This window comes from Canis lupus, chromosome 2 (assembly GCF_011100685.1).
Source record: "Canis lupus familiaris isolate Mischka breed German Shepherd chromosome 2, alternate assembly UU_Cfam_GSD_1.0, whole genome shotgun sequence".
Lineage (NCBI taxonomy): Eukaryota > Metazoa > Chordata > Mammalia > Carnivora > Canidae > Canis > Canis lupus.
The window spans coordinates 71,129,813-71,257,628 of NC_049223.1; the positions used below are offsets into that span (position 1 = coordinate 71,129,813).

General features: G+C 41.9%; 2 protein-coding genes, 1 long non-coding RNA gene, 2 other non-coding genes and 1 pseudogene across 12 annotated transcripts; 2 read left to right on the forward strand and 4 right to left on the reverse strand.

The window, feature by feature from the left end:
- The first annotated feature begins 1,472 nt into the window (after positions 1–1,472).
- Positions 1,473–5,912, forward strand: LOC102151357. The gene is made up of 4 exons (XR_005355085.1): positions 1,473–1,590; positions 1,789–1,857; positions 5,626–5,676; positions 5,861–5,912. It is a non-coding gene; the product is annotated as an uncharacterized LOC102151357 (long non-coding RNA).
- A 17,831-nt stretch (positions 5,913–23,743) lies between these two features.
- On the reverse strand, positions 23,744–56,329 carry YTHDF2 (YTH N6-methyladenosine RNA binding protein 2). 2 transcript variants are annotated; one of them, XM_038531354.1, is made up of 5 exons: positions 56,062–56,329; positions 55,539–55,563; positions 54,885–54,955; positions 50,153–51,739; positions 23,744–24,598 (listed from the first exon to the last, which is right to left on the reverse strand). In XM_038531354.1, exons 1-5 carry the CDS (start codon positions 56,086–56,088, stop codon positions 24,575–24,577), a joined length of 1,734 nt encoding a protein of 577 aa, XP_038387282.1. In that variant the 5' UTR covers positions 56,089–56,329; the 3' UTR covers positions 23,744–24,574. The 2 variants fall into 2 exon arrangements, with proteins under 2 accessions (XP_038387282.1, XP_038387281.1); XM_038531353.1 differs by having other exon boundaries at positions 54,876–54,955; positions 56,062–56,324.
- Positions 56,330–58,598: 2,269 nt separating this feature from the next.
- Positions 58,599–59,060, reverse strand: LOC100687141 (annotated as a pseudogene).
- Positions 59,061–69,403: 10,343 nt separating this feature from the next.
- On the reverse strand, positions 69,404–106,290 carry GMEB1 (glucocorticoid modulatory element binding protein 1). Of its 7 annotated transcripts, none has more exons than XM_038531356.1 (10): positions 106,165–106,290; positions 97,844–98,000; positions 91,353–91,465; positions 90,328–90,452; positions 89,242–89,345; positions 85,050–85,207; positions 82,159–82,290; positions 80,109–80,246; positions 75,528–75,650; positions 69,404–72,738 (listed from the first exon to the last, which is right to left on the reverse strand). In XM_038531356.1, the coding sequence occupies exons 2-10, from the start codon at positions 97,969–97,971 to the stop codon at positions 72,038–72,040; spliced, it is 1,722 nt and encodes a 573-aa protein (XP_038387284.1). In that variant the 5' UTR covers positions 97,972–98,000; positions 106,165–106,290; the 3' UTR covers positions 69,404–72,037. The 7 variants fall into 7 exon arrangements, with proteins under 7 accessions (XP_038387284.1, XP_038387285.1, XP_038387288.1 ...); XM_038531357.1 differs by having other exon boundaries at positions 97,844–97,997; positions 106,165–106,266; XM_038531360.1 differs by lacking the exon at positions 106,165–106,290 and adding an exon at positions 105,427–105,594 and having other exon boundaries at positions 97,844–97,997.
- Positions 100,532–100,604, forward strand: TRNAG-CCC. The gene has a single exon. It is a non-coding gene; the product is annotated as a tRNA-Gly (tRNA).
- An 18,631-nt stretch (positions 106,291–124,921) lies between the features above and the next one.
- Positions 124,922–125,055, reverse strand: LOC119870568. Its single transcript, XR_005356235.1, has one exon. It is a non-coding gene; the product is annotated as a U11 spliceosomal RNA (small nuclear RNA).
- Between the last annotated feature and the right edge of the window lie 2,761 nt (positions 125,056–127,816).

Consider the following 127,816-nt stretch of genomic DNA (forward strand, 5'->3'; position numbering starts at 1 on the left):
ATGTAAAGTTTTATTTATTTAAGTAATCTCTACACCCAACGTGGAGCTCAAACTCACAAACCCAAGAGTCACAGGCTCCATTGACTGAGCCAGCCAGGCATCCCAAGTCAATCTCAATTTTATCTGTTTCTTTTTTTAAGAATTTGTTTATTTGGGCAGCCCAGGTCGCTTGGCAGTTTAGCGCCACCTTCAGCCCAGGGCCTGATCCTGGGGTCCCAGGATCGAGTCCCGTGTCAGGCTCCCTACGTGGAGCCTGCTTCTCCCTCTGCCTGTGTCTCTGTCTCTCTCTGTTTCTCATGAATAAATAAATAAAATCTTTTTAAAAAATTTTTATCTTTTGAAAGAGAGAGTGAGAGAAAGTAGAGGGAGAGGAGGGAGAGGGAGAAGTAGACTCACCACTGAACACAGAGCCCGACTCAGGGCTTGATGGGCTCATGACTTGAGCCAAAGGCAGACACTTAGCCAACTGAGCCACTTAACCAACTCTTCTCTGATGAAGAGAAGCCCTTCAACCTCAATTTTAAAAAGTTTTTATTCCTGTGACATAACTTCACTCTTTGTCCTTTTGACCTTAAGAATGTTTAAATTCACACATGGCTTCTTGTGAATGGGATTTTTCTGGAAATGGAAGAAAAGAGCTAAGATTCTGGTCTTAGCTACTCCCAGGCCATATTGCCCCAGGACTTAGGCACCAGACAGCCAAAAGGATGCAGAAACTAAGAATTCAGTGGTTGGCAAATAGGAGCCAAAGGGGACTGTACCTACTTACGCCCTCGGAGAAGCTCATTTTTGAGGAGAGAGTGGAATTTCCACTGGGTACAGAATAAAGAGTTCAAACCCATCTTAACTTAATCTTAAGAGCCCAGCTGACTTCTGGGTCATGGATTCATAAGGATACATAAGAAAACAAAACATAGGGCACCTGGGTGACTCAGTGGTTGAATGTCTGCCTTCGGCTCAAGGAGTGATCCTGGGGTCCCGGGAGTGAGTCCCACATCAGGCTTCCCAGCGGAGAGCTTGCTTCTCCCTCTGCCTATGTCTCTGCCTCTTTCTGTGTTTCTCATGAATAAATGAATAAAATCTTTAAAAAAGAAAAAAAGAAAGAAAACAAAGCATGGGAAGCTTGACGCCAGATGCCAACAGGGTCTACCTCTGGATGATGGAATGACATGACTTTGTTATATATGTGCAACTGTCTAAACCTTTTATAATAAGTAGAAAATATCCAAAGCTATCTTCACTTATTTTTTTTTTTTACAAATTAATAAATCTCCTCCTGCTGCCAATCCTGCCCAAGTGGACAAGACAGGGGGTCTCTCCTCACCAGGAGGGGACCTGGAGGGAGGCTGGGTCTCCTTCCTCCACTGCATTTGGAAACATGGCTCATCCCACTCTTGAGGGTTCTATGAAAGTGAAAAGAGCTTCGAGGGAGACTTGCAAATTTCTTCTCTCTCTCTCTCTCTTCTCTTTCCTCAGTGAGGATGAAAGGAACCCAACTGGCCTGCTCTTATCTCCAGACAGCTAACCCCTGGTATTTGGCTGCCAGGCCAAGCCTCCCCCTTAGCCCTCAAGGCCAGGCAAGGTAACAAGGTAGGAGTTCATTTCTACTCTTTTTTCTCCCAGCTCCATAGCCAGACCTGGGTTCCAGGGAAAACCTCCAGCACCTTCCTGAAACCTCCCAGAACTTTGCTGCTGATAGCTTCTGATGTCAGAGGGGGCCAGAGGCCTCAGAAGCAGCCAGGCCTAGGACCTTCTGCCTCCCTCACGGGGACTCCTTTTCTTCCACAGCCCAGGTTACATAAGATTTCTCCTCACCTGCTTCCACAGGACCAGCCTCCTTCTCAAATTATGGTCCAGGTAAAATTTGGTTACAAAGGGCATTTGGGGGAACCCCTGGCTGGCTCAGTCGATAGAGCATGCATCTCTCTCTCTCTCTCTCTCTCAAGATTTTACTTATTTATTTGAGAGAGGCATGAGCAGGGGGAAGGGCAGAGAGAGAGGGAGAGGAGCAGACTCCCCACTGAGCAGGGAGCCTGACTTGGGGCTCAACCCCAGGACACCGAGCCAAAGTCTGACACTTAACCAACTGAGCCATCCAGGCGCCTGAGCATGCAACTCTTCATGTTGGGTTCATGAGTTCAAGCCCTAGGTTGGGCATACAGCTTACTCAAAGAAAAAAAAAAAGACATCTTAAGTCCCCTCCTCTTACCCCAACTCCTTGCCACGTTAGCGGGGCCCATCCCAGCTCAGATTAAAGTCGTCTGTCCCTGCCCTTTCATCTTGGTTCCAAACCCATTTCCTGGGTCCTTGGAGGATGGAAACAAAAACAGCATTTATGACCAAACAGAAGCAAAACCTAACCACCCCACCCAAGGGTGCACAGAGCTCAGCTTCTCCCACCACATTCATTCCAAACCCTGCTTTGCATAACTGAAAGGCCAAGTAGGTATGTTGTCCCAAAACAGGCAATCTTCCACCAAGATGCCTGGCTTACTCTAGAAAATGCTGCCAAGCAGTTTTGTGTATGTGTGGGGGGGTTTTTTTTGTAGTTAAATATACATAACATAAAGTTTACCATTCCAGGCAGCTTTTTAAAATAGCATTTTTCAGGGAGCTTGAGTGGCTCAGTGGGTTGGACAGCCGACTCTTGATTTCTGCTCAGGTCTTGGTCTCACTGTGGTGGGTTCAGTTCCCCAATTGGGCTCCATGCTGGGCATGGAGCCTACTTCAAAATTAATTAATTAATTAATTTTAAAAATAGCATTTTTCTTCTTCCCTACAATGTTATGAATAAAATGGGCAAATGAAATCTGAGAACATGAACGACTAGGTGGGGAAGGGTTATCCTTTGGCCAGGCAAGTGGCCCCAAGTGCCCAGTAGGTGACATACACTTCCCCCTGGGCTCCCCTGAGTCACTGCCTGCCTGCCCAGTGGCCTCACTACTCAGAGTGACCAGTAAGGAGACTGCAAAGTTGGGTTGAAGCCCTGCTGTCAAGGCCTGAAATGCTACATTTTTAATCATAGGGAGCCACTGAAAGTTCTTGAGCATGATCAGAGCCACACTTTACTAAGATTCATCCAGTGTAAGGGTGAAGAATAGCAGAGGGTGTGAGGGACCAGAGGGGAGCCTGGCTGGCTCAGTCAGTAGAGCATGTGACTCTTGATCTCAGGGTCCTGAGCTCAAGCCCTACATTGGGCATAGAGCTTACTCTTAAAAAGAAAAGAAGAGGGATCCCTGGGTGGCGCAGCGGTTTGGCGCCTGCCTTTGGCCCAGGGCGCGATCCTGGAGACCCGGGATCGAATCCCACATCGGGCTCCTGGTGCGTGGAGCCTGCTTTTCCCTCTGCCTATGTCTCTGCCTCTCTCTCTCTCTCTGTGACTATCATAAATAAGTAAAAATTAAAAAAAAAAAAAAAGAAGAGAAAAGAATAGCAGGGGAAGATTCTCAGGGAGGGGAGATGGCAAAGGGGTGGTCAGTCCAGGTTCTAGCAGATAGGGTAAGGAGATAGAACTGAAACCTTCATATAAACCGGGACCCTCAAAGGACTATACCCTCAGTAAAAGAGCCGATGAGTAAACTCTCTCCTCCCACACAGGGAAACAAGGAAACTTGCATGTCTCAGCCTGAGTTGGAGTGGGAGGGTGGATATGTCCCGGGGAATTTATAATCCAAGATCAGATTTGGAGTTGGATTTTACACTACTCACATGGAATGAATCCAACTAAAGAGTTAACATAACATGTGACCTGGACCACAAGCCTGGTCCAGAGAAACTCGGAGTTCAAGCCAGGCCTGTGTAGCCTGGGGGCAGTGCTTGAAATCTCCTCAGAGGTGAAGGGATCCCGAGGGGGACTTGCTAGGAGTAAAAACTGGCTCATTGCCTTCTGTCTGTGTCCTCCTTATTTTCGTGCTTTCCTGCCTGCACTGCCTTGGGGGATGGACTGCACTTGGCACTCTCTGCAGGTCAAGAGGCAGAGCCAGGTGGAGAGCCCTGGGCTCCTGACCTACATGGTGCAGCCTCATGCCGAGCTCTGGACTAGGTTCTGGAAGACACACCAAGGACAAGGCAATAGGTCTCATTGGAAGACAGCACCAAATGAGGAATTTTAAATGCCCCGTGGAATATGCCCTACAAACTGGATGCATGCAAACCACAGAATAAACCAGTGAAAGGGCTCAGTCAGGGACAGCTTCTCAGAAGAGACAGGGTGGGAGAAGAGCCCTGGACCGAGATGAGATGGACTTTGGCTACTGGCTCTGCCTCCCCCTGGCTGTGTCCTTGGCAAGCCCCTGCCCCTCCCCAAGCCTCCACTTTTCCATCTTAGGTCTCCTCAGATACTAAGATTCTATGTCCTGCTGAGGGAACAGAAGGGAGGAGAGCGTTCCAGAGAGAAAGCTCAGCTCTGAGGCAGGTGTAGCTGAGGAAGGGGATGGGGAACCTGGAAGCAGCTGAGGGCAATGACAGGCCAGGGCAGGAGGTGGAGAGCTTGGACTGGAGTCCCTTGTTCTCATCTACCTGAAACTCCATGTCCTCGGCGCCTACTGAGCCCCTAGCTCTCTGAAAACCCGCCCGGCCTCAGCATGCTCTGGAAACTGCTTTCTTCATGGCTGTCAAGTGACGCAGGCCCAAAGCCCTTTCTTGGCCCTCCTTCTCAGTCTGTCAGGAGCAGTTGACACTGGTGCTCACTATGTCAGCTGGCTGTGGTCCAGGTTTCCTGCTCCACACAGTCCTCTCTCGGGTACCAGCTTATTATTCCTAAAGGACAAATAGAAAAATCTCATCCCTTTGCTCAAAAACAAAAGGCAAAAGGACCCACTGGTCTAAGTACAAACTCATCACCCAGGCATGCAAAGCTCTCCACCAGCCCTCAACCTACTCTCCCAGCTTTACCTCTTCCCATTGCCTCACCCAAATTGCAAAACCCCAAGCCCACCCTCACCATCCTTTCCTACCTCCCTGTCTTTGACATGCCGTGATTCCCTCCTGGAATCTCCTTTCTCTACAGGTCAAATCACTTTCTGTCATCCCTGTCCATGCTACTGCTTTCTGGAAAATCTGTCTTGATCATTCCCAAATTTAACTGAAACAGCTAAGCTGCTGAAACAAAAGCTCCCTAAAATAACAGGGGCTTGAGTAAGCTCTCCCTGATTCCTGTCTGTTTTCTCACCCTCGTTCTCCAGTTGTTGTTGTTGTTTTTAATTCTCTGAGCCATTTGATAACCTCCTAATACATTCCTTCTCTGCTTAAGCTATTCAGTATTGGTTTCTGTTGCTTGCAATCAATAATCATGACTGATAACCCTGTCTCCCTCCTGGATTGCTATCGAGTGAGATGCTGTGTACACAGGTGCTTTGTGAAAAGCAAAGCCCAACAGAAAGAAATGTGATTTATCATTCCACTCTGTATTCCCCATCCATAGCCTCCCATCATCCAGCTGCCTCCGACAGAAGAGAACCAGAAAAACAACTCGCAATCACATTACCGAAAGGGAATGAAGGGCCAGAAGAGCTAGCAATGAAGCCCGAAAATAGAACACTCATGTTACACTTGATAATTACCTCCCTGAATATGACTTTTGCAATTATATAATCCTAAACTTTTTTTTTTTTGCATTGTAAACAGATAGCAAATAATCTCCAAAACCACTTAATGATGATTCCTGACTCCATTAAGGTAAGTTTAAGTGCTTTGTTTAGATCCTGTGTTACTGAGCCACCAAGAGAGACAAAGGGACCATTTCCCCCCTGCAGTTCCTTCTCCGGGCCACGAGGCCTTCACTGTCCACTTAAGCTGGAAGACATCACTCCCGGGGTGCCTGGGCGGCTCAGGCAGTTGAGCAGCCGACTCTTGATTTCAGCTCAGGTCATGATCTCCGGGTCCTGGGATCAAGCCCCACATTGGACTCCCTGTTCAAGAGTTTGCTCCAGGATTCTTCCTCTCCCTCTGCCTCTCCCCCTGATTGCTCGTGCTCTCTCTAAAATAAATAAATACATCTAAAAAAAAAAGAAAGAAAGAAAGAAAGAGAGAGAGAGAGAAGAGAGAGAAAGAAAGAAAGAAAGAAAGAAAGAAGAAGAAGAAAGGAAAAAAGAAAGAAGAAAGAACGAATAAGAAAGAAAGAACAAAAACAGAAAAAGAAAGAAGAAAAAAAAAATACCTCCCTCCCTCCTCCCCCCCCGAAAGAAAGAAAGAAAGAAAGAAAGAAAGAAAGAAAGAAAAATCACTCCCTTTTCTAAACTCCTCTGGCACAATTTTTTTCAAATATCATTTACATACAGTAAAGTGCACAAATCTTAAGTGTACCTGTGGTTGAATTTTTACATATTTTGTGTATGCCCAGGGTTCCACTACCCAGTTGAAGACACAGAACATTTCCAGAAAGTTCCTTCATGCTTCCTCCCAGCCAGTACCCTAGTAGGAACCCTTCTTCTGACCTTTACCACCATAGATTGTTTTGCCAGTTCCAAAACTTCATAAAAATGGAATCATGTTATATATACTCTCTTACTTCTAGCTCCTTTCATTCAATAAGTTTTTGAGTCTTCTGGCTTTTTTTTTTTTATTAAAATTTATCACTTTGCACATGAAATCTTCCTTGCTTATAGACGTGTTTTCTCTCCTCTACCAGACTTGGGAGTGTCTAGTGTCAGATGACACCTCTCTCAGCAGCCTCCACAAATTAGATGATAAATAGTTCCCAAATGAATTTACCAATGAAGACCAGAACCATGGGCCTCATTTCTCTGTGTCCCCTACCATCTCTGCCATGATAACATGCACATATATTGGGTATTTACCATGTGCCAGGCTCTGGGCTGAGTCCTTTATACACACTAACTTCATATTAGTGCCCACCACAACCCTATCTGCAGGTATGACTATCCCCATGTTCTACATTAGGAAACTGAGGCTCGGATGTAACATTATTTCCCCCATGGCCAGCTTACTAAGAAGTGACAGAGCCAAAACCCAGACCCTGGTGAATCTGACCAGTACCCAGACTGCTAACCACAAACTTGCACTCATGGGTAGGAGAAAAGCTAACAAGAATGGTCCACATGCAATTCGTGACACCTCACAAACCCCTCCCATCAGCCTTGCAATGCACGGATCATGATGCCGGTCTTCACAAGGAGGAAGGCTGAGGAACAGAAACGCTGAATGAGGGGATCCCTTGGTGGCTCAGCGGATTGGCGCCTGCCTTTGGCTGGGGCATGATCTTGGGGTCCTGGGATCGGGTTCCTGCTGGGCTCCCTGCAGGGAGCCTGCTTCTCCCTCTGCCTGTGTCTCTGCCTCTCTCTGTGTGTCTCTCATGAATAAATAAATAAAATCTTAAAAAACAAAAAACAAAAAACAAGAAACATTGAATGACCTGTTCCTATAACTAGCAAGTGGCCAAGGCTGGATACAAGAATCCCTCTCAAGGGGAGGCCTGTGTCCTTTGACCTCCATGAGCCGCCTTTCTGCGGGACAAGCTGACAGAGTGAAAGGGCTTTAGCAGTAAATCTCTGTGTGGTCTGGGAGTTCGCTTTCGTGACCCAGGGGGACGCTGGGATCAGTCATCTACTTCAAAGCACAGCATTTGGAACATGGCACACTTGACTATACAAGGCTGTGTAGGGGGGCTGTGTCTGTGGCAATATTTAAGATGTCATCCTCAGGATCCCTGGGTGGTTCAGTGGTTTGGCGCCTGCCTTTGGCCTAGGGCATGATCCTGGAGTCCCAGGATCGAGTCCCAGGATCGAGTCCCGCGTCGGGCTCCCAGCATGGAGCCTGCTTCTCCCTCCTCCTGTGTCTCTGCCTCTCTCTCTCTCTCTCTCTCTCTCATAAATAAATAAATAAATCTTTAAAAAAATAAGATGTCATCCTCAAAAATTTGGAAAAAGCAGATCCAAATGAAAAGGACATGTGCTTTTTTTTTTTTTTTTAAAGCTTTTATGTATTTATTCATGAGAGGCACAGAGAGAGAGACAGAGACACAGGCAGAGGGAGAAGCAGGCTCCATGCTGGGATCCCAATGTGGGACTCAATCCCAGGACCCTAGGATCACAACCTGAGCCAAAGGCAGATTCTCAACCACTGGGCCACCCAGGCATGGGCACCCAGACATGTGCTTTCATTCAAGGAGTATGTACCAAGTTTATGGTATGAGCCCAGCATACTGCCAGGCACCGGTGAATGTGGCCTGGCTTTCTGTCTCCTGGAGCCTCTGGTCCTGCAGGTAAAACAGACATGAGTAATGAAGAACAAGTTCAGGACCATGGGAATCTACAACAGGGATTCCTAACTGAGCCAGAGAGGTCAGGGTAAGCTTCAGAGAAGAAACGACATTCAATTTTGGCCTGAATGATGAACTGGAGCTAGAAGTTGTTAAGGGGAGTAAAGTGTGTATGTTAGAGAAGGAAGTTTGGGCAGAGGGAGCCACATGGGAGAAGAGCCTAAAACAGGAAAAGAAAACACAGATGCTTCATGAGGACAAAGGTATTCACCTTGTCCACATCCAAGAACCATACCTGGCACAAATGAGGCACTCTATAAAACCTGGTTGCCTGAATGAATGAATGAATGAATGAATGAATGCTTAAATGAAATTCAAACTGGTTGAAGTAGGGATCCCTGGGTGGCGCAGCGGTTTGGCGCCTGCCTTTGGCCCAGGGCGCGATCCTGGAGACCCGGGATCGAATCCCACGTCAGGCTCCCGGTGCATGGAGCCTGCTTCTCCCTCTGCCTGTGTCTCTGCCTCTCTCTCTCTCTCTGTGACTATCATAAATAAATAAAAATTCAAAAAAAAAAAAACATTCAAACTGGTTGAAGTAGAGTGGAGAAAACAGCAACATGAGATGGAGCCTGAGAGGTGGGTGTCACCCAGATTATGCAGGATCTGGAAGGTCATGGTTAAAGGTCTTGGATTTAATATAAAGGAAATTGGAGGGTATTTGAAGAACTTTGATATATAACATGATCTTATTTGCATTTCTAAAAAGTCGCCTTGGCTACTGAGGAGAGAATGGCCCCCAGAAGGGGCAGCTCCAGATAATGGCAGTGGTAGGGATGGAACAGGGTGGAAGGATGGGAGATATTGCGGGGGTAGGATGATCAGGATTTGAGTCAAGGGTGACTCACACAGGCTCCTGGCTGCAGGGATGGGCTGCATGATGCGGCCGTGCACCATGAGAGGGACCCCAGAGAGGGAGCAGGTGGGAAGATGAGGGGTTTTTATACAGTTGAGATTAAGATGTCTAAGAAACACCCAAGTGAAAAAGTCAAGTCGACTGTTGGATGTGTGGGCTGTTGTTCAGAGAGAGGGCTCGGGAAGGAGCTCTGAGGACTGTTGACATCTAGATGGTAATTGAAACCTTGGGAAGAATGAGCTCATCCAGGGAGAGGATAAAGCAGAGAAGGCTAGGGCCCAGAACTCAACCTTTAATGCTAGAGAGAGGAGCCAGAGAAGCTGGCAGATGAAACCAAGACGAGGAGGGAGGCAAGTGGCAGACTGAAGAGCACAGGGTCACACAGGTAGGAAGGAGAATGTCTGGAGAAAGAAGCAGTCCTCTGAATTAAGTAAAAATGAGGGTGGAAATGTTTCTAGTTGACTTAGCAACATGGAAGTGATGGATATATCAGCTATAAAAATATAACTGGTGATTACTGTCATCTAGTCTGAAGGAAGGAGACTATGATCTAGGGACAGGTCTTGGGAATCTTTTATAAGGCTATGGATGCCAGAGAGCTCACAGGCATTGAGAGCTCATTGCAGCCCTTTTACTGATTCCCTTGGGGTCAGGATTTCTTATCTTTGGAAGAAAGAAAAGCTGCCGTGAAGAGCATTGGACACAGAGGGAGACAATCTTGGAAAACAAGCTGATCCTTTAAAGGATCAGTAAGAAGATGTGATTTAGCAAAGAAACCACCCAAAGTTCCATGATTCATTCACTCAACATGTTTATTGAGCCTCTACTATTTACCAGACACATAAACCTCAATCCATTGACTATTTATTGAGCCTTTACTGTATGTGTTGTTTTAGTTAATCTCATGTCATTTTTTAAAAGATTTTATTTATTCATGAGAGACACAGAGAGAGAGAAAGAGAGAGGCAGAGACACAGGCAGAGGGAGAAGCAGGCTCCATGCAGGGAGCCCAATGTGGGACTCGATCCGGGGTCTCCAGGATCAGGCCCTGGGCTGAAGGCAGTACTAAACTGCTGAGCCACTGGGGCTGCCCCAGAATTTTTTTCTTTACCCTTTTATGTCCCAGCAAACTGGGAAAACCCAGCCATCCTTGTCAATCTGCCATTCTCCCAATTCCCCATGAGTCTATTCCCCATGAGTCTATACCTAGAATGTCCTCCAACTGCATAAATCCTTTCTTTTAAAAAAAATATATATTTTATATATTTATTTGAGAGAGCATGTGAGTGTGGTGAGGGGTGAGGGGCAGAGGCAGAGAATCTCAAGCAGACTCTGTGCAGAGCCCATCGCAGGGCTCAGTTTCACAACCCTGAGATCATGACCTGAGCTGAAACCAAGAGTTGGACATGTAACCTACTGAACCCCCCAGGTGCCCCAATACTCCTCACTTTCAAGACTCAGTTTAGATGTCACTTCCTCTGTGAACCTTCCCCAAATGACTCAAAAAAATTTTAAATGTCCTTCTCAGGGCTCATAAGGGTCAGAATAGCACTTGTCTTTTTACAATCCCTGGTTCCTACTGGAGCACTTCGGAAATTTGTCAAAAATCAGCTACCCCCTCCCTTGGTCAAAACAAGGTTGCGTGTTCCACACTGAAAGGCTCAGGCTGGGGCACCTGGGTGGCTCAGTTAAGTGTCCAACTCTTGGTTTCAGCTAGGGTGGTGACTTCTGGGTTGTACATAGAGCCCCGCATCGGGCTCTGTGCTAAGGGTGGAGCCTCCTTGGGATTCTCGCTCTCCTTCCTCTGTCCCTCCCCGCTCCCTCGCTAGGTGCTCCCTCTTTCGTCTCCCCCCCCACCCCAATTTAAAAATGAAAGAAAGAGAAGAAAAAGAAAGGAAAGAGGAAAGGAAAGGAAAGGAAAAGAAAGAAAAAGAGAGAAGAAAAAAAAGACAAGAAAGAAAGAAAGAAAGACAAGAAAGACACGAACGAAGCATAAGCAGACGCACCCAAGACAAGCGACGCTCCTCCAGACTCCCAACATACACTGAACGAAAGACGAAGAAGAAAGACCGCACTCCCCCATCCGCAAACCTCAACGACCCAAAGCACCCTCCCGCCCTCCCACCCCCCGCCTAGCCTCGAAAAAAACTCCCGCAAAGAAGAAAGAAAGAAAGAAAGAAAGAAAGAAAGAAAGAAAGGCAGCCCCAGCGGCGCAGCAGTTTAGCGCCGCCTGCAGCCCAGGGCGTGATCCTGGAGACCCTGGATCGAGTCCCATGTCAGGCTCTCTGCGTGGAGCCTGCTTCTCCCTCTGCCTGTATCTCTGCCTCTTGTCTCTATGAATAAATAAATAAAATCTTAAAAAAAAAAAAAAAAAAAAAAGGAAAGAAAGAAAGAAAAAGAAGAGGGCAGCCTGGGTGGCTCAGCGGTTTAGCACCGCCTTCAGCCCCAGGGCCTGATCCTGGAGACCCAGAATTGAATTCCACGTTGGGCTCTCTGCATGGAGCCTGCTTCTCCCTCTGCCTGTGTCTCTGCCTCTCTCTCTGTCTCTCTGTGTCTCTGTCTCTCTGTCTCTCTCTCTGTTTCTCATGAATAAATAAATAAAATCTTTTTTAAAAAAGGAAGAAAAGAAAGAAAGAGGCTCAGGCTGTTTAAAAAAAAAACACTCCTTTAGTGCCACCTGCTGGCTACATGAGGTATGATAGCTCCTGATTCCAGGCTTTCTCTCCTAGTTCTTGGGAATCCTCTCAACTTCTATTCTGTCATTCATTCATCTTTTGTCCATTCTGTGCCAGGCTCTGAGTATAGTATACTGGCAAGCAAGACAAAGTCAGTTCCTGAGCTCATGGAGTTTAGAATCCAGTGCAGAAGACAGTCTCACAACCGCAGCTGTCAATCCCAGAGGCCATGACTGGGGCATGATCTGAGCAGGATATTGCCCTCTCGTGGCTACCTGGGCTCTCACCTGGAAAGCACATCTGTGCCAGGCAGGTCCTCCACATCCCACCCTCCATATTCTCCCGGTTACTTTATTATTATTATTATTATTATTATTATTATTATTATTATTATTAACCTTATTGATCAAAATGAAGAAAAACAGTACACCGCACCACAAACCAGTGTCTCTCTCAGTGCCTCTGAATGGCTGGGTCCTGGAATCCATGTCTTATATTCTTGAAGCCCTAAGATTGGAACCACAATGTTAGAGCTGGAAGAGATCTTCATTCATTCATTCATTCGTTCGTTCATTCTGTAAATACTGAGTACAAGTAAGTGCCAGGTATCGTTTTAGTGCTGTGGACATAATAGTGAACGTGAAAGATCATGGTATACACTCTCATGACGTTTATATTCTCCTTAGGGAGATAGGAAACAGAGCAAGTACACAACTTTTAAATATTCACTTATTTTTTTTTCAAGATTTATTTATTTATTTATTCATGAGAGACACAGAGAGAGAGAGAGAGAGAGAGGCAGAGACACAGGCAGAGGGAGAAGCAGGGTCCCTGCAGGGAGCCCAACGTGGAGCTCAATCCGGGGACCCCAGGATCACACCCTGGGCCAAAGGAGGTGCTAAACCGCTGAGCCACCGGGCTGCCCTAAATATTCACTTATTTTTAATAGGTAGTAATGTATGTGATTCAAAATACAAAAAGATGCACAGTGAAAAGCCTCCCACTCCTCCCCTAGCCTCCTAGTTCCCTCCACTGAGGTAAGCAACGTTAAATTTTTTCTGCACCCATCCAGAGATAACATATGTGTGGACAAGCAAATATATTCTCCCCTCACCCTTATTATACAAATGATGGTATTCTATAGACTCTCTGTACTGCACCTTGGGCTTTTTTTTCATTTAGCAATTTATCTTAAGACATCATTCAATATCAATACATAGATTTCCATCTTTTTTACAGTGGTATGGTATCCCACCGTGTGAGTATTGCATGAGTGAAAATAATGTTACATTGTGATAAACGTTAAGATGCAAACAGAAAATAAGCAGTGAGCTGAATTTTAAAGTAACAAGGGAGATCTGGCATTAGATAAGATAGTCAGGAAAGGAAATTCTCACTGAGGAAAAGACATGGAAGCAGAGTCCTAAAACATAAGAGGGGATCCACCAGGGAAATACAAGGGAGGAGCAAGAACAGGCACACAAAACAGAGGACTGTCAAGGCAGGAGTGAGCTGGGCTTATTGACGTGGCTGCAAACCACTGTGGCTGCAACTGGCTAGAGGAAGCACAGAACCAGAGGTGGGGAGAGCCTTGTAAGCCAGAGCAAGGAGCAGGGGCGGGTGGGATTCCAAGTGCAACAGGAAGCCAATGGAGGGCTCAAGAGAGAAATGGGAATTTATATTTGGAAGAACATTTCACTTAGGCAGCTACGTGAAAGGTGGATTAGAGGGCAAGAGTGAACAGGGAAGATCAGTAAGGAGGCTGAGGCACCATCCGGGGAAGAGCAAAGCAACAGCATGGAGACAGGGAGGTGGCTGCAGAGGATGGGAAATGCTGACAGTGCTGGCAGGAGAGTTCTTGGGATTGGAGATGGGTGGGGGGAGCCTTCTAAGTCACTGGGGCCAGTGTCTTCCCTTCCCAAACAGACTTAGCCTACTGCCTGCCTTGCCACAGGTCACAGAGCTCCTGTCTCAGAGTGACAAGTCCAGGCCTAGATTTCAAGATTTCTGGCTCCCTGGTCAGCGCTCTAGGAAAACAGGAGCTGGAATTTAAGCATAGAAATTACATTTTTAAAATTCTGTTAACCAGCAACTACTGATACATTCAATTTTTAAAACTGCTTTGACAACTTTTTATTAGCTTGCTTGCTTGCTTGCTTGCTTGATTTCTTTCTTTCTTTCTTTCTTTCTTTCTTTCTTTCTTTCTTTCTTTCTTTCTTTCTTTCTGAGACAGGCAGTGTAGGAGATGGGGATACCGAATATAAACAGGGTAGTCAGGAGAGACCTCACTGATAAGATAACCCTGCTGAAAAACCCAAAGGAGGTGAAGGAATGGGTCTAGCAAATATATGAAGAAAGGTATTCCAGGTGGAAGACACAGTTGGGTGAAGCTCCTCTGACAGGAGCCTGGCATGTTTGAAGGGTCTCAGGGAAGCCAAGGTAAGTAGAACAAATGAGAACAGAGCAGATGTAAGCCCAGAGAACTGTGAGATGAATGTGGGAATGGAGGTCAGATGGCATAGGCTTCGTGAGCCTCAGAAGGCTTTGGCCTTTACTCTGAATGACATGGGAGCCAGGAGAGGGTGTAAGCTGAGAAATGGCATGATCTGATGTGCATGTTCACAGGAGCTCTGTGCTGCCATGTGGAGGACAGACTATAGGAAGCAGAAGTGGAAGCGAGACCTGCGACAAGATTGTGGCAATTAAGGTGAGAGGATAGTGACTTGGCCCATAGATGTGGCAAGAAGTGGTCAACCAATAAGATGTGCTGACAAATATGATACAGAATGTGAGAAAGGGAGTCAAACATTACTCCCAGGATTTGGCCTGAGAAACAAAAGAGATGAATTTGTTATTAAATGTGATGGGGCAGATGAGGAAGGAAGGGGTTTGGGTTTGAAAGTGTTGAGTTTGAACTGCTGGTGAGGCATCCCGTGGAGAGGCTGAGCTGGCAGTCTAATACACCAGAGTTCAAGGAGATACATTTGAACTGGTTCTAGTTGGGAGTTGTTGGCACATGGATGGTGTTCAGAGACAGGACTGCATGAAATCTAGTGAGTATAGAGGCTCAAGGACGGAGTCCTGGGTTACTTTGGTGTGGAGAGGACAAAAAAGCAGAGGAGGAACCAGCCAAGAAGACTATGTAGGAACACCCATTGAAACAGGAGGAAAATCAGAGGAGGTATGCTGTGCTAAACTGCAAGTGAAGGAAGTGTATCAAGGAGGAAACAACATCACATGCTATTTATAGGTCATGACCTTGACAAGACTAGTCTACTGGGATGAAGAGGATGAAAGCCTGATTGGAGTGGATTAGAGAGAATGGAAGGAGAAGTGAAGCCAGGGAGTAACAGCTTCCCCTTGGGGGTTTTGCTGTAAAGAATAGAGAAATGGATGGTAACCGACAGAAGAAACAGGAGAAACAACAGCATGTTTGTATGCTGACAGGAATGATTCAATAGAATTCAAATTGGGATGTGAAAAGGGAGTGATTTGATGGACCCATGTTCTTGAGTTGGTGAGAGACAAAGGTCTGGTGCATAGCTGGAGGGATTTTCTGGGTAGAAACATGCATAGTCCAAGAGCATTGGTTCTCAGACTAGAAGGTTCATCAGAATCACCTGGAGCACATATTAAAGCACAGCTTACTGGGCCCCATCTCCCGAATTTGTAATTCAGTAGGTCTGAGGTGGGACCCAATAATTTGCCTTTCTGACAAGCTTCCATAGGTCCTGATGCTGCTGGCCTGAGATCAGGCTTCAAGAAACACTGATGTATGATGATGTATGAGTACATGAAGTGGAGGGAGGCTGTGATGTTTCATTCTGATTGCTTCGGCTTCCTCAGTTAAGTAGGAAATCTTAACTGATGTAAATGTGGCATCTAAAAAAAAAAAGTGGCATCTGAGGTGCTGGAGATTTGAAGAAAGGGCGAAGGCATGAAATGGTTCATCTTCTGAGTAGGCAAATGAATAGAAGGGGAAATGTTGGTGATTCCCCTCCTAAGACTGAAGATCATGAATTTAAAATAGGACTCTAGTTACACATTTCTCTCCAACCACTCTGAATGGCACAGGTGCAACGTTGTATGTAACCCAGATTATGGTTTGTCAGTTAAAGTCAATGAAGTGAAAGAAAGGGGCAAGGAAGTTGATGGTGAATACAAGGTGGGAGGGGGATTATGGTCAACCATGGAATGTAAACTGGGAAAGGAAAGATGTGAGGCATGGTGAGGTAAAATGCAAAGTGGATATACTTTTGTCAAAAGTGGGTACTTTCTTCTCAAAGTCTTACCCAACTTGTTTTTCCCTCTCACTTCATTGGACTTCTGCTGACATGTCTCTTCCAGCATCAGATGTTTGTGTTATTTTCTCTGAAGCATTCATCACCTGACAAATTTCTCTCTCCAGCAGAATTTAAAGTCCCGTTGAAGGCAGGAGCTTTTCGTTTTCTGCTGTTGCCCCAAGTGCCTAGCACTCTGCCTGACATAGAATAGTCCTCCCCATACTACCCTCCCTATCCAACCCTGGCCAGTTTACTCTTCACCCACCTGACCAGAGTATGTCCTATTCTTCCTTTGATTTGGAATGTCATTCATTTAAAAATGGAATGCCTAACTCTTCAAGTTGAAAGGCTTTGGGGAAGAAGAAATCTGGAAAAGTTTGAATTCCAATGCTTCAGAGGAGCAAGTTTAGGAGGACAGGCTTCTGCCAAGTTGCTTTTGGTGACAGAGACGTAGGCCCTTGGAGTGCTAGTCACCCCAGGATGCTAGAAGGCCATCTTTATTAGATTGTCATAGAAGACCTGTGTCCTTTAGCAGACCAAAATAAAAAATTCATGGAATTGTGACTGGGGGAGGGAGAGCAAAGGAGAATCCTGCAGATGGTTTGGTATTATTCTATTTTTATAAAACAACTTAAAATTATGGGGAATATATATATATTTAGGAATACATACATGCCATATATGTGTGTGTGTATATATATATATATGTATACATATATATATTTAGGAATATATATATTTAGGAATACATACATGCCATATATATGCCACACACAGACACACATTTTTATGTCATAAAGCAAAATTTTTTTAAAGTTTAGAAGGGTAAATAGCAAACTGCTATATCAAGATCTACATCTTTTTATTTTATATATGTAACTGAACTGGTTATTTCACTTCTTTCATCAGAAAAGCTCTACTAGTTAAAATGAATTTAAATCCCTGCAAAAATCATACATCTATTAGCTTCAGAAGACATTTCCTCTTTTCAACGAGAAAATGTGCGCTGAGCAATTCACTGATTTGCTTGACATCACACAGCTCACTGATACTGGAGCAGAGTGCCCACTGAGTGAGAGCTGCTGCTGTGAAACAAGATGAAAAGGCAGGGGCTCATGTGGTTTCCACTAAGAAAAAGGAAGGAAAATCCAGTACAGAAAGGGCAGTCTTGGGGATCCCTGGGTGGCTCAGCGGTTTGGCGCCTGCCTTTGGCCCAGCGCGCGATCCTGGAGTCCCGCATCGGGCTCCCAGCATGGAGCCTGTTTCTCCCTCCTCCTGTGTCTCTGCCTCTCTCTCTCTCTCTATCATAAATAAATAAATCTTTAAAAAGAAAAGAAAGGGCAGTCTCCCCTCTTCTCTTCTCCAAGCAACCTATATCTCTCACAACTCCAAACAGTATTATAATGTAATCTTAAACTGAATTCTGAGAGGACAAGAATCTTGTTCTTTCCCTTTCCCCCTTGCCCAACAATAGCACCCCAGAGGCGCTCAGAAAATATAGGCTGAAGACATGGAAAAAAACAGAGGAGTACACTCACATGAAAAACTGGACAAAGCAGCTAAACTGAGTGTCTTCAAGGAGCTTCCCCTTAAAGGGCAATTCTTTTTTGGGGGGTGGAGGGCAATTAAATAACTTTTTTCTTTTTCAAACAGGGGAACAGAGCCTATGGCCAGGAGGTGGGTCTGAAGTAATAGTTTCCAACCGTCAGTTGGCAGCCACACATTTGAGCATTATTTTATTTTTTTTAAAGATATTTATTTATTTACTTACTTACTTACTTACTTATTCATAGAGACAGAGAGAGAGGCAGAGACACAGGCAGAGGGAGAAGCAGGCATCATACAGAGAGCCTGATGTGGGACTCCAGGGTCTCCAGGATCACGCCCTGGGCTGCAGGCGGCGCTAAACAGCTGCGCCACCGGGGCTGCTTCTGAGCATTATTTTAAAAGGTAAAAGAAAACAATAAAACCATGCATGACACTAAAGTCATCTGCACCGTTTGCACTGTTGAGTGAAATCCCTTTTCCCTCAACCCCCAGGCTACCTTGCTCACCTTTGAAGGTAAGGGGTTTAGCTCAGGGAAACAGAACCCATTTCAAACCCAGTTCCTGAAGCTCTTCGGTCAGGAAGAAGCGTCTACAAAAACGAGGGTATGCAGAGCGGCCCCTCATGTTGTTGCAGTGAGCTAGAGCCAGCAAGGTCACAGGAATATGGATTCAGGTTATAACAGAAGTTGTCCCTCCCGCAGGCCATGAAGCTGGGGGCCAGCGCTGAGCACGCACCATTCAGTGTCCTAACCCAGCGGCCGGATGGGGCAGAGTGGGAGGACCTGCCCTAAGCTCCCCAGGCAGGCCAGATTGCATAGCCATTCTCAGAATCCTTGATGCAGAGCCATGAAGGCTTTGTGAGAACTTCTCCAACCCACTTAATCTTGCTGTGGATGTTTTACCCCACAATCATGTCAGGTTTCCACATGCAAGCCTACCTATAATAAATATTACCATTCTAAAGAAAGACTTCTCGAAAGTAAGGAGCCTCACCAGCTGCCCAGAAGCCACTAGCGAGAAGTGACACACAGTCATCTGTGGCATGACTTCCAGGGAGGCGGGGGCAAAAGGGAATCAATTGCAAACTATCAGATCTGAATCCTACATACATGATTACTCTTTATCAGAAGGGTCCTTCATTCATGACACAAGCCGCATTTCAAATGCACATATCCTTCAACTTAAGATGGGTTTGGGGGATCCCTGGGTGGCACAGCGGTTTGGCGCCTGCCTTTGGCCCAGGGCACGATCCTGGAGACCCGGGATCGAATCCCACGTCGAGCTCCCAGTGCATGGAGCCTGCCTCTCTATCATATAAAAAAAAAAAAAAAAAAAAAAAAAATTGTCAGGGGTGCCTGGGTGCCTCAGTTGGTTGAGTGTCTGCCTTTGGCTCAGGTCACGATCACCAGGTTCTGGAATTGAGCCCCACATCGGACTCCCTGCTTGTCAGGAAGCCTGCTTCTCCCTCTCCCACTGCCCCTGCTTGTGCACATGCTCTCTGTGTCAAATAAATTAATAAAATCTTAAAAAAAAAAAGATGGGTTTGGGTCCTAGGACGCCTGGGTGGCTCAGAAGTTGATCATCTGCTTTTGACTCAGGTAGTGATCCTGGGATCAAGTCCCACATCAGGGTCTCCATGCAGAGCCTGCTTCTCTCTCTGCCTACGTCTCTGCCCGTCTCTCGTGAATAAGTAAAATTTTAAAAACCTGATGGGGTTGGGTCCTGATAAACCCATGAAGTTAAAAATATCCTTAAGTTGAAAATGCATTCAATACACATAACGGGGGGACATCTGGCTGGCTCAGGCTGTAGAATATGCAACTCTTGATTTCAGGGTTGTGAGTTCAAACCCTACATTGGGTTAAGACAGATTACAAAAAAAAAAAATCTTTAAAGATGTATCACACATAATCTACCAAACATCATAGTTTTGACTTGCCTACCTTAAAAGTGCTCAGAACATTTACATTAAACTACAGTTGGGCAATATTATCTAACATCAAGCCTATTTTATAATAAAATACTCACTGAAAAATAAGAAAAACAAAATTTTCACTGAAAGTGAAAAACGAAATGGTTGTGTAGCACTAAATGATTGCAGTTGCAGTAGTCTTGCTATGTCATGAGAAAATATCTTTGGGCATACAGCTAGCCTGGGAAAATGATCAAAATTCAAAGTTCAGTTTCTACTGAATGCATATCACTTGCACACCAGCATGAAGTTGAAAAATCTTAGATCAAAACATCATAAATCAGGGACTGTCTGTGAAATCATTTTTCAAATAAAAGTCAAAAATAATCGGCAATACCCAAATATCACATTAATTCTAATGAAAAACTGAAAACTTTAGCATATGACCATTTGTTTTCTTGCAGGTTGAAAAACCTCTCAATCCCTAAAAGTTCAGATGGGGTGAAAGCCAGGTCTTCCAACATTTTGGGTCTTATTTATAAAACTAAAAGTAGAAATTCTGGAAGGGCACAAACCAACCCACATTCACTGGGCCTCACTCTAGGTGAAGCATTATGCCAAGTGGAAGTCCTCTCCACAACTCCACAAGATTCATATGACAGGGCTAGAAGTGAAGAGTAAAAGAAATGAAGTGGTTAGGTGTTGGATGGGCTAATTCTCGACCTACATCAGTAATAAAAACTCTAATAATCTTGTGCAATTTAAAGAATTGCTTTAAAAAAAAATCAAGGGATGGTTTCTAAATACTCTCCAATAAAAGGAATCTTTATTCCTTGGGGAAATGGGGTTGGGGCAGAGAAAATACAAGATTAACTGGGATCTAAGTATATTGTACCAGAAAGTAAGGAAGGGCTCCAAAAACCATTGAGGACATGCCAAAAAGACACAAAAGCCAACTTAAAGAAGCAGCTCCCAATTGCCAAGTCTGGGACAATCTGAGCAAGAAAATAAATGATGCACTGACCCATGGAATTATATATCCCTGAGTCCACACTGGTACAATTTTTTTAAAAACGGGAGAAGGCACAGTTCCTCCTTACAGGATTCTAATTTGTGTAAATATAGAATAGACCTACAAATAAACATTTGGCAAACACCACAGTAATACTTGTTGTAGGCAATAACAATCCAGATGTCAAAATTAGTGAACCAAAGATTGAAGTTTTTAAGTATACCCCTCCACGAGTTACTACTATAAAGGGAAAATCAGTAACTATACAGTGGAGAAATCTGGCAGACACTACCTAAACACCAAGTGACCAAAGTCAACATCACCACCAGTTAAGACATATGGACACCATGTATCATGATGTAATGCAGTGAGAAGTGTACAGGACTCTTGTGGTAGTCTTGCCAAAAAATAACCTCAATCTAACAGTGAAAAATTTGAGACAAATCCAATTCAAGGAACATTCTATAAAATATTTGGCCAATACTTCTCCAAAAGTGTCAATCATAAAAAGTGAAGACTGAAGAACTCATAGGCTAGAAGCCTAAAAAAACCAAAATGCAATATGGGATCCTAGATTGGATGCAGAGACAGAGAAACAAAAGGATATTCCTTGAACAATTGGCACAATTCATAGATTAGTTAGTAGTACTGAATTAGTATTTAGTGTTTTTGATAACTGTACTATGGTTACATAAATGTTGACATTTGGGGAAAGGGAAGTGAACAGTGTATGAGAGAACTCTATACTATTTTCACAAAATTAAATTATTCTAAAGTAAATTTTTAAAAAACAGAACATGTAAAAATAAAAACGTTAGGGGAAAATAGCCCATCAAATGCGACTAAGATTAAATTGAGTGACTTACACATTTTGTTCAAATCTTAAAGGTTTAGAATGCTTTGAATTGACAATGATGATATGTGGTAATATTGTTGTTCAGTTTCCCCTCAACAGAAGAGAAAAGTAAACAAACATGGCTATCCAAAGTCTTACATTCACAAAGTAAAGAACAAAACAAAAGTACAGAGGACAAATAATCAAGTCAGCAGTTTCCACTGGCAAAGCAGTCACTGGCAAATAAGAGAACTAGTTTTTTTATTCATTCATTCATGAGAGCCAGAGAGAGAGAGGGAGAGGGAGAGAGAGAGAGAGAGAGAGAGAAGCAGAGACATGGGCAGAGAGAGAAGCAGGCTCCATGCAGGAAGCCCATGCGGGACCCAATCCCAAGACTCCAGGATGACGTCATGGGCCAAAGGCAGGCGCTCAACCACTGAGCCACCCAGGCATCCCCAAGAGAACTAGTTTTAGCTGCTCTGGGAGATCACCAAACCAACTTTCGAACCAAAAACTTAGGGAGAACATAGCCTAATTTTTAATACTACAAAAATACCTCTCTGTGCGTGTATTTTTAACACAGAAATTCAACATCCTGACACCCTCAATCTCCCCCTCAAGGGAGAGCTAAGTGAACAGCCTTGTTAGGGGTTCTAAATTCTGTTTGCTCCCAAAGCTATACCAGTATTTTCTGTGACGTGAAAAGAAAAACTGGCAAGCACTGGCTTTAAACTAACATTCCAAATTGCAAAACAAGCATCTTGAATAATCTTCTATCCAACTTGAATACAAGGTAGAAAAATCTAGGAAAAATTGCTTTTGAATTTGCTTTGCTCAGGATATTTTCCCTTTTGAAGGTGAAATACTGGACAAATTAAGTTCACGGGAGTTCTCTACAAGTCAGAGAAGTTTGACTAAAACTGAAAACAGTGAATGTAGATGAGCATCTTCAAACTGATTAAAGTGCAAAGGAATCCCAATTGGGGGGGGGGGGATGTAATTCAAAATGAGCTTGGGAAATAGGAATATCTAGGTATATTGTACCGTGCCTCAGGCAGAGAAAAGTTCTCCACTCAACTACAAATCAGAATTATTTGATTCAGTAGCCTGGGCTATATCAAATAGCCAAATAAAGTCAATTGAGGACAAAATATCATTAAAATCCATTTTCAGAACCCTTTCTTTAAAAAGTTTTCACAGATTTAACTCTATAAAATTGTGACATCTTCAGAACTAAATATCTCCTGGGGCACCTGGGTGGCTCAGATCATGATCCCAGGGTCGTGGGATCGAGCCCCACCTTTGGGCTTCCTGCTCAGTGGGGAGTCTGTTCCTCTCTCTTTCTCCTCGCCCTGCTCATTCTCTCTCAAATAAAATAATAGAATCTTAAGGAAAAAAGAATAACAATCTTTTTAAACTTATTCACCTTATTTTTAAAAAAGATTTTATTTATTTATTCATGAGAGACACAGAGAAAGGCAGACAGGAGAAGCAGGCTCCATGCAGGAGTCTGATATGGGACTCGACCCTGGAGTTCCAGAGCCTAAGGCAGACACTCAACCACTGAGCCACCCAGGTGTCCCATCACCTTATTTTTTTAAAAGTAATCCCTATACCCAACATGGGGCTCAAACACCACCTTGAGATCAAGAGTCCCATACTTGGGATACCTGGGTAGCTCAGGTCATGATCTCAGGGTTTTGACTGAGTCTCACCTTGGGCTCCTTACTGGGTGTGGAGCCTGCTTAAGAGTCCCTCTCCCTCTCCCCTCCCCCAACCCCACATAAAAAAAAAAAAAAAAAAAAGAGTCCATGCTCTACCAACTAAGCCAGCCAGGCACCCCAAAGACAAAAAATCATTAAGGCAGAGAAGCCCCAAACCCTGAAAAGCAAAGGTAAATCAAATACCATTATGGTTATATGGTTAACAAAAACCCAAGCCCCACTGGAATTTATTGTTTGACCTGCACCCATAGGGAATACTCTCTAGATAAGTGGTATTTCAAATTAAACACTTAACATCGTTGATATTGGGCTCTTCCTACTTTGCAAATAAAATTATGCACTATCTCGCCAGTTTCTAAAGGGTCAGCACAGTGCCTGGCACCTAGTAAGCAGTCATAATAAAATATTTGCTGAAATGATTTAGCAATGGCTTGACTTTATGAATTCTGACCCACCTTTTTCTTTATGGAGGTCATGGTTATCTGGCCCTGGATACAAAAGCAAACCTGAACTATTTCATTTCAGCAAGCTTTCTAAAAACAGTTGCCATCTCACCTCATACAACTCCTTACACTCCAAATCTTTAATAAAACACAGAAGACACAAATCATACTAATAAATGGTACTAGAAGTGATGCTCAACAGGATCTCACGTTTATTGAGAAGTGATTAATGGTAAAAAGAAAGGCAATGCCCTCTCCTCATTGGCTGAACAATAAACTGAAGAAACATTCACTACACGTTTTACAATATTTTTCTCTTCCAAAATGCATTTCTGTAAACAAGTTTTTACCACTGTTCTTAGCTTTGAAATCAAATTAATCCTGACTTAATCAGTATAATGTACAAGAACAGAAAATTTCTTAGGACTCCTAGTACTTTACTTTGAGTAACAAAGGGTCAGAGAAAATGAACCACCCTTAAAGACACAACCTTGGGTAACACTGTTAAATTCTCCAAGACAAAAATTCTTCATAAAAATGTTCTTCCAGTTCGGAAGGGAAAAACCAAATTCCCACTTTCTGGGGTGGAGGCCCAAAATCTTCGAAACTCAAGTGTTCTCCAAGTGCAAATGTCAAAATGGGGAGAGGAAAGGGTTTAAAAATTAGAGAAAACTGTATGCACTTACGGACTTTAAAATCCGAAAAACATAGTAAAAAGACAAAAAAACAAAGCATTATGCTCTGAAATCACAACCAAAGCCAAAATAAAAGGGACATTTTTCACCTAAACTACCTAGAGGGATTTTTTGTTTAGTTTTTTCTTTTTCTTTTTTTTTTCATTTTCCAGTTAAGTCCTATGTCTTTTGTGAAATTCCAATACTTAAACTGCAAGTCTGCAATCGTCTCTGAAGTCAATGAAATTAAGAAAAAAGTCCTAATTCTCTTGAAGGTCATTTTTTTCCTTAGGATATGCAGATGCAACCGTTGCTGCAGTCTGTGCAGAACTGCCTTTTATTTGCCACGACCTTGACGTTCCTATAGAAGTTAAAAAAAAAAAAATTTGAAATGGTTAGTTAAAACTTATCTGAACATGCATAAGAATTAAAATTTTACAACTCAACAGAAACTTCGTTATTTGTGCTAAGTAGAATATTCCTCACAAATATTTACTTCCTATATTTAAACCAAAGTAGTAATAAACACTCAATCATCCCAATTAATACAAAATTATTTTCCTTTGACTTTAAAATTTCTTACATGAAAAAAAAATAAAAAAATAAAAAATAATAAAATTTCTTACATGACTTAAACAGATCTGTTTTCCAATTACAGTTGGTTTAGGCTAATACTTATCAGTCCCCCCAAATAATGGAAGTAACTCAAACATACATCAAAAGCCTAAAGAAGGGAAGCAGCATCAAGTATACTAAACCAAAACAAAAACCTAACACTACTAGAGTCATCCCATACTAGTCCTAAGGCCTTAGGCATATTCACAGGCCTCATTTCCTTTTTTTTTTTTTTTTTAAAGTGAGGATATATATCTCACAGGGTTGTGTGAGAATTAATGGGCTGACATACAGAAAGCTCTTTATCCATAGCCAAAAAGAAAATTACCCTTTTCCCTAGGGACAGTTTAAAATCCACTTAGAGATGGATTTTGAAAACTGACCTCAATACTTAAGTTTTCCCTGAAATAAATCTAAATGCTCATTTCTTAGTAAAAATCATTCTTCGTGTGCCTTTTAGAAGCTTATCCTAAACAGCCTTCCATTTCACACACTACCTCATGTACTGGAATCTTTTAAACTATGACTCAATCCATGTTCCCTTTCTTTCTTTCTTTCTTTCTTTCTTTCTTTCCTTTCTTTCTTTCTTTCTTTCTTTCTTTCTTTCTTTCTTTCTTTCTTTCTTCTTTCTTTCTTTCTTTCTTTCTTTCTTTCTTTCTTTCTTTCTTTCTTTCTTTCTTTCTTTCTCTTTCTCTCTCTCTCTCTCTTTTTTTTTTTTTTTTTAAGAGAAGGAGGGGCAGAGGGAGAAGGAGAGCGTCTTTAGCAGGCTCCAAGCCCAGCACAGACCCCATGCGGGGCTCTGTCTCATGACCCTGAGATCATGACCCGGACTAAAATCAAGAGTCAGCTGTTTAACCAACTGAGCTACCCAGGCACCCCTCAAATCCACGTTTTTTTTTATTTATTATTTATTTATTTATTTATTTATTTTTTATTTATTTATTTATTTATTTGAGAGAGAGAGAGAGAGAGAGAGAGAGAGAGAGAGAGAGAGGCAGAGACACAGGAGGAGGGAGAAGCAGACTCCATGCCGGGAGCCTGACGTGGGACTCGATCCCGGGACTCCAGGATCACACCCTGGGCCAAAGGCAGGCGCTAAACCGCTGAGCCACCCAGGGATCCCCCCACGTTCCTTTTAAAAGCAAAAACATTAAGTAGTTAGGAGCACACAGGCCTGAACTTATACTTGATTCATCAATCTGCTTGAGTAGAGTCATCTGCTACCATTTACCCCATGGTAACTATGATTCTGAAGTAAAATAGGACTCCTACTAAAAGGAATAGCAACTACTACTTACGGGTTTCCGTGTTCCAGACACCATATATAATAATGATCTTCATAACTATGCTACAGGGACTGTATTACTTCTGAGATAGGAAAACTAAAGCTCAAAAAAGCTACTTGACTAGTATTACCTAATAACCAAGATTCAAACGTAAGGTCACATACTATATACGCTCTTTCTGAACACCAGTTATTACAAATACTTATGTGAAAGTCAACAAACTGAAGCTTTGTGATGAACTACCCTTACTACTAAATTAATCCATAGGTATAAAAACAGTATTCAGAAAGAAGTTGGGATCCTTGGGTGGCGCAGCGGTTTGGTGCCTGTCTTTGGCCCAGGGCGCGATCCTGGAGACCCAGGATCGAATCCCACGTCGGGCTCCCGGTGCATGGAGCCTGCTTCTCCCTCTGCCTATGTCTCTGCCTCTCTCGCTCTATCATAAAAAAATAAAATAAAATAAATGCTTTCCCTTAAAAAAAAAAAAAAAAGAAAGAAAGAAGTCATCTTTTTTCTTTTTAAAAGATTTTATTCATTTGAGAGTGTGAAGGCCCTCAACGAGTGGGGGAAGGGGCGGGGGGAAGAGACAGAGAGGGACCAGCATACTCTGATAAGCACAGAGCCTCACACAGGGCTCAATCCCACAGCTCAATCCCATGACCCTGCGATCACAACCTGAGCCAAAATGAAGAGTTGTGACACTCAACCAACAGAGCCATCCAGGCACCCTGAGCAGTTATCTTTTTCTAAAATTTTATTTATTTATTCAAGAAAGACACAGAGAGTGGGAGAGAGGCAGAGACACAGGCAGAGGGAGAAGGAGGCTCCATGCAGGGAGCCCGACGTGGGACTCGATCCCGGGATCCCAGGACCACGCCCTGGGCTGAAAGCAAACACTCAACCACTGTGCCACCCAGGCGTCCCAATAACAGCATTTTTAATTCAAAAGAAACTAACCCACTGAGGGGGGCACTTGATGGGATGAGCACTGGGTGTTATTCTGTATGTTGGTAAATTGAACACCAATAAAAAATAAATTTATTATTAAAAAATAAATAAAAAAAAAGAAACTAACCAGCATTTTGCAATTGTACTGCATCATCTGACTTTTAAAACACCAAATTCCTCTTTATAATGTGCTAAGTTCCACAAATACCTGTTCAAATTTTGCCCCAAACATAAAGCTATTCTTGAATCTTCACTACACAATGATACCAAGAAGGCAAGTATACAACCTGTGTCCTAACTTAAACCTATATGCCAGAAGGTTTAAGATTTTTATTTAAGATTTTATTTTTTCAAAACAACAACAACAAAAAAGATTTTATTTTCTCATGGGAGACACAGAGACAGTGGCAGAGAGAAATACAGGCAGAGGGAGAAGCAGGCTCCCCATCAGGGAGCCGGATGTGGGACTCGATCCAGGACTCCAGGATCATGTCCTGAGCCGAAGGCAGACACTCAACCGTTGAGCTACCCAGGCATCCCTAAGATTTTATTTTTAAGTAATTTCTACACCTATGGTGGGTCTCAAACTCACCACCCCGAAATTCAGTCAAATGCTCTTCCAGCTGAGCCAGCCAGGCACCCCACAGGTTTATCTTAAATTATGCAAATTACATACAAATAAATAGCATTCACAATCTTAAATCTTTTTTTAAGATTTATTTATTTATTCATAGAGACAGAGGCAGAGACACAGGCAGAGGGAGACTCAGGCATACAGAGAGCCTGACGTGGGACTCGATCCAGGGTCTCCAGGATCACGCCCTGGGCTGCAGGCGGCGCCAAACCGCTGCACCACCGGGGCTGCCCGGCATTCACAATCTTAATCTCCTGATCTACATCAAGAAAACATCATACACAATTCAGCAAGCTCAATTAACTGCTGTCCTATTTCCAAATAGTTTTGATGTGTATACAAAAATAAATTTATAAAATTATAAATAAGGAGAACCTCCATCTTCTCAGAGATTATAGAAAATATTCACAAGGCTGTTCTTTTAAAAGATTTTATATATTTATTCATGAGAGACACATAGAAAGAGGCAGAGACACAGGCAGAGGAAGAAGCAGGCTCCATGCAGGGAGCCGGATGTGGGACTCGATTCCAGGACCCCAGGATCACGCTCTGAGCCAAAGGCAGATGCTCAACCGCTGAGTCACCCAGGCGTCCCTTGTTTTGTTTTTAAAAGATTTTATTTATTCATTCATGAGAGGCAGAGGCAGAGGGAGAAGCAGGCTGCATGCAAGGAGGCTAATGCGGGACTCGATCCCAGGACTCCAAGATCATGCCCTGGGCCAAAGGCAGGGGCCAAACTGCTGAGGCACCCAGGGATCCCCTTGTTTTTTTTTTTTTTTTTTTTTTAAAGTGGGCTCTGCCCAGCATGGAGACCAACAAAGGCCTGAACTCACAACCCCAAGATCAGAACCCAAGCTGAGATGAAAATTCAGATGGACTTAACTGACTGAGCCACCCCCAGGTGCCCCCAAGCAAGATTTTACATACTAGATTGAATTTTTAAAATATTTTCATCAGGGTGCCTGGCTGGCTCAGTCCATAGAGCATGCAACTCTTGATCTTGGAGTTGTGAGTTTTGAGCCACACAGTGGATGTAAAGATTACTTAAAATTTATTTTAAAAAATAAAAATTAAGGGGCACCTAGCTGGCTCAGGTCATGATCCCAGGCTCCTGGGATCGAGTCCTGCATCAGGCTTTCCAGAGAGAGCCTGCTTCTTCCTCTGCCTATTGTCTCTGCCTCTCTCATGAATAAGTAACATCTAATTTTCATTAAAAAAAAATATAGGACAGTCCCGGTGGCACAAAGGTTTAGCGCCGCCTGCAGCCCGGGGTGTGATCCTGGAGACCTGGGATTGAGTCCCACGTCGGGCTCCCTGCATGGAGCCTGCTTCTCCCTCTGCCTGTGTCTCTCTGCCTCTTCTTTGTCTCTATGAATAAATAAATAAGTAAAAAATCTTAAAAAAAAAATTATAGGTTGGAAACAGGAATCAGTAGGATCTTGCTTGAAGGTCCTCCCACTGCTCAAATCTGTGACAACTTAAGCATTACATAACCGCAGTAAGTAAACCATTATCACGGGGTGTCTGGGTAGCTCAGTTAAGCATCTGCCTTTTGGCTCAGGTCATGATCTCAGGGTCCTGGGATGGGCCCCACATTAGGCTGCCTGCTGAGTGGGAAGCCTGTGTCTCCCTCTCCCTCTGTTGTTCCCCATGTTTATGCTCTCTGGCTGTCAAATAAATAATTTAAAAAAAAAAGAATATTATATAGTGTTATCTGAATTAAGGCAAGAAAACAATGCATGCAAAAACTAAAAGGTGAAAATTTGGTAAGGAACAAGGTATTTTTACAGTCTCAAACTATTTTCCCACTTATTGAAAGGAAAATAGCTTTACAATGGAGAATTTGGTGAACACTTTAAGTGATCAAAATAACATTCCCAATAATGACATAAAACAGCCTCCTAATGTGAAGCACTGAAGACACAGTCACTTATGTGGTATTCCTGCTAGAGAAACATAATCACAATGTACATGATGAGGAAACCTTAGACAAACTGAGGGGCATTCTACAAAAACAAACACCATATACTCTTCAGAAAGGCAAGGTCATAAAACAGCTGAGTGGGTGGGGTATGGTATTCATATGTAATCACTGCAGATTAAGAGAAAAAAAAAAAGACATGAAAACTAAAAGATCCTGGACTAGAACCTGGATTATTAAAAAATGGCTATCAAGGACATTAAGACTTACTGTAAAATATAAATAAGATCTATAGATAATAGTGTTGTGTGTCAAAGTTAAATTTCCTGATGTTGGTAAATACACTGTGGTTATAAGCCAATGTTCTTATTTTCAGGAATTAACAGCAAAATATTGAGGAGAAAGGACCTATCTGAAACTTACTTTTAAATGGTCAGAAAATTACACACACATATCAAAAAGAATAAAGTAAATGAGCCAGAACGGTACACTGACAAATCTGGGTGAGAAGTATATAGGCATTTATGTACTATTCTTGAAATTTCTTGAAGTTTGAAATTATTTCAAAATAAATAAATGGGGAGAAAGTGAATGTTCATTTAACTCTTCTGCAAATACTGGTTACACTAAAAGTCATGTACAACAATTCATAAAACTTTGAATTAAGTTTATTTCTGGAGCACCTGGGTGGCTCAGTTTAAGTATCTGACTCGATTTTGGCTCAGGTCTTGATCTCAGAGTTGAGCCTCATGCTCAGCAGGGAGTCTGCTGGAGATTCTCTCCCTCCCTCTACCCCTCTGCCCTAAGAAAAATAAATAAATAAAATAATGAAATGAGTTTATTTCCTCAGACCTACACTAAAAGTCCCTAAACACAGTATTTTAGTAAAAAAAGAAAACAGGAGCCCCTGGCTAGCTGAGTTGGCGGAGTATGCAACTCTTGATCTCTGGGTTGTAAGTTCCAACCCCACACTGGATGTACATTACTTAAATAAATTTTTTAAAATTCTGATTAAGTGTAAAAAAAGAAAAAAAAAGAAAACATCTACTTAGCAGCTTTTTACAAGTCTTTTAGAATGAGAAAAGAGGACAGAGAATGTTCTAAGACAAGGACCATTATTTTTAGACACTTATGGACATTAAAACCTTTTAATTTTTTTTAAAGATTTTATGTATTTATTCATGAGAAATAGAGAGAGGCAGAGACTCAATGTGGGACTCCATCCTGGGGCCCAGGGATCACATGCTGAGCCACCCAGGCGTCCCTAAACTTTTTAGGTATCTTTTTTCTTTTTTTTTTTTTACCTTTTAGGTTTCTTTTTTTTTTTTTTTTCTTTTTTTAAAGATTTTATTTACTTATTCATAGAGACACAGAGAGAGAGAGAGAGGCAGAGACACAGGCAGAGGGAGAAGCAGGCTCCATGCTGAGAGCCCAACGTGGGACTTGATCCAGGGTCTCCAGGATCACACCCTGGGCTGCAGGCGGCGCTAAACCGCTGCGCCACCGGGGCTGCCCAACCTTTTAGGTTTCTATAGATGACTTCTCTTACAGCAGCTTTCTTTCACTTTTGTGACTATCTCCTATTACCACTGAGAACAATTTCACTAAATGCTTTGACAACTTATGGCCAAAGGGTTTTGCTTGTAGGTTGGCTGTATCTGCTGACATTCCTAATCAACCAGTCCTACCCTAGTAATATTTAATAAATAAAAAGCAAGGAGATGGGGGAACCAGAAGAATGATGATGGATATATAATAAAGGGAGGAGAGAAGAGCATATAAAAGCAAATTTGGATTTCCAATGGGTCCAAGTCCCAATCAGAATTGCCATGAGCAAAACATACATCTATGTTTCGTTGGACATGCCAGCTTTTTTTTAAGATTTATTTATTCATGAGACACAGAGAGGCAGAGACACAGTGAAGCAGACTCCCTGCAGGGAGCCCAATGCGGGACTTGATCCCAGGATCACAACCTGAGCCAAAGGCTCAACCACTGAGCCACTGGACACTCCAGCTTTTATTATACATGAAGACACTGCTGACTCATCATAGCAGTGCAAGTGGTATGTCAAGTTGTTTCTCCCCATGGTACTGTCATGTGGAACTGATCTACCAACCCCCCCCTTTTTTTTTAAACTTAGTACTTCTAGAGCCACAGTCTGGACAGTTACAATGAGATCTGTGGTAAGAATAGGCTGAAATGGTCAGTCAAGGTTAAGCTTTTGCCATGATTTACTGTCTGCAGAAAGGTAAACGTAAGATCCTCAAGCACAAACACAAAATTAATCATAAAGTCCCAGTTAACCAGAAAACAACCCAACACTAGAAGTTAGAGAAGATGCATGCATTTCTAGAGCTTAAGAATATTGTACTGATAGAAGATAGAAGATCACAGAGCCAAGATCTTACTGAATTCACACCCCTTCCTCAAAATTCTAATTAGGACACATTCATCCTATCTTCAATCAATTCACAATCTCAACAAAAACAGCAAGACTAAAGAAACAATCTTAGAAATAAAGATAGGGCAACCCCAGTGGCTCAGCGATTTAGCACAGCCTTCAGCCCAGGGTGTGATCCTGGAGACCTGGGATCGAGTCCCACACGTCAGCCTCCCTACATGGAGCCTGCTTCTCCCTCTGCCTGTCTCTTTCTCTCTGCATCTCTCATGAATAAATAAAATTAAAAAAAAAAAAAAAAAAAGAAATAAAGATAATTTAAAGACAGTAAGAAAGCGTAAAAAGGGAAAAAATTTCTAGCCCTCAGCATCTGTTCTGCCACTTAAATAACTAGAGGTAATACCCATACTAATCATGCATCCCACCCTGAGCCCCTCCCCACTTTACATCTATGATTATAAAATACAAAACTTCATCTCTAGAAAATATCCTAAAAACCACAAGGTGGCAATGTTACTTAAAATGTGCACATCTAGGGACGCCTGAGTGGCTCAGTGGTTGAGTGTCTGCCTTTGGCTTAGGGCGTGATCCTGGAGTCCTGGGATCCAGTCCCACATCAGGCTCCCTGCATGGAGCCTGCTTCTCTCTCTGCCTATGTCTCTGCCTCTGTGTCTCTCATGAATAAATAAAATCTTTAAAAAAAAAAAAATGTGGACATCTGAAACCTCTTCCTGTAATACATATAGAACTCTCTACATACGGATTTATTTTTCCTCTATTTAGCTTAACATCCTCTTGTTTCTACTAGCATACCACTCCCTCCACTTTTAAGAAGCCATAAAACACAAGTGAGGCATATATTTATTTGCCGGCTATAACTTAACCATAAAAACAGATATTCACCCCCAAATTAAATTTATTTACATAGCCCTCAACTAATTTTTCCTATGTCCCCATGGGCCTTGAGAGAAAGAACAGAAATTTCGCTGTCCCTGGCTGAAAGAGAATGCTAAGATGGGCTAAGCATGAAAAAAAAAAAAAAAAACATGATCATACTAAAATCACTTTCAGAGACAAATACCATATGATTTCATTTATACGTGAAATTAAAAAAAAAAACCCAGATGAATAAACAAAAAGCAGTAACAGACCCATAAATACAGAGAACAAACTAAGGGGAGGAGAGGGAAGAGGGGAGTTGAAATCAGTGAAGGAGGGTGGGAGATAGTCTTCCAGGTACGGAATGAGTAAGAAGATAAAACATAAAAGCAGGGATCCCTGGATGGCGCAGTGGTTTAGCGCCTGCCTTTGGCCCAGGGCACGATCCTGGAGACCCGGGATCGAATCCCACGTCGGGCTCCTGGTGCATGGAGCCTGCTTCTCCCTCTGCCTATGTCTCTGCCTCTCTCGCTCGCTCTCTGTGTGACTATCATAAATAAATAAAAATTTTAAAAAAACATAAAAGCAAAGGGAATATAGTCAATGGTATCATATGGTGACATAGCCTTGTATGGTAGCAGATGGTAGCTACATTTGTGGTGAGCAGAGTATAACATATAGACTTGTCCTGTCAAATCACTATGTTGTACTTAGGCACCTGGTTGGCTCAGTCGGCTGGATGTCTGACTCTTGATTTTGACTCTAGTCATGGTCTCAGGGTCATGGGAATGAGCCCTGTGTGGGACTTCCTGCTAAGCACAGAATCTGCTTAAGACCCTCTCTCCCTCTCTTTCCCACTTCCTTTCTAAAGTAAATATATCTTAAAACATATCTATTCTGCGGGGGGCACCTGGGTGGCTTGACTGGTTAAGTGTCTGACTTAGGCTCACATCATGATCTCAGGGTCCTGAGACTGAGCCCTGTCACAGGACCTTCACTCAGCAGGGAGTCTGCTTGTCTCTATCCCTCTGCCCCTCCCCCCACTCATGCTAGCTCTCTCTCAAATCTTTAAAAAAAATCTTCTACCTTCTCATCCCCTTTTAAGCTTTTCCAGGTGCAGAAATGGACATTTAGTTAGAATGAATTTCTGGGAATTAAAGTAGGAACAACAAAATGAAGCTAATGCATTAACTAGTAACATTTCATACTACCAGTTATTTTCCAAAATTACTAATTAGAAGCTGAACTCCTATACACATTTTGCCAAACGGGTTAGAAGTAAAAAGCCTGAATAAGCCACTATTTTCAGTACCTGAATAAGAAATCTGACTAGCGACAGAACAAAGGGTAAGATAATTTATATATTAACAAAGGGTAAGATAATTTATACATTAACATTTTTTAGCTTAACTAAAAGTAAAATGAGGAAACACTAGCTCTAAATCAAATGAAATGGTCTGACAGGCTTAACTATTGACTAAATCATTCCCTGGCTTTCCAATAAAAACTGCATTTGAACCAAACCTGACTTCACACAATAAAATCAATTTCTCAAAACACTTCAGAATACAATTTAGCAAATAAGGTTTGTTTTTGGGTTTGTTTTTATTTATTCATGAGAGAGAGAGAGAGAGAGAGAGAGAGAGAGAGAGAGAGGCAGAGACACAGGCAGAGGGAGAAGCAGGTTCCTCACAGGGAGCCCAATGCGGTACTCGATCCCCAGAACCGGGATTCATGGCCTGAGCTGAAGGCAGACACTCAACAGCTGAGCCAGCCGGGCGTCCCAACAAATAAGGTTTTAACAGCTTCTCAAATCCCCCCCATTCCCAGTATAAGCATTATTTTGCTTTTGACAGATAAATTCAGAATGAAGAAATCATTAGAATATGCTTTCCAATTATCTGATGATACTCTCCAGCTCTACCTCCAAAACTTTCCAGTAGAATCATTAATACCTCTCTAGTCCAAGCTACTACTATCTCTCATCTGGAATTTGCCAGACTCTTAAATGATCTTTTATTCTTATGCCCTCTTCAGTGTATTCCAAGGGTTGGACCTCAAAATGGAAACTCAGCAACACTATTAATTACCATGCCAAAGGTTACCGAAAAATTTAATGAATGATTCAAAATAAACAAGTGTATATTTGTGTATGCCTAATATTATAGATAACAATCATTCATAAAAGACCTGTATGCAAAGAACTTCTATAAAATTTAATCCTAACAGCACAATAAGGTATTTTTCTGATTTTTAAAAATATACTAAAGCTCAGAGAAGTTTACTTGCTCGAATCAGTCATAGTGGTAGATATGGTATCAGGTCTTCTAGAGCCTTTAGCCTTTCTGCTACTATAAATATATGTTAACAAGACCACAGAATCTGAAATTAATGCTCTCTATAAATAATATCAACCATTATACATACCTAAATAAATTAAGGCCCATTTAATTAACATTTTATTGAATCCTCTCCATCCAAAAAAACGGGTTACCTTTAAAGATCAGCGTTTAAATATCTTAGTTTGGGCAACTTCAAAATGGCTAGTGAGCACTAAATATTATAGTTTAAGATTAACAACTTTCTAAACAAAATTAACCTGCTCACAAAAGGAGAGATACAATAAAAGGAACACTAAATAATGCAAAACTTAGGGGTGCCTGGGTGGTGCAGGTGCTTAAGCATCTGACTCTCAGTTTCAGCTCAAGTCATGATCTCAAGGTTCTGGGATCGAGCACTGAGTAGGGCTCTGTTGAGCAAGGAGCCTGCTTGAGCTCTCTTCCTCTCCCTCTTCCATTCGTGTGCTCTAAGATAAATAAATCTTCAAATAATGTAAAACTGAAAACCATTAATGTCTCTTAGAAACAGCCATAATGCCTCTAAAAAGTATATTATAACATCAAGTTACAGGGGTGCCTGGGTGGCTTGGTCAATTAAGCGTCCAACTCTTGATTTTGGCTGAGGTCATGATCTCAGGGTTGTGAGATCCGGCCCCATGTTGGGTTCGACACTGGGCATGGAGCCTGCTTAAGATTCTCTCTCTCCGGACACCTAGGTGACTTAGTGGTTGAGCATCTGCCTTCGGCTCAGGTCATGATTCTGGGGTCCTGGGAGAGTCCCACGTCTGGCTCCCCGCAGGGGGCCTGCTTCTCCCTCTGCCTGTGTCTCTGCCCCTCTCTCTCTATCTCTCATGAATGAATAAATAAAATATTTAAAAAAAAAAAAAAAAGATTCTCTCTCTCTCCCCCTCACTAAAAAAAATAAAAATAAAAAATAAAACAAGTAACATCAAGTTACAATTGTAGGATATTAAGCCAAAGAGACTGTCAGCTTTTAATAGACAAAAATTATTGGCAACACACTAGAGACTCATAATATTAGTAGCTGATTAAAAAACGGGACTAACTGCTCAAAATACCACAGTACTAAAAAGTACAGCCAGGTTTATCAGATATATGTGAATTCTAACACTGCTTTTAAAGGTGAAGTCTTGAGACGAACAGGTAATAGAGACTTTTTTTGTGGGGGGTAGGGTAGGACTATATTACAAAGAAAGAAACTTTAGAAACCAAATTTGCAGGAAAAATAAGCATGAAGAATTTGAGGTAAAAGGCATACAAAACACTAATGATCTACATAATCCAAGAATTCTCAAACTTGAAAAATACAAGAGTCTCCTATAGATAAAGAGCTGATAAAATGCAGATTCCAAGACTGTCTCCAAAGATGCTCCTTCAGTAGGTGAGAGAATAGAATCTGCAGTTTAAATACTCAGAGATGGTAATTTATGTAAACTGAGAAACTTCTCATCAATTTCTAATCCCATAAAAATACCTGGGGAGTTTCCTAAATTAACTTTCTTCTTTAATAAGTCTGAGTATAGAACCTAGTTACCAGTATTTCTGTAAATACTTTTCAGATGACTCAAAGTTTATTTTATATCATTGTTACCATCTTTCTGTTTATATTCTAAAACACTCACCTAGGTCCACCCTGTTCCCCTCCCCATCCGTCTGCAGGCTTATGGATTCCAAGTAAAGTAACATTTGCCATAAATAATATCAGTTACCCAAGAACTTGTCTGGGTTCTAGTTCTGGCTCTGCCACTAAACAAAAGTAAACTTGCAACTTTGTGTACAAATGAGAGTGGGATACACTAAAACCTTTCCATTCAATTTTATATCCTTTTCAGAGTACATTATATCTAGAGCCATTTGTGTTCCCCCTTATTCCTGCTGCCTGTCATTAGGCAGCAACTTTCACAAGGTTAGGTAAAGTAGATCCAATTAGCTCCATTTTGATGCTGGTGATGAGGGGAGTATATAACCTGAGTAGTTAAAGGTTTAAATTTCAATTAATTATGCTCTCCTCATATACCCTCAAAGAGGTGAATGGCATCTGCAGATAACACCGTTGTTAAAACTGTTTTGAATGATAAATGTGGGGGCGCCTGGCTGGCTCAGTCAGTAAAGCATGTGACTCAATCTCAGGGTTATGAGCTGGAGCCCACATTGGGTATAGAGATTACTTAAAGATAAAATCTTAAAAAAAAAAAAAAAAAAAAGATAAATGTGAAGATGCAGCAAAGCATTAAGAACAAAAAAAAAAGCTTTGGGGCAAAACAAATTCCAGCTCATCTACAATTTAGCTAGTGATCTTGAGGAAGTTATACCTTCCAAATCACAGTTCCCTAACTGTAAACTGAAGATAATCTTATAAAGAATATTAAAAGGGATCAGAAACAAGGCATGAAAAGTATCTAATACATAGATGCCCCCCAAAATGGCTAAATATGGATATACACCTAAAGTACTAAGAGAAAAAAAAAGATTAAAATACTATGTAGAATATGATTAGGGACCCCTGGGTGGCTCAGTGGTTGAGCGTCTGTCTTCAGCCCAGGGCCTGATCCTGGATCAGGATCCTCTGTATGTGGGGAGCCTGCTTCTCTCTCTGCCCCCCTCTCTCTCTTGTGAATAAATAAATCTTTTTAAAAAATATGATTATTACCATATAAACCACTTGTGTTAAGTAAAGACAAGCAAACATGCCAAAATGATGAGTGGTTTGTCAAAGAAATCAGGTGTGATTTTTCATTTTCTATACTTTTTATAATTTGATTTCACAATAAAAGATAAAATCAAAGGCAAAATTTGCAAAATACTACTATAAAATTTGCACACTGGAAATTTTTCACAAACACTTTAAAATTCTATACACTACCCACACCCTGATTACCAAAAAAAGTTCACATAAAGTCAAAAGCTTATATAAATCTACCTTTCTAAATGGCTTTGTGTATTACATAAGTGATATGGCCAAATTTTTAATGTTGACAAATATAGGAAAGTACTAAGTATCTCATAAGAACTACCAGATCTTTTAATAGCGCAAAAGAGTTGGAAAGATTAACTGCCTGCTTCTTCCTTCCCCTCCTCCTCTATACCCAACAGCTCAAACTTGGCCAGTTTAGTCATTTTCTTCATCTTTCCACTATTTTTCCTATCCATCCTTCCAGAGTCAACTCAAATACAGTCTTCCATTGTCTTGACTCTAACCCTAACTGGTCTTACTATTCTTTTCTTTTACACTTGGTCTCATACTATAAAATTAGCATTTTAAAATACACTGTCCTGTACTTTCATTTATGATACCTTCTCCCTATGATTAATTGGAGTTAAATCAGTTCAATCAGGAATTGTTATTCGGCAGGAGATGAAAACTATTAGGGCACTATTTAATGAGCTAGTTGTTGTATCTAGAAGAATTTGGTCCAGAGAAGGTGACAGCATGCAAATTTAAACTGAATTATTTGCTTCTGTGGAGGAGAAAGGCAGAAGGGATGATATAAGTTACTACCATGCTCTGAGCTTTTCTCCTTGCTCATTTGTAGACTTGCAGGATTCAATGAGGAAGAAAGAGATCACTTTTGTTTGCCCTAATTCAGGGAATAAAGCTATTTCCTCCACTACATGAAACTCCTGAACAGCTATAGCTAACAGTCCTTTGTCATTTGAGGACAGTCAAAACCAATGCTGTAGCCTCCCTCCCCACCTCTTATGATAGGTGTGGTCTTCCTCACAACCCCTCTTCCCCACAGACTAAATAAACTAACACACTTAGATGAAATGAAGCTGCAGAACCTTACATTTCTTTAGTTACAACATAGATCCACCACAATAGAACTTCCCTGTACCATTCTTTCATTTAAAAAAATTTGTATCATCCAATGGGGTCCAAATTATCCTTTCACAGGGGAGATGCTTTGGAGACCTCCGAGTGGGGGTTGGAGGGTGCTGAGTACCTAAGGTTAGCAATTCACGGGGTTCTGAGTAAGGTTTTGTTTGAGAGAAAAAGAATTCACTGCTAAAAAGTTTGAAAATGGTTATGGGACTAATCTTTACTTCTGGTAAGCACAAAGGCTCCCATCTGAGTAATTCTCAGTTTCAACTATTCAGAATAGATACTAATAGTAAATGGTTCTAGAGTTACTAACTATCCTTATCCCAAAATGGGGATTTTTTGGAAACATAGCAGTCCCCTCTCTATCAATCTTTAGCCGTGTATGTGTGTATCCACACACATATACATATATATACACACACACAATACTGCCATTTCTTAATACTCGTATTTCAGACATTTTTTATATGGTCTACATTACCAAAACAACCCATACTAACTAGATAATAACTGGTCTTACTTCCAGCAGTTCAAACTTCACTAAATCTCTTTAAGGCTTGGAACACCTTGTGGGTGAGGAGGTACTGGAACAAAATAAAACAAACAAACAAACAAACAAACAAATGCAAAGTCTGTTGAATAATGTATGGACACCAAAACCTTCAAATACCTAACAACAAAGCCCCCTCATGTTACTTTTACTCAACAGATAGCCATTGCCATTTCCCATTATCAGCTACCTCTCTGTACAAGTTGATTATAACTTCACCGCCCCCTCTTTAACCCATTCCCCCCCGCCTTTTTTTAAGATTTATTTACTCATGAGAGACAGAGACAGAGAGAGAGGCAGAGACACAGGCAGAGGGAGAAGCAGGCTCCCATAAGTAGCCCACTGTGGGACTTGATCCTGGACCCTAGGATCACGCCCTGAGCCGAAGGCAGACGCTCAACCACAGAGCCACCCAGGCATCCCTAACCCATTCTTTAAATTGTGTTATGGGGGTTCTTTTTTTTTGGCCCTCTTCTCTTACTGTGGGTTAACTCTAGAACCCTACCATAGAAAAGAGGTACACCAGCTCCGCTTTCTCAGCTTATGTGACTTTACAATACTATTTTTTTTGTGCTTCAGGGTCTTTATATATAGAATTAGTTCAATCTACATCATAATAATGTAAGAATTAGATGAAAATTTATAAATATGTAAAATATTCAGGACAGATGTGTGCTAGACACTATATACAGTGTTTAATAACTTCAGCCATTATTTTTATTACCAATATTCTTGACTAATCTTATACTCTTTCATGCCTTTGCCTATACTGAAGTCTAAAAGACACTCTTATTTCTATCAACAGATCTCTTTCCTGAGCTCCAGACCCTATCACCTTACTGTCCCCTACAGGTACACTATTTCCAAAAGCCAACACACCTCCAAACCCCCTAACCTTAATCTGCTGTTCGTCCCATGTTCTTGTTTGTTTGTTTGTTTTTTAATAGTAACTGGTTAGGAAATTTATCTACCTTCTTCAAATCTACCTTTCCCATCATTGTTTTGGTTCAGGTCTGTCTTTTTTTCCAAACTCATTAAAGCTTCTGATTTGGTCTTTGAGCCACCTGTATCCATCATTTAATAGATGGGTTTAGGTAAACTGCTAACCTCAGTTTCCATTTTCCTATCTGCCTCCCAGGGTTAATATGGAGATTAAAGGAAGATTATGGAAGTGGTTAACAAAGCCAGTGCTTCAGTATTTTACCCTTCCCATCCTCCAAAACTGTCATTCCACATTAACTACCATCCCTTACAATCCAACTAAAAACATAAGTATAGAATATAAATGCAAAGCCCAGGGTGCTGGGTGGCTCAGTCGGTTAAGCATCTGTGTTTGCTCAGGGAATGATCCCAGCGTTCTGGGAGAGAACAGGCACAGCGGAGAACCCTGTTCAGCAGAGAGCCTGCTTTTCTCCCTCTCCTGTTGCCCCTCTCCCTGCTGATGCTCGAGCTCTCTCAAATAAAATCTTAAAAAAAAAAAAAAAAAAAGCAAAGCCCCAGAGCACCTGGTTGGCTCAGTCAGTTAAGTATCTGACTCTTGATTTCCACTCAGGTCATGATCTCAGGGTTGGGAGGGGGTGTGGAGCCTACTTTAAAAAGGGGGGCGGGGGGAGCCCTTCATACATACTGCTGGGCCTACCCAACCTCTGCAGCTTTATCCCTTACCATTCTTTTCCACCTTAAACTTCTCATTACTCTGAAAACAAAACCTAAGCATTCATGAGATCATGTTTATGCACATGCTCTCTCCTCCTAGAATGCCCTTCTCCCTACTTTTCTATCTTACAAATTCCATATATCATATAATGGTCCATGGGCTTTGGCGCCAGATTTCTGTGTTTAATTCAGATGTAGTTCCAACATCTTTTCGTTTATCAAGACAAAAGTGAAACGAATCCACTGTCAGAACTTCACTAGTTTATCAATGATTTGAACAACTTCTTTGCTAAACTGGATAATAATTTTAAAATTCTGGAAGACTATTTCCTCAAATTTTGTGCTATTCAAAATATGTAGAGCTACAGACATGACACACTTTACAGTAATATTTTCTCTATCACTTTAAGGCTAGACAATGAACAAAAACCAAGTCCTGACATGTATACATAGCATTTGCCTATTTTCATGGTGTAAATAACATGGCATATTTCAAACTACCAATGTGACACCACTGAAAGTGGGATTGAGGAGAGATGTGCAATGGCACGGTATATATTGATACAACAGATGTAAATAAATAACTTCAAGAGTGATAAATTTGAGTATTTATTATGGTTGAGTGCTCGCTTCGGCAACACATACACTAAAATATTATGGTTGAAAAGTAATAGTGGTATTCTAAGTTTATGTTGTTTAACTGTAATTTTTATTATAAACTAGTTTATAATGAATTTAATGTAAATACAAAAGCATTTAAAACAGCTCTTAATACAATGTATTTAATTTTGTCTTTTTTTTTTTTTAAGATTTTATTTATTCATAGAGACAGAGGGAGAGAGGGGCAGAGACACAGGCAGAGGGAGAAGCAGGCTCCATACAGGAAGCCTGACATGGGACTCTATCCTGGGTCTCCAGGATCACACCCGGCTGCAGGCGGCGCTAAACTACTGCGCCACCAGGGCTGCCCTAATTTTGTCACTTAATAATGACTTTTTAAAATAATGTTTAACAGCCAGCTTGCTAAAATTCTTAAAAGCTCAACAGCTAACAATTAGCCAGCTTCACATCATTGACTTAACTGAAATACCAATTCTACCACTTATTAAGCAATGAGTCCTTATACAAATAACCTCTTTGGGCCTGCTTCCTCATCTAAAATGAGAATATACTGAACTTTTGTGTACACTATGTGCCAGGCACTATGCTACTATCTGAGTGCTTACTACTAATTCTATTTGACATGGTTCAAATGTTATTTCTTCCACAAAGCCTTCCTTAATTTCCCCAAATTTATCACTCTTCTCAGAAAACCATTTCTTGGGACACCTGGGTGGCTCAGCGGTTGAACCTTTGGCTCAGGGTGTAATCCCGGAGTCCTGGGATCAAGTCCCACATGGAACCTGCTTCTCCCTCTCCCTGGGTCTCTGCCTCACTGTGTCTCTCGTGAATAAATAAAATCTTAAAAAAAAAAAAAAAAAAAGGGATCCCGGGGTGGCTCAGCGGTTTAGCGCCTGCCTTCCGCCCAGGGCATGATCCTGGAGACCCAGGATCGAGTCCCACATCAGGCTCCTTGCATGGAGCCTGCTTCTCCATCTGTCTCTGCCTCTCTCTCTCTCTCATGAATAAATAAAATCTTTAAAAAAAAAAAAAAAAGAAAAGAAAACCATTTCTTCATTCCTCTATTACAGTTCTTATCCTGTATTTTATCATTTTGTACCTTATCAATTAACAAACACTTGTTCAAAGATGGATACAAAAGGCATGGCTAAAAGAGATGCAAATTCAGTTTCATCTATTCTCTTCTAGTCCTCTTCTAAGGAGGCTGCAGAAAGGCATTTTATCTATCCATGAAGGAAAATGATGAGTAACACAAGTAGAATTTCCTCAACCCTTTTGGCAGAGAGACAAGTAATCTTATCTTCAAGACAGAAGTAGACATAAACAGCCTTAGAATTTAAAAAAAAAGTCCAGATTTGCCATCCCAATTAAAACAGGATACCCAGGGGGACACCTAGGTGGCTCAGTGGTTGGGTGTCTGCCTTTGGCTCAGGGTGTGATCTCAGTCTGGGGATGAACTCCCACTTCAGGCTCCCTGTGAGGAGCCTGCTTCTCCCTCTCCTTGTGTGTCTGCCTCTCTCTGTGTGTCTCTCTGAATAAATAAACAATAACAACAACAACAACAACAAAAAAAACAGGATAGCCAAGGACACCTGGTGCCTCAGCAGTTGAGCGTCTGCCTGCCTTTGGCTCAGGGCTTGATCCCTGGGTCTGGGGATTGAGTCCCACATCAGGCTCCATGTGGGGATCCTGCTTCTCCCTCAGCCTATGTCTCTGCCTGTGTCTCTCATGAATAAATAAAATCTTAAAACAGAGTACCAGCATTCCATTAGTTCTGAAGAGGCAATTTAAACCAGTGGCGGAAGGAGAAATACCAAATGGAAAGGAACAATATCCCATAGTTATTTATTCCCTAAGGACTTAATAAGAAAACATTATTTGGCTTTTAAAGTGATGCTTTCTAACTTTTGTATCACAAACTTTACTTGGATATTTTTAATTTTTTTCTAAAGTTGAAAATAGAATGAGGGCACCTGGCTGGCTCAGTCAGTGGAGCATGTGACTCTTGATCTTGGGCTCATGAGCAAAAGCCCCACACTGGCACAGTACTTAAAAAGAAAGGAAGAAAGAAAAGAAAATGGAGCCAGTGTTGATTGCTTCAAGTATTTCCCAACAAAAGATTAAATGCACAAATCAAAGGGTTAGGAGGAAGATGGACCAAAAAAAAAATTTTTTTTTAAACAAACAAAAAAAACCCCAAACTTCTTTATAAAGAGAAACACTAGGGCGCCTGGGTGACTCAGTCAATTGTCTAACTCTTGATTTCTGCTCAGGTCGGGATTTCAGGGTCGTGAGATCAGGCGCCATGATCTTTCCCTCTGCCTCTCCCTCCCCTGCTTTCTTTAAAAAAAAAAAAAGAGAGAGAGAGAAAGAGACTGAAATATTACTTGCACCAACACCATAGGCAAACTGGATTTAAAGAAAAAGGAAATATTTTTCTTAAATAATGATTTCTATGATCCTTTAATAAGTTTTTAAATTTTTTAAAATTGTATTTGAGAAAGCACACACATGCAAGCTGGGGAAGGAGCAAAGAGAAGAGAAATAGACACCACCACCCACACCCCACCGTGCTGAGCAGGGAGCCCAATGTGGGGCTGGATCCCAGGATACCTCAATCATGACCTGAGCCAAAGGCACCTGCCTACTACATTAGAATTAATGAAAAATTAATACCTGAGCCACCCAGGTATGTTTCAGATAACAAATTTTTCATTAATACTAATGTAGTAAATGTTTTAAAAATAACTATCCATATACCTTATCTGTACTAAGATTTGCTGGGAATCTACCAATCCTTTCTGTTATCCATATCCTTCTAGCCTCAAGTCCTTTATATGTAATAATTAGGTCAAAAAATATAAAACAGAAATAACCTTCTTATAAAGCTCTGTTAAGTAACATCAATTCCTCTCCAAGAATTTCAAATGTTATCTTGCACTGGATAACTCTTTTATCCTTTGTCTCTCTGATCTACTAGACTATTCCACCTATAAATCTTCCCTACAACGTATCTAATAAAAGTTGTTTTGGTCTCTTCTTGAAACCCTCCTGTGACTAAGAACTTTAAAAAGTTCTCCCTTTTAAAATCTTCCTCCCTATAACCTCTATCCTTTGGTTCTGGTGCTGTCTTTTGGCATGGAGAATAAACCCACCAGTCTTTTTTTTTTTTTTTTTTTTAAGTGAACTCTACACCCAACATGAAACTTGAACTCAGACCCTGAGATCTAGAATCACATGCTCTACTGACTGAGCTAGTCAGGTGCCCCTAAACCTACCACTCTTAAAGGCATTTGATAACAGCTATCCTATGCCTCTTCTAAATCATCTCTTCTAAACACTCTGATATACACTAAGGCGTAAGAGGAAAAACAAGTAATGGGTATCAAACACAACACTGGTGGGCACCTGGATGGCTCAGTGGTTGAGCATCTGCCTTTGGCTCAGGTCACGATCACGGGGTCCTGGGATTGAGTCCCGCATTGGGCTCCCCAGGGGGAGCTTGCTTCTTCCTCTGCCTATGTCTCTGCCTCTGCCCGTTTCTCTGTGTCTCTCTCATGAATATATACATAAAATCTTTAAACACACACACATCACTGGAAGAAGTGAGCTGACAGGTATTCAGTAATGGTATCTATTATTACCATATAATGGGGTTCACTTTTACTTCTACAAGCTTCCCATTGCCTTCCATGCAAAGGTAACAACAAGGAGAACACCACCTGATTTATGGAATTGTTGAATCACTACTATACTGTACAATGTATGTACTAAAACTAATATAACACTATATGTTGGGATCCCTGGGTGGTGCAGCGGTTTGGCGCCTGCCTTTGGCCCAGGGCGCGATCTTGGAGACCCGGGATCGAATCCCACATGGGGCTCCCGGTGCATGGAGTCTGCTTCTCCCTCTGCCTGTGTCTCTGCCCCTCTCTCTCTCTCTCTGGGACTATCATAAATAAATAAAACTTAAAAAAAAAATAAAAAAAAACACTATATGTTAAGTGGAATTAAACTAGTATATGTTATAAGCAAATATAACAGTGTATGTTAACTACAATTAAAATAAAAACTTATTAAGAAAAAGTTAACATCAAGTAGCTCCTCTATCCTGATTCAAATTAGACCTTAATGCTTTCTTTTAAACTCTAGAATTTTTTTAAACCAACTGTGCCTTTCTCAGTTTCCTTGTATCTCAAACTAACCGCATAAACGTTTCTTTCAATTCTCCTATTCTAATCTCCAACAAGCTTCCATTGTGGAGAAATCCATTCTACAAATACCAATTAGACTTGCTCTTAAACTGTACAGGACTTCTAGTTCCAAATTATCATCTATATGGTGTCACAGACGTGGGCTGTCCTGAACCTAGGTTCAGTCTTCCCCAAACACCTCTGGCTACCTTCTATACATCTTTAAAGGCTCATCACAAAGTTCATGTCCTCCTCCAGGATTTCTTCTGTGACCAATCCACCCACACTCCAAGCATGGAAGTTCTCACTTCCAAATTGGCACCCTGTGCATATCTTGAGAAAATACTTTCTCTTTTGTATGCCTACCTGTCGCTAGTGTAAGTGACAATACCTGACAATACACTCCAGCTTTCTCTGTAGTACCTAGCACACAGCAAAGAACAGATATATAACTTCATTACAATTCTCAAGCAGCATAATAAATCTTATGTATATCCAAGCACACTCCAAGTCATCACTATTTTTAGGTCTTCTGCTTGAAGAGTACTTTTAGAGGTATTTAAGAAATCCTGATATTTTCCCTTAATAGCAATTAAATTTTTAAAAATATACACCTCAAGCCATTGTCACAATAGTCACATCTTCTCTAGCTGTCTCTTTCCCATTAGCTTTCCAGTTATTCAGAAAAATCAGTGACCCAAGTCCCTGACTGAATCTAAGACTGGGATAGGCTTTAAGAAAATTATGCAGTCCCTGGTCCCCTCTACTATTTTTACTTTTACCTATAGTTAAAAGGCTGGAAACGTAAGACAAAAATTAAACCAACTATTAACGAAGTTTATGAAAAACATAGCACATCATTTATGCAGGGAATAACTCTCCCTTTACGCCATACTACTCTAAAGTTTAAACAAAAGAGGTTAACTCACTTCTTTTGACAATAATTCTTTCAAAAAAAATCTTTCAGAAAGAAAAAGTCCCATATGGCAATATACAGCACAGCCAAAACCTTCAAAAAGCCTATACCCTTTCAGGCAGCAATAACATTGAAGGACAGGTGTGAATCAGTATTTTTATCAACGGATGTTCACTGGAGTGTCATTTTAGCTGTAAAAAAATATAAAGAAGCTGACAAAAATAAATAAAAATAAAAAAATTTAAAAAGCTGACAAATCTAAGATTGGTAAATTATAATTAATCTATGATAGAATACTATGAAGCAATCAAAAGTGATGTCATAGAAGAATATTTAACAATTAGGGAAAGGTTCTAAATAAATGCAGAAAGCAGGTTACAAAATAGTATCTGAAGTATACAACAGAGAAAACCACATATGGAAAACGACCCTAAAGTTCGTTGAAGTTTCAAGCCACATAGATCCAATGCTTGAAGTTCTATGATACTGAATTACATCATGGAAAAGAGCAAGTCAGTAATAGTAGGCAAAAATGGCTATAGTTCTGCTTACTGTGTTCTGCCAAGATACGTGCCCAATCATGGAATTTTAGAATAGCTGTGACATCATTTCCAGGATGAAGCTTAAGTATTTCCCTACTTACTGAGTTACCATGCCCATTTGGCACGATTTTATAATCTTGTAAATGAACACCCAACCTAAAAGGGTATGCTGCCTCAATGAATTATCAGCTCAACTCTCATGAAACTTGTTTTCTTTGGAAGTCTGATCAAGTCCTAGGGTCTGGGATCAAGTCCCACATATCCTTAAGGGGAGCCTACTTCTCCCTCTGCCGATGTCTCTGCCCCTCTTTCTCTCTAGGTCTCTCCAATGAATAAATAAAATTAAAAAAAAAAAAAAAAAAGGACTGGCTTTACAGTTATGTAAGGATGTTAAGGATAACAGTGGGCAAGTAAGGCAATACTAACTGAAAAGGTAACTGGGTTTAGAAGCAATCATAGGGACCTTCCTGAAAAACCGCAGCTATCTCTTCTCACAAAAGATAAACTGAAAAGTAATCTGACACAAGTATAATCAAAGCTTTTATTTTTTTTATTTTTGGTGGTTTGTTCACCAGCCTGAGAACAATCGGTATACTCATTCATCAAAAGTCTTTATGGAATGGTTTTAAGAAAGATCCGTTAGCTCTCTTAACAAAGACCCTAAACTTTGATTATTATTACTCAGTATTAAAACACCACAAAGCTGGTCAATTCCAAAATGTGAATCTTACACCTCCTTTATGAAATTGAATTATTATTCACTGAACCACTCAAGTGAAAAGCAAATCTGATTACAAGTCTATATAAATTAACAGCCCTCAAATTTGCTACTGCCTTTTTAAATCCAGGTTTCCCCACTAGTTCTAACAAATACAAATTGATCTTATCATTTGTGCTGTACATTCCTAAAAATGTAATTCTGTCTTTGCCTTCCTATTTTTATTTTTTTCGCCTTCCTATTTTTAATCACAAAGTGTTAAGACAACTTTGCAGATGAAAACAAGCAAATTCACAACATGGGATTGATTTTATGAATGTTTCAAGTGGTTAAACTAAGCACCTGGATGCCCCTCACACATTAATAATCTGCTATGAAAAAAAAAAAAATAATCTGCTATGAAACTGATTTCATACATGATGCTTAAAAAGTCCTTTCCTTGAGTTTCTCTAAATATAGGAGCCTGTTAAAACATCTTTAGAGCCTTTCAAATAATCAATAAACTATTTCTTCAAGATTATGGCAGATTTTAAATTAAACTTAAAGGAAATTAAAGGGAATTTAAAGGACAAAAAAAGGATTTTTTTTTAAAAAAGGATTTTTTGACTGAACTTTTTCAGTAATGTGGCTCTGTACTTTTAGCATCACTGACAAGCAGATCTCCATTTTTATTCATCTGCACACACTAGAAGGTAAGATGGCAACCATCCTAATTTAGTTGGACAACTATGCACCTCTAATTCTATGTTATGGAGATGGAGAGTCTAACCAAAGAGCCCTCCTTCCACTGCTCAAAAAATAAGCTTTTACAGAGGCTTCTTTTAACAAGTGCCTCTTAGAGGCACTCCTAGATCAAATATATAAAATCTATGAATTCATGACAAATATTTATATGAACTTAATAGGCTATTTTACATTTGAAGCTAACCACTTATGATTCTATCACTAATATGTAATCTTAAAAAAAAAAAAAAAAAGGTCTCCTTGCCCATAATAATCTCTTCACCTACTTCCTACATTTAAATGTCTAAGTCCTAGATAATACATGCTCTGCCCCCCAATCAGTATTTTACCATTCTCTATGGCCGTAAAAGTTTACATTCACTCAACACACACAGACCAAGCATTCCCAACACTTTCCAATAAATTCCAATTCTTTCATTTGGACCTAATTCTCCATCGTCACTTGTGACAAAGAGGAAACAAGATACAGTTACTCTTCAGGAATACAACAGCATTCTAAGAGCAAGAGATTAAGCTTTTTCTGATTATCTGTTTTGCAAGTTTTATGTAATAAATGTTACCTTTTCAAATGACAAAAGAGTTTTAGAAAAAGTAACTAAGAATAGGAAGAAAAAAAAAAAAAAAAGAATAGGAAGAAAAAAGTTCTGAAAAATACCAAATACTGCCAATTGTCAAAGGCAGGCAGAAAGCGATGTCAGGCCTTGGTGACACACCAACTCCTGACTCAACCACCATACCCGACTTAGGCCAAAAGTTCATTATAAGAGAACTTTTACCTTTTCTCTGCCATATTACAGTCTCAACTTTTTCTTACTTGAATTTCTATGGTTCTATCACTTCAATTACTCCCTTTGCATTTCTTTTGGCCTTGTTCTTCACCTCTGTTGCATCACTTAAATTCAGTTTCTCTACAGTTTCTGCTTTCCGTTAATTTAAGCCCACATTTCTACACACTAAGTCAAACAGTAACACCAATTATACTTCCATAAAGGCTTGAACTGTTAAGTGATATGTTATTTACAGAGCTTTTACTAACCATTCAGAATACCTCTCCTGTTCTAATTCCTTCTCCTTCCCTAAAAGTCTTTAAGAATGGTAAACTGATTACCTTTTTAACACTTTCTTCTTCCTCTTGGCGTTTCTCATAGTGTGAGAAGTCATCAAAAATCGAAGTGGTGTGCTTGTAGCTGGCTATGATTTTCAACACCTGCTTAGCCTTTTCCAGAGGCACTTCCTGAGTGTCCCTGGAGTTGGTCACTGGTTTATTCTCGTTGTTCTCTAGGCGAATGTGTCGCAGTTGGCTATTGGGAACGTCCTTCACAAAAATCCACCTGACATCAAAACGACCCTTCCATTTGTCCTGGGACCACACACCTGCACATGTGTTGTAGTCCACAGCAGATTTCATTTCTGCAACGCCACAGAAGTGTCCACTGCCGTTGACACTGAAAAGTAAGTAAACGGGGCCTTTCCCGTTCATGGAGCGATAAGCAGCATCCAGTCTCTTGTTACCATGCTCTGTGCTGCACCAGATATTATACTTAATGGAACGGTGGATATCGTCCTCAGAGTAGCTCTTAATGATGAAAACCCGGCCATGTTTCAGATTCCAGTCAAAATCCTTGGGGTTATAGTTATTAATGGACCGCAGCTTCTCCAACACTGGGTGAGGTTCTGAAGGAGTAGATCCAGATCCAGCCTGAGACTGTCCTACTCCATTACCATCCACCCCATTATGACCGAACCCACTGCCACGGTTCCGAGGTGCTACCCAGCGGGTTGGCTGAGTTGCCTGTTGCTGGACTGAGAGCTGCGCAGGCTGTGGTGGAGGTGGGGGCAATGGCTGTGTCTGTTGCCCCACTGATGCCTGAGCCACTGGTGGGCTATTGTTGGCCTGCTGACCTACAGGCTGGGGAGACCCCTGGGTTGGCTGCTGACCTATATTCTGAACCAAAGCCTGTGAGGGGGCTTTTGCAACAGGACCCTTGTTATCCCAAGTTCCAATATCCATATTATGCTTTATTGGGGGTGGTGGAAGACTTGACCCTGCAATGCCATTCTTGGTCTTCAACTTAGGTTGCTGTTTCGCAGGCTTGCTAGCAATATCAGCCCAAGATGCTGGTTTTGGAGGAGCAATAGTAGCTGGAGGCAAACTATTGGAAGCCACGATGTTACCAGTAATGGACCCACTACCAACTGCAGAACCTACAACTTTTGGAACATTGCTTGCAACTTCTGTGCTACCCAACTTCAGTGCTGCCATCCCTTGGTCTATTGTATTCATGCCAGGAGCCTTATTGAGGGTCTCACTGGCAAAAGCTGACTGTCCATCGATCATGGCTCCACCTAAGGAGCTAGGTGCATAAGCATAATTGCTACTATATCCAGAGCTCTGAGTAGACTGTCCCTGAGAACTGTTATTTCCCCAAGCTGAGAAGTCAATCCCACTGGGAAAGAAATTAAAACCATGCTGACCAAGAAATGGAGTGCTACCTAGGGCTCCTGGTTGTCCAAACATTGCATCTGGTAGGAAATGAGGCTCTCCGTTGCTCAGCTGTCCATAAGAAGTTAGATAGGGCATGGCTGTATCACCCCCAGTAGACCAAGCAGCTTCACCCAAAGAATAGGAGAAGCCAATGGAGGGACTGTAGTAACTGGGTAAGTAGGAATCTGACATGGCAGTATATGCATTATTCTGTGGAAAAGAAAAAAAAGACAAATCAAAACTAAACACAAAAATTAATAAAATAACAATCAGGACATTTCCTCCCCCAACTATTCACTCAATTCAAATCCAATTAAAAAAGCAAGTGACCATTTCAAGTGGTCTCTTTCCATAAACCTGCTACAATTCTTACAAGAGATTTTGGTTTCATAATTGCAATATTTAAACATTTCTAATTAAACTGACATATAATGATATATGCCTTAACCTTAGCACTATAATTCAGAAAAGGGAAAACCCAGCATCTCTATAGAAGTGTTGAGATGATGCTTTTATTAAAACCAGTTCTCCCTGGATTTAAGGAGTGCAAATTTTGGCAGATTGGAGGAGTGTTCCTAAAAGCTTCCTATCAAAACCATACTATGATAGATAAAACAAAACTAAAAAACTGAGTATTTCAAGTTCTAGCCCCAAAATCTGTGCAGCCGTTCCTCAACCATAAATCACTACACCTCGTTTACATCATTAGCCTCTTGGCCAACCACCTGGGAACATCAATAGATGCCACTATTTAATTATAACCTGGAAGGAAATGGCACAATAGCTCCCAGAGTTTAAAACTAGAAAAACGTTGCTACCTGTTCTACTTTACCTATAATTTTAATTACAAAATTAATGGCTGTAGGTTCAAATGCACACCTGATTTTTCCATTAAAAGAATTAAAAAAAAAAAGAATTCCAAAAACACTGTAAACTCTGTATCTTTAAGAATTATCCTAAAGAATAACCAAAAATATATACTTACACTCAACTAGTCTACACATTAGGAAACGGATTCCATTGCAAAAACCTCAATCATTCTTGACCTTAGTTTGTGAACAGTATTTGAACTTTTTTTTTTGTATTTGAACTTTTTTATAAATGCTGTAACTAACTCACAGAATAGTCCCTTCAATAAGAAGCTGGATATAAAAAGTTGGTCTGTATAAGTACAGATATGGCTCAAGTCAAAATAGAGTACTTTACCCTATCTTCAAAATAGCTCTGGTACAAGAGTAAATTTTCTTGATGGGCATAGAGGAACACATGAAATTGTTGAATCACTACTACACTGTACCCCTGAAACTAATATAACTGTGTATTAAGTACACTGGAATTAAAATAATAGCTCTGGTACGTAAAAATCCATTAACTAGTGAATAAAGAATTTTAAGAAACTTGGATGTGCATAAGAATGTCAGGCCAGAAGTTTGTTTTACCAAAGCGAACAGTACTTCTCCCTTGCCAAACACAGCTCTTGAAAATTAAATGTTTCAACTAATGTGGTTTGATACAATGGTGCTTTTCCCTGCCAAAATTTCCTTACCAAAAAAAAAAAAAGCTAAGTCCTTTCACACATACCCTCAAGTTTAAAAGAAGTCTATTTCTTGAAGATAGTGTTAAAACTTTAACAGATTCAAATCCATTATGAATAAGAAATTTAGTCTAGAATCAATGGATTAACCCTGAAGGATTATACCAACATAGGGCGATGAATAATGGTTAAAAAGTAGGTGAATTACCCTTGACAAACTACAAAGAACAAAGATTCTCAAGTTACCCATCTATTCAACCAAGATTTCTACTCCCCAAACTTCCAAATTTTTAAGATATTTAAGCTTTAGCTCATTTGAGAAGTAAAAAACATGGACTTAATATCAGAGGTTATGCCATTATATAGCTGAATGCCTACACCTGAACTGGCAGGTTCCCACATGCCCCTGAGCTCAAAAATCTGAATTACACAATGTTTCACAAGAACTACCTAGAATTATGTTTCTAAAAGCTCCCACTCTCCCTGTTATAATGATTATGTAAGCAAACTACTTCAATAGCAGGAACCTATTAATAGTTCATTCCTCTACTTCCTTCCTACTTTTCCTGATTAACTGGTTGACTTCTCTGAAAACTTTTCCCAATCACTTGCTTAAGTGGTTTCTACACTCTCAATGGAGAAAATTTCATGAGGGATCTAAAAATTTTATGCAAGAATTAGGTCCAAATATGAGCATGCACCAATATGTCAAGTTTTAAAACTATATTATCTATCGCATGGCATCTGTTCACGTTTAAATGTTTCATAAGCTTTTTCTTTTTTTTTTTTTTTAAGATTTTATTTATTTATTTATCCACAAGAGACGGGGGGGGGGGGGGGGGGGGGGGCAGAGACACAGGCAGAGGGAGAAGCAGGCTCCATGCAGGGAGCCTGACATGGGACTCCATCTGGGGTCTCCAGGATCACGCCCTGGGCCAAAGGTGGCGCTAAACTGCTGAGCTACCTGGGCTGCCCTGCTTTTTCATTTTTTAGGATATCTTGAGTTACTGTAAGTTTTTCTTTTTGTTTATTAACCTGTGGATTTTTATTAGCTACGACCCTGAGTGTTATGTGTTTGGGACCCAAGATATTAATGCAAAAGAACTGACAAATCAAAGTAGTTTCTACATGCACAGATCATGTTAACATATGAGGCTGCAGAGCTAGAAGAAATTAGAATAGGTTACATGGCAAAAACCTCAATCATTCTTGAGCTTCGTTTGTGCTAAACAGTATTTTATCTTCCTTTAACTCCATTTTATGAATCCTATAGCTCCCGTAAGTGAGGAGCCCAAAGTGTACAAAGTTGGTGCCTACAGATACAGCTCAGCTTGAAAAAGGAATACCTAAGTCCAAAATTTAGGGTAACCTAAGAAACCACTAACTAGTGACCAGATGAAAAGGAAGATTCCAGTTCTGCAGCACTGAATAAAGTTCAGGTGATTTTTTTATTACTTTTCTACCCATCACATTTGCATCCAGTTTTCCTAAAAGAAAAAGGGTTGTGGAGTAAAAACAATACTGAAGCTAAAAAGTATTCTTCAGTTTTGCACTGCTACATTCTTGGTAAGGAGAATTACTAACACATGCGGTTAGTATACTATAAAATGCTATCACCTCTCATCTCAGAATATGTTTGCTGTCAACAGAGATGGGAGTCTTAACAGCCTGTACCATTTGTAGTAACTCCTGTTACAACACATGGACGGGTATTAAGTCACCCCCTGATAATGAGATTTATTGATAGGACAGAGAAAAAAAATACGGTATCCTACACCCTTTGATCAGGCATGTAAATGGTTAACTACTCACGGGCCTTGCCTGTGGACTCAAGTAAGGTTCAAAATCATCATCATTTAATCCATCCTTTTGATGTACAGATCCATTTTGTACTGAAGGGAAAAAATTCAAATAAATTAGCAGCGCCTTAATTGTACCATCTACCTCCCAAAGTAAGCAAAATACATTCTAGCCACGGGGACCTTACTCAACAAAGCAAATAAGTTTGAATTTCAAACGGATTAAGAGGCAAGTGAACGCTGAGCAACGTTCGTCAATGAAAATGTCTCCCTCTACCCGGAGCAAGTTGATCTAAAAAAGGTCATTTTATTGGCTCCTCTAGATTTCAATTCCCTCCCGCTTCCCCTCCCCCCACCCCCCATCACATGTGAGTACTTCCAGAGTGTGATCCACGAGGATGAAAAACAAAGGCCTCCTAAGACCTACAGGAAACTAAGGACCTGGGACATTTCAAAACCGAATCCACCCCCACCCCTGATGAATTACTCCTTGTTCACTGGAAAGCTGCTCGCCAGCTGCAGGAACACACCGAAAGGGTCAAACACTTAAGTGTGAGGCACCTGCGAACTAAGCGGCTTCCGAAAGGTCCTCTCCCCGGGGCGCTTCCCGGAGACCCCGCCCCCACCACTCGGCGTCCCCCTCCCGGCCCGGGGCCACCGGCGGAGCTGGGCTCACCTTTGTTTCCTTGACCTTTTGGTCTCTGCGGGCGAAGAAAAACGTCGCCGAGCAGCAAGCCGTCCGAGGGAGAAAGGAAAAGGAAAGACGAATTAAAGCCGGGCCCGAGCAGGGAATAAAGGAGCAGGCCTGACGGGAGGCGTCAGGAATGGTGGTGAGGGGGAGGCTGAAAATGGGAGGCGGGGAAAGGCGCAGGCCGGCGGGGCCCGCGGAGAAAAAGCGGGGGACGCGCCAGCAACCCCGCCAGCGGACCAGGGCTTCAAGGAAGGGGAAGGAAACAAGGAAGAAAACGAGGCCGGCTGAGAGGAGGGCGCGCAGCGCGGCCCGTGGGCTCCGAGGCCCGGGGCGAAGCGGGAGAGCGGGCTGAGGGCGAGGCGCTGGGCGCGGCCGGCCTGAGAGGCCCGAAACCCGGCCCGCGAGAGGCGCCGCCTCGGCCCGGCCCGACCGGGGGCGGCGGGCCCGGGCCTAGTCGGGCTCTCTCTCGCCTCACACAATGGCCGAGGCATGCGGGCCGGGCCTGTACCTGCTCCAAGAGGCTGCTGGCCGACATGGCTCTCGGATCCTCACGGGTGGCGACGGCGGCGGACTCTCGTCAGGGCGGCGGCGGCGGCGGATGAGCCCTGGCGGCGGGAGCAGGCGGCGCGGCGGCGGCTTTTGTCCCTGACACTCGGGGGCCTCGGCGGACGCAGCAGAGACACAGCGCGCGGCTCGGGCTCCGGCTCCGACTCGGCGACGCTCTAGCCCGAGAGCTCAACGCCCGTCTCTATGCCTTTACGCGCGCGCCCGCCCCTCGCAGCCGAAATAAGGGCGCCGAGCGGCGGAGGCGGACGGCGCGCGCGGCGCGACGCTGACTCTCACATTCACTCACCCACGCGGAAGGGGCCCGGCGCGAAGCACTCCGGGAAGGAAGAGGCGAGGCCGCAGGGCCCTCTGGTGGGCTGGAGGAGCGGAAGCGGCGAGCGCGGCCTCCCCGCCCCCACCGCCTCGGGATTGGGGCCTGTAGGAAGGTGGGGGCGGTCAGGGTCGCGCCACGAGGTTTTGACGAACACCTCACGAGAGTAGCTTTGGCTTAAGAAAACCCACAAAAGCCAGAGTTTCTCAAGGAAGAATTGACCCCCCCCTCCCCCGCCGGAGCGCGAGAGACCTCAAAATAAACCTGCCTCCCAGCTGCAAATGGCACCCCACCCCACCCCCATCCGGGAGGGCACCCTGAGAGGGGTCACAGCCCCCAGGGAAAGTTCATGGGGGCACTGCCCGGAGACATACACAGCATCATCACTACCACCGGGGACCTGGTTATAGTCCTCTGTTGGGCTGCAAAAAGACCGCCCAGAGAACAGAATCATCCACAAAAAAATCTTGCAGGTCCCCTGCAAGAGGGATTTGGCACTGCAGGGAGGACAATCGACAGCTCTGTTTTAGGGGGGAAATTTTTTTATAAGATTATTTATTGATTTATTCATGAGAGACATAGAGAGAGAGGCAGAGACACAGGCAGAGGGCGAAGCAGTCTCCATGCAAGGAGCCGGATGTGGGACTCGATCTTGGATCCTGGGATCATGCCCTGAGCCAAAGGCAGATGCTCAACCACTGAGAGAAGTTGTTGGCCACTATGATAATCTGTTAAACTGTGGCCTTTATTTCCAAGAAAAACACACCTTACACATCTACACAAAATATCCCATGTACTTTTGACAAGTCCCGAGAATCTATAAATCTATGGACCTCAAGAGAGAATATCCTTACCTGTGAAAGGAGAGAAATTAACTCTATTTGAACACCTGCTGTGGGTTAGGTTTTGTTGATAGGTGCTTTCAAACATTTAAAAGCTAGCAGCATCTTCCAAATAATCTTCAGTCTCTGTTTTACAACTGGGGAAACAGACTAAGCGATGTCCCCAAAGTCACAAGTCTATTAAATAGTCATGTGTATAGCTAACATATTTCTAGGAGAAATATAATAGTGACCCTCCACCCCCCAAAAAATATCCTGTATTCAGGAATCAAAATCTAGATGAGATCCATAATATGTGCAAAACCATTTTTAATCAGCAGCAAACCCAAGGACAGCCTATCTCCTATTAGCTTCTGTTATTGCAAATAGTAGTAAACAGATAAATAATGCACTGTTAAGTTGTCAACCTGATACCATCCACTCTCTGGAAACAGGTTTGGTGGACTCAGTGGTAAAATAAGTGACAACATAGCATCTTGGATTTTGCATTATAATTTTGCTCAGAGTGCTCAAGGCATTTTTATCTGCCCATAATCACATTTATGTTTGGAATGAATAAGGTCAGACACCAATGTGTGATGGACTTCTGTAGAGACAGTAAAATGTCAAGTCTCAGAGCGTAGATCCCAACAAGGGAATGAAAGAAACCTAGTAAGCCTTTTTTTTTTTTTTTTAAAGATACTTAGCTAGTTAACTCCATAACCCTGATTTTTGTATAAACAGTTGCTTACACTTACCCTTGAAAGCAACATAATTTGATAAGAAAAGGATTGACCAAGAGTCATGTCCTGCGGAGGGGAGGGACTAAATATTGGCCTCATCACCAGATTTGTAACAGGTAATTTACTAGACCTTTCAGAGATTCACTCATTTGAAAAACGGAATAATAATATTTACCTAACAGGTTTGTTGTGAAGATAAAGGTTAAAAAAACAACACAGAAGCAGTCTGGTACATTGCAGATTCCTTTCCTATAATCCCATTAAGGGATAATAGTGAAAATTCCCTCCTTCCAATGACATTTGCAGGGCCTGAAAGTTTTCTTACAATAGTTCTCCCTTATCTGAGGTTTTATTTTCCTTTTTTTTTTTTTTAATTTTATTTATTTACAATAGTCACACAGAGAGAGAGAGAAGAGGCAGAGACATAGGCAGAGGGAGAGGGAGAAGCAGGCTCCATGCACCGGGAGCCCGACGTGGGATTCAATCCCAGATCTCCAGGATCACGCCCTGAGCCAAAGGCAGGCGCTAAACCGCTGCACCACCCAGGGATCCCTGAGTTTTTATTTTCCATGGTTTCAGTTACCCATGGTCAACTGTGGTCCAGACCAGATGATTCTTCCGACGTGTGGTCAGAAAAATCAACGGTAGCTTTGTGCTTGGTTATAATGCCTATGCCGTTCATTTCACATCATTGCATCATGTAGGCATTTTATCATCTCACATCATCACAAGAAGAGTGAGTATATTACAATATTTTGGGGGGTTGCTATTTATTTATGACAAATATCCCACATCCGCAATCCTCTCCTGTCAGAAGTTCTTTGAAATGATGCTGTCAGCCTTGGTCAGTCAGAGGATTCTATCCTCTGACTCACCTAACCTATGAATGGCCCCCACAGATAGCATAGATTTTAAACTGGCCATTTGAAACCACCTGTCACCTTGTCAACCTTGGCCATATTCATCTGGATGGGCGTGTGTGGTCCTTAGCACCCATGTTGCAGTAGCTGGCAGAGCATTTCTGCAACAGGTACAGGTCCACAAACTTGCTGGCATCCTATTGCATGTCCAGGGTGTGCCTGCTGCCACCACCACAAGGACGAGTACAGAAAGCTACAATAAGATATTTTTGATAGGGATCCCTGGGTGGCTCAGCCGTTTAGCACCTGCCTCTGGCCCAGGGCGTGATCCTGGAGTCCTGGGATCAAGTCCCACATTGGGCTCCCTGCTTGGAGCCTGCTTCTCCCTCTGCCTGTGTCTCTGCCTCTCTCTGTGTCTCTTGTGAATAAATAAATAAAATCTTAAAAAAAAAAAATTTTTTTTAAGATATTTTTGATAGACCCCATTCATATAACCTTTATTCCAGTATATCATTATAATTGTTTTATTATTGTTGTTAACCTTTTTTTGTACCTAATTTATAAATTAAACTTTATTTTAGGTAGGTACATATAGAAAAAAAAACAGTATATATAAGGTTCAGTACTATCTGCAGTTTCAAGTATCCACTGGGAGATCTTGAAACATATGCCTTGTAGATAAAATGGGACTACTGTAGTTTCTTTGGGGTTCCTTTCTGCCCTCCAGGAGTTCCCAGGAGTTAAAATGCAAATATCCTTGAAGTAAGGGTAATCTCTAAACCCCTATTAATTCTCCAGATCAGCTATAACAGACCCCTGAATAGAATACACAAGACAGATCACTTACCACTGGGAAAAGGGAGAGGAAGTCTGGAGTGTGGAGTATCATATTACCAGGATAGACCCCTCACGATTTAAGAAAGGAATAATGTACTAGAAATAGGCTTGGGTTCTAGTTTCAGCTCTGCTTCTGGGTGGATAAAGCACTCAATACCCCTTCTAACAGGGATTTATTGAGGGTCAGGCAATGTGCTAGAGAGAAAATTTTAAGAGTTCACTTACTCATGAAGCTTATAGACTAGTCAGGGAAAATGACAGTAAGTAAATAGTTATTCAATTACAGTTGTGCAAAGTGCAATGAAAAAGCACAGATGGATCTAACCTAATCAGGGGGGCAAGGAAGCTTTCCCTGAGGTCATAAGCTTCAGCTAAAACCTGAAGGATAAAAAAAAAATTAAAATAAAATAAATTAAAATAAAAAATAAAACCTGAAGGATGACCAGAAATTAACCAGACAAGGAGAGAAGGGAAGTACGGAAACAATATGTGCAAAGGCCCTATGTGGGGAAGGAGCTTGGCACTGACTGACAAGGAATGGAAAGAAGGCCAGCATGACGGGCGCATAATGAGAGAGAGGGTGGCACCAGACGAGACTGGAGAAAGAAGAAAAACAGGGACGTTAGTCATTAGCTGCAAATGATGATCAACTAGTAGGGAGTTAATGGGAGTATAGCATTCTCAGGTTTATGTTTTAAGAAGTTCCTTTTGGTTGCAGTGTGGGAAGTAGACCTACCTAGGAAGAAGAGAGTTGATTAGGAGTTAGAAGAGACATGTAATAAATCTAGGCAAAAGATAATGGTCTAACGTAGTGGCAGTGAAGACAGTTAGAAATGGACAAAACGAACATTTTGGGAGGTAAGATAAGAGGTCTTGGTGATGGATTAGACTGGGAGAAGGGTTCTAAAGGAAGAGTTATCAAAGATGATACCTGATTTGATTTGAGCAATTGAGTTGGTGAGGTGGCATGTTTTAATGTGGGGAGATAATGGAAAAAGGCCATACATTTATCTTTGGACATGCTGGGTCTCAGGAAAACATAAAGCATCAGATAGAAATGTTCTATAAACAAAGGGCGGGGGACAGAGAGAGAAAAACATAGCTGGGACTGCAAATCTTGGAGCCTTTGGTATAAAGAAATTGGTGGAAGTGAAAGGCATCCTTACAATTCACTCAGAAGAGAGGGAGAAGAGCAAAAGACCCCACAGCAAACCAGAGAGACAGAAGGGGAGACAAGAAGAGTAAATCATTCCCTCAGAATCTATTCCCAAAGCTGTAAAATTAGGAAGTTGGACCAAAATAAATTCTAAAGTCCATTCTGGTTCCATCGTTTTAGACCTCTGGAAGGTAGAAACCAAAGCAGTCCTTAGAGATACATGAAGTGAGGAGTAGGGCTGAGAGAGAGAAGAAGTAGCAAAGAGGACAGATTTCATATACTCTTTAGAATGTCATAGGCCGGGGTGGTAGAAGGGGAGGTGGGCGGGGGGTGGGGGTGACTGGGTGACGGGCACTGAGAGGGGCACTTGATGGGATGAGCACTGGGTGTTATTCTATATGTTGGCAAATTGAACACCAATAAAAAAAAGATAGGGAGAGAGAATGTCATAGGCCAGGGGTGGGTCCTCAAGCTCTAGTTCTCAAAGTTTTCCAACCTTCAGAAGTAATAGACCTCATGGCCCAAGTCATTCCCTTAGTAAGGTAGGAATAGAGAAATATTTATATCCTTCACACAACTGACAGTGTAAAACCCTATTTTTAAAGATTTCTGCTGGTTCTCTGTAGTCTACACAATGTACAAAAGCTTGCCACTCTCTCTGGTCCTGTGTATTTCTCACCATGTACTTATGCCCCAGTCACACTGAACTTTTCCCTCCACACACATTTTTTCTGGAACCTGAAGTAATGCACATGCAATTCCTTCTGCGTCAAATGCCTGGTCATTTCACCTGCCCAGCTCCTATCTGTCTTTGAGACCCTCATCAAATGATGCCTTATTTCTTCCCCCAAGCAGAAACGTGCTTTATTCTTTGTTCATTCATAATGTTAGTCATATTTCCTTATTGTAACATTAACTGTATTAAAATTCTCTGTTTACATCAGTGTTCATTTTTCTTTTGGAAGTTTTGCATTTTGTTGATAATCTAATGGGAGAAATTAATTTTCTCCTTAGAAAAAGGTACATGCATCAAAATTTTTGCCAGCAATCGCATTGAGCAGTCCCTTCCCAAGCCCATCTATCCCATGGACCCCAGGTTAAAAGAACCAAGCCTTGGGCTTACATATTGCTTCTCCAGTAAGTCTAGGACTGCCAATAGAACAAGGTACATTTATCGGGACACCCAGGTGGCTCAGCAGTTGAGTGCCTGCCTTCAACCCAGGGCGTGACCCTGGAGTCCCAGGATCAAGTACCGCATTGCCCTCCCTGCATGGAGCCTGCTTCTTTCTCTGCCTGTGTCTCTGCCTCTGTGTGTGTGTGTCTCTCTCTCATGAATAAATAAATAAAAATCTTTAAAAAGAATAAGGAGGGACGCCTGGGTGGCTCAGCAGTTAAAGTATCTGCCTTCAGCCCAGAGCGTGATCCTGGAGACCCAGGATCGAGTCCCACATCGGGCTCCCTGCATGGAGCCTGCTTCTCCCTCTGCCTGTGTCTCTGCCTCTCTCTGTATGTCTCTCATGAATAAACTTAAAAAATTTTAAGAAAAAGAATAAGGAACATTTTTATTATTGATCTTTATATTCCAAAGCTAAGTAAATATTTGTTGAATTAATTTATCTCATTCATTTCAAAATTCTCCCTAGTAATGTCAATTCTCATTTTAGTAATGAAAATCTGGTGGGGCCAACATATATGTTAAAAAGTTAAATGTAAGGAGTGGCTGGGTGGCTCAGTCAGTTAAACATCTGCCTTCAGCTTAGATCATGATCCCAGGGTCTTGGGATCCAGCCCCGCATCAGGCTCCCTGCTCAGCCGGGAGCCTGTTTCTCCCTCTCCCTCTGTTGCTCCACCTGCTTGTGCCCTATCAAATAAATAAGATCTTTAAAAAAAAAAAAAAGCTAAATGTGCAGAGCACCTGGCTGGCTCAATCAGAAGAACATGTGATTCTTGATCTCTATATCATGAGTTCAAGCCCCACATTGGGTGTAGAGATTACTAAAAATATAAACTTTAAAAAAAGTTAAATGTGCAGAGACTTAACTAGTTTAATTGAATGTTAAAAAGAAAGGCTCTGTAGAAATCTCAAGGTAAGTGGGTGATTGGCCTTGTAATGTGCAGGTGTATTTCATGATGGGTTGAATGGAAGCATAAAAAGAGCAATATGAGAACGAGGCTAAAGGAAGAAAAGACCTGCAGCTGAGCCAGGTGACCTTTAGACTCTAGTAATTCACAGCTGTGCAAATCCAAAGGCAGCTGTTAGAGATATTGAGGGCAGAGAAGAACAGCACCAAGAAAGGACCAGCAGTAAAAGAGTCTTGAAGATTCAACTTAGAGTCTAGAGGTTAAGAGTAGAAATTTTCACTAGTCCTCCAGGAAGTAAGAACGATAATGATAATGTAATGAGTTTTCATAAAGCTAAATGTATTTAATGTACAGGGCTTTTTTATTATTATTATTAAATTAATAATATGAGGGGATCCTTGGGCGGCTCAGCAGTTTAGCACCTGCCTTGGGCCCGGGGCGTAATCCTTGAGTCCCAGAATGGAGTCCCACATCAGGCTCCCTGCATAGAACCTGCTTCTCTCTCTGTCTGTGTCTCTGCCTCTGTGTGTGTGTGTGTGTCTCATGAATAAATAAATAAAATCTTTTTTAAAAATAAAATAACATAATTAATTAATCAATATGAGATTATTTATCTCCTATCTTTTTGATGTAAAATGCCCTTTCTTTTCAAATGATGACAGTAAGAGTGGCCATTTTTAAAACATCCTTATTTGGTAAAATATGTCTGGAACCCCATGTTGGCTCCAAAGACTCTTTTTTTTTTTTTTTTTTTATCTTTTATTGATACATAGAAGCTAGAAGTCCAAGTAGCAGTGTGCTAGGGATCAACTTATAGTCTCAATCTAAGACAGACAGAGAAAAATGGAGGGCAAACAAGATTTCTGGAGATAAGGCCAAAGGGAAATGAAGCCATGGATCTCCTAGAAGGGCTGGTTCAATTTTAAAAGTGTGCTAAGAAAGAATAATGAAACCAATAAATGTGTGTCTGAACGATTTGTGACAATGTTTTACAAATAAATCCTTCCCTGGTCCTTGGCTAGAAACTACAGAGAACTCAAACAAGACAAGTATGTAAGAAGTTGGGTCCAGGGACACCTGGGTTGCTCAGTGGTTGAGCGTCTGCCTTTGGCTCAGGTCATGGTCCCAGGGTCCTGGGATTGAGTCCCACATCAGGCTCCCTGCAGGGAGCCTGCTTCCCCCTCTGCCCATGTCTCTACATCTCTCTGTGTCTCTCATGAATAAATAAATAAAACATTTACCAAAAAAAATTGGGTCCAATCAGCTCAGAAAGGCTAACTAGAGTGTTTCAGTCAATAGCAGTGTGAACCTAGCATTTCTGTAGCAGAGTAGTTCCAGTAGTTCCTGGAGCAAGGGAATATTGGCTTTTTCAGTTAGTAAAGGTTTTATAGTTCTATTAATGTTCTATGGAGTAGGGTCTCCATGTAGCAACTAGCACATGGAGTTGGGTTCTGCACAGTAGGTTCTTAACATAGAAATGAAGGAGTTCTAAGCAAAGACCCTGACACCAGCATCATTTCAAACAGGGCTATTAACAAAGCAATAAATCGGGAGCACTTGGTTGGCTCAGTCAGTAGAGTGTACAATTTGATCTTGGGATCGTGAGTTTGAGCCCCATATTGAGTATAGAGATTACTCACAAAAAATTAAAAGTAAAATAAATAAATAAATAAATAAATAAATAAATAAATAGGTACTTCCTATGATAGATGATCTAGGTTCTAAAATCCTTCATCCAGGGGCGCCTGGGTGGCTCAGTGGTTGAGCATCTGCCTTCAGCTCAGGGTGTGATCTGGGGTCCTGGGACTGAGTCCCACATGGGACCCCTGCAGGGAGCCTGCTTCTCCCTCTGTCTGTGTCTCTGTCTCTGTGTCTTTCATGAATTACTAAATAAAATTTTTAAAAATAAATAAATAAATCCTTAATCCAAGGGTGCCTGTGTGGCTCAGTTGGTTAAGCATCTGCCTTGGGCTCAGGTCATGATCCCAAGGTCCTGGGATGGAGCCCCACATCGGGCTCTCTGCTTAGCAGAGAGCCTGCTTTTTCCTCCTCCCGGCACCCTGCCCCTTGTTCTCACTCTTCTGGGCACTCTACCTCAAATAAATAAATCTTTAAAATAAAATAAAATAAAATCCTTCATCCAGTAAGTGAACTTTTCCCTCATCCAGTACTCCTCCGGAACTCTGGAGAGATAGGGAACTGGACTTGCTACCCAGCATAGATCACAAAATTTTATCAGCTACTATACCACTGCTCCAGATCTTCACAATCCTATCTAAGCTGCAGCTGATCAAGGCCCAATCCCACAACTGAAAATTTTAACTTAAGTGGTAACTAAACACATTGTCAAATAAAACACCATTATTGTATGATGATCCATTGAAGGGCTCCTTTTAAAAGGTATTAGGCTTCTCTGGTAGTTTAAAGACTCTCTTTAATAAATTTGATGAGTTAAATGATTCAAATGTATCTATTGTTTATGGTAGAATATAAATTTTTCTTCATTGTAAAATGAAGCAAGTAATGTTATCCACCACATAGGATTGTTGTGAGGATCAAATGGGTTAACATATGTAAAGTGCTTAGAACAGTGTTTGATACATAGTTCCCCTTCAAAGAGTATTGGCTATTTAGTATTCATATATCAAATACCTGTTCAGTTTCTACTACAAGCCACCTGGGCCTAGAAACAGCAGTGACAGAGAGACAAATATGCTCTGTTCTCATGGAGCTTCCATTCTAGTTTGGGGAAGAAAAAAAAAATATGTCACCTGCATAAAATGGAGGAAAACCAAACAGGGTAAAGACAACTAGAAAGCATTGTGCAGAGGAAGTTGCCATTTTTTATAGTGTTGGTGGTCAGGGAAGTCTTCTCTGATAACTCTGATAAGGCAACATGTGACCAGAGACTTGAAGGAAGTGAGGAAATAAGCTTTGCAGTTATCTGGGGGAAGAGTGTCCTAAGAGATCACGGAGTCAAAAACACAGGCTACCAAATAAGAAAGTCTAGGTCTGTAACAGGGAGTGACAGGGTCACGTGATATAGAAACCATGCTCCCCACCAGAGATAGGCCTCAGTTCCATTCAAGGGTTGCTATGAGGGAATGTGCACCCAGTGTTGTCAGATCTTCTAGACTGTTTTTGTTTCTTAAGAAAAACTGTACCTTGAATTTTTAATGTGAACTGTCCTAAGTTTGAAAGTCTGTGTGGGCATAAATGCATATATACGCACATCAGAAGCCTGTACAAGAATGTGCAGACACACAATTTCTAATAGCCCCAAACTGGAAATTACCTAAGCACCATCATTAGGATGGATCGGCTATGGCACAGTTAGTTTCTGCACTGCAGTAGGAAGAAGCCAACTACAACTTCACACATCATGGGTGAATCTCACATCATAATGTTGAATGAGATAATGCTAGGGGCGCCTAGGTGGCTCAGTCAGTTAAGTGTTGGACCCTTGATTTTGGTTTGGGTCATGATCTCAAGGTCCTGAGATGAAGCCCTGTATCATGCTCGCTGCTCAGCAGAGTTTGCATCTCCTTCTCCCTCTATTGCTCCCCCTGCTTGTGTTCTAATAAATAAAATCTTAAAAAAAAAAAAGAAAAACAGGTATAACTGAGCTGTATGGTGTTAGCTAGATAGTGGTTATCCTGGTTGGGTAAAGTGCTAATTTTTTTTTTCTTGATCTGGTAGCTGATTTAATGAGTGTGTTCAGTTTAACTTTACCAAACTGTACAGTCATTTGTGCACTCGCCTGTATGCATTTATATTTCGTAAAAAGTTAAGACAAAAATGTGGACCAAAGTCTCAGGAGGATCAAGGCTCTGGGCTTCTAGTTTGCTCTAACATGCATAGATAGACATCTTTAGAGAAAACAGAATTTTTTTTTTTGAAAACAGAATTTTTAAAAAATAAATTTTTACTTCAGAATGCAAATAAGCCCTCTCTGTGTATGCTTTCTTTAGAAGCCTCTACAAAGTCTATTGAGGAACTTGTCTTTCCTTCTGGGTCATTATGAGCCTCCATTTACCCTTACATGTGATCCAATACTATTTTTCATTCGTGTTCTCAAACTAGAAAAATAAATCCCTATATACCATAGTACTTGCCATAACTATCAGTAAAAGCACATAATTAGAAAGCATAGATGCAAGAGGAGAACCCAGAGGCAATTTCAAGTAGGTTGTAGTGTACTATAGGCTGAGAGGCTCAAAAAACAACAGAAATTTCAGGTAATTGTGAAGAGGCGGTAGGAATCACACCGGGCTGAAATAATCTACCCAGGAAACAGGCATCTCTTAGCCTGGACCATGGGCCATGGGCCATGGGTAGAGAATCAATTGGATATAAAAGATAGATTTTAGGGGCACCTGGTTGGTTGGCTTAGTCAGTGGAGCATGCAACTCTTGATCTCGGGGTTGTGGGTTCAGGACCAAGATGGATATAGAGATTACTTAAAAATAAAAATCTTATTAAAAAATATTTTATGTATTTGAGAGAGAAAGAGAATGAGCAGGGGGAGCAGCAGGCAGAGGGAGAGGGAGAGGGAGAAGCAGGCTCCCCACTGAGTAGGGGGGGCCTGATGTGGGACTCAATCCCAGGACCCTAGGAACATGACCTGAGCTGAAGGCAGCTGCTTAACCAGCTGAACCACCCAGGCGCCCCCTCCCCACAGCCCTGACAGGTTTTAGATAGTCATTGCACAAGCACATCCCCAAGGTCCTTCAATTCAGGTGATTGATAGAGTTGGGCAAACTTTTTAAGTAGTGAACACTGCAGACTATGCATGTATGCTGAGGTTTGGGTCTTGGGGTACCTGAGAAAAATGATGGTCTCAAGAGTTACTGACGTAGAATCACTGACACGGCAGACTTTAGGAACCAAATCAACTTTGCCTCCTAAGAACAAGGGCTAAGGAAGTAGGAATATGGATAAGGAAGTTAGAGGAAAGTATAACTTTCTAGAGAAAGTCAAACTGTATATATACATCAGGACAAAGAAAGTTGTTCCTGGATTGGGAAGGAATCCTCAAAAGGACTCAATTAGGGCTGCTTAAGAGAAATTCCAGGGCAAAGAGTCTAAATCTAACAGAAGTGACAGCTTGTCTAGTGCAACAACCTTGGTATTATTATAATACCTTAGACCATGTAAGAATTTCCCCGAGAGGTATCCTAGGGGTGAGGGAATCTGTGAGCAACGGTGCTAGTTAAATTGTCTGAAAATGCAAGGCCTAGACTAGTTTGTGACTTTCTTCTCAGAGATGACTCCTCAGGAGCATTGTCCAAAGTGAATCAAAACCTTTTGCCTATTTTCAGAATTCAACCTTTTGTTTATCTCTTCCGCCTAATAGTACTAAAACCTGGACCAGTTATAATTCAGTGAACTAGTAATTACGTATTTCATGCTTGATTATATGATCTTTATACTCAGGTATTACCAATACCAGTATTTCAGTATTTTCCACCACATAGACTTACCTTAGTACCTTTCATGAAATGGGGTAAAACACCACCTCTAAAGAGTGTCAGACCATCTGAGCTGAATATCAATTTCTAAGGCATTCGTATTAACATTGGTCTTCCTTCCCTACTGTGGAGAGGCATGAGAGAAACTTCACGTGAAGTGGCTTTGAATCTTGAATATTCATGTATATTGTTCATTTTTTACTTTAGAATAACTGTGAGTTGTTTTGTTTTGGGGGTGGGATCACAGAAGGAGCCTGGAAATTGAAAGGAGGAAAAGAACAAGGCAGGGACATAATCAAGGTGAGACGGTTGTACAGTTGACTCCAAGGCTTTTGTGGAAACCACATGACAGGAAGGTTGGGGCATTTACCTTCTACCAGCTAAACTCTCATCAGGCACTGGAGTTCTCTAATGGAAACTCAGAGAAGCTGACGCATAACTCGGCTTTTTCCAGGAGGGTACTCTCCAGAGACTGCCCATGCTGCTGACTTTGCCTTGCTCCAGTCAGAAGCAGAAAGACTAAGGATTTTCCCTGCTCTTACATAAATGAGCCCCACTACTTGAAAATGGAGTACAAAAAACTAGCCAAAAGTGATCTCTCCTAAATTAGCTCAAGTATACACCTTCTCCAGAAAGTACTCCTCTATTTGCTGACACACACACCCCCTCCCCAAGCCAAGTTAGGTGCCTGATGCCTTGTTCCTCTGCTCCCAGGCAGCAGCTCCATCACTGCACTTGCCCCAGTATGACGATATTTCAATATTTCACTAGAAAAGGCTTAACTTTTTTTTTTATGACTTTTGTAGTCTGCTGAAACCTATAGACCAATTTTCAGAATGTTTTTCAATGCACAAAATAAAATACATAGGATAACAAAAGAAACCAATTATATTGAAATATAGTTCTTCACTCTAGACAACCTCTGAAGTATGAAGTCCTTGAGTGCAGAACTCTGTCTTCATCTCTGTACTGGCGGTGCCTAGCACAAAGCCTGGCACAAAGATGGTACTTATAAATGTTTATTTAATGAATGAACAGAAATATAGATGGCTACTGCCAAGTCAGCCTGAGGAATGATTCATTGCAACTGCTTGTGCACATACCGACGGCTTGCATATTTCTCACGCTGTCTGAGATCATTTAGACCAGGGCTCTGAGGAAACCCCCACTCAACAACGGGTACCACAGCAGCTAGCAATAACAACAGGCTATTGGAAGACCAGAAAAACAACAAAGCTCATGTATTTCCACCAGCCAGACTATTCAGAGAGTGAAAGTAAACAGGTTCTGTCTTCAGGAGGAGACCTCTTGACTTTGGAAGCATGATGGTCACACTGCCTTAAAACACTACAGACAGCTGGAGGAGGAAAGAAAGGAACCTGAGCTAGTGTGTGGGTGTTCTCCAGAGCTCCTCCTCTGTCCTGAATTGGACCTCCCATCTCTGGGAAAGAGAATAGTGTCCCTAAAAACCACCATAGGCACATAACATGTGCCATTTTAGGTTCGAGTTTCAGTTTCAGGCTGAGATAGAAATTTTGTTTTGCTTATGTACCATCAGAAAACCTAAAGAAGCAATAATGAAAGCCAATTCCCTCACTAAAGGGCCAAAGGTTTGTTCTAAGCTGATTGCTACATCTATTAAACATTTTGAAGAGAAAAGTAAAACCCCAGACAATTTTAAAGCTCAAAGCCACAACTATATGGGGTTCAGAAATCTCACCCTTAAGGCTTTTAAGATTGACCCTCCCAAGTTGAGGGCTTCTCTAGCTATTAAAGCCATCTGAGGGATGGCAGAACGTAGTTTTCACTTCCTTGACAACAGGGTTTCCAACATCTGTTGGAAGAAACATGGCTTCAGGTGGGTGCCTTCTTTAAAAAAAAAAAAAAAAAAAAAAAAAAAAAGGAAACTACAGGTCAAAGTTTTGCTTTTAATTAAAAAAAAAAAAAACAAAAAACAAAAAAACCAAAACCAAAAACCTCCCACTCCTAAGGTTGTGTGCTTTCTTTTTTGACCTCTTTTTCCTTTAAATTGTCTGCAATTTCCCTATATTTGTCCTAGTGCAGTAAACAATGTAATCAAAGAAATAAAAACCAGGGCCCATTCTTGCCCCAAACACTGAAGATGTTCAAAGAGCAGGAATCACAGCACAGAAAATAGCCCAGCTCTAAATATACATACAACATAAAAAAAACAAAACAAAACAACAACAAAAAAAACCCAACCCTCCCCCCAAGATATTATTATTGACATTCCTGGTACATTTCCTATATAATATAATGTTGCAGACAATGCTTCTTTCCCAGGGAGTCCAGCTCGCTCAGGAGGAGACATCTACTCCGTGCCTCAGGATAGGCTGGGGCTGTTGAGTCTTCCCTGCCAAGCATAAGGTTTTTTTTTTTTGTTTTTTTTTGTTTTTGTTTTTTTTGTTTTTTTTTTTTTATGAGCTTAATATCTCACAGAAACATCTGTGGTATAAATGGTATAAATGAATCTAAAAGAGGATGATGGCAGGCAGGCACCTGTCACTGTTCTCCAAATCAGCCAAAAAGCTGAAGAGCGTGGGATCCAGGAGACAGATGCTATTAACAGTTGAGGGATGGAGGGCAGAACAAGAGGAAGCACCAAATGAGTGGCTGCTTTTGGTTCCAAAGCCAAAAAAGGGCCCCACCAAAAAGGGCAGCTGGTCTGGATGAGGAACTCCCCTGCACCTGGAGTCATGCAATAAAAATGATGGCCTTGAAGCCCCACCCCCATGACAGCCACAGTCCAAGAACCAGAAAAATTCACACCACATCACAGAGTTTGCAAATGAATAGACTGTTCCTAGTTTAAGAGGGTTAAGTGCTTTGACAAAGTTGGGGAAGGGAGGGAAGGTGAGCTTGAATCACAAAGCACAGCTGTGACAACCAGGATTTCTATTTTTGCCAAGCCACAGGCCCCTAGGCTCCTGATGCCACTTGGTCCATGGAGATGTACCCTTCCACTTATTACTGGCCTCTTCTCAAAATGGCACCCATGATAATAATAACCCTTAGAGATGTCAAGAGGCATCAGTTGCACTTCTGGAACAAAGATAATTTCCTTGCCCCATCCTGGCCAAAGCATTTCCCTTTTTAAGCTGCTGCTGGTATGCCACCTTCCCTCCAAGCATAGTTCAACCTTCTCTCATTTCAGAGTTTTGCACCTGCCTCTGAGGGCCCTTTCCAGGATACAAAATAAAGTATCCTTCTGCATCCATGTGTGGGTGGGTTGCCTTCCAGTGTCAGATCTATATTCCAAAGTTTGGTCAATGCATCTTTACAAAAATAAAACCACATGCATACATAGACAGACTAGCCTGGAAAGGGCTTTCTGAACAGGGTTTCTGATTATCTTTGATGCCTCCTCTAAAGGAAATAACTTTCTTGGTGCAAAAGGATTAGGACATTGAGTGACCTACTCTCAACTTCTGGAAGGACAACTTGTTTTTGTCCATTTTTCAGTGAGGGGGTGGGAGGAACCCAACATTTTCAGTTACAACAATGAAATTTTGTTTAAAAAAAGGATCCTATGTGGAAATGAGTGGGACAATGATAAAAATAAACAAATAATTAAAATTCCAAACCAAAACATATCTCCTGGCCCCAAGATTCCCAGTTAATCCTCTAAGACCACAATCTCCACATTGTGGACTTGATGCTGGTGGTCTTCCATCTCAGCCACAACTTTCTCCTCAGTCCTCAGTTCTGTCTCCAAAATGACTGCTTTGCCCTCAGTATCCTCAGCCTCTGGGTCTGGGGCTGGGTCAATCTCAATGATGGTTTGCCCATCCTCCGAGGTGCTTTCAACAGCCTGGATTGCCGAGGTCAGGCCAGACTCCATGGCCACCAGCTCCACGGGGCTTACCATGGTGGTCATGTTGCCCAGGGTACTCCCATCCTGCATGGCAGTAGAGCTTAGCAGTGCCAAGCTAGATGAAGGGTGGATGGTCACTGTGTCTGGTGAGCTGCTCTTGGCAGAGGAGACCACTGTGGCATAGCGGAAGAGCTGAGGGCCAGAAGGCAGTGTATGAACAGTCACAGGACTGGAGCCCTGGCTGAGGGTGGCCACCGGAATATTGCCCATGGAAAATGACTGGCCCACTGGGGTGATGGTGATGGGTGAGATGACTGTGAATTGAGGCTGCTGGACGGGAGGAGAAGGGCTCAGGACTGTGGTAGAAGCTGGCCGCTGGAGCCGGGGCCTTTTTGGAGGCTTAGGAGTGCTCACAGGCATCAGTACCACATTTTGAACCGTCTGGGATTTCAGCCTGTGATCCTGAGCTTGCTTCTTCTGCTCTTCCAACTGGCGTTCCAACTCTGTGGAAAAAAAGACAGACTTTGTGTGGAGAGAAGCATATTCTTGCCAACAGTAAACGGAGTCAGGAAACCTGAGATCTTGTCCTGATTTTGCTATTATATAGCTTCATTGTTTTCTTTTCTTTTCTTTTCTTTTTTTTTTTTTTTTTAAGATTTTATTTATTTATTCATGAGAGACACAGAGAGAGGCAGAAACACAAGCAGAAGGAGAAGCAGGCTCCATGCAGGGAGGCTGAAATGGGACTCGATTCCAGATCTCCAGGATCACGCCCTGGGCTAAAGGCAGCGCTAAACCGCTGAGCCACCTGGGCTGCCCGCTTCATTGTTTTCAAAACAAGAAACCAAACTGGATGATCTTAAAAATCCCTCCAGAAAAAAAAAAAAAAAAAAATCCCTCCAGCAATTACATTCCATTATGTGATTATAGGCAGGGCAAAAATTAAGGATCTTTTTCAGGCCGTGATCCTACTATAGCACAACCCTAGAAGCTCCTGTGGCATTTTGTCACCTGTCACCAAAATGCAAACCAACAAAGCCTGCAGTTGATCTTGAAGCTTACAGATGCCTTGCCTGGATCTACAGATGAAAATAAGGTATATAAGCACAATCCCTTTGGAACTAATATGGACCTACAGAAGACCTACAATGGCTGCTCCAAAAAACAGTGATTCCCAAACTGTCCTTTAAGGCATGATCACCTTGCTGGTGACCTTAGTCTACCAAATGGCCTTAGTCTACCATTACCACCTAGAGAAGTCTACAGAAAGTTATACAGGAAGTCCCTAAGAATAATTAGAGAACTAAAAGAGGTCTTAGAGTTCTAATACATTCATTTTAACTGGGATCCAGAGAGGTAAAGTAACTTAAAGTCTCAGAGCTTGGACAAAATTCTGATGGCCAACTTCGTGGCTTTTCCACCGTATTACATCTATCAGTATCCCTCTCCCAGTGTATAATCCAACCCTGGTGACCACTGATGAGTCTGGTTCTACACTTTAACTCCTTTATTGCTTAATACCTGAGGAACAGTCAATAAATAATCCGTTACATCTGTGGAGCTCTTTGCTCCTATGGAATACCATGAGTGAGTCAATTCCTTGCCTGGAATAAAAGGAGTAGGTAGGGATCAAGAATATATTTTAAAAAATATTTTTGGTGGGCAGCCCCAGTGGCTCAGTGGTTTAGCACCACCTTTGGCCCAGGGCGTGATCCTGGAGACCTGGGATAGAGTCCCACATCAGGCTCCCTGCATGGGGCCTGCTTCTCCCTCTGCCTGTGTCTCTGCCTCTCTCTCTCTCTCTCATGAATAAATAAAATCTTTTAAAAATATAAAAAATTAAAAAATATTTTTTTCATTAAAAAATTTTAAATACTGCCTCATAAGTTATAAAATACTACATTTTTTTCCATTTTCAGTAGTAACCAAAGAAATGTGAACCTCAAGAGGATTAACAATTACATCTCTAATTTTTAAAAAATTTAAACCAGAGAATATTATAAATAACAACATTTAATGCTGGTGTGTTCAAAATGGTGACATAATCTTGGAAATTTGGCAACATGTCATAAAAATCCATAAAACAATTATTTAGTACCATTTAACCTGAAACTTAGTTCTGGGAAGTAGTTTAAAAGGATATAAAAAGAAAAAGTTATACAAGTTCACTGCAACAAAATAAACTACTGAAGAAAAGTCTGAAAATTTAAATATCATCCCTAGAAGAATGTCTAGGTAAAGTACTGTGTAGCAACTTGGGAAAGTATTAATATGTCACAGTGAAAAAAGCAGAAAACAAATCTTTACGTATACTATGATTAAACCTATCTTTAAAAAAAAATACAAAGAACCAGAAGCCCAGATTCTTAAGAAAAACCATTTTTTGGATGGTGTGAAGTTTCAAGGTGAAAGCACTGGATTAGGAGTAAGAAAGCCAAATTCTATTCTAGGCTTCATTGCCAAGTACTGATGTGGCCCCAAGGCAAATCATTTATCCTCCTTGTCCCTCTACTGGGTCATCTATAAAAGAGGGATAATAGCCTATAACATTCTTAGGAGGATTAAATAAAAAGGGTCTCAGAGTACTCTGTAAAACGACTTTAAAATATATATTGAGTATAAAAATGAGTTTAAGACAACATAACTTATTTTTCCCTTAACCAAATAATCTTGTCTTTTGCCTTCATGACTAACTATAATATATTCTACATTATTCAAAGATGATAATCTGAGTTGTTTTCTTTGACCTGCTTTACCCAAAACCTTTTCTTGATTCTCTTTGGATGTAAGTGACAACTTCTTTTGTTCTTCCACTATCCATACCCACTATATGCCCCAGTTACAAAACTGACTACTTTTTGCACTTATTTCTATGTCTGCTTTCTCTTGAGCTCCTTAAAGACCATGTAGAGAGTGAGGCTATCTTAGTCAACATTATATTTCTACAACCTAGTTTGGAGACAGTGCAAATTAAGTACTTGATAAAAGGAGTTAAATTGTTCATATGCTCATAATTTCTGATTATCACAAATAATGGAGAAGGTGCTAAATTTATCAAAAGATAACAATGTAATGTAACAAAGACAAGGGCCAATTTGTTTCTTCTGCCACTGATATTACTGTATTAATGGAGCAACTGAGTAGACATCTTAACCTTCTAAAAGATACAGAAGGAGAACCATAATGAGGAAGGAAGGAAGTTAGAGAGGGAAGAATCAAGTCCACAAAGAAATGGCAAGACTCAAGGATATTACTATAATATCACCCAGGAAGAAACAGAAGTTATACACACCTGTCAGAGTATAGAGAAACTGCTCTTCTCCCTGTTCTACTTGGTTCCTTCTGTTGTCCAAAACCTTCTTCACCGTGTCCATTAGGCCAAATGTATGTGCTACATTGTTGAGAACAGCAGCGTCTATTTAAAACAAAGATATGCCTGTCAAGTTAAAACAGAAGTGTTCCCCCAGCCCTGTGTTGTGCTGCTTATTAAATATGAAACAACTCAGAAATGACAGTATTATTCAATTGCATTTTTAGAAATTTTGGCAAAGATGTACCACATGTATAATTAACTTTGATTTAATTGTTATAACTTTTTTTTAATCGTTACAACTTTATACATCTTTCGATATAAATAAATACAAAAATAAAAAAATCTTGCATCTGATTATAAGTTCTGACTTCTGATTTAGAAAACATGGTCATTGTGCCAGATAGAGCTAAGTTTGAATCTCGGTTTTATGGTTTCCTATCTATGTAAACTTAGTTAAGTCATTTCACTCCTCAGTTCTCTCATCTGAAAAAAAGGGCCTAATAATACTTACTTGGCAAGACAGATATGAAGATTAGAAGTAACATATTTTAGAGGCACCTGAGTGGCTCAGTTGGTTAAGTGTCCAACCCTTAATTTTGGCTCAGGTCATGCTCTCAGGGTTGTGAGATCAAGCTCCACATTGGGCTCTGCACTCAGCAAAAAGTCTGCTTGTCCCTCTTTCTCTATTCTTCCCCCTGCTCACTCTCTCTCTCTCAAATAAATAAATATAATATTTTTTTAAGAAAGTATCATATTTTAAGTGTCAGACATGAGAACTGGTATGCAATGTTATTCATAGCATTATCTCTGTTCCTCTTTATACAAAACTTTTTGAAAGCATTGTCAGTAGTTGTGGTCATTACTTCCTTAACTCAGACCACTTCTCCACCCATAACTCTCTTCCCTAGTCATCTCATCTAGTTCCATGCTTTTATTTTTAATTTTTTTTAAAGATTTATTTATTTTATTCAGAGACAGAGAGAGACTGAGAGGCAGAGACACAGGCAGAGGGAGAAGCAGGCTCCATGCAGGGAGCCTGACATGGGACTCGATCCCAGGTCTCCAGGATCACACCCCAGGCTGCAGGCGGTGCCAAACCGCTGTGCCACCGGGGCTGCCCATTTTTTTTTAAAGATGTTATTTATTTATTATGAGAGACACAGAGAGAGAGAGAGAGAGAGGAAGAGGCAGAGACAAGGCAGAGGGAGAAGCAGGCTCCATGCAGAGAGCCTGATGTGGGACTCAATGAGTGGGACTCCAGGATCAAGCCCTGGGCCGAAGGCAGGTGCCAAACCACTGAGCCACCCAGGGATCCCAGTCTCATGCTTTTAAATAACATGTTCGTGCTGAGAACTCCCACATGCAGATCTCCAACCCTAACCTCTTTCCTGTGTGCCAGACTCATACTTCCATCTAGCTGAGTGACACCTCCATTTGAAAGCCGCATAAGCATTTAGCAAGTCAAAACGAATTATTTTCTTTTTTTTCTTTCCTTTTTTTTTTTTTTTTAAAGTAAGCTCTACACCTAACGTGGGGCTTGAACTCACAACCCTGAGATCACAAATCACATGCTCCACCCACTGAGCCGGCCAGGTGCCCCAAGTCCAAACTAACTTTGAGGGGTGCCTGGTGGGCTCAGTCAGAAGAGTGTGTGTCTCTTGATCTCAGGGTCATGAGTTTAAGCCCTATATACTGGCTACAGAGCCTACTTTATTATTTTTTTTATTTTTATTTTTTTAAAAGATTTATTTAGTTATTTATTTATTCATGACAGAGAGAGAGACAGGCAGAGACACAGGCAGAGGGAGGCGCAGGCTCCATGCAGGGAGCCTGACGTGAGACTTGGTCCTGGGTCTCCAGGATCACACCCCGGGCTGAAGGCAGCGATAAACTGCTGTGCCACCGGGGCTGCCCTGGAGCCTACTTTAAAAACAACAAAAATCTAACTACTGGGATGCCTGGGTGGCTCAGTGGTTGAGTGTCTGCCTTCGGCTCAGGGTGTGATTCTGGTCCTGGGATTGAGTCCGTATCAGGATCCCTGCATGAAGCCTGCTTCTCCCTCTGCCTGTGTCTCTGCCTCTCTTTGTGTGTCTCTCATGAATAAATAAATAAAATATTTTAAACAAAAAAATAAAAATCCAACTACTAACTTTGATGTCCTCTCCCAGTGATCTTCATCTCAGGAAACGGTGTCACTATTCATGGCTCAGACCAAAAATGTAGGAGTTACCCTGGATTTCTGTCTTTCTCTTTTACTCTACATCCAATCCATCAGTAGGACTTATCAGTTTCACATTCAAGTTATATCCCCAATATGATAACTTCTTCCCAGGTTTTACCTCTATCACCTCTAAGCCATGACACCATCAACTCTTGTCTGGAGTAATTCTTTCAAGAGTCTCCTGATTTCTTCTCATTTCTTTTTTTTTTTTCTTTTAAGATTTTATTTATTTATTCATGAGAGACACACACACACACACACACACACAGAGAAAGAGAGAGAGAGAGAGAGAGGCAGAGACACAGGCAGAGGGAGAAGCAGGCTGGCTCCACGCAGGGAACCCGACATGGGACTGGATCCTGGGTCTCCAGGATCACACCCTGGGCTGAAGGCAGTGCTAAACCACTGAGCCACCAGGGCTGCCCTCCTGTCTTTTTTTTTTTTTTTTTTTTAAGTTTTTTTTTTTTATTTATTTATGATAGTCACACAGAGAGAGAGAGAGAGAGAGAGGCAGAGACACAGGCAGAGAGAGAAGCAGACTCCATGCACCGGGAGCCCTACGTGGAACTCGATCCCGGGTCTCCAGGATCGCGCCCTGAGCCAAAGGCAAGCGCCAAACCGCTGCGCCACCCAGGGATCCCGTGTCTTTTTTTTTAAGTAGGCTCCAGGCCCAATGTCGGGCTCAAACTCACAACCCTGAGAGCAAGAGTTGCACTCTCCACCAAATGAGCTAGCCAGGCACCCCTCCCAACTGATTTCTTGCCCCATACAGTATATTCTCCATAGAGCAACCAAAGTGATCTTTTAAAAATATAAAAAATATATAATTATATAGAAAATATAAAAATATAAATAAATGTTATCACTTTACTCCCCTGCTCAAAAGCACTATGATAGCTTACCATCACCTTAAAATAAAACCAAAGTTTAGGGACACCTGGGTGGCTCAGCGATTGAGCATCTGCCTTTGGCACAGGGCATGATCCTGGAGTCTTGGGATCAAGTCCCACATGGGCTCCTTGCATGGAGCCTGCTTCTCCCTCTACGTGTATCTCTGCCCTCTCTCTGTGTGCCTCTCATGAATAGAAATAAAATCTTTTTTTTTTAAATTTTTATTTATTTATGATAGTCACAGAGAGAGAGAGAGAGAGGCAGAGACACAGTCAGAGGGAGAAGCAGGCTCCATGCACCGGGAGCCCGATGTGGGATTCGATCCCGGGTCTCCAGGATCGCGCCCTGGGCCAAAGGCAGGCGCCAAACCGCTGCGCCACCCAGGGATCCCTAGAAATAAAATCTTAAAAAAAAATTCTAACCAAAGCTTATCTAAAATATCCTCTTTATTGCCCTTCAACCTCATCACCTATCACTCTCCCATACCCTATTATACTGTGGCTGCCTCCATGCTTCTCTAATTCTTTGAACCCATCAGGCCCATTGCAACTTCAAGGTCTTTGTTCCTTCTTCCTGAAATGTTCCTTCTCCCAGTTCATCATATGGCTAGCTTCTTCAGTTCAAATGCCACCTTTAGAGAGGCCTTCCTTGACCACCCTATCTAAAAGAGTCATCCCTGCTTTCTATGTTACTTGCTTTTTTTATTCCACCAAGCACATAAAAAAAAAAAAAGACTTTACTGTAAAGTTTAAGTGTATTTATATAATGTAGGAATTATAAAGAGGTAATAAGACACAAGTAACAAATCTAGGAACTCACTGACACACAAGCTTATGAGATATTATTATGACTTTTTTTTAAATACACTCTACCCCCAATGTGGGGCTCAAACTCATGACCCCAAGATTAAGAGTCACATGCTCCACCAACTGAGCCAACCAGGCGCCCCATTATCATGACCCTTTTGTATCAGATGATTAGAATATCCTTTTACATTATGCATAGCAGGAAGTACCCAAAGGGTATTCAGACACAGCTGTAAGTGCAAATAATAGTTCTGGAAACCCTAAACTGACAGAATATGAGGCTTGTCTAAAACCAGGTAGCTTTCTCCAATTTTCAGACTCTATCTATATATATGTAACAGAGAGAGAAAGCCTCCTTTCTGGCACCATTTATAAAAGTAAAAATTACCTGTGGAAAAAGTATGACCAGACTTGAGTTCAAAACCTTCTTATGAACTCTGAACAAGTAACTTAACTTGTACGAACCTGTGCTCGCTTCGGCAGCACATAACACTAAAAAAAAAAACAACTTGTACGAACCTTCGTTTCCTAATCTCTAAAATGGGGATAATAATACCCCAGTGTTTTCATGAGGCTAACAGGATCTGCTTACAGTTGTTAGTGTTCAATAATGACCACTGTTGTTAGAATTAGGGCACTTACCTGTTACCTGGAAGGGAGCCTGAATGAGCCGCTGCTGAACTCCCCTGAGTAGCTCCTCTATTTCCTTCTGTATATTGCAGACAACCTCTTCCATCAGCCCTACATCAGCTATTCCTTTCCAGAACATCAAAGTGTCCTCTGACACAAGAGAGATAAGACAGAAGGTAAATAAGAGATGCTACGGTACTTAGGCACATCTCTACAAGTTAAACTTGAAATTATTTTAATCTGAAATGATTTCTTGTTGAGCCATTTCTGGGAAAAAGGAAGAAGCTTTTGGAATACTAGCTGCCCCTCTAAGTTGGTACCCAATTATTTGGCCTCTTCAGCATCATAGGGACTTGAGGTAATTGCCTAAATTTGTCATGGCTTTGGCTACAGGGAGTGGGTTATCTTCCTCCAATAAAGATATTAAATAAGGGCAGCCTGCGTGGTTCAGCGGTTTAGTGCTGCCTTTGGCCTAGGGCCTGATCCTGAAGACCTGGGATCAAGTCTCATGTCGGGTTCCCTGCATGGAGCCTGCTTCTCCCTCTGCCTGTGTCTCTGCCTCTCTCTCTATGTGTGTCTCTCATGAATAAATAAATAAAATCTTTAAAAAATATATTAAATAAATACTAAGTATTATTTATTTAAATCATTTAATTTAAAATTTAATAGTATTTAATATCTTAAAAGTTAAATAATAAATACATTAAGTTAGAGATATACAGGTAAGCCTTGTACAACATAGTGTGAACTGTGAAGGTCCACTTATATACAGATTTTTTTCAATAAATACAGTCTAGTGATGTAAATTTATCTTATGACTTTCTTTTTTCTTTTTTTTTTTTTTTTTAAAGATTTTACTTATTTATTCATGAGAAACACAAAGAGAGAAGCCAGAGACACAGGCAGAGGGAGAAGCAGGCTCCATGCAGGGAACCCGACGTGGGACTCGATCCCAGGTCTCCAGGATCACGCCGGGCTGAAGGCGGCACTAAACCGCTGAGCCACCTGGGCTGCCCATATCTTACGACTTTCTTATTAACATTTTCTTTTCTCTAGTTTAATTTATTGTAAGACTACAGTATATAATACATATAACATACAAAGTATGTTAATCGACTATGTTATCGATAAGGCTTGTACTTAAGTTTTGGGGGGGGCAGGGGGGTCAAGTTACACTCGGATTTTCTTTTTTCCTTTTTTTTTTTTAAGATTTTATTTATTTATTCATGAGAGACACAGAGAGAGAGAGAGAGAGACAGAGACAGAGACATAGGCAGAGGGGGAAGCAGGCTCCATGCAGGGAACCCGATTTGGTGGGACTCAATCCTAGGACCACGGGATCACAACCTGAGCCAAAGGCAGATGCTCAATTGCTGAACCACCCTAGCGTCCCACACTCGGATTTTCAACTGTACAGGAGGTTGGTGCCCCAAACCATCACATTGTTCAAGGATCAACCATACTCTCTCTAGTCTTATACTTACAAGATAAAGTAAAACAGTTGAATAGGTGGGATTATAAGCTCCCTAAGGGCAGAGGCTGTCTTTTCATCTATGTTGACAACAGTGCCAACTAAAAATAGGCAGCAATAAATATTTTTCAAGTGAATTAATGAATGGAGGATAATGTGAAACCTTTCCTGGTCCCCTCTAAGTGAATCATCATGAATCACCATCCTCTACACCACCTGCTACCTAATTTTTTTCTTTTAACATCTTGCAGCTTGGTTTATCTAAGAAATGTTCCAAAGTTGGAGGCAGTTAAACAGGATGAAAAGCACTGACTACAGAGTCAAACAGCTGAATTTGGCTCTGATACTATTGGTTGGGTGACTGGTCTTAGGCAAGCTGCTGAACCGTTTCGAATCTCAATTTTTTTCCTATGTAAAATGTGACTGTGCATGGCTGTTGTGGCATGGATTATAATAAAATGTTTGTAGCTACAATTAAATCAATATGAGAAAAATCAGCAAAAGTAATTAAGAGACCTATTGTGTCCCTAATCATAATGGTGAGAAGAGTAACAAAACCCTGCAAGATATCTGAGCCACATAGAAAAGTACCTGAAATTTCCTCTGAGTCTTTCTTCACACCCTCCTCTGTAGCCATGGTGACAGCAGCAGTGAGAGCGGAGTTCCATTCCAGCCCTGCCTCTTCCATGCTCTCTTCCGAGATGGCAATCTGTGTGATACTACCTAAAAGCAGTCCATCAGAGGTAAAGCCAGTGAATTTCATGAAAAAGTCATAGCGATCCTTTTTCTCATACAGCTAAAGAGACCCTATTATTTTAACATTCTGGCCTTCTTGCCTTGAGGTCCATATAGTAAAAACTAGAATCTTTGGTAAGCCAGGACGAATATCGGATTTTCTAAAGAAAACCTTCTTTCAAAAGAAAATGCTTTCTTCTTACTCTTAATAGAAAGTGAAAGATAACTTATAAAATCACAAAAGAGCAATCTGCTTCCTGAGCAAGCGTTTTTTTTAAAAAAAACTGAAGGTGAGCATGATTGCCAGGCTATCTGCCCAGACTTAGTGAGGATGAAGAGGGCCTGAAATAATTTAAGAGAAAAGTATGGAGCTTAGCCAACAGCCCTACTACAAGCATATTTGATACTAACCATCTAGACTATCAGAAGTTGCTATATAGCTTATTTATCAGGCTATGTAAGAGAAAGCAAGAGAAATGAGACCTAAAAAAATCATATAAGAGACCCAAGAATAATAGATTCACAGAAGAAAAGAACTTTTCCTATTAATATTGTGTATTGGGATGCCTGGGTAGTTCAGTGGTTGACTGTCTGTCTGCCTTTGGCTCAGGGTGCCATCCTGGGGTCCCCAGATCAAGTCCCACATCAGGCTCCCCACAGGGAGCCTGCTTCTCCCTCTGTCTATGTCTCTGCCTCTCTCTGTGTCTCTCACGAATAAATAAAATCTTTTTTAAAAAGTGTATTAAGATTTTAGTTTATTATTTTCTTAAGTAATCTTTCCACTCAACATGAGGCTCAAACTCATGACCCTGAGATCAGAAGTCATGTGCTCTTTTGACTGAGCCAGCCAGGCACCCCTCATACATTAAGATTTTAAACAAAGAGAATTGAGACATATCAAACTGATCCAGATAGATATATAGATGAGTGTGGACTCCACATTCTGGAGGATATTAATAATCAAGCAAAAAAATAATACTGATAATCAATTAAAGGAGTTTCAGCAAATAAAAGAAGTAAAAAATTTCATAGCATTTCTTACTTTTTAAGTGAAAGACTCACAAAAATTCAATCTGCTAGATATTTAATACTCTCCTGAAGGGAACTTAGGTTCCAGGAGATTAGGCTTCTGCTCACCCAGTGGTTACTTATAGAATATTAGGGCTGACCAAAAGAAACCTTGAGACGTCATTTTTAAAACATGTTATTTCCCTTACATCTGTTAGTATCCTTGTGACCATCAGGCATAGTTATAAGCCTTCTGGAAGTAGTTGAGATAAGAATCTTAACTGTGTTAAGTCTTCAGCTGGACTAACTGAATCTTTTTTTTTTTTTTTTAACTGAATCTTTATTTAAAGTTTATTTACTTATTTATGTATTTACTTATTTATGTAACCTCTACACCCAATATGGGACTTGAACTCATGACCTTGAGATCAAGAGTTGCACATTCTTCCAATTGAGCCAACTGGTGCCCCTGGACTAACTGAATCCTTAATAATTATCCCATGTAGCTCCATCTTTCCTAGAGCAGGGCAGAGAGCTTAGTCCCGAGGTCAACAATACTGAAATTAAGCGTATGCCCATCCTGCCTCATTTGTGAGGAAGCCTCAACTTGGATATATGGATCCCTTCCAAGCAGAGCTCTTTGAGCCTTACCGCAGTCTCCAGAAGCTAGTCCAGCCAGCCATACATTATCTTTGATACATCTCAGCTCAACAGTTGAAAACCATTCACCATTCTAATCTACCCTCCTGCCTTGACCACCAGCAGAACAAAGGATTTTCTTTTTTTTTTTAAGATTTTATTTATTTATTTATGAGAGAGAGAGAGAGAGAGATACAAACAGAGGGAGAAGCAAGCTCCATGCAGAGAGCCCGATGTGGGACTCGATCCTGGGGAGTCCAGGATCACGCCCTGGGCCAAAGGCAGGCACTAAACCGCTGAGCCACCCAGGGATCCCAGAACAAAGGATTTTCAAAACAATCTAATTTCAAAGGTATGCCAAGTAGCACCAAAATGAGATCACTGAATAAACATAATAACCACAGAACCAGGGATCCCTGGGTGGCGCAGCGGTTTAGCGCCTGCCTTTGGCCCAGGGCGTGATCCTGGAGACCCAGGATCGAATTCCACGTCAGGCTCCCGGTGCATGGAGCCTGCTTCTCCCTCTACCTATGTCTCTGCCTCTCTCTCTCTCTCTCTCTCTGTGTGACTATCATAAATAAATAAAAATAATAATAATAAAAAAAAATAACCACAGAACCATCTTTCTTTCTTTTGAGAGACAGAGAGAATGCATGTACACACACACACACACACACACACAGGGAAGGGGCAGGAGAAAGAGAAAGAAAGAGAAAGAAAGAGAGAGAGAGAGAGAGAGAGAGAGAGAATCTTAAGCAGCCTCCACACCCAGCACAGGGCCTGACGTGGAGGTTGATCTCACAACCCTGAGATTATGACCTGAGCTAAAATCAAGAGTCGGACGCTTAACTGACTGAGCCACCCAAGCATCTCTGAACCATCTTTCTTATGTTTATCATGCATAGTTAGAAAGAAACAAGTAAGGAAGTATGGCCAATAGGAATCATCTGGGAGAAAACAAAGAGATCTGTTTCTAAAGTATGGAATTGCACCCAAGATTAGCATAGTGCTCATGAGAATTAAAATTAAGAAACACAAAGGAGAAGGGGAAATGTGTTACTAAAAAACACTCGGGTTTCAGGTGGTTTCCTACCCCCTACCATCGGCCGAAGTGGGTGTCTGCACCACACTTGTCTGCTGTCCTGGCACTGGAGCTCTTGCACTGCTGATCAGAAGGTCAAATTTGGTGCTTCTGCAGGTATTGGAGCAAACCTTGTCATGTTGGTAAAAGTCAATCTGTCCAGAGTCCATCATTTTCCTGTGTAAAGGAGACAAAAAGTACTAGTTCAGCCTGCACTACATCTAGATGGAACTAGGCCTCTAGGACAAATAGAAACAAAGTTACTGCATCTACTCCATAGATGAGTGAAACCTAATGTCATTAAAAGTCATTAGGTCGCAAAAATTCTAATCGGGATTATAAAATTTTGATCCTGCCCACATTTACATGTATTCCTCTATCCTCCCTAGTGTGTTCATAATGAGTATTCTCTCATTTCCCATTATCACCAAGCTTTAGTTAGGGACACACTCCTGACAATATCTGAGTGTCCCTGTAGAATCTCACTGAAACCAAACCCAAATGGGAAAAGACTAATTCATATATCCCAGCACAACTGAGAAATGCTACACGGGAATAAGAATTTTATGATGGGATTCTGATGTATTAGTATTCCTAGACCAGCAATATCTGTTGCTGCTACTGAAGACATAAAACTTGAGCACATTCCTTTCCTTAATTAAAAAAATAAAATAAAATAAAATAAAATAAAATAAAATAAAATAAAATAATAAAAATAAAAAAATATAAAACAACTCTATAAATACATAGCAAGTTGATTATACTATACCCCCACTATAAAATGCCCTTATAACTAGATTCACAAGACATTGTTATTATAGGCCATGAGCAAAACCTTGGGGTATTTTCATTATAGTAAACTCTATGTTATGTTACTTGGCTTTCACTAAAGACCTTTCAGGCATTGATTCCTTCTTACATTTGGGGAAAGTTGGCATGTGCTTGTTTTTCTGGGAAAAAGAACAGGCCAAGAATAACAACAATGAAAGTTAAAAGTACTCCTTACCAATCTTATTCAACTACTGATTTCTACATACAAGTCATCTAAAATAATTTTTAATGTGTCTATTAAAATAATATGTGAAGAAAAATTAATGGTTTCTGTGAAAAATACAGAAAACTATAAAGAAAACTGCTGCCCTTTAAAAAAATCCAACACAGAGATAACATTAATATTTTGGCGTATTTTCTTCCATTAAATTTTAAGTACATATATGTGTGTCTACAGTCTAAAATCACACTGTAGGGGATCCCTGGGTAGCTCAGCAGTTTAGAGCCTGCCTTTGTCCCAGGGCATGATCCTGGAGTCCTGGGATCAAGTTCCATGTCGGGCTCCCTGCATGGAGTCTGCTTCTCCCTCTGCCTATGTCTCTGCCTCTCTCTCTCTGTGTCTCTTTGTGAATAAATAAATAAAATCTTTTAAAAATAATAATAATAAAATAAAATAAGATAAAATTATACTGTAATATATATATACAGTATATATGTAATATATAATATATACAAATATTATATATTTTGAACTCACGTAAACTCACGACCCTGAGATCAAGACCCAAGCTGAAAGCAGGAGTCAGACACTTAACCAATGGAGCCATCCAGGTGCCCCTTTGGATATCTGTGTGTGCATATATGTGTGTGTGTGTGTATATATATATATATTTTAAGATTTTTTATTTATTTATTCATAGAGACAGAGAGAGAGAGAAGCAGAGACACAGGCAGAGGAAGAAGCAGGCACCTTACAGAGAGCCCAACGTGGGACTCGATCCAGGGTCTCCAGGATCACGCCCTGGGCTGCAGGCGGTGCTAAACTGCTGTGTCACTGGGGCTGCCCCCCCCCCTTTTTTTTTAAGATTTTATATATATATATATATATATATAACTATATAAGTGAGTTCTACACCCAGCATGGGGAGGGGTTGAACTCACAAACCCCAAATTAAGAGTTGCATGCTCTATGAAGCCACCAGGCACCCCCAATTTTATATTTTTTTCTTTCTTTCTTTACATCATAAGCATTTTTCCATGTAAAATCTCTTTAGAAATGACATCATATATATTTAGATAAGCCATAAATTTATTTTTTTGAAAGATTTTATTTGACAAAGAGAGTAAGAGAGAGAAAGCGCACACCCACAAGCAGGGGGAGCAGCAGATGGAGAGGTAGAAGTGGGCATTTTACCAAGCAGGAAGCCTGATGGGGCTTGATCCCAGGGCCTTAGGATCGTGACCTTAGCCAAAGGCAGACACTTAACTGACTGAGCCACCCAGGCACCCCTATCTTTTCTTTTTCTAAAATATTTTATTTATCTGAGAGAGAGAGAAAAAAAATCAAGCACAAATAGGGGGAGGGACGGAGGGAGAGGTAGAAGCAGGCTCCCTACGGTTACCCTGGCATCACAACCTATGCCAAAGGCAGATGCTTAACTGATTTAGCCACTCAGGTGTCCCTAAAGCAGACCATAATTTTCAACAATGTTGCAATGAACATCTTTTTTTTTTTTTTTTTTTTTTTTTTAAGATTTTATTTATTTATTTGAGAGAGAGAGCAGGAGCGGAGTGAGGAGCAGAGGGAGAAGTAGACAACCAGCTGAGCAGGGAGCCTAATATGGGGCTCCATCCCAGGACCCAATCCCAGGACCCTGGGTTCATGACCTGAGTTGAAGGCCAAGTGCTTAACAACTGGGCCACCCAGGCACCCCTGCATGAACACCTCTGTATCTGAATCTCTATAAGCACTACAGATTTTTCTTAGGACAGATTCCTTAAAAAGAATTAAAGACAAAGGGTAGGATGCTCTTATGGCTGTTGATACATGTTCTGTGGGCAACTTTCCATTCCTGGCCACATTTAAAAATTTCTATCAATAGGTGAGTGCTCAAAGAATACTAATTAATGTTAATCTTCACCAGAGGGGGTAAAGTTACAATAAGCTTGTTGCATAAAGAGATGGGGATGAGGGTATTACACATTCTGAAGTTTATTTCTGTGGTACTATGAAGGCAAGGATTGCATTCACTGAGTATGAGTTACTTATCAATAGCACTCTCTATTTTACCAGATTATCACAGAACTTGCCGGTCAGCCCACACTTCATGGTTGGCACACTTACTCAGCAGCAGGTTTAGCCCTGCCTATGCTTGGTGATCTCAAGTAGGACTGTCATCTATTCCTGAACTTCTCCACCAAGAAAGGATCCTAACATCCTGACATCAGAAAAATTTGCCCTACGTGCTGGGAAGAGTTAATTTAATTCAATCTTCCTTTTCTAATAAGAATTTTAAGAACTAAAAAAAATAAATAAAAAATAAAAAGAATTTTAAGAACTAGTTGATGAAGGTCAATAGACAGATTGCCAAGCCAATTCTTCAGAGGCAATAAAATTTTCAAATTAAAGAAAAAATATGGAATTATTTGTATTCTACCATGACTAAGTCCCCCAAAGTTAGTTGAAAGGTATATGCTGAGGGGTACCTGGGTGGTGCAGTTGGTTAAGCATTTGACTCTTGGTTTCAGCTTGGTTTCGGCTCAGGTGGAGATCTCAGGGTAGTGATATCGAACCCTGCATCTGGCTCCATGCTCCCCGCAGAGTCTACTTAAGACTCTTTCCAGGAGTGCCTGGGTGGCAAAAGCATCTGACTCTTGGTTTAAACTCAGGTCGTTGATCATGAGATCAAGCCCTGGGACCAGCTCCACTCAGCATGGAGTCTGCTTGAGATTTTTTTTCTCCCTCTGTCCATCCTGCTCCTGTGCTCTCTTTCTCTAAAATAAACAAATAAGGGATGCCTGGTGGCTCAGTAGTTGAGCATCTGCCTTTGGCTCAGGGAGTGACCCCGAGTATGGGGATTGAGTCCCATATCAGACTTCCCACAGAGAGCCTGCTTCTCCCTCTGCCTGTGTCTCTGCCTCTCTCTCTGTCTCTCTCATGAATAAACATATAAAATCTTTTAAATAAAATAAAATAAAATAAATAAATCTTAATAAAGAAAAAAAGATTCTTTTTCTCTCCCCACCCCACGCTCTCCCTTCTAAAACAAGTAAATCTTTTAAAAAAACGAAAAACAGAAAAGGTATGTGCTTGTTGTTTTTTAAATTTATTTATTTTTGGCAAACTCTACACTCAATGTGGGGCTCTGAGATCAAGAGTTGCATACTCTTCCGACTGAACCATGCAGGCACCCTGGTAAGTGCTTGTTACTAAAGCTCACCTGAGCATGATTCCACCCAGACGAATGGCTCTCTTCCAGTCCTTTAGGGTGGACTTGCCAGCCAGATGAACAAAATGCTTGGGACTGATCAACTGATCATTGAACTAAGGTAAAAAGAAAAGTCCAAATTAACCCAGGGTCAACTTAGGCCAAGAGGGAAAGAAAGGTAACTCTACTTGTTACGTACAAAAAATACCCAGATGACATCTTAAGTCATAGCCTTGTATCTTTCAGCCTCCTGCCCTGCTGTGCCAGAGAAGATGATCCTTCTCTGGGCACAGTGCCCTGTCCTGGTACAAAGCTACATATGACAGGAGGAAGATCAGAGATTAATACACTGATTAGCATCTGAATCCATTTATGCCCTAAATCAGGCACTTGGGTCCAACATTGCAGAGGCTGTTTAAATAAACTGAAGTAATCTACCCAGCCCTGATGACAAGATGTGGTGGAAAGAATAAGTACCATAGACACCACTATCAATGCAGAGCCTCAAAACTCTATAATTCTTAAAGATTCTAGGATGATGCCACTGATGGTACAGTGGCTACCAACAGAGACAGAATAAGCAATTATTTCTACTTTGTGCTCTCATGAAAATTTGTTTTTATTAGTAATAATTTTCAATAAACTCTACTATAATGTACACTTCTATTAGGCATTTTACATATGTTATCTCATTTCATCTGCTAGCAACCTTACAGTGTATGTGACTATGCATATTTTAACATGAGCCTCTGAAATATTATCTTGTTCAAGGTCACCCAGTCATACAGATGGGACTCCATTTATTCATTCAACAAACATTTATTGATAAATATGCCAAGCATCATTCTAAGTGCTGGGGATATGGCAGTGAGCAAGACAAACAAGTTCTCAGCTCTCAAAAAACCTGTATTCTGCATGGGACTTGAACCCAGGTCAATTTCACTCCAAAGTCCTTATGTTTTTCTGTGACACCATGGGATTATAGCCACAAAACTGAAAACATTGATATGATATATAAGAGAGAAGAGGCAGTGAAACTATACTCTTTGAAAATAAGGAGCCCCCAAATATACCCCAATAAGGAGAAAAGACAATTACCTTGACACATTTCACATTTATTCCTGGACATACAAACTTCTTCCAGAGGAGAATGGCTTTGCTCTCCCCACAAGTTATGGGGTAAGCAATTTCCATATCCTCATTTGCTTCTATAGTGCTTGCATCTGAAAATAGAAAAAAAATTTTTAGTTATTTATTGAACACTTTTCCTCAAAAGCTTAATTCAAAATGTCTTATCTCTTGGTTCCTCTGAGGAGCTAACAGTTTACATTGGCTGAGAATGTTTTGGAATCTTATGGAAAAATTTGACAAAACAACTCTCTTACGAAGCTCACACTATGTGCCAGACACAGTCCTATGTACTTTTACATGCTTAATTTTATTTTGTTTTTACAACAATCCTGTGAGGCAATGACTGTTTTCAACGTATATAGGTGGGACTCAGAAAGGTGAAGTGACTTTCCCAAGGACACACAACTAAGAAGTGAGAAAGTAGGATTTAAACTCAGGTTTGTAGGGCAGCCCCAGAGGCTCAGCGGTTTAGCGCCACCTTCAGCCCAGGGTGTGATCCTGGAGACTGGGGATGGAGTCCCACATCAGGCTCCCTACATGAAGCCTGCTTCTCCCTCTGCCTGTGTCTCTGTACCTCTCTCTCTCTGTGAATAAATACATCTTTAAAAAAATAAATAAATAAACCCAGGTTTGTCTAATTTCAAAGTTGTTTTTTTTTTTCAGTTTCTTTACACTGACTGCTTTCCAATCAACACATCCTAAGTTCTCATCAACAACTTCCCTAATGACAGGATCAACCTTGAGGTTCCAATTTCTTTGTGGAATTTTTGTAGATGAAGATCTTTTCAGCACCCTAGCAAACTGATGTTAAACAATCAACTGACAGCTCTAGCATCTTAGTAGTGTCTCTAGATGCACTACCGTCAAATTGATGGCTGCATTATTATTGGTAGGGCATATGGGTTAGGGGGAAAAACTGTAAGGCACAAAAGGGATGAAATCTCAAGTAAGAAAGCTAAGGTCAAAGATACTGGAGTAACAAAAAGACTTACCAATCCCTTCCTCAATTTTGTGAATTGTGTGAGTTTCTACTGCTACAACTGCCGTGTTGTTCTCGGACCCAGGTTCATAAATCCTGTTGTAAAAGTGTCCATCGATAAACAAACTACATAAATCATGAAAAAATTAATATTCACAGCATGGGGTTAAGAAATTTGTTATAATCTATCTCAAAAGGAATAAAATAAATATACTTTACAACTATGTTAGTGCTTTGACTAATTCCCCATTGTATTTAAACTCCAAACTGCCCAGGACTGCTTAGCAGCTATGCCATGGACATGAATCCAACAACTTTCCTAATTTCAAAGGAAAGTTCCTCTTGCTACTGTCTTTACATCACCACTTGTTACTGTTTACAACAGACTTTTGCCTTCATAACTTTAAATGCTTGTGACATAAAATGTTGCTTCAAGTATAAGATTAAGTTATATTATAGAATTAACCAAACAAGACTTAAAAGTAATACTGTTGGATACTTCAAGACAGGAAGAACCCACTGGCCATAGAAGCTGATGTCCTTTGTTGGAATCTAGACACTTTAGTCTTTTTTAGCACTTTAGTATTTTTCAAAGCATCATAACCAAACTATTGACATGAGCAAAGCCTAGTTGAAAAGAGAGAGAGTGGAGATCCCTGGGTGGCTCAGTGGTTTAGTGCCTGCCTTTGGCCCAGGTCCTGATCCTGGAGTCCTGGGATCGGGTTTCACGTCGGGCTCCATGCATGGAGCCTGCTTTTCCCTCTGTCAATGTCTCTGCCAGTCTCTCTCTTGTCTCTCATGAATAAATAAAATAAAATCTTTATAAATAAATAAATAAATAAATAAATAAACAAACAAACAAATAAATATCACTTAGGGAAAGTCTCTCTAAAATGTTTCTATCTTCTGTGGTGCTTGGGTGGCTCAGTTGGTTAAGCGTCAGACTCTTGACTGTTAACTCAGGTCATGATATCAGAGTCGTGAGATCAAGCCCCACATCAGTCTCTGCACTGGGCATGGAGCCTGCTTAAGATTCTCTTACTTTCCCTCTCCTCATCCCCATCTATCCCTCAATAAATAAATAAATAAATAAATAAATAAATAAATAAATAAATAAATAAATATTTCTACCTTCTAAGAAATGGGCTCAGATAACCTAATACACTAACAACCTATGTTTAATTTCTATAATAAAGTTAATGTATTAACCATTGCATCTTGTTATTTGAAAGCACTGCCTGAATAAATATCTCTTATATCAGTGATCACTCACTCCCATGGTGACATCCCTAGCACAGACCTCTTCTCTGAATTTCACACCAGGATACAGTTAACTGCTAAATAAATAAATGCATTTGGATGTCCCAAAGGACTATGCTGAATTCATTATGTCTAAAATGACCAAGTTCTCAGGATGCCTGGGTGGCTCAGTGGATGAGTGTCTTTCTTAGCTCAGGGTCCCTGGATTGAGTCCCACCTCAGGCTCCCCACAGGGAGCCTGCTTCTCCTTCTGCCTATGTCTGCCTCTCTCTGTGTGTCTCTCATGAATAATTAAAATCTTTAAAAAATTAAAAATTAAAATAAAATGACCAAGTTCTCTTCCCTCTCCTAAACCATTCTTCTATTTCCTATGCTTGTTAGTGGCACCACCAGTACTTTACAGCCTAAGACAGAAGCCTGGGAATTACATCAGACTTCTCCCTCTTCCTCCTCCTCAACTCCCACATACTCAGCCACCAAATCCTACCAGATGTATCTCCTTAACACCAGCCAGCCTCCTTGTCTCTTTTTCCACTGCTACTGCCTTAATTCAGGCTGCATCATCTCTAGTCTGAACTAGTCTCCTTGCATCTACGGATCTTCTGTATTCCTACCAGAGTGATCACATAAATCCCTCCTTAAAACCTTCCAAGAACCCTCTACTTGCTGTAACAATAAAGCCCCAAATCCTTAATAAGATATTTAAGTTGCTCCAAGATCTGGCCCCTGGTTTCAACTCTCCCTAAACCTCACTTTATAATCCAAGCCCCAGTCATACCAAATTATCTGTGGCTCCCAGAATTATTATCTTCTTTTACACCTTCTATCTTTGATCTCACTTCCTGCTTTCCCCAGAACATCCTTTCCTGTTTGTTTGTTCTTAAGATTTTATTTTTAAGTCATCTTTACACCTAATGTGGGCCTTGAACTTATAACCACAAAGAGTTGCATGCTCTACTGACTGAGCCAAGCAGGTGCCCCTCTATTTATTTTTTAATGAGTAGCCTCTATGATACTTTTCCTTCCTGATATTCCACCAGTATAATCACCTACATCCTCCTTTGTGATCCAATTGTACTTTACACTTTGTCACAACACATATAACACTTAATATTATATGTTTGTTTAGCTGTCTGCCTCCCCTTGGATATAGTCTGAGAGGCCCCTGAGAGCAGAGATTATGTCTTATTTATTTACTCAATTTTGTATGTCTAGTGTATCGAATATAACTAAAACATAGCAAAGCACCCAATAAGGGCTAGTCAGTGAATGAGTGTTATGATAAACATGAGAAATCGCTGCTTTAAGTAAGTTCTGTAAACTCATTCTAAATTGACCAATATGGGGATGCCTGGGTGGCTCAGCAGTTGAGCATCTGCCTTTGGCTCAAGGCGTGATCCCGGGGTCCTGGGATAGAGTCTCACAGTGGGTTCCCTACAAGGAGTCCGCTTCTCCCTCTGCCTATGTCTCTGCCTCTCTCTGTGTGTCTCATGAAGAAATAAATAAAATCTTTAAAAAATAGAAAAAATAAATTGACCAATATGTGCAAATCCTTTAAAAGAAGAAATTCTTATTTATATATAATTTCAACAGCCAGTAAATTGCACTTGTGGTGGGAAGTGGGGTACAGTCTATATTTTTGTAAGTAAACAGGGTTTTATCAAGAAAAAATTTCCTGGGGTGCCTGGGTGGCTCAGTTAGTTAAGTGTCTGACTCATGATTTCAGCTCAGGTCATGATCTCAGGGTCTCAAGACTGAGCCCCGTATCAGGCTCCACACTCAGTGTGCAGCCTGCTTGGGATTCTCTCTCTCTTTCTCTCTGTGCCACCCCCCCCCCCCCCCCCGCCTTGAACACACACCTGCATGGGCAAGTACACACACATGTTCTCTCTCTCAAAAAAATAAATAAGTATGGGGGATCCCTGGGTAGCTCAGCGGTTTAGCACCTGCCTTTGGCCCAGGGCATGATCCTGGAGTCCCAGGATCAAGTCCCACATCAGGCTCCCTGCATGGAGCCTGTTTCTCCCTCTGCCTGTGTCTCTACTCTCTCCCTCTCTGTATCCCTCATGAATAAATAAAATCTTAAAATAAATTAAATAGATAAATAAATAAGTAAATAAGTAAAACAAAATAAAATATAACTAGAGAAATCAGCTGAGCATTGATTGGCAGCCATCTCAAAATTCAGGACCTGAAAATGTATTCATTAGCTCATACGGCAAATTTAGAGTAAACAGTAGATTGGGGAGTCAACGTATTGTACAAAGATGCCTATAATCTAATCAAGCAATGAGACTTTTCCAAAAAAAAGCAGTATTATTTGGAAAATAAAAAAGACACACAAAACAAGTGGAACTGATCTTCAAAATAATTAAGTCTCTAAGTGTTTTCTGTCTCTAGGAGGACTAGGATTAAGTGACAATTAGAGCACTTTAGGAAAAATAGAAGAAACAATGACTCCAAGAGAAAATAAAGCTGCCATGCACAAAAGAATCTTCTGCTAATTCTTCCTCATTACCCTTTCTCAAAGGGTAACAACTATGAATATGTGTGTAGGTAACAAATGAAATTCCCAAACAAGTGAATTTAAATAAGCATGCATAATCTTTAGGTGCCAATAAAAATTCTAAACACTGTATCCACTATATGTCAGTAATTATTTTTTCTTAAGATTCTATTTTTTTTAAGCCATCTCTCCACCCAATGTAGGGCTTGAATTCACAACCCTGAGATCAAGCATTGTACAGTCCAAATGAGCCAGCCAGGCACCCCCATCAGTACTTAAGTCAACTTTCCCTTACAGATCTTAGAATATTTCCTTCTATATTCAGAAATGTCAGCAAACTATGGTTATATTTTAAAAACTAAAAAATCCTTACTTTTACAAGACACATACTAATGTCTAGGATTTGCTTCAAAAAACTTAGGGGTAGGCAGATGTAGAGATGAAATAAGACTGGCCATGTGTTGATAACTGTTGAAGTTGGGTGATGGGTGTATACACAAGGGTTCATTATAGTATCTTTTAAATTTTAGGGTATATTTCAAATTTCCTATACTAAAAACAAACAAACAAACAAACAAAAAAACAAGGTATGTTACTTAGTAGATTGAGATTGAATTGTGTGTTTGCCCAAGGACATTTTCTCTCTCCCTCTCTCTTTTGTTTTTTTTTTGTTTGTTTGTTTAAAGTAAGCTCCACACTGGGTATGGAGCCCAATGTAGGGCTTGAACTCATAACCCTGAGATCAAGACCTGAGCTGAAATCAAGACTCTGGATGCTTAGCCAACTGAGTCACCCAGGCACCCCTCTTCTTTCTTTCTTTAAGTAATCTCTATACCCAACACGGGGCTCAAACTCACAACCCCAGGATCAAGAGTCACATGCTCTACTGGCTGAGCCAGCCAGGAACCCCAAGATCATTTCTAACTGTATAAAGAATCTTTCATACATTGAAGATAAAATACCCCTCCCTCCTCTCTGTAGATCTAATTCTTTTTTTTTTTTTAAGATTTTATTTATTTATTCATGAGAGACACACAGAGAGAGAGAGGCAGAGACACAGGCAAAGGGAGAAGCAGGCTCTACACAGGGAGCCCACCGTGGGACTCGATCCCGGGTCTCCAGGATCACGACAGCTGAGCCATCCAGGCTGCCCTGTAGATCTAATTCTTATTTAAACTTCAATACCATTTAAAAGATCCTATCTCGGGATGCCTGGGAGGCTCAGCGGATGAGCCTCTGCCTTAGGCTCAGGGCGTGATCCCGGAGTCCTGGGATGGAGTCCCATATTGGGCTCCTTGCGTTGAGCCTGCTTCTCCTGTCTCTCCCTCTCTCTCTGCCTCTCTCTGTGTCTCTCATGAATAAGTAAATAAAATCTTAAAATAGGGATCCCTGGGTGGCGCAGCGGTTTGGCGCCTGCCTTTGGCCCAGGGCGCGATCCTGGAGACCCAGGATCGAATCCCACATCGGGCTTCCGGTGCATGGAGCCTGCTTCTCCCTCTGCCTGTGTCTCTGCCTCTCTCTCTTTCTCTCTCTGTGACTATCATAAATAAATAAAAATAAAAAAATAAAAATAAAAAAATAAAAATAAAAAAAATAAAATCTTAAAATAACTAAATAAATAAAAGATCCTATCTCTTCTTTCAAATTCATAATGATCCTCTGAATTCAAGCTACTTGCTAACCATAATACTTGGCACTTTTTAGATTTTTGCCAAGTAAGTGACCTCTTTATTTATATATATGTATTTTGGGGGATCCCTGGGTGGCGCAGTGGTTTAGCGCCTGCCTTTGGCCCGGGGAGCAATCCTGGAGACCCAGGATCGAATCCCACGTCGGGCTCCCTGCATGGAGCCTGCTTCTCCCTCTGCCTGTGTCTCTGCCTCTCTCTCTCTCTCTCTCTCTCTCTCTCTCTGTGACTATCATGAATAAATAAATAAAATCTTTTAAAAAAAAATTTATATATGTATTTTGGTTTGCACAACTAGACTGCAGGCTCCATGATTGTGGGAACCATGTGCTATATTTATATTTCTTCCAATGCTTTGTAATACCCTAGATAATAGTAGGGTCATTAATATATATTTTTTGATAAGCTAAGCTTGATTAATTTGCCCATCTCGGGCAGCCCTGGTGGCTTGGCAGTTTGGCGCCGCCTTCAGCCCAGGGCGGGATCCTGGGGACCCAGGATCGAGTCCCGCGTTAGGCTCCCTGCATGGAGCCTGCTTCTCCCCTCTGCCTGTGTCTCTACCTCTCTCTCTGTGTGTCTCTCACGAATGAATGAATGAATGAATGAATGAATGAATAAATAAATAAATAAATAAATAAATAAATAAATAAATAAAATCTTAAAAAAAAATTTGCCCATCTCTTAGAGTCCAGACTGCTTCTGATAGGAAAACTTTTGTAATTGCCTTGCCTAACCTCCTCTGACTAACTACACTGTCTTTTGGTAAACATGTACCAAGACCCTGTGCTAGACAGTGTAGATAAATAAGAGGAAGGAACCATGTAACTTATCCTCAAAGAGCTTACAGTAGACAAGAGGGAGAGAGACAAGGACATGATTCACTGTCGTATTACAATGACAAATATAGCACATAATACTTAATAAATATGTTAGCCAGCTCTGAGAGACTGATGTTGAATGTTCCCTCATGCTAAGCAATCATACAGTTATAATTTCCCCACTCTTTAAACCTCCCAAATTTTTCACAAATTCCAAATCTCTAGTAACTTACCCTTGCTGCACAGGCTGTAACTGCAGGATCACTTGGGTTTTAGTGTCTTCAGGGTTCTCTCCTTCATTTCCTTCAGTGGGTACCACAACCACATCCCCCACTGGAACACTCACTTCTGCATTAGCCATTTTTCACATGAAGTCAGATAGCTGGACTGCTGTCAGAAACAAGAAGCATCAATGACTTTGGTATGAAAAGATGGCTACCATAGGAAAGCAACACCAAGATAATTATGACTACCAATTCCAAGATCGTGGTCCTTTGAAAGGATGGGAACTGTGAGAAGCAGCTGACCTAGGCTCTGATCTCTCCAGAAATGCCTTAGTACTCACTTGTTGATTTAGGGCTTCTTAGTATATATGATTCACCCAGTGCTGTACTGGAGCTTGCTCTCTTTCTCTCTCTCTCTTTTTTTTTTTTTTTTAAAGATTTCATTTATTTATTTGAAAGAGAGAGGGAGACCACAAAGGGAAAGGGAAAAGCAGACTCCCCACTGAGCAGAGAGCCCAATGTGGGACTCAATCCCAGGACCCTGAGATCATGACTAGAGCCAAAAGCAGTTACTTAACTGAAAGAGCCACCCAGGCACCCTGGAGCCTGCTCTTGAGAACCAATAGTGCACATCTCTTCCCAACTCCAAGTTTGGGGACATCGAATTAGTAGCTTGAAATCAGTGATGCTGGGAGTTTATACACCACAGAAATTGGCAAGCACTACAAATCAAGATTGTTGTTGTTGTTGTTGTTTTCTGGAAAACTGATTTACAGCACACTACTAGTTCCATCCCAAATAAACCCCAAGAAAGTAGGAATCATCTATTTTCTATGCAACCAGCCATTACACCTCATTAAGTGCTCTGTCCTTTGTGAATTACTTAATAAGTACCTGCTAACTGAAATAAACTGTGTAGGAAGAAGAATGACTTGCATTACATGATTGTTTAATAAATACTGAATCCAATTGCACGACCTCTAGGAACTTCTTACTACCTCTTTGCCTCAGACTGAATGGAGGGATGATTTTGCCTGACATCTCCCTTGCAGACTTGTTGGGGATACCAGTGTCCAGCACCATATGCTCCTTGATTCTAATGTAATTCAAAGCATTATCCTAATTTTAATGAAAACTCAGAGGGACCCAGGACATTCTGCTGCAGTTAGTCCTCACGGTTGCAAAGAAAGGAGTCACTTAAGAGAGTATAGGTAGGAGCCACTGTGTTTACTTAGATACATGAGATGATTAGGACATGTTGAACAGAGTAGGCACCTGGTGGATGCATGTTTGAGTATGTGATTGGTAGTCAAACAACTGAATCCACATCTCAGCTCTGCCACAGCATTTGTTTTCCTATAATATGCATACTTAAGCACAGTCCTCAAAACTCCCTCATCTAGCCCCCAAATAGTTTTCCAGTTTCATCTACAACTGTAATTCCCCAAGAATCTTAATTGCCAGCCATACCAGCCTCCCCCTGTACTCTGCACATACAATATGTACATTCAGGTTTCTATACCTTTGTTATTCCTTAAGCCCAAACTCTCTTCTTGTCTCCTTCTCCCTTCAAGGCTCAGTTCAAAGCTCACTCCTCCACAAAGCCCCTGCCAAACCATTTTCTTGTCTTCAGTCCCCTAACACTTGGTTTGTAGCTCTCCTCTAATGATTATCACACTGTGCTTTGTATTATAGTTGACTGAACAGACCTCTATCTCCATAACTGCACTATACTCTCCATGAGGTGCTTTTCTTTTTTTGTTTTTTAATTTTGGGGGCATTTTTAATTCTATAAGGGCAGGCGCTGCTTCTTTAAAAAGCTTGTCTCCCACAGCACTGTTTATCATGGTACTGACACATTGATTCAATCAACTTTTGTTTTTGACTAAATTCCTCATATCAGAGGTATGCTTCTGCCTTTTATGATTCTCACATTCAAACTTTGTTATACCTCCTGCTATATGCTATACCTCCTGCACCCAAAAGCCTCTTAACATTTATTTTGTAGGCACCTTAAACTCATTTTCTCTCATAAACCTGCTGCTTCCTGCCTCTGTAAATGGCACTATCCTCTACCCATTTTCTCAAGTCAGAAACTAAAGACTTGAGAAACCCCAAGAAACTTGGGAGTTTCATTCTTTCATTTTCATTCTTTTCTTTCTAAATCCAATCCACTACCAAATCCTATCCATTCATTTTTTTTTAATCCTATCCATTCTATCATCTATATTTCTCTTTTAACCACCCCCCATTTTCCATCTGTGCTGCTACCACCATATCCTAAGATGACACACTGTTACTTGAATTTTTCCAGCTGCTTCTCATCTATATCCTAATATCTGGTCTTGTTTTCCACTCCATTATCTACAGAATCGACAAAGTCATCTTACTAAAGGCCACTAAAATGGGCCATTTCCCCATTTCAGAATCCTTCAGTGGACTCTCTTTGCTATTAAAGTGTAAGCATTTAACAGTGCTTACAGAATCCTCCAAAACTATCCCCCGTCCACCGTGCTAGCTTGATTTCTCATAGTTCTTCCTCTCACACTGTGGGCTCCTGTCACTGAATTGTTTTCAGTTTCTCAATATTTCCTCACCTGAGCCTTCACAGTTGTTTCCTCTACCTAGAATTCTCTTCCTCTTTGGCTAGTCACTGCTAAACTTCTATAACTTATTTAAAACATCACTTCCTGGGATGCCTGGCTGGCTCAGTTGGTAGAACATGCAACTCCCAATCTCAGGGTCATGAGTTCAAGCCCCATGTTGGGCATAGAGTTTACTTAAAAAGTGGTGGTGTGGCGGGGTGTCTGGGTGGCTGACTCAATTGAGCATCTGCCTTCAGCTCAGGTCATGATCCTGGGATCCTGGGATGGAGCCCCACATTGAGCTCCCTGATCAGTGGGGAGCCTGTCTCTCCCTCTCCCTCTGCCACTCCCCCTGCTTATCCCCTCTGTCAAATAAATAAATAAAATCTTTAAAAATACATACCAAACACACACACACACACACACACACACACACACACACACACAATGTTCATTCACAGGGAAGCCTGTGACTTCCTTGACTAGATGTTAACCTTGTGTTCTTCTTGCTCCCTTGGAACCTGCTGCAGCACTCCTCTCATAACCATTACCCCACTTTGTCAGCCTCTCCCCACGCAGAGTACACCCTGGGACAGCAAAGATTGCTTTTCTTCTTCATGCCTAGCTCAGTACCCAGGACACAGAAGTAAATAAAATTTTTAAATATCAGAGTTTAATTTACAAAACTCTCCACCTAAAACTTTCTTTTTTTTTTTTTTTTTTCTAATTTTTTTTTTTCTAATTTTTATTTATTTATGATAGTCACACAGAGAGAAAGAGAGGCAGAGACACAGGCAGAGGGAGAAGCAGGCTCCATGCACCAGGAGCCCGATGTGGGATTCGATCCTGGGTCTCCAGGATCGCGCCCTGGGCCAAAGGCAGGCGCCAAACCGCTGCGCCACCCAGGGATCCCACACCTAAAACTTTCTAAGGAAATCTGGCACATAACAGCATGTAATAAATTTTTGTGCAGTGAATTACTGGTCTTGCCCTCAAAGACTTCCAGAATTTTCCACTTTTCTAAATTAAGGGATATAAATTTGTTAAGTTAGGCTAAACTTATTGCCTGTCATTATGGCCAGTTCAACAAATATTTACTACTACACAATATTTACTACGTGTAGTTTCTATTACACGTCAGGCACAGTTATTGGGCTTGATGGATATGAAAAGGGACAGGACAAGATCTGCTCTTACAGAACTAAAGAAGGGAAAGATATGCATGACATTGTTACATACTAGAGAAAAAAATTAACTGTAAGATATTACAGTACACTATCTGAACTTCTGTAAATTAAAGGTTTAAAACTAGGGGATGGGGAGCACCTAGGCAGCTCAGTCAATTAAGCAGACGACTCTGGATTTTGGCTCAGGTCATGATATCAGGGCCCTGGGATCAGGCCCTGCAGCACTCTGAGCTCATGGGGGAGTCTGCTTCAGAATACTCTCTCCCTCTGCCCCTCCCCCCTCTCTAATAAATAAACCTTTAAAAAAAATAAAACTAGGGGGGATCCCTGGGTGGCTCAGCTGTTTAGCACCTGCCTTTGGCCCAGGGCATGATCCTGGAGTCCCAGGATGGAGTCCCACGTCAGGCTCCCGGCATGGAGCCTGCTTCTCCCTCCTCCTGTGTCTCTGCCTCTCTCTCTCTCTCTCTCTCTATGTCTATCATAAATAAATACATAAATCTTTAAAAAATAAAAAAATAAAACTAGCGATAAAAAAGAGAATAAATGGACTGGTTCAGCTGGATGCCAGCAGAACCAAAACAATTAGGATCTTGGAGTATAGAAAAAGACAAAAAAGGATATGACAAAGCATACAAATGCTATCAAATCCTAGAATAACTGAACCAATGGATATCTTTCAAAGTTTGAACCATAAAAATGTAGCTTGAATGAAAATAATCACAGCTAATATTTGTAAGACACTAGTCAAGCACTACTATTACATACTTAATGAATTTAAAAGGTACAAACTTTAGCATGTAACAAACTTATGGAATTTATTATTTTAAAACAGTGGTTTACAGTTTTAAAAATAGCTTAAGTAAATTAATGGATTAGAAGAGGAGAATTAGAAGGATGCTTCTAGTTTTAACCTTCTACTCTAAGGTTGAGTCCTCTCTACAACACTCTGAATAAGTGGTTGACTAACTACTTGATTAATACTTTCCTCAATGGGAACTCATATTTTACTCCTTAGCCCTTCCACACCTTGGAACCCAAGAGGAATGTTCTCTAACCTTCTGAGTTTACCTGAGAAGGTAATTATAATCATCCACAATATGTCTCTTAGTGTCAGTAAGAGACACAAGTCTGATCCAACATGGCAATTCTTACATTCTTTAGAGAAGCAAGTGTAGGTTGAATATCTATTACCCTAAATACCACATTCCTAACAAGTAACCCGAAACCAGCTCTACAGACTACACTGGCTAAATGCAAGGTCATCTTTTTGAGGTGAGTATAAACTGAAAAGTAGCTCTTGTTTATAGCAACAAAAACTCCTGAGGCAAGATGACCGAGTTGTTCCTTTGGGTATTTCAGGGATGGGACCTTAGAGTATTCATTGTGTAATCACACAACACCCTGTAATTCTAGGGGAAGACACATAAGGGAAAGATGTCAAATTTATGTGAAAATAATTATTTTTGGGCAGCCCGGGTGGCTCAGAGGTTTAGCACCGCCTTCAGCTCAGGGCCTGATCCTGGGGATCAGCGATCGATTCCCACGTCCGGCTCCCTGCATGGAGCCTGCTTCTCCCTCTGCCTCTGCCTCTCTGTCTCTCATGAATAAATAAATAAAATATTTTTAAAAATTGTGTAGTTATTTTCAAAGCCAAAAAAGACATCTTGAAAGTAGGCACGTGACGACTCACATAAGCTACTAAAAAACAAATGACATCTGACCTACTCTGGATTAAATTCATGACTTACGTTCTGAAAACTAATGTTTCTTTTTTGCTGTTTGTTTTTTTTTAAGTAATCTCTATGCCCAACATGAGGCTCAAACTCATGACCCCAAGTCGAGTCCCACACTCCATTGACTAAGGCAGCCAGGCACCCCTGAACACTGATATTTAAAACGTGGCAGAAAAAAATAAAAATAAAACGTGGCAGGAGGGACGCCTGGGTGGCTCAGCAGTTGAGCGTCTGCCTTTGGCCCAGGGCGTGATCCCAGGATCCAGGATCAAGTCCCACATTGGGCTCCTTGTGGAGAGCCTGCTTCTCGGTCTGTGTCTCTGCCTCTGTGTGTCTGTCATGAATAAATAAATAAAATCTTAAAAAATAAAAATAAAAATAAAACATGGCAGGAACATGAGTGTCACATGACTGGAGGGACATCAGAATTGGTAGTTGAAAAGGAATAAAAGAAATAGCACATATCCTGAAAATTTCTAACCCCAAAATGCATTTATTTATTCCACATTGTATTGTAATGTGTAGATTATGTTACCTATTCTTTTTTCTTTTTAAAGATTTTTATTTGAGGGCAGCCTGGGCAGCTCAGCGGTTTAGCGCCGCCTTCAGCTCAGGGCCTGATCCTGGAGACGGGGGATCAGGTCCCATGTCAGGCTCCTTGCATGGAGCCTGCTTCTCCCTCTGCTTGTGCATCTCATAAATAAATAAATAAATAAATAAATAAATAAATAAATAAATAAATAAATAAATAAATAAATAAATAAAATCTTTAAAAATAAAAACATCCATTTACAAAAAAATAAAAATAAAAAATAAAGATTTTATTTGAGAGAGCATACATAAGTGAAGCTAGGGGCAGAAAGAGGGACAAGCAGGCTCCCCATTGAAAGGGAGCCTGAGCTGAAGTCAGACACTTAATGGACTGAGCCATCCAGGTACCCCAACTGTAGAATCTATTCTTAAGAAATTTCCAAGTTAAAACTTTATTATTACTTGAGGCCAAAACTCCTGGATTTTTTTTTGTCTCTTTCATCCCTTCCCATACATTCAGTAAGTGATCCAGGGCACCACTATAAGATGTAATAAAGCCAACAAGAAAGCTACACAGGACCACTGTGAGGGACACAGCCAAAACAAATGAAGTGTGGGAAAAGTCATATATTGGAGACTACTGTGTAAGTGTTTGGGGAAGTAACCGGATGAAAGGGTTCTTTGAAGGGTCATCACACTGGAATCTAGAGGACTTCTGCTTAGGACAAGACCAATTTGGGGCTCAAGGTAACCCAATGAAGTTGAATACAAATTAGCTATTTAATATATGTTTGTTGAAGTAAATGTGAATAAATGGTTGACTAATGACTAATGAAAAAGTTATCAAGTCAGTAGATATTAAATATTCTGAATTGTTAAAGGCTCATAAATTAGGGGCCATTTAACGAAAAAGTCCCCCCAAAGCACTTTGGTAACCATTAGCAGAGGCAAAGGAGAAAAGGATCACTCCGTGAGTCTAGAACGATCTGACCCCTCTGTTTCCCCAATCCTCCAGGTTAAGGAGGAATCCCATTTCTTGGTTCTCCTAGATAAGACCCCAAACAAGGCCCCTTCTGTGTCTGGTAGGAAGTCCTTCTGAGATTTCTCTCATCTTAAGAGAATTCAGACCTTCTCCTGTTCCTTGGATGGTGGAGCCTTCCCCCGATCCCCGGGTCAAGGCTTGACAGGCGTTAGTCTGGTGGGTCACTCTCCAGGACCCTCAGGAAAGATTCTGTCATCGTCCCTGCCTCTCAGGGTACACTTGGCCAATTCCCCTGCCACTTCAGAAAGTAGGGGTCACTCAAACGATCTTCTCCCTGGTACTTAAAACACATGGGCTTTCCCATCCCGACACACCAGGCTGCCTGGTTCTCTACCCATGCATCAGAAAGTACTCGCTCCCTCACAGGTTTGGACCCTTCCCAGTCCTACTTGAGGAGGCTCTGAGGCGCCTTCCTACCGCCCCCTCACCCCTGGGGAGGCAGGGGCTCTGGAGCTCTTCTTCCTCGTCCCCTGCTCCCACCACCCACCCTGTCGCCACGCCTTCCGAACAGCACCTGCTTCTTTTCCCCCGGACTGAACGGCCGAGGCCTCTAACGCGCCCCTCGGGTGAAGCCCGGGCCTCCTTCCCTCAGCAGAACGCACTCTCTGCTCCCGCTCTCCCGCCACGCTTCCTGAGGGTCTCCTTCCCGGCGGGCATTCGGGCTTCCCTCACCTTTCGTCCCACCCTCCCTCTCCAGCCGCCGCCCGCCCCCCCGCCCCCAACCAAGCGCGTCCCAGGCCCCTCCCCAGCTCGGCGTCTAAGGGCCTACTGCTCCCGGGCCCCGCCTCTGGGGATACCCAGGGATCCCCGGACCCCTCGCCGGGGTCCTGGGCGTCCGGGCCTCTCAGTCCGGAGTCACTCCGGCCCCTCCGGGCCCCTCAGACTAGGACTTCCGGGGCCCCCGGTGCGGGGGCGCGGGGCCCCCCGGCGCCCCGCTCGCCCGCGCCCGCCGCCCTCGGCCAGGGGCCGAGCCCGGGCGGCGCGGCCGGCCGCGCTGGGGGCGGCCCGGCTGCTCGGGCGGACCCAGCGGCAGCGTCCCCCCACCCCCCCCGCGGCGCCGCGACGTCCGCTCGCTCCCCGGCGGCGGCGGCGGCACGCACAGGGCGTGGGGAGGCGCCCGCGGAGGCAGCAGCCCCCCGCCCCCTGCGCGCCCGCCCGCCCTCGCCGGCCGCCGCGCGGCCCCCGCGCCCGCCCCCCCGCCCCCACCCCACCCCGCGCCCGCGCCCGCGCGCCCACCCCTCCCCCTCCTCACCGTCTCCGTCGGGCGGGCGGGCGGCGAGCGGCCAGGGCGGGCGGGCGACGGAGCATGCGCAGAGGCCGCCACGGCCGCTACTGCCACCGCCGCCGCCAGGCCGGGCTTCAACACTTCCGGCCGCCGCCGCCGGCGAGCTGGCGCCTTAAAGGGGACGCGTCCCTATTGCGGGCTCCGCGGAGGATGAACCTCAGCCGGAGGGATTTGAGTGAGCCTTTACCTGAGCCGGGGTCTTCTGTTCTGTAGAGTCAGTATTGGGAAGGGCTCTGGGGACCCTAGTGACTCTTCTTCCCCCAATTGACGGTGAGGAAAAAGAGGTCTAAGCTAAAGATTCGCCTCATCCACAATCAGGGGCAGAAGCCGGTCTCTCGACTCCTCTGGAGGACTGCCCATTCCTTTTCCCCAAATCCAGTTTTATGGAGCTTACGTGTTGCAGGCCTTCAGAAGTTATGCCCAACTATCAATTCGGAATCAAAGATCTGGTTGAGTATAGAGTCAGTAACCGGTCACGAGTCCTTGAGCAAGCTGCTTGCATTCTCTGAGCCACGCGTGTTTGCCAAGCCTTGGCTGGTCATGAGGTTATGGGTTCAAGTCTTGACTTCTGGGGGGGGGGGGGCGTTATTAACAGCTGCAAGCCTGTATGTCGCCGAAGGCATAGGTTGTTGTGAGTGTTAAAAGAGGTGATAGTTGAAAAATGCTGAAGAAGATTCCTGGGGCCAGTAATACTAATTAGCAAGTATTAAGACCTTTCTATAAGGTAAGCGTTGGGGAAGATGCTTTGTCTCCTATAGTAAATATTCCCGGCAGTCCTACCTAAGTAACTTCTTTTGACTGCCGTTTTATGGATCAAAAACAAACAAAATAAAAACAAAGAACTAGGGAGGCCAAGGAAGTTAACTAATTCCTAGAAGTCATATAACCTGTAAATAGTGGAGATGGGCAGGCTTTCACTTCAGGCACTCTTTCTGCAGAGTCTAAGGGTCTAATCGCTGAGATGGTTGCTCTCCTTAGTAGGAACAAATGAGGTGGGGGGCACTTTTTTGAGGGGGAAGGAGAATTGCTTCCCCATCTTGCCTCCTCCTGTGAGTCATCTCTCTGTTGGATGTCTCCTCCACCATGAAGAGGTGACCAGGAAGTCTTAAAAGTTCTTGATTTGAGGACAGGTGAGGAGACCCAGGAGTCAACAATGGAACTGAATTTGGGATGAGATGTTGGCCAAGTTTCATCTAACTTAAGCCTTGATTCACTCATCTGTAAAATAGGGATGATTTTCCTACTGCGACTACTCCCTGAGGGGCTGTTTCCAGGATCAAATGAGATGTACTACCCACATTAGTATCTGTTCGTATGATCAAGGACTTACACATTATCAGGTGATTTTGAATATAACAGGCTGGTCAAGACTGGACTCTTGACCTATATGAATTATTCCATAGTGGGACCATGTATATCTTTTGATAGATATTATCCTAGAGATATAACCTAAGCCCTAAAAAAGTTCAAAGGGCCCTCCCTGGAGAATTCCTGAAAAGCTTTAGGAAGGAGGGGGTATTTGAGCCTGGTCTCAGGGATAAATCAAAGGGAAAGTGGGGAAGAGCATTGCAGAAAGTACATCATGTGCAAATACAAAGAAGAAATGATGGGAGATGGGCTGAAGAGGGAAGCTAGAACCAAATGGTCGTCCCAAGGAGTATGGAGCTAGCAAGCAGGACTTGGGGACCCAAGGAAGGGTTAGGTCCTCTCCAATTACACTGCTAACTCCCAGCCCAACCCACAGGACTTGCCTGACCACTGCAATAATTTCCTAGCATTCAGACACACTATCCACCTCACCCTCAGATGTTCAACCTATGCACCTGGAGGGAGTAATCTATTGAAGAGATAAAGTCAAATGTGACTTCTTTAAAAACTTTACTTTTTAATTTTTAAGAAGATTTTATTTATCTATTTGACACAGAGAGAGCATAAGCAGGGGAGCAGCAGAGGGAGAGAGAGAAGCAGGCTCCTCCCCACTGAGCAGGGAGCCTGACTCAGGGCTTGATCTCAGGCTTCTGGGATCACAACCCCAACTGAAGGCAGATACCCAACAAACTGAGCCACCCAGGTGCCTCTAAAAACTCGTTAGTAGCCTCCCATGGCATTCAGAATAAAACCTAGCCTTACCACCACCATCAGGGCTACCAGGCATGATCTTCCTGCCCTCCTCTTTCTGCCCCTCACTCACTGTGCTCCAGACATCCTGGACTCCTTTGTGTGCCAGGAACCCTGTGGGGCCTTATCACTAACTCTTCCCTCTACCTGGAAAGCATCTCCTTCAGGTCTTCCGAGCTCATTCTCATCCTTCATTCCTAACAGGCCTTTCCTGGCTCCCAACCTAAAGTGGGGTCCCCAGGCACATTCTTTACTATCATCACTGCCCCCAATTCCATCAGGGCAACTATTATGTTCATCTGGGGGACTATTCCAGGGCAAAGACCACCTCTGAGAAAACCCCTCCTCCCCATGCCCTACTTTCTCTCAATCTCCCTGCTTACTTTGATAGCAATCCCCACAATTTAAAATCCCCTAGATTATTTACATACCTATTTGGGGTCAATCTGTATTGTTTATTCCTCATGGTATTTTTTTTTAATTTATTCATGAGAGACACAGAGAGGCAGAGACATAGGCAGAGGGAGAAGCAGGCCCCATACAGGGAGCCTGATGTGGGACTCGATCCTGAGACTCCAGGATCATGCCCTGAAGCAAAGGCAGGCACTCAACCACTGAGCCACCCAGGCGTCCCACTCCTCATAGTATTTGGAGCAGAGTTTGTGCGTGGCAAATGTTTGTTGATTGAAGGGATGAAAAATCAGAAAAATGTTAAGGTATGGACGGGGAGGAGAAAGACCAGGAAGAGGATGCTATGTCAGAGAGACTGCTATGATCGTCCAGGTGGGGAGGCTCCTGCAGAGCAGGGCCAGAACAAATCCTCAGGGAGCTGATGTGCTCCAGACAGTTTCAAATTGGAACCAATAGGTGTTAGTGACCACTTGCATGTGGGGGGTGAGAGAAAGATTGAGACAATGATGACTTCCCAGGGAAGAAACAAAGGAGGAAAAGTTGGTGGGGGTTGAGAGAAAGTAGAAATGATGAGTCAGTTTGGACCTTTGGGTGTAAAGTGTTTGAGGTACATCCAAATGAAGGTGTTCAAAAGGAAGTTGGATTGACTTGTCCCATACAAGAGGCCAGGGCTGGGATCTAGGAGCTGGCATGTGGATGTGATCATACAGGCCAAGAGTGGGTAAGGCCACTCAAGAGTATGCAGAGAGGGAGGGGCTAGCTGCCCAAAGCTAGGGAACATTAAGCTGAGAGGAACCTGCAGGGACCAACCAGAAATGGTCAGAAAAGTTAGGTCCCTGGACAAAGGGGAGAAAGGAAGCCCAGAGAACAGGCAGGAAGCTTACAGAAAGAGGAAAGCACCAACCATGTCTGATACTGCAGAAAGCTCTGACAAGGAAAAAGGAGAAGACACTGAATTTGGCAACTAAGACTTCACTGTTGATCCTTCCAGGGTGGGGTCACCTCTGAGGTTGGGAAGGAGGCCAGATTGTAGTGGATCAAGTAGTAAATGGGAGGGGAAGTAACAGTACCAATCAGTGGAGACAGTTTTTTAAATTTTTCTATAAGGGTGTCTGGGTGGTATAGTTGGTTTAAGTATCCAACTCTTGGTTTTATCTCAGGTCATGATCTCAGGGCCGTGAGATCAAGCCCCAAGTCAGGCTCCACACGGTGTGGAGTGTGCTTAAGACCCTCTCTCTCTCTCTCTAATTAATTAATTAATTAATCATTTCTATAGAGGGGTACCTGGCTGGCCCATTTGGTAAGAGCATGTGACTCTTGACCTCAGGGTTATAAATTCAAGCCCTGTTTTGGGTGTAGAGATTACTTAAAAATTAAAAACTAAAAAATAATAAAATATTATTTTTTAAAGTTTTATTTATCCATTCATGAGAGACACAGAGAGGCAGAGACACAGGTAGAGGGAGAAGCAGGCTCCCCATGGAGAGCCCAACGTGGGACCCGATCCTGGGACTCCAGGATCATACCCTGAGCCGAAAGCAGATGCCCAACCACTGAGCCACCCAGGCATCCCAATAATAAAATCTTTAAATAAAATAAGTAAAAATTTAAAGAAATGTTTTTGATAGAAACGAGAGACTAAGGCACAAAGCAGTAAGATGATTAAGAGGAAATAAAGTCATGTGAAGGCTTTCCTTTTTTTCACTTGTTTTCCCTGTGAATTACTTACTCACTATAGAAAATTGAGGGATCCCTGGGTGGCTTAGCGATTTGGCGCCTGCCTTTGGCCCAGGGCACGATCCTGGAGTCCCGGGATCGAGTCCCGCATCGGGCTCCCGGCATGGAGCCTGCTTCTCCCTCCTCCTGTGTCTCTGCCTCTCTCTATGTCTATCATAAATAAAAATAAAATAAATCTTAAAAAAAAAAAAAAGAAAATTGTAGAGTGCAGGGCAGCCCCAGCAGCTCAGCGGTTTAGCGCCGCCTTGAGCCCAGGGCCTGATCCTGGTGATCCAGGATCGCGTCCCATGTCAGGCTCCCTGCATGGAGCCTGCTTCTCTCTCTGCCTGTGTCTCTGCCTCTCTCTCTGTGTGTCTCATGAGTAAATAAATAAAATCTTTAAAAAAAAAAAAAAAGGCTGAATAATAGAAGGATCAACAACTTTAAGGGACAGCTAGCAGTTAGGAGAGGGATGTTCAAGGCATCCAGGCCCCTGTGGGGAGATCGTGAGTGTGAACTGGATGCAGGCCTACAGTGGTTACAGTCAGTTTGGAAATAGCAGGGGATCAGGAAGTGTGTGGAGGGTTGGGGTAACTGGATGATGGGCATTAAGGAGAGCACTTGATGTAATGAAAACATTGGGTGTTATCTGCAACTGATGAATCACTAAACTACCTCTGAGACTAATAATACACTATATGTTAATTAATTAAAAAAAAAAAAGAAATAGGGGAACTGAGGGATGCTGATGCCCAGGTCTGCCAAGGCCCCGCTAGCTGCCACACACTGCTGTAAGCATCTGAAAAATACACAATCTCCTAGGTCCTTTTATTAACCCAATTTAACAGGAGAGGTTAAGAACTTGCCCACGTTCACACATCTATTTATTGGCTCAGTTGGATTTGGACACAGGCAGTTGTGTTCCAGAGCCCATACTCTATCTCTCTATTGTGGAGTTCCTATTCCTGGCTGTACATAGAATTACTTGAGATTTTATAAAATACCTATACCAGGGCTCCACCCCAGATGAATTTGGAGAAGATCTCTGAGGATAGAGAAAGGATGCCTAAGTGGCACAGTTGGTTAATAGTCAGACTTGGTTTTGGCTCAGGTCCTGATCTCAGGGTCATGGGATCAAGCCCTGTGTCAAGCCCTGCCTCAGGCTCAGTACTCACTGTGTACTCTTTTGGCTTTTCTCTCTCTCCCTCCCACCCTCTAGCTGGTGCTCTCTTTCTCTCTCTAAAATAAATAAATAAATCTTTTTACAAAATAAATAAAATGTCCTTAGAAGACTCTAATGGCCAGCCACGTGCAAGGGCCAATCTAATCCTTACTCAGTGCCATGCAATTTTATTTTATTTATTTTTTTTAAAGATTTATTTATTTATTTATGATAGAGAGAGAGAAGCAGAGACACAGAAGGATGGAGAAGCAGGCTCCATGCCAGGAGCCCGACGCGGGACTCAATCCCAGGACTCCAGGATCACGCCCCGGGCCAAAGGCAGGCACTAAACCACTGCCCAGGAATCCCCCAGTGCCATGCCATTTTAAACACTTCGTATTAACTTATTTAATTCCCACAAGTTTGGTATGATAGATGTTCCCATCCTCAGATAGGAAAACTGAGGTTGCAATAGTTAGCAAGTGGTAGAGCCAGAATCTGAACTCTTTACCTCAGCCTCTGCTATGGCCTAACCATTCTGATTTCCTGAGACTAGGTGCTCATCAGATTGAAAGGGAAAGAAATAAACACTGCTTGAGCCCCTTTTCCGTGTCTGCTACTGTGTTAGGAGCTTTCCCATAGATGAAATTCCACATAGGGATTGTTATCCTCATTTTCCAGAAAAAACAAGACAGACTCAGTGAAGTTAAGTGGTACACTCTGGGTTGCAAGATTGAGAAGCAGCTGAACTGCCACTTGCATGGGTCCATCCAAAGTCTAGGCTCTGTCTCAGGACAACTTTTTCCGCTTCTATGATATCACCTCCTGCCCATGCCAGAGGTTGAAATCAGTACCACCAGGACCAAGCATTGAGCAGACCTACTAGGGTTAGACCAGCTGGAGAGTTTGTGCCCTATTTTGAGGGGCCACAGTCTGCCATGGAACCAGAATGTGGGTCCAGTGTGGCTAGAGCATTCAATTTGGAAGAGGAAGTAGAAATCCGGAGTTTTATTTGATATCTGTGGATTTGTGTCAATAACCAATTTCAAAAAAACGAAAACAATTCGAAATTTCAAGCAGGGACTCTGGACTCTACCTTGCCCATCTGTGAAGAGGTGTGGCCTATGGGTCCCAGGTGGCAGGGTCTGGTTTCTCTTCCCAGGCATCTACTTCCAGCTGCCTGACCAGCCACGGATTCTGCAAAGTCAACATGTCCACACTGAATTCATGATTTCTATCCCCACTTCACCTTAGATTCCCCCCCTTCCCCCACCTCTTGTCTCCTGTACCTCAGAGAATGGTACCTCCATCACTCAGTCACCTCCCAACTGCCTCCTCTCTGAATCCCACCTAGTCCACACGACCATCATCACCTGCTTCTGAGCCAGAACCTCCTTTTTTTTTTTTTAAGATTTTATTTATTTATTTCTGAGAATACACAGAGAGGAGAGAGAGAAGCAGAGACACAGGCAGAGGAAGAAGCAGGCGCCATGCAAGGAGCCTGACGTGGGACTCGATCCTGGGTCTCCAGAATCAGTGCTAAACTGCTTGAGCCACCTGGGCTCCCACCGTGAGCTGCCTCCCAGGCTTCACTGTTACTTCCTCCAATGTCTTCTCTTCCTCTTACAATTAACCTTGAACTCCTCATCATGGTCTACAAGACCTTTCATGAGCTGGCTCTGGCATCTCCTCTTGACTCTTGTTTTGTTTTAATTTTTTTTTCTCTTGACTCCTTTTTGTCACCCTGCTCTAGCCTCACTGACCTTCTCCCAAGTTCCTCCAACACATGGATTGCATGACTTTCCCCTGTGCTGTTCCCCAAAGAATCCTGGAATGTTCTTCCCCCCACACCTTCAGCTGGCTCCTTTCCATGCTCCAGGTCTCACCTCAGTTCCTGAGCCAGGCCTGCCCTGTCCTCACTGTCTCCAGTCGCCTTGCTCCCCAGTCACTCTCTCTCACATCTCCTTTATAGCCCTTATAGACACTGGCCACATCTTCCTTGTCTGTATCAACTTCCCTCCCCCTCCCCCACTTCCCTTTCTAGTCCATCCCCTTCTCTTCCCCTAACCTGCCACTGACATGCCTATATACCCTGTAATGGAATCCCCTTGAAGGCAGGGACACAGTCTGTTTTATTCAACCTCCAGAACATTGCCTGGTACGAGGGGAGTTCCCAAAAAACATTTATTAAGGACTGCCTACGCTTTTGTGGCTACTTACCCACTCCCACAGCTTACCCTACCCTCTGCATCACATCTTCAGAAGCCAGAACCCACTAACAGATGGAGAGTGAATCAGAAAAAGAGGTGGAGAGAAAAAAGGAGGAAGTTCTGCCAGTGAGTGAAAAAAAAAAAAAATCTGGGTTGAATCTAGATTTTGTCAAGTGAGTCACCTACTCCCCCCATCCCAGACCCACCACCCACTGTCCACCACCATGACCAAATCAAAAAGCTTAATTTCTGGTTTTGGAGAGGCCAAGATTTAAGTCATGCTGACTCCTTGAACTTGGATCTGTCTCTGTCTCAGCCTCCGTTTCCTCATCTGTAAAAAGAAGATGGTAAAGGTACCTCATTTACAGAGGAGTTGTGAAGAATAAATGGGGTTAAAAAGACGGAGAATAATGTCTGGAATGTATTAAGAACTCAAGAAATACCAGCTGGTATTACTATTAATACTCCAACTGGCAACACCCACCTGCCTTACAGAACTCAGAGCCCAGTCAGCTGGGGCCTCTATTGGATACAGGACCTCTCTGGGCCTCAGTCTCCTTATCTATGATGGGGCCCATTAGTAGCTACATTTCATGAGTACATGCTCCATGTCAGGCACTTGGCTTACACACTCTTTTGCTCCCTGAGCTGGTGCCAGCTTCCAGCCCCAGTGATGGAGACTTTTTTTAAAAAAAGATTTTATTTTTAAGTAATCTCTACACCCAATGTGGGCCTGGCACCCACAACCCTGAGATCAAGAGTCACACCCTCTACCGACTGAGCCAGCCAAGGCACCCTGATGCTGGAGACATCTTAGGCACAACCAAAACCTTGTTCTTTACCATCGTTTCTTTTCCTTTAAAATTTTTCATTTTGATGTATTCAGTTTTAATTTTTAAAGATTGTGGTAAAATATCCATAACATAAAACTTAGCATTGAACCATTTCTAAGTGTACACTTCAATGACATTAAGTACATTCACATTTCAGCACCATCCATCTCCAGAACTTTCTCATCATCCTCAGCTGAAACTCTGTGCCCATTAAACAATAACTTCTCATATCCCCCACTTTAGCCCATAGGAACCATTGTCCTACTTTCTGCCTTTATGAATTTGACCGTTTAAGGTACCTCAAGTAAGTGGAATCACACATGATACTTGTTCATGTGAGTCTGGCTTATTTCACTTAGCATAATGTCTTCAGGGTTCATCCATGTTGTAGTGGTTACCAGTACTTCATTCTTTTTTAAGACCAAATAATATTCTGTTATGTGGATATTTATTTATTTTGTCTATCCATTTACCCTTTGATGGACATTGGGATTGTTTCTACTTTTTGACTATTGTGAATCATGCTGCCATGAATATGGGTGTACAAATATATCTCTGAGACTCTCCTTTCAGCTCTTTTGGGTATATACCCAGAAATTTCCAGAAATGGAATTGCTAGATCATCTGGCAATTCTACTTGCAATTTTGTGAGGATTGCCATACTGTTTTTCACAGCTGCTGTATCATTTCACATTCCCACCAGCAGTTCTCAATAGTTCCAATTCCTCGACATCCTTGCCAACACTTTTTTTTAAGTTTATTTATTTATTTAAGTAATCTCTACACCCAATTTGGGGCTTGAATTTACAACCCTGGGATCAAGAGTTGCACACTCTTCCTGAGCTAAACAAGTGTCCTGCCAACATTTGTTTTTTGTTTGTTCATTTTTTTTTAAGATTTTATATATTTATTCATGAGAGACACGGAGATAGAGGCAGAGACACAGGCAGAGGGAGAAAGAGAGAAGCAGGCTCCATGCAGGGAGCCTGACGTGGGACTTGATCCCCAGTCTCCAGGGTCACACCCCCTGGCTGAAGGCAGCGCCAAACCACTGGGCCACTGGGGCTGCCCTCCCCTGTTTATTTTTAATAGAAGCCATCCTGATAGGTGTGAAGTGGTATTTCATTGTGATTTGGGGTTTGTTTTTGTTTTTGTTTTTTCGCTTTTAAAGATTTTATTTATTTACTTAGAGCAAGCCAGAGAGAGAGGATGAGCAGGGGGAAGACAGAGAAGGAGAGGAAGAGGGAGAAATAGATTCCTTGCTGAGCAGGGAGCCTGACCTGGGGCTCGATCCCAGGACCCCAAGATCATGACCTGAGCCAAAGGCAGACGCTTAACTGACTGAGCCACCCAGATGCCCACACATTGTGATTTTGATTTGCATTACCCTAATGACTAATGTTGAGCATCTTTTCATGTGCTTATTGGCCATTCCTATATCTTTAGAGAGATCTCTATTTAAGTCCTTTGCCCATTGTTGAATTGAGTTTCCTTTTTTACTGTTGAGTTATAGGAGTTCCTTATAGAGTCTGGATGGCAGCTGTTATCAGATATGTAATTCACAAAGATTTTCTTCCATTCTAGGAGTTGCTTTTTCACTATCTTCCTATTGGCCTTCAATGCATAAAAGTCTCAAATTTTGATGAATTCCAATTTACTTATTTTTTTCTTGTTGTTTCCTGTGCTTTTGGTATCATATTTAAGAAATTACCAAATCCCATATCATGAAGCTTTCCCCGTTTTCTTCTAAGAGTTTTATAGTTTTAGCTCTTACATTGAAACTTTTTATACACTTTGAGATATTTTTTGGATGTGATATAAGGTAAGAGTTCAAATTCATTCTATTGCCCATTCTATTGGGCAGCCCGGGTAGCTCAGAGGTTTAGTGCTGCCTTCAGCCCAGGTAGTGATCCTGGAGACCCTGGATTGAGTCCCATGTGAAGCTCTCTGCATGGAGCCTGCTTCTCCCTCTGCCTGTGTCTCTGTGCCTCTCTCTCTCCCTCTCTATGTCTCTCATGAATAAATAAATAAATAGAATCTTTAAAAAGAAAAAAAAAATTCACTCTGTTACATGTGAATACCCAGTTTTCCCTGCAACCATTTGCTTGAAGACTGTTTCTCCCCTACGGAGTGGAAAATAGTTGTGGCACTCTTATCAGAAGTCATTTGAGGGCAGCCCGGGTGGCTCAGGGGTTTGGCGCCACCTTCGGCTCAGGGCCTGATCCTGGAGACAAGGGATCGAGTCCCACATCGGGTTCCCTGCATGGGGCCTGCTTCTCCCTCTGCCTGTGTCTCTGCCTCTGTGTGTGTGTGTGTGTGTGTGTGTGTGTCTCATGAATGAATAAATAAATTTTTTAAAGAAAAAAAATCATTTGATACCAGGACTTTCTATTCTATTACATTGATCTATATGTCTGTCTTTATATCAAAACCACACTGTTTTACTTATTGTAGCTTTGTAGGAAGTTTTGAAATCAGGAAGTGTAATCTTCCAACTTTGTTTCTTTTATAAGAGTATTTTGGCTATTTGGGGTCTCTTGAGATTCCATCTGAATTTTAGGGTGGGTTTTTCTATTTCTGAAAAAAGAAGTTGGGATTTTTATAGAAATTGCATTGAATCCCGGGATCACGACCTGAGCCAAAGACAGATGCTCAACTACTGAGCCACCCAGGTGCCCCATCATTTTGTAGTTTTTATGTACAATTTACACTCCTCCTCGGTTAAGTTTTACCTCCTTGTTAAACTTATTCCTGAGTATTTTATTCTTTTTGATGTTATTGTAAATGGAATTGTTTTCTTAATTTCCTTTTTGGATTGTTAGTGTATAGAAACAATTTTTGTGTGACCATCTTATCAGCGGTCACTTATCCCAATATCGTAGATATGGACCAATAGGGGAGCACAGGGACCAGGTTTTTGTTTTCTTAAGTAAGCTCTATACCCAACATGGGGCTTGAACTCATGACCTTGAGATCAAGAGTGGCATGCTCTACCAACTGAGCCAACCAGGTGCCCCTAGGTTTGGTTGATTTTAAGAGGAGCCATGCTTGCATCTCTGTCTACCTGAAGGTTAGAAATGCCCTCTTCCCCTCTGACAAATTGACACTCTCTTCCTCTCTCCTTAAAATGCCAAAGCTTGACAGCCTCTCAAAATGCATCTTTCTGGAGGTGTCTGGGTGGCTCAGTTGGTTGGGCATCTGACTCTTCTTTTCTTTTAAAGATCTTATTAATTGGGATCCCTGGGTGGTGCAGCGGTTTGGCGCCTGCCTTTGGCCCAGGGCACGATCCTGGAGACCCGGGATCGAATCCCACGTCGGGCTCCCTGCATGGAGCCTGCTTCTCCCTCTGCCTGTGTCTCTGCCTCTCTGTCTCTCTCTCTCTGTGTGACTATCATGAATAAATAAATAAAATCTTTAAAAAAAAAATCTTATTAATTTACTCATGAGAGACATACAGAGAGAGGCAGAGATATAGGCAGAGGAAGAAGCAGGATCCATGCAGGGAGCCTGATATGGGACTTGATCCTAGGACAGCGGAATGATGACCTGAGCTGAAAGCAGATGCTCAACCGCTAAGCTACCCAGGTGTCCCTGACTCTTGTTTTCTACTCAGGTCATGATCTTGGGGCCATGGGATGGAGCCCTCCATTGGGCTCTGTGTTCAGCAAGGAGTGTGAGATTCTCTTTCCCTCCCTTCCTGGCCCCTGCACTCTCTTTTTCCCTCAAATAAAGAAAAACTAAAAAAAGAAAAAAAAAAATCCATCTCCCTGAACCACATCCCTTGCCCTCACCCACCTGGAGTAAATCCATCCTATTAGGAATCTATGACCTGATTAGAAGGAATTCCATTCTAGTTACAGAAGGTCCTGCAACTTCCTTACAGGTGGTGTAGGCTTAGACTACCGGTTAAATGGGAAGACTGTTCTTGTCCTACCTAGGAGAATGGACAGAAGCAATCTGTCTTGTTTATACCTATATCCTATGACATAGTAGGTGCTTAATAAATAGCAGTGAATGTACTCATATATACATAAGTACCTTATGGATTATGAAGATTGTATAAATACATATTGAATGAGTACTAAGTACATATTGTGTACTAAATACATATTGAATCAGATACTACAAACACCAAGGATGTAAGTAGTATACAAGACACAGACAGGTTCCACACCTTCACATAAGAGACATTCTGGCTGGGGAACATAAATATTGAGCAACTAACTTTACATTACTTGTAAATGCATTAATAACAATTATGATAATGTTCCGGTGAGAAGTACATGGTGCCATGAAAGAGTGTAACAGAGTGGGGGAGCTAACCTAGTAAAGGGTGGGGAATCAAGGAAGGCCTTTCTGAGGAAGTGATATCATATGAGTTGAGATATGAAGAATAAGGAGAAGTTAGCCATGATGGGAAAGGAGGGGAGGAGGAGGACCTATTGAAAAAGAACATTTTCAGCTAGAAGATAAATTTTTTGGAGGCCCTGGGGCGAGGAGAGAGTAGTGGCTTCAGAGATATACAGAGACCAGTGTGGCTGGAACCCTGAGAACAAAGAGGGTGGTGAGTCATGGAGACTTACAGGATGTTAACCCAAACTAGTTAGGCGCCACTGAAGGATCTTAAATGAGGGAGGAGGCGGGAGAGGGGGGCAGTGACATAATCCGCTAACACACAGGAGCTCAGCATGCAGGAAATTCACTAAGGTCAAGTTTATAAATTAGAGAACTTATTCCATAAACTGATTACAGATTCTCAGGCTCCTAGCTGAGTATACTCTCCTTCTAGCCCTTGAACTTTTTTTTTAAATGTCTTTATTCAAGTAAAATTGTCATACCACAAAACCTCTTTTTTTTAACAACTGATAATTTGTTAAAAAGGTCGGTTTAAGCATCTGCAATGGGGACTTCAACCTCAACTCCTTTCTCAATACTGATGGAAGTAATCTGCTTTTAACTATCTCAGAAGAACTGTGCAAATCAGTTGCTTTCGGATCCTCATCTGAAAACTATCCCAAGTTTTAGAACCTTCACCACAGGAGTTTTTCTTGTAGTGATTCTCAGAGTCTTGGTAGGCATCTGAACTGGTTGTTTTACATTGAGATTCTCTTTGTGCCTCTGATCAAGTCAACACATACTTCTTCCAAAGATTTTATGCTGCAGCTGGTGAGAGTAATTCTACTTCAGTGAATTGCCACCTCTGGTTCCGCCGGTGTCCTCCCGGTGTGGCTTTCTGCCTGACTTGTTCCCCAGGGAGAGTGAATGGCAGTGAGGCAGGAGCAGGAGCAGGGCATCCAAGGCTCTGCTGTAGCTGCCACCACATCTTACTCCAAGAGCAAAACCCGTCCATTTTAAGTGTATGATTCAAAATTTTTAATAAATTTATAGAGATGGGCACCTCTGACCATAATGTAGTTTTCAGACATTTCCTTCACCTCCCCTAAACCCCCCATGCCCATTGTAGTTAAGCCTCACCCCACAGGCAGCCACTAATCTTTTTTCTGTCTCTCTGTATTTGCCCTTTCTGGGCACTTTGTATAAAAGAAATCATATAATAGTTGGTCTTCTGTGACTGGCTACTTTGTGGTTTTGTTTTGTCATCAGTTGCCTTTCAGTGACTCTGTGTCTCCATTATTTCTCTAACCTTTTCGTGCACTCTGTACTTTCATAGAAAATAGGAAAATATGGTGGCGCCAGATTGGCTCCGTTGGAAGAATGTACTAATCTTGATATCAGGGTTGTGAGTTTGAGTCCCATGATGGGTATAGAGATTAGTTAAATAAATAAAGCTTTTTAAAAAAGGAAATAGGAAAATATGGGTAAACAAAAGAAAAAAAAGCTTCACTTTCCCAATAAATCTTTCCTTTTTTTTTAATTTTAAAGATTTTATTTATTTATTCATGAGAGAGAGAGAGAGAGGCAGAGACACAGGCAGAGGGAGAAGTAGGCTCCATTCAGGGAGCCCGATGTGGGACTAGATTCCTGCACTCTGGGATCATGCCCTGAGCAGAAGGCAGATGCTCAACTGATGAGCCACCCAGGCGTCCACCCGACAAATCTTTCCTAACAGATTCTGCTGTAGTTGACATTCTCCTGGAGCATTCTGTGCAGTCAGAGCACCTGATTCCTGTCAGAAGACCTGAGCTCACCTCTTGACTCTGCTATATTCTAGCTGTGTGATCTGGGCCTCTTGGAATTTCTGTGTTCTATTCTGTAAAGTGAGCAAAATAATACTACCTACCTCATTGATTTATGTGATGAGTAATAGGAGCTAATGCATACTAAGTGCTCAATAAAGGGCCTGGCACTTGATAAGTGCTCCACAGAGGTGAGCCATTACCATAAATTTTCCTATGCAACATTTTAATTAATTAATTAATTAATTAATTTATTTATAGTAAGCTCTGTGTCCAATATGGGGCTTGAACTCATGGCCCCTAGATGAAGGGTCCCATGCTTTACAGACTAAGCCAGCCAGGTGCTCCTCTATGCAACATTTTGTATTATTTTTTAAATTTAAATTCAATTAATTAACATATAGTGTATTTACTGTTAGTTTCAGAGGTAGAGTCCGGTGATTCATCAGTCTTACGTAATACCCAGTGCTCATTATATCACACACCCTCCTTAATGTCCATTACCCAGTTACCCCATCTCCCCAACCTCCTCCCCTCCAGCACCCCTCGGTTTGTTTCCTATAGTTAAGAGTCCCTCTCTGATTTTGTCTTGTTTTATTTTTCCCTCCCTTCCTCTATGATCCTCTGTTTTGTTTCTGAAATTCCACATGAGTGAGATCATATTATAATTGTCTTTCTCTGATTGACTTATTTTGCTTGGCCTAATACCCTCTAGTTACATTCACATCATTGCAAATGGCAAGATTTCATTCTTTTTTTCTAAGATTTTATTTTATTTATTCATGAGAGACAGAGAGAGAGGTAGAGATATAGGCAGAAGGAGAAGCAGGCTCCCTGATGCAGGAGCCTGATGCAGGACTCAATTCAGGACCCCGGGATCATGACCTGAGCCAAAGGCAGATGCTCAACCCCTGAGCCACCCAGGTGCCCCAAGATTTCATTCTTTTTGGTGGCTGAGTAATATTCCATTGTGTATATATACCACATCTTCTCTATCCATTCATCTGTCGATGGACATCTGGGTTATTTCCATAGTTTAGCTATTGTGGACATTCCTGCTATAAACATTGAGGTGCAGGTGCCCCGTTGGATCACTACATTTGTATCTTTGGGGGTAAATACTTAGTAGTGCAATTGCTGGGTCATAGGTTACCTCTATTTTCAATTTTTTGAGGAAACTCTATATTGTTTTCCAGAGTGGCTGCACTAGCTTCTATGCAACATTTTAATGAGTACGTTGTATCCCATTTGTGGCTATCCCTTAGTTGGTTTGACCATTGCTCTTGAATATGTAGGCCAGGGGCCAGTTAACTATGCTCCCTGGCTATTGCTTGGGAGTCTAAGAATGGTTTTCACATTTTTAAAAAGTTTTTAATTTAATTTTTTAAAGGATTTTATTTATTCATGAGAGACACAGAGAGAAGGCAGAAACATAGGCAGAGGGAGAAGCAGGCTCCCCGCAGGCAGCCTGATGCAGGAATGGATCCCAGGACCCTGGGATCATGACCTGAGCCAAAAGTAGACACTCAACCACTGAGCCACCAAAGTATTCCTGGTTTTCACATTTTTAAATGGCTGGTAGGATTTTTTTAAAAATCAAAATAATACTATTTCATGACATACAAAAATTATATGAAATTCAAATGTCAGGGTCTATAAATAAAATCTTATTGGAACACAGTTACACCCACTTGTTTATATATTGTCTGTTACTGCTTTGCAACAACAGAGTTGAGTGGCTATCAGAGACCGTATGATCACAAAACCCAAAATACACACCATCTAGCCTCTTTACAGAAAGTTTGCTGATACATTGTGTAGATAATTCTTCATTTCTTATGCTTCATAAAAAATACTGCAAGGAACATCCAAGGCCTGTGAGACTAGGTCTCAGGGGCTGATCTCTTCAGGCTTCCCTATGTCCTGCCACCTGGCTGGTTTCATTCTGGCCATTCTGGTCTTTCAGCTCTGGGACTGTGTAGTACATTGGATCCACCCTCAATGGTTTGCCTCTACATAAACAGCCCTTCCCCCAACAACTTTGTTTGGTGGTCTTCTATTTCTTCTTTTGGTTTCAGCTTCAAATTCTTTGCTTTAGGAAAGCTTTCCCAGAAACTCCCCTTCCCAGCCAAACTCAGCATAGTACTCAGTTTGCTCTCTCTCCCCTCACTAAGCCTTGTGAAGTTAGACACTTGATGGATCACTACTACACTTGACCCTTGAACAATGCATAGGTTAGGGGTGCGCCAACCCCTACCCACTCTCCCTACTGTAAAATATACCACTATAGGGGCAACTGGGTGGCTCAGTCAGTTGAGCATCCAGCTCCTGATTTCAGCTCAGGACATGGTCTCTGGGTCATGGGATAGAGCCCCACATCAAGCCTCAACCAAGCTCCACACACAGCGAAGATTCTGCTTATGCCTCTCCCTCCCCCTCTGTTCCTCACCCTGCTCTTGCTCACATTTACCCCCTCTTTCTAAAAGAAATGTCTTTTTTAAAAAATCCGAGTATAACTCCCCACCCAGTATAACTTTTGACTCCCCTAAAGCTGCATTCTGTTGACTAGAAGTCTTACTGATAACATAAACAGTGGATTAAGACATGTTTTTGTATTATGTGTATTATATGCTGCAGCCTTATAATAAAAAACTAGAAAAAAGAAAATGCTATTAATAAAATTCTAAGGGAAGGGCACCTGGCTGGCTCAGTCAGTGGAGCATGCAACTCTTGAAGAAGTATAAGTTCAAGACCCACCTTGGGCATAGAGCTTACTTTAAAAAAAAAAAAAAGACAAAGGAGAAAAAATACATTTATATTACGATGAGAGTGGACTGTGCAGTTCAAACCCATGTTGTTCAAGGGTCAACTGTATATTGAATCACTAGTATACACTTGTTGTTACAATGGATGAACCCCTTGCTAAATCTTTTTTTTTTTTTTTTTTTTTTTAGTTTTTTAGTTGCTCCCTCCCCCCACCCCCCATAATCTCCACACCCAAGGTGGAGGTCCAGCTCACCACAGGGATATCCAGAATCCCATGCTCTTCTGGCTGAGCCAGCCAGGTGTCCCTAAATCTCCTTTTAAACATAGTTTTACATATGAGGATACATTCTTGAGAGATGATTTTTTTTTAATTTTATTTATTCATGAGAGACACAGAGAGAGGGTCAGAGAGGCAGGCAAAGAGAGAAGCAGGCTCCCTGCAGGGAGCTGGATGCGGGACTCAATCCAAGGACCCCAGGATCACAACCTGAGCCAAAGGCAGATTGTCACCCACCCAAGCGGCTGAGCCACCCAAGTGCTCTGAGAGATTTTTTTTTTTTTTTTTTGAAGGTTTTAGATTCTTACCTCTTTGTTGAATAGTTATCCAGAAAGGTTGTTGGTAGCCAGCAGTAAGAAAGTGCTAAACTGATACTTTAAACTATTGCTTCTGTTTTTTTTTGTTTGTTTGTTTGTTTGAAGATTTATTTATATATTCATGATAGAGAGAGAGGCGGAGACACAGGCAGAGGGAGAAGCAGGCTCCATGCAGGGAGCCCGACGTGGGGAGCCGGACGTGGGACTCGATCCGGGGACTCCAGGATCGCGCCTTGGGCCAAAGGCAGGCGCTAAACTGCTGAGCCAGCCGGGGATCCCTATTGCTTCTGTTTTTAAAGGCCAAAAGCTATCGAAAGAACATTAACACAGCTTCATTTTATTTTTATTTATTTATTTTTTTAACACAGCTTTAGAAAGGGATGTATACGCCTGGTTGAGGGGAAGAATTTTTATAAAATCAGTTATGTTTGCTGATTCAATCACCCCTGCAAGCAGACACTTAGTCTGGATAGTCCCTCTGGACTCCAGAGTGCCCTTGAATAAACATGTAACTTTACTTTGCTCAAACCTCCATTCCCTAACCTGTGAAATGGAAAAACAGCCGCTTTTCCTACGTCAGCCATCACCCGCTTTACTGTGAAAAACCACAGTGTGTAACCACAGTCCTTTGATGCTTCTCGTAAATAGTTGACTTAGCTAATCTAACCAGCACGTTGTCGAGCTTTTTACACGTTGGAGATTTCAGTTACTCCCTATAACTTCTTAGGCGTAAGCATCAGAACAACGCAAAAGTTCTTACATTAGTTAACTTCTGACAGGGGCGCCGGGACCAACGATCACCAGCTGCCCAGGTACCAAAAAATTATGCTTCCGAAATCTCTTGATGTCGATTCCGCACGAAGAGCAATGGAGCTGCCCTACGTGTGCCACTCACGACAGAAGCCCTTTTTGCCTTGCCGGGCCCATAAACAGGGTGGCAGTGCTGGCGAAACCCTCTTTCGATAAAGGTGAAAACAAAGTGCAAGCAATTTCCTAATTCCTCTTCCTCAGGTTGAAGTGGGGAACTGCAAGACATGCTGAGCCGTAGGGCAATCTTCACAGGGAGACTTTTGTGATTTGTCCTTTCGATTTTTTATATGCAAGTAAAGGCAAGGACGTAACTGATATGCAAATGTGCGCGGTGCTTGCTGGGAAGGAGCTGGCGAGCGCGGAGGGAGTCGGCGAGCCCGGAGGCTGTCGCCAGCTGCAGTGCACGCCGGCTCGCACCTGTTGTACGCTGCGCACGATACCCGCTTCTTGGCGCCGTGGGTACCTATCTGGGGAAGACATGAATCCCATCCTATTAAAATTGAAAATGCACAAACTTGGGCCACCCCTAGCCATCTATCTACCCTGCAGCGGCCCCACCATAGAAACATTGGAGACACAGGGAGAGAAAGACCAATGGATTAGCAGAACGTAGTGTGTTCTTCAAGTGGAATGAATGGTATCTGCTGCGCTGCCAAGAAGTGAATTAGACACCAAACACCACTGAGTACTGAGTTGCAGAATCAGGTACAGCGTGATGACCATTAAGGTGAAGGGGAACAAAAGCAATGCTAAATTTGGATTGGTTAAAGTAGATCTTTATCAACAGATATAAAAGTGGTTGAATAGGCTCACATATCATTAATAAAGAGCATATTACATAAAACAGTGCTGTATATTTTCTAATGCCACATACTTTAACCTTTAAAAAAAAAAAAGATTTGAGAGACAGAGAGCGAGAGAGAGCAGAACGGGGAGGAGAGGGAGAAGCCGGCTCCCTGCTCAGCAGGGATGCGGGGCTGGATCCCAGGACCCTGAAATCATAACCTGAGCTGACGGCAGACATTTAACCCACTAAGCCACCCAGGTGCGCCCCTATAATTATTTTAAAAAGCAAAATGGGGGCAGCCCGGGTGGCTCAGCGGTTTAGTGCCGCCTTCAGCCCAAGGCCTGATTGTGGAGACCTGGGATCCAGTCCCATGTCAGGCTCCCTGCATGGAGCCTGCTTCTCCCTCTGCCTGTGTCTCTGCCTCTCTCTGTGTCTCTCATGCATAAATAAATAAAATCTTTTTAAAAAAAGGGTGGGGGGGTCACATGCTCTCCAGACTAAGCCAATCAGGTGCCTCCCTATATTTCATTTTTTAAAGTCCAGCTTGTTGATATGTAATTTATATATATTAATTTCACCTTTTTTTAATCATATGGTTCAACTAATATAGACATGTACCTTTTACCACAATCAAATCAAAATATCAAACATTTCTATCACCCACAAAAGGTCCTTTGTCTCCTTTTCTAGCCAACCCCCACACCCCTTAGTCCCAATCCTGGTAATCAGTGCTCCTCTGGCCCTGTAGTTTTGCCTTTTCCAGAATGGCATAAAAATGGAACTACTCACATAGACTTCATTTTTAATATAAAATCAATATGTGCTAATTGTAAAAAAAAATTGAAAGAATACAGAAATGTGAGAATGTTTTCCCCAAACTACTACTAAAAGTTTAGTCTTTCTCTTGCCATACTGTTTCCTGTGTACATATATGTAGATTTTTATAGACAGGCACTTTAATATCATACAGAGGTAACTGGCCTCTACAAAGAAGCTGTAAGAGAAGGGATTTACATAAACAGCTCTTACACTATAATAGGAAGCTGACTTGTACTATAAACGTGGAAAGCCTAGATATGGGCAGTCAGCTGTTTGTTGGGGCCTCCTCCTATAATCCACCACTCATCTCTTCAAAAACAGATTTTATTTATTTATTCATGAGAGACACAGTGAGAGAGACGCAGAGACACAGGCAGAGGGAGAAGCATATCTCTTCAAAACAAATCCTTATTTCACTTCTCTATTCACCACTCCAGTGCCTTCCCCTTATAAATAAACCCCGAGTTCCTACCATAGCCTATAAGGTCCTGCCTGAGCTGAATCCTGCCTGCTTCTCCAAACTCTTTACCTGCCACTCTCATAACCTATGAAGGTCCAGCCACCTTGGCCATCTTGGTCCTTAAAGATGCTTTCCTAGCTCAGGGCTCGCCCATCACCCAGTTAGATAAATCTGGTTTATTCTTGTATTCTCCCTTCTTACACTTTTGTGTACTTTTTGATGGTCTATTTTCCTACTGTAGATTGTAAACTAAGGACAAGGATATTTATTGTCTGTGGTATCTACTAGAACAGACTCAGCATTTAGCAAATAGCTTGGCACATAATGAACACTCTATTGAATGAATGAATGTACATTTACTATTTTTAAAAAGATTTTATTTATTTATTCATGAGAATACACAGAGAGGAGAGAGAGAGAGAGGCAGAGACACAGGCAGAGGGAGAAGCAGGCCCCATGCAGGGAGCCTGATGTGGGACTCAATTCCCGGTATCCAGGATCAGGCCCTGGGCTGAAGGCGGCGCTAAACCGCTGAGCTACCGGGGCTGCCCTGAATGTACATTTAAACTGGTTTTAAAAAGATGGGAGAAAAAAAAAAAAAAAAGATGGGAGAAAAAAAAATTAAAAGAAAAAAAAAAAAGGAAAAGAAAGATGGGAGTTGTGGGGAGTGTATGTGTGTGCCCAGATCCTTAGGAGTGAAGAGAGTAGTATCAGGGAAATTAGACTAAGGAAGACTGCTTAAAACTTAATGGTGAAGGGGACTTGAATCTAAGAATTCGGATCTGGTGGCAGTGTA

Excerpts from the sequence above, each read along its gene's own strand:
- YTHDF2 (XM_038531353.1), bottom strand. The coding sequence starts at position 56,088 with ATGTCGGCCAGCAGCCTCTTGGAGCAG. Across the intron at positions 51,740-54,875 it reads TGAGTCCACAGGCAAGGCCC|AATAATGCATATACTGCCAT; the intron begins GTGAGTAGTTAA and ends TCTTTTCCACAG. Across the intron at positions 24,599-50,152 it reads AAGAAGAAAGTGTTAAAAAG|GAACGTCAAGGTCGTGGCAA; the intron begins GTAATCAGTTTA and ends TAACTTCTATAG.
- GMEB1 (XM_038531356.1), bottom strand. The coding sequence starts at position 97,971 with ATGGCTAATGCAGAAGTGAGTGTTCCAGTGGGGGATGTGGTTGTGGTA. Across the intron at positions 85,208-89,241 it reads CTGGGTGGAATCATGCTCAG|GAAAATGATGGACTCTGGAC; the intron begins GTGAGCTTTAGT and ends TCCTTTACACAG. Across the intron at positions 82,291-85,049 it reads GACACCCACTTCGGCCGATG|GTAGTATCACACAGATTGCC; the intron begins GTAGGGGGTAGG and ends GACTGCTTTTAG.